Below are 144,179 nucleotides of genomic sequence, written 5' to 3'. Positions count from 1 at the left end.
ATTACGCTGTGCGCAATTAACCCACTGGAGTACCTGGCATGGTGCTTCCAATGGATACTCCTAACCATTGCTAAATGATAGCCGGATCTGTTGAGGGCTTAGCTCTAGAAAATATTTCCTTGCCCCATCCCCCTTTCCCCCAGGTTTCTTCTGTAGGTAATTACCTGTCTAGTGAATGCACCACGATGTTCTCTCTGGGATTGCTGACATTAACGGTCACTCTTTAGTAATTCAACAGTGGCTACCCTGTGTATAACACTGGTCCTTGCCACGGAAACATTGAATCTTCAATTCTGGTCCAGGATCACCAATGCAGATGAGTGGTACCCAGGCCTTAACTTCAGTTGGAGCTGTCCAGGGCTGAACTCTGGGAACTATTACAACACCGCCATTCGAGAGGGAGGCGGGGAGGGGAGGGGGGTTGCCCAAGGGATTATGGGGGCCTTTGAAAATATTCAATGATAAATTGAGCTCTGCTTCTAACACTGGTGTCCCTCGTGCATTGAAACCCGATTGTCCTGGTCATCAGCCGTTGCCTTGAAGGCTCGTGGTGATGTTAGATGTTGAACTCTCTCTGCTGTTCGGTTGTTTTACTTCACACATTGTCGAGCTCTGATAAGTAGGGTATGCAATAGGACAACAGCTAATGGGAAAAATTATTATCAGAATGTCGGGTCGATTGATGATTACGACTTGGCCGAAATGCAAAGAAATTAAATGTCTTATCGTATCCGGTATGAAACTAAATTTTTTGAGAATAAGGTCGGTCTCAAGAATGTGAAAACAATTATTATGCAGTACAAATGTGCGTCCAATATGATCCTCGTGACCAAAACGCATTTCCAATTGTGAAGAATGCTTTTACCATCTCCATAACAAAAACACTCATTAAGATGTGGGGGGCTCTGGTGCAGCGGATAGCGGAACGCGCTATGAACCCGGCGACCTGAGTTTGATTTCCCGATTATGGTGATCGTCAGAGTTGCAAACGATTACTGGACAAACTCTGGGTCCTCTTCCACCCTTTCACCAAAGCCACCCTGACTAGCGTGGTGAAATATAGTGAAGCAAACCCCATGACCTTGTGGGGATGCCTTCATCCAGCAGTGAATTGACAAACAACTGCAATTATGACAATTAAATTTGTAACAATTACGTATGCATATAAAAAGGAAATTGGACTGTTAAATGTCACAACAATCCCAGACAGGTGTTTACGGAGGTGGCTATTTAGAGGCATATTGCAATGCAACGCCCATCAAGTCATCCTGACACTGAAGCCTCGTATAAAACTGAACTTGTATACATCGGGGCGCACGTGCCGGAAGAGATAGGGAATGTCTACTGGTGTGTGATGACCCTGTGATTTTTGTACAGCTAAAATGGCAACAAGTGGAGCCGTGTGGCACAAGCCACTTGGTACACATTGAATCCACAGCCAGAAGAATACGTTCGGCAACCAATGGCTGCTTTGGTAGGGCTCGGGGCTCAGGCTCGAGGCCCAGGTGCTAGGCGAGAGAAAATCAAGCAAGAGCTGTTTGGAGACCCGAAACAGCTCGTGGGGCAGCGGTTTCATAATTGTTTTCGGGAGTGAACCAAATATCAGCTGAATTTTTTTGGGATAAACCTAACACGCTGCTTCACGTAAACGAGCCAATTACAGGACTGCCATTATTCCTTCCGTTCTAACTTGCCTGCAGCGCTATTTTCTAATCTCACAGCATCTTTACATTTATTCTTACCTCGACATCATTTGTCTGTCCAGTATCCCGTGTGTTTTCTCACTTGAAATAGTATGAATCAAGAGGGGTCCGCCCCTGATGTGCCCCGTTTGACTGGGGCCAGCACCACCCGATGTGCGTGTCATTTCGCTCACTCACTCGGTGATCATGTGAAGCGCTTGCAGACGTGTAGTTTTGCCCCAACGAGGCATCCATCTGTGGACGTCGCCCAAAGCTCTTCAGCATTCGCTATGATGCCCCTTTTATTCGATAAAGCATGGCTCCGAGATATAACATCTATCGGTTAACAGTTATGCTAAAACAAAAAATATTCTATTCTATCACTGCGTATGGGCACTGTGTTCAGCAGCTATGTGACTATGCTGCTGGCCACAATGAGATGGCTTCAGGAGAGTGTTCGCGTAGTTTTGCCATTCCTCATCCTCTGTTGAAAGGAGCTCAGAATGTGGTGGTTTACTATGTAGTTCATAGAAACAACACCTCTTGTTCCGGACATCATGCCGAACAAATATGCGGTAAAGCACAACCGTGTATCTGTTATTTTTTTTTGTATAGAATGAGGTTATTTGTAATTAGTGTCCGTTAAATACCCTCAGAATAAGGGGTAAAACATTTCCAATACACAGTCACAGCTGTTTAGGAGTTAAAGCAGAAATAATTGTGATAAAATGTAAACTGTAATTCTTATTCGGAGTAAACTACACAGTTAAGCACCACAAGCAGATTCCACAGCACCTAATCATCGCTCCGCTACGTCCGTTATACATCTCATACTTTATACAAAACGTCTCGATAACTCTGTAGGAACTATAAAGAGCAAGCACCTGTGCAATGCTAAACCGGCCTCGGATGTAAATCTTAACGTGACAATTCAAAAGACGCACTGTTGGCTACGTACGGTGAGAAATAAGTTCAACATACAGTACACACGTTATGAATCTGTGCCTAATTCAAAATTAATGTACAATGCACTTTTGCAATCCTTAACTGCAATGACAACGAAAACACTCGCTTATACGGTCCTTATCTTTTTTCTTCAATACAAAAAAAACACCCCAACAGCGTTATGACATGTCCTTAATCATAATCATCTTAGCCTTCAATGTCAATCGGTTATAAATTGAAACTGCATCATCACAGCAATTGTTAGGCACCAAGAGACTGTTGTTGAAGCACCTCAAATGAATGTGAAATTGTCCACAGCTAATGTCAGTCAATGGACAGAGAAGGTGCCTTCGTAAGTCCACTGGTGCTCAGTTAAATGTGTAAAATCGTCATCGTCATCATCATCATCACCGTCGTCGTCGTTATTGTCATCGTGACCAGTCATCATAACCATCGTTATTTTCATCATTACTGTCAACATTATCATTTTCATCAGCAGTGTCAACGTCATCCTGGTCATCATTATTTAACTTATCTGAAACAGAGGACACCGCCTGCGTAAATGTCACAGGACTGACCGCTCGCCGTCCGGCGTATGTGGGCCACAAGAAACGGGCGGCACTTCCGATGGCACTCGCGCACGAACAAAAATCCAACAGCAAGCCCGTCGCGACGGGCATCAATGTTCACGCAGTATGGCAGCGAAGAGCGTAATCTGGCCCGTTCGGTGCTAAACGCAGGCAAGCTTTGCAGTGATTTTTTTTTGTCTGTTTAAATGACACCAATTAATTAAAAACAAAACCTCAGTACATTGCTATCGACACTTTTTTAGCATGTTTCATAACTACTCGGCGCAAGTCACCACTCGATAATTGAACACGCACATACGCATTACACATGCAAAATACGTTGCTATAAGTTATGTACATGTAAGCGATTCCTTTATCAGAACTCGGCTAAGTGACCACTATTTTTAGTGGAGTATAACTATGTCGCTCTGATTCATCACCGTGACATTTAAAGGGTGAGCGTATCAAACAGAGTAATTGAATGCGAGCCAGCGGACGGAACCGCCAGATTTACAATGTGCTTCTATATGTACATCCTAGAGGCTTTAGTAATACAAAAAATCAATCAATGGTGGGATTCTGCATTGTATATTGGGTGCAGGCCATACAAAAAAATGTTCTTCGAAATATACAGCCGGGTATAAAACGTGTGACTTAAAATGCGGTTTGGTATTTGAATATTAATGAAATTCGTACAATTGTCATGTTTCATTGATTGGACCATTATCCTAATATCATAATGCGTGCTACGGAATTAAGAGCGATACATTTTACAGCATAGGTACAACAAAAAAAAACGCATCCTCATGAAGCGACATTAGTCTTCGGGCGATGACAGCTGCATACTACGTGTGAAATGACAGGTTTGATTTGATCACCCATGCGGGAATAAATAAATGATCCAAAATGCCATGCCTTTGCAACTTGGTGTCCCTTCAACACTCTGTACGAAGTCCAACCACCGCTTTGTACAGACCAATGGTTTGAGTTTTCAACAGCTACCATAAGAAGAGCGAGCATTAATGTCATGCAAGAGGCAAGCACTTATAATGGAGTGGAATCAACAGAGCAGTAACACTTTACAATATCTGCAATGTTCTTCCATAACACTGACCGGTCATTGGTCACAAATGACTGCACAAAAGCGACCATCGCATCAAATTTTGTGTCCGCACATAAATTGGCTGAATTACTGCCCTGAGAATAAAAATATTGGGTCGACCGTCGCTGCGACGAGCATTACTCCCGAGCGCAGAGCGGGTGGGAAGGTGCTGGCCCCAGTGGTAGCTTGAAGGGATTTCAGTGGTAGCTCCGTGATATCCGCTTCCGTGGATCGCCGTTCTCTGAATAGGAAGGGTCGCCACTGCTCTGCGAGAGATGCGAACGGCTACTGTGTCTCATGACGCAATGCCGATGGCATGGTCGGGATAAAATTGGAGGGGAAACAGATTTGCCAAAGCACTTTGAGGAAAGAAAGGGCCTTGTTAATCAACTTACTGGATTGTCACTTTAAACTTGCAAATAGCAACGGAAACTGGAGTGGAATAAGATCATTTTAAGTGACATTTATCTCGATCCTAAATGTCGAACAGGTTATCGTGAATTTACAAACTTCATGAATACAATGCAAATTTACAAACTTCATGAATAAAATGCAATACGATGTGTAAGATACTGGGAAATGCACATCAAAACTACAGCAAACCTATGCATCCGGTTTCTCCTGTAGCTCTATCACTCTTAAATAAACCTCACAGAGTGATTCATTGCTTAGACTCCTCGGGCAGCTCATTCTTTCAGCCAATGTTAAGACAAAACATCTGTGAAAAGAGCTTCATAGCTCATCGGATTTCTGATTATGAATACACAGTTTAAATGGCTTCCAAGACACGTGCTGTCATATGCTGAATAGCACTTTTTTTTTTAAACAGATATCGATTTTTTTCCCCAAGTGCTCATGGAATAAAAATTACAGCAGTGGGTACGGATTTTTTTTCCATTCACGCGGCTGAAAAAGTTTAGCAAAATTATGGGCACTAAATTACTAGGATGCGGCGCACACTGCAGAAAAGTTCGAGCGCTTCTGGAATTACATTAACCTCGCACTCTTGCAGCCTACAAAGAAGAAAAATCTTAACCCTTTCCCATTCCGAGGCATCTGCAAGTTGCAGGGTGGGTTGTCCTGTTCACCGCTGAACCTCAGAACGCGCAAGCGGTTAGCGTTCATTTTATTTAGAGAGGCGTAGCGCCGTTGTCTTTTAAAGACATTGGTACTCACCGCAAAGAACACGACTGCACTCTATGTTAGCTGGCGCCTGATTTTGCCACACGCCCTCCTGCATGGCCTTGTGGGAACCTTGGTACCGATAGTTATTTTACTTTAGTTTTCCTTCCGATTCCGTTTTGATGACGTACATGTACGTCACAAGAATGGGCAAGGGTTAAGCGCCTGCCGTCAATTTCATCGGACAGAGGCCAGTCATGAATTAGATTTTTTAAAATAAATTCAAGAGCACAATGACAAGAGAGCAATTTTGGCTTTTGCCACGCACTACTGCAGACACCTTCACGAGTAAACCCACTCCCCAATTACAGGGGTCTCGTGAGTTCAAAACGCCCGCAGCAGCAGTAGCAGCAGCAGCGAAAGCTTTGGATAAGGAACCCGCAAGACCACGCTGCGGTAAAACGAGCAGAACCGACGCAATTTTCGGCCAGGTCCGTGGGCCACGGCGACTTTACGTCGGCGATGCAGCAGCAGCAGAACGATAAGCGGCTTCGCCTGCGTGAGTCAGTTACGCCTGTTGGCCACTCAAACTCGATGCTTGTTTCGGGCGTGGTGGCAAACACCGTCACAGGCTAAGGGACTGGCTGCTGCCAGCCAGTCTCACGCAGTGAGGGAGCTTTGAAAATGCTAGCGTCTGCGGTTTCCATAACCGCGTGCGTGTGAGTGCGCGCGTGTGTCCGTGTGTGTCCTTCTTGGCGTTGTTGAGAAACTTCACATTGATGGCACGACAGTCAGTCATATTTAGGGCTCAATCATCGAAACCAGACTTGGCTTCAACCTTTCCCCACCTCGCCCGCCCCCCCGTCCCCCACCCTTTCTTCAACCCCTTACTGCCCAATGTGGTGAGGTATGGTCATCAATGGAAAAGTCTTCATCTACCAGTGAATTGACAAAGAGATGAATGTTGTTGACGCTTCGTAATCATAAACAGATTTAATGCGGGCGCGCTCCAAAACACGAATACACTGGAGGTCCAAGCGCTGCCTGTGGTGATAGTCTTCAATGAAAGTATCTCAAGAAAGGAGGGGAAATGCCCAAGAGGGCGACCAACGTGGAGATGGAGCACTGAGATCTGCGCAGAAGCTATTCATGGATTCTGGCATCACGGGACCATTAGTTGATGGCAAGAGATGTGGGGTGACCTTCATCCAGCAGTGGATAGGTCATGCCTGCTGCTGACGATGGCCCAGATCTTTCCCGTTCTGTTAACGGAGATCAACGTCGAATGAGCAATGGGGCTGTGTACAACTCCGTCAGCCACCATTGAGCAACTGGTGGAAATTTCAGATCATGGCTGATGACGATGGTGATGATGACGACGACGTCGGCGGTATCGTCGATGACTTCTGGAATGAACCGTGAGATTTGACACAGGCTGGGTGACAGTGAATTGTGTGATCCATAACAGAGTTGTTTTTAAATCCTTTATATTAAGTTCGCTTGCTTGCTTGCGTGCTTGCTTGCTTACGACCGTGCAAATCTTTCGGTCGTTTTTTAACCCACTTCCCGTGATCCAATCGAGCTGACATTTTCCACACAGACTCGTTGTGCGTGACAATTAATTTTCGTGCATTTTTTTTTCCAAAATTTGACACTCTTTAGGGATTTTTTTTAAAAATATTTAATTACCAATTGCTTAATGCTGGCAGACAATCATCTGACCCATAGGTGGCAGCAATCTCAAGCCAGAGGACGAGAGGACTCTAGCCGCCACGCATATAAAGGATTTAGAGTGAATAACTTTGTTTTTACGGGTTACTTTTTTTTTGGGTTAGATCGCATTAAATACAAATGTGTCGTTAAAACCTGCCACCACCCGACACAGGAAATTAGTAAGGTTTGTCGCGTTGACAAAACATGCAAATTCGTTACTAGGACAACACACCGGTGTGTTGGAGAGTAAACCCACAACGTTAACAATTCGATTACGATGTTTAATAACAACCAGCCTCATTTGGCAACTGCCAGAGTTGTGGAGAAATCTTCGAAACACATTATTACGGATAATATTGGTCGCGTTAAACTAAATGTGTGATGCTGGAAAATGAGGAGTTGAATAGCTCACGATTGTGCGCTGCTTAGTTAACCAACGGATCGCGGGTTATAATTGCGACGTGCGGCAGGTTAGGCTGAAATCCCCCCTTGCAGTGTCAAGGCTTTTTCAATTGTACACCGAACACATTCCGGGTTGGTGGTGGACCGATGTGACCATTGATATTGAGCGGTATTCTCGATGTGGTGTGCTGGATTTGGAAATACTTTCCGGGTCACCGATATAGACAGACCCAGCTGAAATGAGTCACCGTGTAGTTTGACTCAAGCCACATGAGATGTTTTGGGGAGAAATGCCCATCCAGCCATATGAACGTGGCATTTCTGCTGTTGGCCTCAGGGCTGCCATGGAGAGATTGACTTCTGCCAGGGGAACGTGAAACTTGCACCACTTGTGCAGTGATATGAACGGAGAGACAAGCACCACCCCAGTGCAAATGTGAGCAGGGAGAAACCTAACACACACACACACACACTTATCACAGGCCCTATAACACTTCGTGGCAATTGGTGGCTGTAGAATACATTTAACACCTCTCCAGTGTGTTCTTCAGTTGTGCGACGTTTCTGGGGGGCATCGTTGTAAGCGATCCGCTCCAACGATCTTGGAGCTTTTCAAGATTCTCAACCTATCGGCACGTGGATCAGAGAGCCGCAGAACCCATGCGGTGCAATTAACCCCCCGCTGCCCACCGCCGCCCCTCCCCCCCCATGGCCCTGCTGGCACGTCGCCGCTCACGGCGCCGGGCCCCCGTCGAGCTCACACGTCGGCCTGCGTGGAGCCCATGAGGCTGCTCACGTGCACCGTGTGGTGGCGCCGGCTCGTGAACAGCTCGTGGGGTGTGAGCCCGTCGGGCGTCACGCAGCGGCCCTGGCCCAGCACCACGGAGGCGGGCACGCTGGCCTTGCGGCGCAGCGTGGAGTCGCGGCTCGCGCTCCCGGCCACCGCGGCGGCCCACGCGTCGGACACGTCGCACTGGCCTCCCGCCGCGCTGTTCAGGTTCACGGTGGAGATGGTGGCGGCGCGCTGCAGCGGCGCGATGATAGGCGGCTGCTCCCTGTCGCCGCCGGCCCTGCGCCCGCGCTCCCCCCTCCGGCCGCCCAGGTCGTTCATCTCAAAGCTCTGCCGCAGCTCGGCGCTCGCCTGCGCGCTCCACTTCCACGGCGCCCCGCCGCCGTCGCCGGCCGCCGCGGCGCCCGGCGCCGTCCCCGGCGAGATGCGGATGACCGGGTGCCCGCGCCCGGCGTCGGTGGGGCTGCGCCCGCGGCCGCTCGACACTTCGCTGCCGGACGAGGAGGACGACGCGTCGGTGGTGGTGGGCGTCGCGGCCACGCTGCGCTGCCGCTGGAACGACCTCGCCGCGCCGGTGCCGTGCTGGCGCAGGCTGCCGTACGTGTCGGAGACGTTGACACGAACCCGGGCGCCACCGCCCGCCTTGGGCGACGCCGTCACGGAGGAGGGTGCTGGCGGGGGCGGAGCAATCGGGCCGTCGTGCGCCATCTCCTCCGGGATGTGCACCAGCTGACTGGAGCCCGGGCGGGATTGCACCACCACGCGCGCAGCACCGGCAGCAATGCCGGCGCTGTTGCCTTGATCTTGCTGAGTGTAGCCGTTCCCGCCGGCGTTGCCGTTGGCCGCGCTTCCTCCGTTGCACGCTTGCGGCTGTTGCTGCAGCTGCTGTTGCTGCAGCTGCTGCTGCTGCAGCTGCTGCTGGTGCTGCGGCTGCTGCTGCTGCACGCCGGCTCCCGCGTTGCCGGCGTACACTGGCGTGGAGATCGGGTAGCGCTGGTCGCCCACGTTGATGCAGACGCCGGAGCCCAGCTCGCCGTTGGAGCGCCGGTCCGCGCTCAGCTGCCGTTGCAGCGACTGGCGGCTCGTCGAGTCGGCACTCTGCAGCGACGCGTGGCGCTGCGCCGAGCGCCACTGCGCCAGCAGCTGCCGCGAGCGCATCGAGTCGAGCGATGCGTTCGCCGCATCCGACGTCGCGTACACGGTCGCCGAGCCGCCACTGGTGCCGCCGGAGCCGCCGACTCCCCCGCCGACCGACACGATCGCGGGCAGGTGGTGCTGGTGGTGCTGCTGGTGGTGGTGGTGGCCGCCGTTGTGGCCGACGGTGCCGGAGAAGTCCTCCGGGGCCGGCCCGGCGCCCGCCCGCGGGAGGGTGTTGCTGGCGAAGGTGAGCAGCTCGGCGCCGCCCGGCAGCGCGTTGGGGTTAATGGTCTGGATGTCGAGGCTGGCGCGCTTGAAGTGCGACGGCGCCGACGCGCCGCCCACGGAGCCGCTCGAGACGCAGCCGCCGCCCTGCTCCTGTAGGCTGCCGCCGGCGCCGCCGCAAACGCCCGCGCCGGCGCCGCCGCAGCCGGGGTCCCCTCCCCCACCTCCCACGATGCCCCGCGTGAGCGCCCCCTCCGGCTGCTGGCGAGGAAGGTCGAGCTCACGCTCGCGCCGCGCGCCGGGGATGCCCTCGCCGGCGCGCGCCATCGGCTCGTGGCCCAGGTCGAGGAAGGGCTTGGATGCCGCGCCGCCGTCACCTCGGCCCGCCGCTTGGCCGCCCGAGTTCTTCGGCTTGAAGTTGTCCACCACGAAGCGGCCCTGCGAATGCCGGGAAACGGTTGGGTGGGGGAACGACCCGGCATGCTCGCGGCAGCTGTTGGCGCAGTGGCGCCCGGTAGCAGCATCGCTGCGGCGACTCGACCGGCGACCTCTGGGTTACAGGTCCAGCGTGCGCACCACTGCACCACGGAGCTCTTGGTTTGGGGCACCGCAGTGGCGAGATGTTAACTACCTCGCCTGGTAAACAGGGAGGTCGTGGCTTCGATTTCGACCCTGGCACCTGCTGTATATTGGGAGTGTGCATGTTCAAGAGTATTTGGCTGCTATAAATTTCCACACAACGATAAGCCCCTTATTTGAGCTATTATTTGTGATGGCCAGGTCGCGTCTGAAATATAGCCCAGTGGGCCTTATGTGGTCAGAAAAAATAAAGAATATTTTATAATCTCTTTTGGCACTGCGCCGTCTGAGATATGCCGGGGCCCCCTAGCCTGGCTCGTGCAGGCTCGGCTCAGATGTCCTAGTGGAGGATGTGTATTTGTGGGTAGGTGGCAGCTTGTGAAACGAAGTTGACAAGGGTCAAAACTCTGCCTCGGGATTTCCAGTCTCGGATGATTATTATTTGCTTCTGTGTGCATTGTTAAATGATTATGTCTGCTGATTTGTGACCGATCACGTGAAACTGATGATGTATTGCTTATGTCTTTCCTTGGGAATCCATGAGATGTGAATCTCATGGATTGTTCCTCATTAAATACCCGTTACTACATATAATATTTTGTGGGGGGCGATCGTTATGAATTCGGGTCACAGATTCATAGCGATACGCTTGTGAAAACTCCTTTTTTAAAAGCAGTTTTTTCGTGTATGGTTTGTTGTCCTTCCCTCGCACCCTCTGAATAGCATCGTTGACTATTTCCGGTGCGAAAGAAGTTCAACAAATATACATATAACGATGCGTGAACCCCGTGACCCGATTTCGATTCCCAGCCACGGCAAACATTAGTGGCGAATGATATCCGAATTGGCCCTTCACCCGAGCCACAAAAATACGATTCAATTCATCGGGCAAACAACCAACCTTCACTGATAGTGGCACCATTGCCACCAGTTCCCCAGCGCGTCCGCCACTCACCAGGTACAGGGCGACGGCTGCCCCCAGGAGGAATCCAGTGTAGATGTCGGCAGGGTGGCTCCTGTACTGCACCGTCTGCGCCAGGCCCGAGATGCTGGCGCACAGCATGAAGGCCAGCACCAGCACCGCCTTGAGCAGCTTGGTGCTGTCGGTCAGCACCGTGTTCAGGTACATCTGGCGGCGATGGTGACACAGGGGGGAGTTGCTCGATGATGGTCGTGACTTTTCAAGAGCGCCGGTCGGTTTGTTCCATCACAGTGCCATGTTCTCGCTCACCGGCTTGCTATCCGCAACAGTGGGGCAATGTCCTTGGCGCTCGTTTGCTGCCCGCATTCACAAGAACATCGTGAGTCGTACGAAATTATTTCTGGCATGAAATATGGAAGTCATCGAAATTTTTACTTTTTTTTATTATCACAAATATGCCCCCCCTCAGGTGTCAGTCTTTTCACCTGGCGCAACCAAACGGCTGTCTTCCCTGCACTCTCCCAGCTCGGTGGCATGGCGAGCGGTCGTGTGCGTGCTTTTTATTACTTAACTATACCTACTGCTTTTTGATAAAATGTTCAGTGCTTTGAGCCCGACAGCCAACCGGGGTTAATACCACGGGTGTGTTGACCATAAATATGCGCCGTCCACTTCGCAGTGGAATGCTCAAGATGCTCAAGATCCCATGGCGCAGTTTAATGAAAACGAACGCCACGTGTGCGTCATCGTCAAAGTGTTCAAAATGTGAAAAGTTACCCGCAAATTACTTGATTTGATCAAACCGTATCGCAAACATCACCCCCAACCGGCACAATACGCTTGTCTGTGTAAACGTAGTGCCTTCGTGATGGCCTTGCGATAAGAATGGGGCAAATACTAAATTTGCTAATATGTGATTAATATTATACGGCTCTTGTGCTAGACTGCCTCCGTCAGGCCTGTGGTGAGTCACAGAACTTCCTCTTGCTCAGCGCCATTCAGCGGTAAAACTAAACAATGTTTTATTTTACCAGGTAAGGCCCACTGAACTGTATAGCTCTTTTTTCAGAATCGACCTGGCAATAAATGATAGTTCAACGAAGTGGCTATTCATGGGGCCAAATACTCGAAACGCGCGTTTCTAAATGTGGAGGGAAAAACCAGAGGGACCGGAGTAAAATCCACGTGACCACGGGAAGAGAGACACGCAAACTCCAAATGAAACCAATGGAACACCAATATGGGGCTGATTGAATCAGGTCAGGTCTTTAAAATAACAAAAGTGAAAAATAAAATGGTGACTCCCAAGAATAAAAATGTGCTTATTAGTTTCCCAATCGGCTGCTTCCTTCGGTGCCATTACATTTTATAATGATGTTATCTCGCCCGGCAAGGAGATGGAGCGATGAAATCATCTCCTGCGCACGTCCTCGGTGGAACGTTACATCGCAGAACCATGAAAGGGGGCAGCATCTTGGGGAAGCCTTCAAACGACAGAATGTTTTATAACCATTCCGTAAATCCCTTTTAACTTACTGGACTTTTACATAATTAATTCTATGTTTAAATATTGTCTAAGATCACTTATTGCTGTCATGCGGATTATTAATTGGTTCTGCCGGCTGAATTCTCAATTATTTTGTCCCTGTGAAATAAGGCTAATGCATCACTGTCACTTCGTCAAGATCCCTTCTTGAAAAAAAAGTGACTCATGCATCTCGAGGGTTAAACAGAGATGACTAATAGATAACATTGAAGCTCACGTAAGTCCCGAATCGGGTTGCCGAACATCCTGGGTGTCCCCGGGATTATCTTGTTGCAAAAGTGGCCACTGTCCTGGGAACACTGTAACTCTTCTGCGGGGGCGACATTAATAGTCTCGTTTTTTGACAGTTGCGTAAGAATAATTAACCGTTCAAGACGACACATTTACGAGTAGTTATCCCCTCTCGCCGATTTGCGAGTTGTATGCATGAATTATGTATTACATATGTTGAACTTCTTTCGCGCGAAGCCAACAGTGCTAATCGGAGGTGCTTGGGGAAGGACAACAAACGAAACACAAAATGCAGTTCTAAAGAAATGAGTTTTCAATCTAGATGATTTGAAAGTGCATAGCTCCAGTGGCTTGCTAAATATCGGAAGGAAGAGCATTCCAGACGGCCGCAGAAGCGCATCCGAGAACGCGGCGATGCGGATAACGTCTTTGTTCGATGGCCAGCCAAAAGTGTAATGCATAGTGTAGTGTAGAGTAGTGTATAGTGTTGTGCATAGTGTAGTGTATAGTGTCATGTGTAATGTATGTAGCATCTGAAAGCATGTGATGCAGTGAACGTCTTTGTTCGACGGTTCGCCAAAAGCTGCCACTGCTGCGATGATGATGATGAGAGTTGTCCTCCTCCTTCTATCACGATGCGTCCCGGTTTTTTTTCTACCTCCCGCGAAGAACGTCAAAGGCGCTGCATCAACAGTTCACTCACGGAGATGTAGACGGCAGCGAAGGCGCCCACACTGGCGTGCTGGCACGGAAAGGAACGCCTGCAACGACAACGGCGACAACACATGGTGGTGGCTACTTGTCCACCGCAAAAAACCAGCCCGCCACCGGCCGATGGCTCTATGTAGCCACCAGCCGTTGGCTCTATGTAGCCACCAACCTGCAGCTTTGCCTGGGCACACCGGCCGTTGGCTCTGCGCAGACACTGGTGGCCGATTGACTGCTCGTCACATTGTAACTCGGGGCGTCACAAAAGTGCGTCTGTAACAAAAGGTGCGGCCCTGCGTTTGCTCGCTGGCTCACGACACTGCACGGCGGAAGGGCCTCCAGCTAAAGGGAGCTCTGGAGAGCCCCCTCCCCTGACAGAGGATATTTGGCCTACTTTGCCACGCTGACCAGATGTGCTAGTGGAGGAGGTGGGATAACCCACACTTTAACCCCACCACACGCGATCCACCCATGGACTGATGCTGCTGCTGCACACATTTACTGTACACCACTGGATTCAGGAATCTTGCCCAATCGTTTCAACTGCCACGCCAGGAGACTGAATTGATGGATTGAATCGGCGACCTCCAGATGACAAGTTTAGCATGCGGAACATTACAGCACGGCAGCATCCACCAAACTTTACATACAAAAAGCGAATTTAATCCGAGAGAAACGTCAAATGTCATAAAATATATTCATTAGAGGCAATTCCCATTTGTGCCTGTGTATGCCTTAACATGGCATGCATCACCGCTTCCCACTCCCACAGTTGCACTCTTGATAGAGGGCAGAGTGTTCTTAATTATGTGAGCTCGAGAAAAAAATAATGTGTTTTTCAAGCCTAAGCGTCAAGTTAAACATTAGGGCTCTCTCCAGATTGCACAGAAACTCGCAGTTAGTCCCATTGCTGCTGTGGTGGAACGGTGACCAGTGTGCTACCCAAAATGCCAGGGCAGCATCATTAAGAATCAGAATGTTTATTTATACTGGAGGAATCCGATGAGCTTTTCACAGATGTCAGTAGGGGCACGGGGTTCGAATGTCCCAACAACAAACAGAAGAAGAACACAAGAACACACTGATCGATTTCAGAAGTAACCTGGCCACGAATGATATCTCAATGAGGTGGATTATCGTGTGGCAATGTATAGAGGGCAAAATTATCTAAATTATCTAAATGCATGTTTATAACTCTCCAATGGCCAGCCTATCAACTGCAGCCAATTGCCACGACACAAATGCAAGCCGTTAAGAAGAGGATTTGCGAACTCGAATTTCGAGTTCATGACCTGATGAAGCTCACAGCAGTTTGAGCGAAATGTTAAATTCACTCGTGAAAATGTCTAATTCCACCTTGTGTTAACGCTTAATTGGTCGGAATTTGATTGATGAGTTGTCACGTATAAATAATAATGATGCGTTTGTAAACGCGATAGTCTTGTTGGGTTGTGGAGGGTTAGTGAAATTAATTTCCGGGTAAAACCACTGTCACGTGGGCCACACCCGACCAAAAAATAAATACGAAAAAAAACCACTGAACACATTTGTCAAAAAGCACTGTGGCATTAATTAAAAGACCAATGATATGTGCTGTAAAGAAGGGCAACGGCCCTTCTTTACAGCACATTGTCAGCAACGTCACGAATGGACATCTAAAAAAAAAAACTTCAAAGCTCATCACATTTCTCCAGGATAAATATTCTGATTCTGATTCAGCAATAATGTACTATGACAATGTGCAACCAAGAAGCGCCATTGCCAGAAACATGAGCCGTGTCCTTCCTCAAAGACATCAGTGATCATGGCCTGCCTTCCACGTAGCCCTGTCCATGATATTTACTCAACAACTCTGCATCAGATTCTCCCAGGTGCATCCAACCGTTGCAAGTTGCTTCTGCAACTGAATTTGCTGTCTTTCCCATCTCCTCCTTTATCTCGCAACCCTCATTTTCCCGTTTTTTTTTTTTGCACCGCTGATCAGTGTGGTTGGCTACGTACGGTGCAAAAGACGTTCAACATACATACATATTCCCCCCCTCACCCCAAATCGTACGGCTGATGTAGATGCAGAGCAGCAACTACAAGTTCACGTTCAGGTGGTCAAGCCCAGATAACAAACGCGTCAGGAGTAACCCAAGCACACAAACTACAGATCGAGACGAGCGAGAGGAACGGCCGCCGCATAGCTTCGGGCGCACCTGGCGTGGGAGATAGAGCGGCGGTCGGTGCCCGTGCAGACGTCACGCGTCACAAAGTCGCCCTCCTCGCAGCCGCCGGCTGCCAGCAACGTGTAGTTGGGCCGGCACACGGTGAGGAAGTACGGCGCCTGGTAGCCTGTGGCGAGCTGCACCACGTCCGTCATGAGCGCCGTGACACATAGGCCGAACGCGTGCATGCCTGCCGGGGGTGGCCACCGCTGTTATTGCAATCGTGGTGGTGGTCGTCGCCGCGTTCGACGTCTTCATCGTCGTCGTAACATTTATGGTCGTCGTCATCATCATGATCGACATCGTCATCGCCATCATCATGATCGACATCGTCGTCCTCATCATCACAATCATCATCATCATCACGATCATCATGGTCGACATCATCGTCGTCATGATCAACATCATCGTTATTGTCATAATTATCATCATCATGATCGACATCGTCATTACAATCATTTTCATCATTGTCATAATTTTCATCATGATCATCATGATCAACGTCACCGTCGTCATGATGAACATCATCGTTATTGGCATCATGATTGACATCGTCATCATCATGATTGACATCGTCATCCTCATCATCACAATCATTATCATGATTGTCATCATTGTCATCATGATCATCATGATCGACATCATAGTCGTCATCGTCATGATCGTTGTTGTCATAATTAGCATCATTGTCATCATGATGATCGACATCGTCGTCGTCATCATCATAATTGACAATATTATCATCATGATCATTATCAATCATCGACATCATCGTCATCATTATTAACATCACTGTCATTATCATCATCGTCTTGATCATCAACGTGCATAATACTTGTAAGCATGATCATTCACACACACCACGTGCAACTTCTTTATTATTGACTTTAGTTGTTATCAACTCCGGGCAGATACTAGTGCATGCGGTCAGCCAGCTGAGTTATCAGAGTTGACTCTTGCGCACTGACTAGTCCCGGAATCACTGCTACAACAATTCACATCCGCAAGAGCGACTCTATGTTATATGTCAATCTACTACCCAACTTATGCTGACACGTGGACTCCACAGCGAACTTTTTCATTCTTCGAATAAACACGGCAGTTGCTGAAGAAGCTCGCACCATTTCTAGATTTGAAGTTTTCGTGACTGCAAGGATCCATACTCTTTGGTTCTTTCGGTAAAGTCACGTAGGTGAAAATAATAATAAAATTAAATTAAAATAAAAAAGTGAAAACAACTAAATTAAATTACGACGTTTCGGGCGCAACACACGCATCCTTCATCACTTAAGCGTCCTTCATCACCACTTAAGAGCGAAGCGTCAAACATCATCATACGTATACCAGGGCAGTTCTCGTTCACCCTCAGAATGATTCGGTGCGCGAGCAAAATCACAGATGTGTGCAAAGGCCGCCATGCCGATCACCAACAGTTTCACCAGCTCTGTGATCCTTTATCTGGATGTTTGGCAAACTGCACGAAAGATGATTACATTTTAAATGGGATGCCAAACAAACGGCTGTGGGGAACCCGTGAAACGCACACATCGGTGAGCGATGCGGTTCCACCCATGGATCCCGTATGTGTTTGTATGAAGAAGCGTGTAAGTAGTGGTTCCACCGCTGCATGATAATTCATTCTTCCCCCGGCGTCATCTGCTACAGCTCAGCAGGCAGGCGGCGTCGTGCCGCTGCGTGTCCGCGGGGAGCGATTATCTGGGGGCCCTTTCTCGATTCGCCGGTGGGGGGGGGGGGAAGCGTTGGCAGGATACCGCCCTCGGAGAAAATAGAAAATCGATGTCACGGCGTCGAGGCAGATGGGCCCGATATCGAATTTTCGTTGTGCCCGAAAACTTTTTGATGCGTGTTTGTTTCCCCGCTCCGACGCCTTTACTCCGCGCGTAAAAATCTCAGCACATTTTCAGCGCGCTTCCTAGAAATGTCGATGTGCGTGTGTATTTTACTGCCGCGTAGGGATTCTCGCGGTTGCCGCACGTTGTTCGGAGCGATGTCCGACGTTTCGCCCCGCGTGCCTGGGAGCAACGCGTTTGGCATTTTGCCGAACGACATGCGCTCACAAGCCAAATGCAAACCCGGGGAGCTGTGTGCGTATTTATTTTTAATGGCGTGTGCAGAACCACATGCTGACACGTACGTTGGCATGTGAGTATCTATGTATGTATGTATCCCATATGTATTTTGTATGAAGGGCATTGCTGTATTATGTATGCATGATACATTATTAAGTGTCTCTAATTTTACAGCCATTGATTTAACTCCATGAATGTTTTAGTCTACTCCACAACATAATATAAATTACATTTACCGCATAAATGCAGAGTGGACGTTTACATTCTTGGAATAAACACGGTCGTGGTTCGCTGAATGTTAAGGGAGACCATAAAACCAGTCATGAAGTTAATTTGATTCACTTGAATTCTCATGTCAATTTGTGAGAATATATTCTTGTTCAAATGAATTATATTACGTACAAAATAAGGCAAAGGTGCAGCACTGCAATTGCTCGAAATGTCTTCCACGCGAGCAAACTCTTGCGGGTATTTTGATCTACTCTTCAACGTTGGCCAGATATGTTCCGAGTGGTAGGCATACCCACACTTTACCCCACCGCGTGCCAATTATACCGCCCTGGTGGACAAGAGGCTGGGGGGTATTCTTTGGATCTATCGGTTAAGTCACGTAGATAGGTTCAAAGAAAATAACTAAATAAACTACGACGTTTCGATCGCAACACAAACGACCGCTTGTGTTGCTATCGAAGCGTCGTAGTTTTTATTTTTAGTTTCTTTGAACCTATCTACGTGACTTTACCGAAAGACTCAACAGAATATGAATTCCTGCAGCCACGAAAGCTTTAAGTCAAGGCTGGGGGGTGTTAAGGAACTGGCAAATTGGTTTCACTGCCGCCCCGGACAGGGGAATGGAACTGGCAAACTCTCGGTTGCAGGTTCAGGGCATGAACCACTCCAGTGACGGGATGCCAATTACCTCACCATGTGTAATACAAGACTCGACCACGGTATCTGGCTTGGTGTCCTTTATTCGGGTTCGTCTACTTTTCCCACACGGCTCTTTCCCTCTGAGACCCTTGGCTCGGCGCCGACGCTGCTGTCGCTCCCGTCGCCGCTAGCAGCCTCGCTGCTGACCTCCTCGCGCAGCCTCTCCGGCTGCCCTCGCTGCAGCTCCACCACTGCTCTCCCTCTCCGAGCAGTCCCACTGCTGCCTCTTCGTGCAGCCTCGCTGGCTGCTCTCGCTGCAGCCTCGCCGCTGCCCCCTGGGTTGGTCACCGCTGGCCAACGGTGCCAATCCTCTCTCCGAGTGTGTGTGGCGATCTCGCCACTCCTCCCAGCCTTCGCCCTGCGTGGCCTCACCCTAGTCCAGTCTCCAACAACCTCCCTTCCTCTTCCGGTTTCTCCCCTTAAAGACCCGAACCCCTCTCCCACGTGACGTAACTCCTCCCCCCTGTGACGTCACATCCGGAAGGTCGTTTACGCCCGCATTACACATGTATGCAGGAGGTCGTGGGTTTGATCCCGACCGTGACGCATGCTGTATATTAGGAGTTTGCGTGTCTCTCTCCGCGTGGTTGCATGGATTTTTCTCCGGCTCCTCCAGTTTTGCCCTCCACATGTCAAATCAACATCACGCGAGTATTTTTGGCTGGTATAAATTTCCACGTGATAAGCCACTTCATTGAGCTATCATTTGTGGCCAGGTTTCTTCTGAAAAAAAAGAGCTATGTAGCTGAGTGGGCCTTAACCTTGTTAATTAAAAAATTGTTTAGTTTAGCTTTCAGTTTAGTTTCATGTTATTTTATTATGTTATTTGATACAGAATGTTATTTGTACAAGGAGCACAGAATCACAGTACAATGATGGATTTTGCTCCACTACTCACCGCCACATTGCATAACCCCCGCAGCTGTCTGTGACAACCCTGGCGTGCGCAGTCGCCACCCAAGAACGGCTCCCCAAGTGGTCAAGACCACCGATCCTCGAGATCGGAGGAATGTGAAATGTGGATAACTTGGTAGAAGCAGCAGCAGATTTGGGCGACTGCAAGCACTTGCACGTGTGATTCATTTGAAGCAGCGTGGCCAAACGATGGGAACCTTGTACCGGCGTCTGAATCCTTGACACAATGGAAGAGTCCAAGTGACACGTGGGTGGCACAGGGATCACGGCGCTGATGCGGCACCTCTGAGATCCTCCGGTGGGGTGGGGGTGGGGGATTGTGCTGCTGGATATCAGTAAAAAAGGGCTCCATAGCTGATATAAATAAAGTTTCTGATTCTAAAATGGGCAGTGAATTGAGGATCTCAGCCAAAGTCGCGGGTGACAGCGCAAAAAACAAAAACCCATCATGTGAAATTTTTATTTTTCGCTTTCATTTGCTTATCCGTGGTAGTTCTATGGATTCTCTGTGATTCTGTAGGTTTCTCTATATGAGTCTACGAGGTTCTCCCACATTACTCACATCATCGGTCGTTGCTCGACACACGCTCTTTCGGGAAGTGCTGTTAAATTGAATCCATCTGGCAACCTCAGGTGTCACAGAATGTGGCTTTCCAAGGTCAAAACACAACAATAAACTTGATCGTCGATTGCATTTCAGATGTCGTGCATAAGAAGAAGACTTGAGGCTCAGGCGTGACTTTGATGACCGTGTGCTTTACTCGTAATAAAGGTTTTCGGGTGAGATTGCATAAATATAAATGTGTCGTTACACCCTACACCACCCGACACAGCCAATTAGTAAGTTTTGTAATGTAAAGAAAACGTGCCAATTAGTACCAGCACACCGATGTGTTAGAGAGTAAGCTCACAACATTTACAATTTGAGTACGACGTTTCGCTTGTGATTACAACCAGCTTCATCCGGCGATTTTCCATAATTTAAATAAATATAAAAGGTAAAGTTGTGATTATGTGTGTCTGTTCAAAATTTTTAGCGTACTTCCCAACATGCAACAAACTTGAAATTTGCCATGTGGGTACTTTCCAGACTGTACACCATGAAAAACATATTAAAATACACTTTTGCGTATTTTTTGGTGGGGGGGAGCTCAATAATGCATATATTTTTTGCACGGCAAGTGAACTGTGACGTCACATCTGTCATGTGACCCGCGCATGTGGAAGCGTAACGCATTGTAGTGTAGTGGTTAGCGTGCCGCGCTACGAACCCGCCGACCCGAGTTCGATTCCTGCTCACGGCCACCACTGGTGACAATTATTTCAACCGCTCCTGGGCCTCCCCTAGGTCGACTCAGCCTCAAACGAGTAACTGCTGTGGTGTGTGAACATCGCCACTGGGGAGACAAAGGCGGCTGGGCGTGGTGCTGTCACCCACCCCCTCGTTTTTAATAATTGTAAGAGGCAAGATGACGTCATCACTGTGTGCTTATCGAGAAGTTCAGAGGGTGGTTAATGTAATCATATAATTTGTAAATGTGAAAACATACAGTACGTATTACCGGTTGGGTAAGTTACAGTTAGTCAATAGATATAGTCTATAGTCTCACCGATGAAGCGCACGGATCGACGTAGGAAGGAGTTGAAGTTGCAGCCACCGGCGTTGATGTTTGGCTCCAGCAAGTGCTCACTGCCGCGCTTAATCAGCACGCAGTACAGGAGGCCTTCCATGAGCAGGATCTGCACAGAGCGGAGACCCGTGGGGGGGCGGGGGGGGGGGTGTTGCCTTAGACGCAGAGACGGATTTAGAACAATGAGGTGCTGTGGGCCCCCTGGGTGCGGTAATATATCATTTGTACATTTGGTTGTGGTCCAATTCTCACAGCGCAAAGGCTATCGCGAAAGCACTATGTTTCACGCACAGGCAGAGGCTGCCAGTAGCCGGGCTCGATGTTGTAATTTTTTGCAATTTCAGCGACTTGTGGGTAATTTCCCAAATTAGCTAAAAGCAAAAGGTCAAGCCATCACAGGCGGCCTTCCCATTTTTGCGAATGGCACCAACGGGATCTCCGACGTCCGCCGCAAAGCAGACGGCAGCGTATTTCATGATTTTAAATCTGCCGCGCGGTATTAACCAGGGCGGCCGCCGGTCCGCAGAAAAGCGGCGGCAAGCCCGTGGTGTCGCCTGCTGTACATTTGGAGTTTGCATGTCTCTCTCTCTCTCACCGTGGTCGTGCGGATTTTTCCCCGGGTCCTCCGGTTTTCCCCTTCAACATTCAGAATCGACATCACGCGTTTATAGAGTATTTGGCTGTTACACGTTTTCACACGAAGATGAACCACTTCGTGCTCGCGGCAGCTGTTGGCACAGTGGCACCCGGTAGCAGCGTCACTGCAGGTCCAGCGCGCGCACCACTCCACCACGGAGGCTCCCGGTTTGGGGCACCCCAATGACGAAATGTTAACTACCTCGCCTGGTATACAGGGAGGTCGTGGGTTCCAGTCCAACCCTAACACCTGTATATTGGGGGTTTGAATGTTCACTCTCTCCGTGGGAGTGTGGATTTTTCCCCGGGTCTTCCGGTTTTTCCCCTCCACATTTAGAATCAACGTGCGCTTCGAGTATTTGGCTGCTATACATTTTTACACGAAGATAAACCACTTCCTTGAGCTATAGTTTTGTGATAGCCCGGTCACTTCTGAAAAAGAGCTATATAGCTCAGTGGGCCTTACCTGATAGAAAAAAATATATATTAGGGATCTTTAGCCAGTATCAGGAATGATGAAAAATCAGAATAGCATTGACCCTTTCTGGCAATAAACACATATTGCGATGTTTAAACACCAAATAGATACATGCTCGCCTTTTGGCGTTCTCTGGTCTCAGACAAGGCCATAAAGAAGGTTGTCTGCGGTGTAGGCCAATCAATTTAGAAGACGATGCGTATATTATCAGTGGACGTTTGTTTGCATGTTTTGGCATAAGTATGTGTGGTTAATGCAGACTTGTTGCAGACCTTGGCGTTTCAACATCTTAACGCCTCCTGTTCTATCGCCAGAAAGGCTCAAACCTATTCTCATTGCTTCACCAAGAAAAAAAACCAAACAGACAGATAGATGAATCTGCAGGTGGATGGGTACCGACAGCGCAGGTCCTGCGAAGGCCAAGCTGAGGAGCATGAGGAAAGGCAGCAGCTCGTCTGAGGGGTCCAGGTAAGGCATGCTCAGCGACCGGTCGCGGCAGCGGAACCCGGCCTGCACCGGCTGGAACACGTCGGTGAGCTCCAGGAAGTAGAGCGACACGGCCGCAGACACCACCAGCGGCAGCTGCGTTTTCACCGCCAAGCCCCCAGGCGGTCAACGCCAGTGCATGGAGAGAGGAGGAGGGGGGTGAGCGGAGGTGAGTTTGTGTTTTGGGGGGTACGTTACAGAGCACGGGGAGCGGCGGGTGGGCGGGGGGGGGGGGGCAGCAGCCATGACTGAGACATCTGTGACAAAGAGCTTCGTAGCTCATCGGATTCTTCCAGTCGACATAAAGATTCTGATGTCGGAAAGTTTGTTGGGGGTGGGGGGGGGGTGTAATTTTAGGGAGTAGTTCCCTGATGGCTTTTACTTTTTGTTTGATATCGTGTCTGCTGAGCACAGAGGGCACCAGAGGCCCACAATGTCCAGTTGTCAGCAATTAACAGCACTCTGATTAAAGTTGTAAGAGACAAGAGTAGACGCATTTGTTTGCTTACGTCGAGGAATTGGTTAAGTTACAGATAGGATCTGTGAGGTTCACCCTCCAACATAATCACAGAGAAGAGGAGTTCTATCACACTATAGTTGAGCTAACTCTACGTAACGACAGTAGTGACGACTGATTCGGTGCTGAGCGCACTGCGTGTGCGCTGCTGTGTATTGAGAGGTTCCGCCATTGGCAACAATTGGCGTTTCTGTTTGCCCTGTTGACGACGGCGACACGCGGATTCAAAAAACGAAAACAACCAGGATTAGTGTGCGGATTGTTGAGGGTGTCTCTTAGCCGCATCAAAACAGACTGAGGGTGTCTGGGACCCTCCCACTCACACCCACAGTGGCAGCGCTGCTGCATTCAGAAACTTTAAAAACAACGTTCCTCATTACTCTTGGCATAGAGCGGCTCTTTTACTTGGACATGGTGTGTCAACAAATTTGGGAACTGCTAATTCAGCCAGAAACTATTTTTCCAACCTTTCTGGATACGGAAGAAAATGGCAGACATACCGAGATGCTGGATGTACTCGGACGAACTGACTTTTTCATCCGTGCTGAGACAGTGGTGGTGCATTTGTCAAATCGTTAGTTCAGTGGTGCATAACCTGCGGTGCACGCACCACCTGGGGGTACGAGATATCCTTTCTGTGGGTGCGAGACATGGCCAGATGTTTTTTAAGGTAAGTAATCGAAAACACAAATTAAGCATGGGCACGTAAGTACAACTACTTTGTTTCATCAAACCCCTGTGTTTATTAACATGAATCATTTGTTAACGATTATTGAAAAACAAATGGGTGCAAGCACCTAGTTAATTACCTTCAAAATGACACGTCATCCATATTATTTTTACCGCAAGATTTTGCTTCAAGGTGTGGAACGACAGATTCATAATCCAACTGAAGGCAAAAAAAATGTTCCATTGCCGGATTTTCCCGCATGCACAAGAAGCACCCTAGGGGATGAGCACATTCACTTCTGAATGGGCATCCGTCATCTGCTTGGTGCAGTGTACAAATGTGAGGCTCAAGACTTGGGGCGAAGTTAAATAAAACATAGTATTTTGTGCAGTATTTCGGCTCGGTATGCAGGAGGTCGTGGGTTCGATCCCGACCCTGACGCCTGTATATTTGGAGTTTGCGTGTCTCTCTCTCTCCTCGTGGTCGCGTGGATTTTTCTCCGGGTACTTCGGTTTTTCCCTCCACATTTAGAATGAACGTACGTTCAGATCATATGGCTGCTATAAATTTCCACACGATAAGCCAACTTCGACAAGCCATAATTTGTGATAGCCATGTTACTTCTGAAAGAAGAGCTGTCGTAGCTCAGTGGGCTCTACCATGGCAAAAAAACAAATAGTACATCAAATATAGACTGGGCTGAGACTGTGGAAATCATCTGGCTTGGAACTTATCTTCATCCCACGTGGGAGGCCTGGATTGGCGCTGAAATCTCAGAGGCATGGCTGCGGCACTTTGATATGAGAAGGGTTGTCTGACTCACCAACTCACTCTGCCGGTGTGGTTTTTTAACGGACGTAGTAAATTTTTCTTTATAATATTAATAAAATATAACGGATGCAGCCTTTGCTATTTAATACTAAGGCTTTCACGACCAATATTATGATTGATAATTAGCATACTACTTTGGTCGGGGGGGGGGGGGTTAGGTCACGTGAGCACAACGTAAGTTCGTTTTACACTCCACCGCTGGACACAGCCAAACGAATTAAGCTGTCACGTGGACAAAATGTGAGCATTGATTTTACTTCGAGCAAACTGGTAGGCAGAATTTTTAAAATTTGTTTCATTTAAGAAACTTGCCCCATTGTTTCAACTGCCGCACCGGGAGATGTGCTGTTGAGAAATTGGCACGGCGGTTGCGAGCGTGTGTGCGTGCGTGCTGCGGACGCATTCGTGTCGAGCGTGCGATTGTGCATCCATCTTTTTCCCCCACAAATTAATCCACGCGGAAATCTCAGAGAGCAGTGCACCTCGTGTTTTTGGAGGACGGCTGCAGAAATATTCTTCAGACTTCAAACAGAAAAATTCGCATCGCCTTTTTTTTTTTTAAATCAGCAGAGTGTACGCATTCAGTCACACTCTACTCTGGCATTAATTCTCGTGCGACAATCAAACCAATGCATATTTAACTATCCACGCTGGTACATAGCCATATTAAGTGCACACATTAATTGAACATGGTGATGATGTGTCGTCGTTGTTATTGTGCACGTGCAGTTATTTGTGGCCAGCCTGAGACAACCCAGTTTCAATTAGGTGTCTGAAACCCAGATTCGAACCCAGGCTCTCACCGCTCCGAGCCACGCGGCCTCCTCGTGGCGCGTTCACGTGCCGTTCGTCGGCATTGCCAGTAGCCGAGCGTTGCGAACGAATGCTCGTGGTGACACTTTCACTGACCTCCACGAAGTAGAAACATGGCAGCAAAGTGACGCTATCCTTGGACTGTCTGTGCCGCGGCTTGTCTTTGGTTGATATGACACGAGACATGTTGAATGTCATACCAGGATGGGCCCTCTCGAGATACGTCGGCAAACCGCGGCAGCTCCTGCCATTCACCACAACACAGAGACACGCGCGTGCGAACATGGATTTGTGTTATGGTGTGTGCGTGTTGGAGTATTGTATACGCGTGTGGGGAGCTCTGCACTACGAACCTGGTGACCCGAGTTCGATTCCCGCTCATGGCCAACACTGGTGACAATTATCTTAATCGGTCAAGGGTCTCCCCTAGGTCGACTCAGCCTCAAATGAGTACCTTGTGTGGTGTGTAAACATCACCACTGGGGAGACAAAGGTGGTCGGGTGTGGTGTTGGCCACCCACCCCCTTGTGTGCCGTGTCGGTATTCATAGGTGCTCGGTAACAGCACTTGCCCCAACAGTCTGTTAAGGCTTCATGGGGGATCTTTGTATATGTAAACATTCTATATGTAAAGGAAACATTTAATGATTTACAGCCCCTGATGTTAACTACTTGGCCTGGTATACAGGAGGTCATGGGTTCGATCCCGACCCCGATGCCTGCTGTACATTGGGAGTTTGCATGTCTCTCTCTCTTCCTGTGGTTGCGTCGATTTTTTTCAACAAGCGTTAAAATGTATTTGGTTGCTATACATATTCCACACGATAAGCCACTTGGTTGAGCTACCATTTGTGGCCAGGTCGCTTCTGAAAAAGAGCTATAGCTCAGTGTGCCCTACCTGGTAGAATAAATAGTAACTGCAGAATGAAGGTCTCCCCATGTTGTCTAGGTCATTGGGGTTTATTTGACCATACTTCACCATGCTTGCCACTGCCGGCTGGTGAATGTGGGGGGGAGGGGGTACACAAAACCGGTTGTGGACATATCTCTCGTCAAGGGTCACGCTTTCGCCTCGGATGACCGGTGGTCGCAGTGATCGTCAACGCTCGACCGTTGACAGAAATAGACGCAAGCGCAGATGTTTTCACCCACGCCCTCGTTGGTTTCACAAAATGAACCCTCCAACCCACGCAGGTTGCCTCGCTCGCAAAAGGGCGATTGCGCCCACACGGTCTGTCCGCTCTGCGCACTTAGTAAGCGGTGACTTGGCACACACCTCGGAGGATTCGCTTGTTCCTTCTTCTGTACGGAACACAGCGCATTAGCAGGATCATTTGAAAAGCACAGGAGGGGGAAGGCAACTAATGAAATGGAGCTGTCATGTCAAGTCAGGTGGGGACTAACGTGTATATGAGCGCGTGCTTGCATGGGGTGTAGCGGTTAGCGCGCTGCGCTACGAACCCGGTGACCCGAGTTCCATTCCCACTCAGGATCAACAACAGTGACGATTATCTGAATCGGTCCTCTGGGCCTCCCCTAGGTTGAGTCAACCTTAAACGAGCGCCTGGTGCGTTGAGCAAAACATCGCCACTGGGAAGACAAAGGCGGCCGGGAGTGGTGCTGGCCACCCACTCCCTTGTGTGCCGGGCCACCCTTCATAATGTGCTCGCTAACAGAATTTTGCCGGAGCCATCTGTATGGCTGCAATGGAAGATCATTGTGAACGCGGTGCCGTGCCTGTTTTGACAGAGTGTGTACATCAGCACAATAGCCTGGGATAAAAATTGCCCACAACGGCAGCGTAAATCCATATTTCGAAAATCGGGGTCCACACAATAGAGGGTGCGGCCCTGCAATGCCCTTGCTCACGTCACTGCTTGTGGAAGGGCCGCCACTAAGAGGGAGCTCTAGGCAACCCCACCACTGTGGTTTGTGATCTCCTCTTCCACACTGGCCAGAAGGTCTGGGAAGAGGTGGGAGTGTGTCAACGCTTCACCCCACCACAATGCCGCAACCTGCTGATCGACTCACTGCGGCGTGCCCGTTCAATACGGACAGGTCTGCAGACGCGCGGGGATTTCAAGAAACTTGCGGGAGATGGAGTTGTGCCGGTGCGGACCTCTGGATCGCAAGTCCAGTGCACTGCTCACCGTTTACACCACGACAGCTCCCCCCCCCACCCCCCAGAGTAAAGTGTAACCAAGCGCTCAATCCGTCCCACGTCCTGTGCTCGTGGCAGCTTCCCTTGATGGAATACATTTTTTTTTTAAAAGGTTCTCCCACGCAATTAAACGTCGTGAGCAGTTCACCAGCTCATGCAGAATGCATCACGAAGTTCTGCTAAATCCTGCGAATTCTGCTCATCGTTACATGCAGCGTCTGCCAGCAGTGTTTGCTTTTACATGGGGGTGAGTGGTGGGTTCTGGGGGGGGGGGGGGCAAAGAGAAACAAAATGTTCGATCAGAAACAAAATATTGGATGTCCCTTTCGACCAGGGGTCGTCAACAACTCTCGTGAGCCACGCGCGGCTCTTCAAGGACCGCCTCGCGACGTTGTTCATTCTTAAAATATGTTGGGGTTTTTTTGATTTACCAAATTCGATATAAAAGGCTGTTGTTATCATTTTCAGTTGCAGACTCCATGCTATAGACCATTGGTGATCTCTGCAACGGCCCCACTATGCTCGGGAGTGGATAACCACTCTCATCAGATTCAGCCAGTGGTCCAAAGTGGGTCGTTAGTGAGTCCTCTCCATTCAGAGTCCCTATTTGCTACTGGAGGAATCCGATGAGCTCTGAAGCTCTTTTTCACAGATGTCCAGCAGTTTTTACAGATGTTCAGTTTGTGCCTCTAGCCAGTAAACATGCCAGCGTAGAGTCAACGTTGGCACAACGTTCACGCAACGTTGAGTAAATGTTGAGCCAACGTTGGCTCAACGTTCATGCAACGTTGAGTCAACGATGAGCCAGCGTTGGCTCAACGTTCACCCTTACCTTGAGTCAACGGTGTAACAACGTTGGCTCAACGTTCACCCAACGTTGAATCAACGATGAGCCGACGTTGGCACGTGCCTGGAACCCATTGGGCCGACGTTGGCCCAATATCGGCAACATCAACAACAACGTCGCGTGTTTACTGTGCAAGGGCACCGAAGGCAAGTCTCAGTAGGGTAACGCGCGTGTGGGGCCGGCATCGATGGACGGTGCTTCTGTGCGCGCATTCGAAGGGCGACATTGAACGGCGTCACGAGGCATGCGAGTGCGGCGCAGGTTTGCCGCCCGCGAGCGTCGTGATGTGTCGAAGGCAACGCGTGGGGTGCGTGCATTTCTCGCGTGGATAATTTACAACAGCGAACATGGAAATGCCCACGCTGCAATTGCGCGTTGCTGTCTCGCTCGCGGAGACGATGGGGCCGCTAATCCCCGTCATGCCATCACAATTGACACTCGGGACATTTTGTCTCAGGCCCAATAAAATGTATGCTCTCTCTGCCTTTATCCTGAATGCTTTCGTGGGTGTGTGAGTGGTGATGCATAACTCCCCACAGGCACCAATGGGATTTTTTTTTTAATCTGTGGTTTTTCTTTACATACTTAACATTTCTTAAGAATGTAATTAATTGTAAGCACTTAAAGTACTGGTGATGTCATTGTGTAATGGTTAGCACACTGGACGTATGAGGTCGCCGGTTTCAGTTAGGGTTAGCCATAACCTTAATTAGTTCTGATGGCATGGCAGTGAAACAATGGTGCAAGTTTCATGCATGTGTGTGTACTCCTACCTCTTCTAAGGCGTCTGGCCAGCATGGAAGAGTTGACCAAACTACCCACTAGAGAGGCTCTCTACTGCTCCCCATAGCAGGGGCCCTCTTTTACCAGCAGTGGTGTGAGTAAGCAATTGCAGGGCTATACCTATACCTTTGCAAGCTCCGCATCTTGCATCCAAGTGTGTGCACATGGGACATATCGTCCTAATGCTACAATGAGTTTTTGGCTACTGTTGGTGCTGAACCAGTGGGTAAACATTCCATATTCCCACGGCAAGGACCAGTTCACTTCCACACGGGGCAGCCCATGTTTAATTTCTACCGAGTGATTGTTGTCTGTCTAAACAACTCCAGAGAGATGATGGGTTGGGTTGAACCCTTGCCGGGTCCCTAACTCTCAATTTAATCATGAGACGCCACACCGCTGTGCCCATCCGTGCCATATTTTGGTCACGTGACACACACAGCCAGGCTCGGTAATTGCCTTCACAAAGAGGTGTTGGCGCAGCGTGGAAATTAGCTCGGCAATGAACACCCCACCTCGTTCGTGATTAGCGTGGTCAGTGTTACTCCATAGCGGCGCCTTGACGACATTGTGAAATATCGCACTTCTTGGGTGGGCTGCGTGCACACTCATCCTACCTGTCATTATTTTGGATGGCATTTAAAGGTCCAATGGGCAATTTGTATTGCCAGCCACGTTGCTCAGTGGTCGGGGGGCGAGCGGGGACTCGCCAATCAGAGTTCAAACGCTGGTTGGGGGTGCGGTTGATGACTCAGCTCATCATCCCTGTGGGGTCGATAAAATATGACCACTTTGTGCGGAAGTCAACCAGTAGTTTTCCTATGGATAGACTCAGCCCTGACATAGAAATGTGGATTTTCCACTCCTGGCTCGGAGCTGTAAACAAGAGATCGACACCACCGCAATGCTCGTTTCATTCGAGTACGAGATTACTGTAACTGTTTTTTATTTAGATTGAATGTTCTTGATGAAGATACAGTATATTTATTTAGAAATTACATTTCTAATTGTTTCCAACGGATGGGATCGATGCTGCTGGCTGATGGTATAGTGGTTGGTTGATGTTTTTTTTAAGCATATCATGAAAATGTTTCGTCATCATTATCATCATCAGCAAACACCGCCTTTTGATTAAAATTAATAACGCTTTGAGTAACGGCCCATTTCTAGACAAGAGTGAAAGTGGGTTTTGACCTACACTTATTTGTAGATGTAACTTTTCCCAATTACTTAGAAATCCAAATTTACTTCAGTTCATTAATATAATTTTGCATTAGCTCCGCTTAAGTGGAAAGCAAACCATTTTAACTACATTTAAAATATTTATTTTTTCAATCAGTGCTTCTAATTCGTGTCTCGTGTACGCTTTATTGGTGAGTAATGTAAGATGCTCTACAGTTTATATAGATACAGGAAAGGGGTGAAGTTGTGTGCAGTTGTGAGCACATTACGCAATGAACCTAACGCCCTGAGTTAAATTCCTGGCCATGGCTAAACACGAGTGGCGATCACCAACCTGCACTGGCCAGTGTGGTGAAGTATGATCAACAAACAAAAAAAATCCCATAACCAACAAAACTGTGGGGAGGTCTTCATCCAGCCGTTAATTGGGAAAAGGTTGTAATGTGTCTAAGTATAATAAAATGAGAATAAAAAAATCATGCAGGAAATTAATATTCCGATGTGGCTGATAACTTGTCCGGGTTGTACCACGTGTCACAGGGGACGTGATGTTCGATGTTCTAGACCACGTGCTTGGCAGCATCTTCGAAATCGAGACGTCGGACATCGTGCCCCCTGCATCAAGCGGTAGCTGCACGCCGCAGGCGCGAAAAGGCCCGCTCGGCTTGCGCGCATGTGTGTGTCTGTGTCCCCAGTGACTTATCCACCTGGGAGTGACAAGGCCAGGGCACTTGTTCATGTCCTTCCAATCTTCCCCATTCACGAGTAAATTGGACAAGTAGTGCCACTACAGCAGGCACACTTTGTTGACAAGACTCGTGGAAAATTGAACTGTCTAGGCCTCTAGGGGGTCTGCTGTATGGATAGCGTCTCTGGGTGTCAAAACAGTCACGAGTGCTTTTTTTTATTTGCTCAAAAGAGTGTTTGAGATACTTTTCCACCCTCGATTTGTGTTCCTGATCTCGTTGTAGAAATTGCACATCCCCATGGCAGGGACCAGCCCTATCAATAGCACGATGACTGTGGACATCCCATGAAGATAAAGTAATGCTTGTATTTGTATGTGTTTTTTCTTTTTCCTCCGGTTTTAGCTGCACCACCGATTGGCACGGTTGGCTACGTACGCTGCTAAAGAAATGTTCAATGTATAAGGGCAGTCAGTGTTGAGTCTATAGGTGCAGTATTGAATCTATAGTGCAGTGCTAAGTCTATAGTACAGTGTTGAGTCTATGGGCAATGTTGAGTCTATGGGCAGTGTTGAGTCTATGGGCAGTGTTGAGTCTATGGCGCAGTGTTGAGTCTATGGGCAGTGTTAAGACTATGGGCAGTGTTGAGTCTATGGGAGTGTTGAGTCTATGGGCAGTGTTGAGTCTATGGTGCAGTGTTGAGTCTATGGCGCAGTGTTGAGTCTATCGGCAGTGTTAAGACTATGGGCAGTGTTGAGTCTATGGGAGTGCTGAGTGTATGGGTAGTGTTGAGTCTATGGTGCAGTGTTGGGTCTATGGGGCAGTGTTGAGTCTATTGTGCAGTGTTGAGACTATGGACAGTGTTGCGTCTATGGTGCAGTGTTGAGTCTGTGGCCAGAGCTGCCTCATGTACAGGGGAAGTTGATTCCAGTGGAGGGGAGCAAGGAGGGAGACGAACCGAAAACGGGATTGGGTCGTTGGAGGAGGGACAGAGAGAGAGGATGAGAGGGGCATGGAAGGAGACGAGGGAGGCAAGATCATCGCATTAGTGGGATCGGCGATGTGCAGAGTCCTTCATCCAGCAGTGGATCGATCACAACTGCTGCTCCTGCAGCCTGCCGCTAATAATAACGATTCTGATTTTATTGACCGCGAATGAATGACGGGCTGAGCTAACAATTTACCCATGTCATGATTTTATTACGTGGACCTTGTGAATTTTGAGCACGTGCACACACACGCACGCGCATGCGCACGGACGCACACCGCTTTGGCTATCCTGATGATGCGAGTTGTAATTACTGGAGAAACGTAAATGTTGTGGATTTGCTTTCCAACACACCGGTGTGCTGTACTAGTACACGAATTGGCACGTTCTGTTTACGTGACAAACCTTACGAATTGGATGTTGTCTGTTGGCGGCGGTTTTAACGACACATTCGTTTTAACGACACATTTATATATTCACGCAATCGAAGCCAAAAAAAACAACAACGTATTATGGATGATATTGGTCGCGAAAGCCTACGCGTTCAAGTGAAATGTCGGTCTCTGAAGGCGGGTTGCCCTGTCCACGTGGTTAACGTGCGCGTCCAAAAACATGGGCTGCGGGTTGCTTTGTACGCGGGTGACGTCAGCCCTTGCCCGAGAGGGCCTCTTCTCTCTCTCCTCTCTCTCCCACGCACTGCAACCCTCCCCCCCAACTCCTTCTCCTCACCTCCCACCCACCCCCCCCAATGCCGGAACGCCACCCTCATTGTCATGCAGACTGCGCATGGGCTCAGAGACAAACACGGAGCATTCCCCAGCCAGCCAGAACGGCCATCCCCGCCACACGCTGGCGCTGAATCAATTCCGGAATTAATAGCCAGCTGCAGTGTTGGAGCCAAAAACGAAGAAGAAAGAAAAACAATCCGAAGCGCTTGCAACGCCATGTGTCACTCTGAAATCTACTTTCATCATCATTATCAACCATGATCAATTCACTGCTGGATTAAGGGCTGCCCCCCCCACCCCCCGATCATCACATCCTACGATCTCTCACGACCATGTGATGTGACAGTGAACCCACGCACGAGCCATACTCATCATCATCACTTTCAGCCACGTATAAGTGCCCAAGGCCCACGCACTTTTATTAAGTCTGAACGATGTCTGCCTTTATGTGCAAGACTATGACCTTCATGTCATTGATTAATTGTCAAGCACCCAAGATGTGTGCGGAATAGCTATTGTAATATTGGATTATAGCCCTCTATGTCAATTCATTGCTGGACAAAGTCCCCCCCCCCATACTGCCCCACGCCTAGTGAGTTTGGGTAATAATTGCGCCGCTTGCCCAGACAGCTGTTGAACGTATTTATTTTTCACTAAAACATGTTGTTGGAATAGTGTTCGGCGATAGCAATAGACGACCACGTGATCGGGTGAAATTAATCAACCTCTTAATGACTGGGAGTTTAAATTGATTTCAAATCAATGCTTTTTCAGAGACTTCCCCAGAAGGGGGGTGTGGGTTCAGTCAGGGGCATTATTGTTGTTGATATGTCAATATTGTTGCTGATGTTGTTGATATGGACAACAGTCTTGTTGTTGAGGTTAATATGTCAATATGGTCGTTGTTGATATGAACAACAATCCGATTGATGTTGATGTCAATATTGTTGTTGATGTTGTTGATATAAACAATAATCTTGTTGTTGAAGTTGATATGTGAATATTATTGTTGATATGTCAATATTTTTGTTGATGTTGATATGGATAATAATCTTATTGTTGTTGAGGTTGATATGTCATTATTGTTGTTGATATGGACAATAATCTTATTGTTGGTGATATGTCAATATTGTTATTGTTGATTTGATTGAAAGTGGGCCAGCAAGTGTAAATGGGAAATGAGTAGCAAGGCATCCATTTGGATTGCAGTTCAATCTAGTCATATATACCGTGTGAATGCATGGGCGATGCTACTTGTTCAGAATTGTGTTATCTTTCAGGAAATGTCAGGACAACACAGCTACCATCATGAACATGGGTGATGCAGAAAACATGCTCATTGGCCTGATTTCAAAAACCTGTTCAATCATTCTACACCTATAACAGGTTATATGCTTCTTCTTGGTTCTTTCGGTAAAGTCACGTAGAAGGAAAATAATAAAATAATAAAAATAAAACATAATAAAATAATTCTCACAACGTTTCGGCCACAACGCAAGCAGCCGTCTTCATGTGGCCGAAACGTCGTGAGAATTATTTTATTATGTTTTATTTTTTATTATTTTATTATTTTCCTTCTACGTGACTTTACCGAAAGAACCAAGAAGATGAATCCCTGCAGTCACGAAAGCTTTAAATCGAAATTTAGGTTATATGCTATACTACTTAAAATATTTGATATTCCATTAATTTAAAATCCACCAATGATAAGAAGGTTTTCCTCCGGTCATGGGGGATTTTGTTCCATACTTCACCACACTGGTCAGTGTGAGTTTGGCGAAGTGTGCGGGGAAGAGATCAAAATCAATTGAGATGCCAGTCACCATTGATGCGAGCCGTGGCTGGGAATCGAACTCGGGTCGCCAGGTTCATAACGCAGCACGTGCTAACAGCCGTATCACCGTTCCACCGCCTAGCGTGATATATTCAGTGTAGCACTGTTCTGGAGGGCATTACTGGCATTGTGACAATAACATTAGACATTTTCAATCAGATTATGGGTCGTGGAATGGTGGTCCGGTGGTTAGCGCGCTGCACTTTGAACCCATACGGATTGTAAACTCATTCTTTAGAACTGCTTTTTTTGCGTTTAGTTTGTTGTCCTTCCCCCGCACCTCCTCCGATTAGCACGGTTGGCTACGCACGGTACGAAAGACTTTCAACATATTCTTAGGGTTTTTTCGGTAAAGTCACGTAGGTAAAAACATTAAAAAGTAAAATAAAATAAAAAATAAAAAAATAAAAATCACGACGTTTCGGAGACAACACGAGCCTCCGTCTTCAGGTGGTACCGTCACAGCCACGACAGCTATATCAAGTAAATGAGAGATTGCAGGAGTTACCACTGCGTTTATATAATGGTTGGAGAAGGTGGTGGGGCAAGGGCCGCATACTTATTATTAATATGGTAAGGTGAGGCTTGAGACTAAGAATAGACTGCATAACAAAGGCTTTCAACATACATACACATGGAGTTTGCTGAGTTCGACTCCTGACCACGGTTAACATCAGTTGCGAGTGACATCTCAGCCAATCCTGCCCCCCCCCATTTCCCTACACTAAGCCGCATTGCCCAGCATGGCGAAGTGATGGCCATCAAACACCATGGCTTTCTTCATCCAGCAGTGGATTGGCAATAGGCTGTCAAGCATAACACGACGCAAATTACATCCCACTTGCAATATGCAATGGCCATCAAGGTACTGCTCATACCGGAACGATGATTTTGCGATTGTAGTGGTATGTACCTTGTCACGTTTATGTAAAATATTGGCCCACATTTTGACAGCTTCATATTGTGCATGCTCTTTGATATTACGATAATACGAGAAAAAGTGTTCCCTCCTATTTCATTTGCTTGTCACAGGCTTCCTGATAGATTTCATTTGAAGTCCCACTTTTCAGCTGCTAACATAGTCTACATACTGTGGAAAAACAAAGACACACTAAATTTCGATTTAAAGCTTTCGTGACTGCAGGGATTCATCTTCTTGGTTCTTTCGGTAAAGTCACGTAGAAGGGAAGTAATAAAATAATAAAAATAAAACATAATAAAAGAATTCTCACGACGTTTCGGCCACAACGCAAGCAGCCGTCCTCAGGCGAAGAATGATAATGTCTCATTCTTCGCCTGAGGACGGCTGCTTGCGTTGTGGCCGAAACGTCGTGAGAATTGTTTTATTATGTTTTATTTGTATTATTTTATTACTTCCCTTCTACGTGACTTTACCGAAAGAACCAAGAAGAAAAAAGACACACTATTTTAAGTCTACCCAGTGGCTCAGAAAGCACTTTGTCATTTACCAATTTCACACCAGCGGATGCATTAATTTCCTCTTTATCTCACGCATATACAAACAAATTACACAGATTCCCCGTGTAGCCTTTTAACAGGCTGTTGGGACAGCTGCTTTTAGTGAGCCCCTATGAAGGCCGGCAAGGCTCTCGATGGGGTTGTGTGGATAGCACCACCCCAGGACGTTTTTGTCTCCCCCCCTCCAATGCTGCTGATATTTACACACCGCACCGGGTACACATTTAAGGCTGAGTTGACTTAAGGGAAGCCCAATAATCGCCACAGCGGGGTGACCCGCACGTTGAAGTCAGCACACGGTGCTCTGAGCTCGGCCACCTGAGTTCGATTCCTGGGACCCACGAGTGATATTTGAACTGAAAAGGTAACCCACCCCAACCCCCTCTATCACCTTAAACCCGTACAGACCAGCGTGGTCAAATATGGTCAACAAGCCCCCCTCCCCATAACAGGCACGACGTAGGTAAGAGGCCTTCATCTAGCAGTGTTTTGATAAAGGATTGTTAGTATATACACACATGACACGGCGATGGTTATGCATTAAGACACAATCGACATGAACATCAGTAACGTATTCATTCCGTTGGCAACGCGTGTATATTGTTACGGGTAATGTTCAAAGCGGCGCGTGCGAATATCAACGCGTGGTTGACGGATATTTTCATTAATTCACTATAGTACGTATTTATACATATATATGTAAGAAATGCGGCATCCACAGCCTTACATGATCTTCGAATTGTCAACCGATGCGTACCCGTGGCAAACCCGTACAGCAGAATGCTCAATGGATCATCACCACCACCACGAATACCATCATCATCACGAACATCGTAACATCCCATTGCTTTGGTGACATTACCTTCAATGCATTTGCATAGCAGTCGACGATGAGATGTGACCGCCGTCTAAACCTTCGACACATTCACGTTATTCAGGCAAATTAGGACTCTGTGTGTGTCACGCACTCACTCGCTACACTCACATTACACGATTGTGTGTGTGTGTCTTACACTCACATTACACGACTGTGTGTGTGTGTCTTACACTCACATTACACGACTGTGTGTGTGTGTCTCACACACACATTACATGTTAGTGAGTGTGAGTGTGTCTCATACTCACGTGTTAGTGTGTGTGTGTCACACTCACACTACACGACTGTGTGTGTGTGTCTGTGTGTGTCACACATTACACCATTGTGTGTGTGTCACACTCACACTACACAACTGTGTCTGTGTGTGTCTTACACTCACATTACACCACTGTGAGTGTGTCTCACACTCACACGACACGACTGTGTGTGTGTCTCACACTACACTCACATGTTAGTGTGTGTGTCTCACACGACACGACTGTGTGTCACACTCACATTACATGATAGTGAGTGTGTGTGTCACACTCACACGACATGTTAGTGTGTGTCTGTCACACTCACACTACATGTTAGTGTGTCTGTCACACTCACACTACATGTTAGTGTGTGTGTCACACTCACACTACATGTTAGTGTGTGTGTCACACTCACACTACATGTTAGTGTGTGTGTGTCACTCTCACACTACATGTTAGTGTGTGTCTCACACTCACACTACATGTTAGTGTGTGTCTGTCACACTCACACTACATGTTAGTGTGTGTCTGTCACACTCACACTACATGTTAGTGTGTGTCTGTCACACTCACACATCACACGAGTGACCTACTTACGAGAGGAGATAGAGAAGATGCTGCCGCTGGATTTCGCGTCGTCTGGCCCGCTACAGTGCTACAGTATACATATACTATACAAATGTACTGCAGTTTATATACAGTCTATATATACTGTTTATATATATATATATACAATATATATACTGCAGTGGGTATGTATGCCGGAGTAGAATATCTATTTGTCCACACCGTTTTACGCCGGTGTATTAATACACTTCAGTGTTTGCTATCTAATACAACTGAATTCGATACACACTATGGCGATGACGGTGCGTGAAAGAAAAGTATATTAATATATGTTTTAAAAAAATCGTAAAATATATCGTGGCCTGGGTGTTGCGTCTTATTCCGAAGCTCGCGTGTATACGAATATGAACGTAAAAAAATGTGTCTCTCTCTCTCTGTCTGTCTTGGGGAATACAAACGATGGAGTCGAACGCTCGGCTTCTTCCGCAAGCTGTCAAGCGATCCGTCAAGATTGACGTGCGTCGGGAATTATGACGAAGTCGACGACGAGAACGGCGACGACTTTGGCGATGGGTAGAGAACTGAACGGCGGTCGTAATCACACCAAGGGCGCGCCATTGCCTTGCCTTCGATGTATTCCTCCACCCCCAACACCACCACCACCACCCCCATTCAATGCTCGACTTGGAATTCTCCAACCTTTGAAAATCCTCACCCCTCCCTCTTCCCTCTCCTCCTCCTCCTCTTCTCACGCCCAACCGCAGCAATTGTTACAATGGTGACCTGGCGTGCGACGTTCGGTCGTTTCAATAAATTTGCCCATGCAAAAGTATTTAAACAAACGAATAAAACATATTTCCGAGCCGTCGCTGTTATCCCCATTGTGCCACGAGAAGAGACATCCGTTCGCATCTCTCGCAGAGCGAGGTTGCATTGTGAAGCCCTCGGCCCGCGGAAGCGGACATCGAGGAGCTGCATCTGAGATGCCGTGCAAGCGAGCTCCGCGTCCACACCGTGCAGGGCAGCACTTTCCCACTCGTTCTGCATAATGAGAGTAGTAATGTTCGACACGTTGACTTTCGCGACCAATATCATCCATAAGAGGTTTTTTTTTTACTGGGTTAGATCGCGTAAATATATTAAAGTGTCGTTAAAACCCGCCACCACCCGACACAGCCAACTAGTAAGGGTTATCACGTTAAACAGGAAAAGCCAATTCGTCACTGGTACAGCACTGTGTAGTGTAGTGTATAGTGTAGTGTATAGTAGTGTAGTGTATAGTAGTGTAAAGTGTAGTGTATAATGTAGTGTATAGTGTAGTGTATAGTAGTGTAGTGTATAATGTAGTGTATAGTAGTGTAGTGTATAATGTAGTGTATAGTGTCGTGTATAGTAGTGTAGTGTATAATGTAGTGTATAGTGTAGTGTACTAGTACAGCACACCGGTGTGTTGGAGAGCCAAGCCACAACATTTACAACCTGAGTACGACGTTTCGCCAGTAATTACAACTATCTTCATCAGGCGACAACCTATGTGCTGTACTAGTGACGATTTGGCCACGTTCTGTTTACGTAACAACCCTTACTCGTTGGCTGTGTCGGGTGGTGGCGGGTTTTAACGACACATTTATATATTTACACGATCTAATCCAGTAAACACATTCCTGCGGAGGGAGCTGATAGGAACGTTGGGTTGCTCGGTCAATGGCCAGGGTCAACGGCGGCGTGGTGTATTCCGCAAATATGGCCGACTGTGAGGGCGGGCACAAGCCGGCGTGAGTAGGTTAAACGTTGAGTTTTATAAGGGCACCACGGGGTGACCCCCCCCACCCAGCTCCACCCTCCCCACCCAGCCCCTCCCTCCCCACCCAGCCCCTCCCTGCACGACGGACCAGTAAACACCCTGCATTATGGAGAGTAACAATGTTCGTCGCACAGACGCTGCACGATGGCCAAATGAAGTGCACAATCACACTGCACTTGATGTGTCTTTTGTTCTCGTGCAGACACTGGTGACAGAGTTGTCTCACCGCTGCTGGATGACAGGGCATCATTATTATTATTATTTTTGTTTACCATCCTTCTCTACGCTGGTCAATGCGTGTCGGTGGTGAAGGCGGGGAACATCGCTGTGGGAGCATAGAAAGTACTGTACAGTACAATTTTTTTTACTCCACTGCCCTCTCCTGCCCACCACTTCGACCACAGCAGTTTGCGACTGCACCGAGTATACTACTATACACGTGTACAGGCATACATCTACGACGAAATAAGTATTTAAAAAAATAATTGCTGAATGTTTCTAGATTTGACATTTTCGTGACTGCAAGGATCCTTACTCTTTGGTTCTTACGGTAAAGTCACGTAGGTGAAAATAAAAAAAATATATTAAAAATAAGATAAATAAAATAAATAATTAAAATAAAATAAGAAATGATTTTTTTTTCACCTACGTGACTTTACCGAAATAATTAAATAGTATGTGTGCTAAATGATTTGGAAATGTGTATAGCTTTAGATTCGTGTATGTGAGACCTTACCTGGAAAATTCAGTCTCGAAAACTCCTTCTTGTCCTCTGTCAATAATGTCGACTTGTAACGCGGCGCTGCACGGCATTCGCTCACTCTCAACGAGAGAGACTCCGACTCAAATGAAAAGGCATCGTCAGTCGAACGAATGTACCACAGTACCTTAACTGATCTCGTCAGGGAGCGCAAAGCATCACGCGAACTCCGATATAATCCTCGCTGTGCTCTTGCAAGAAGCACTCCTGCGGCCGTCTGGAACGCTCTTCCTTTCGATGTTACGAAGCCACTGATCTAGATTGATAACGCATGCTTTTCTTGCTTAGTTTGTTGTCCTTCCCCCCGCGCCTACGTACGGTGCGAAAGAAGTTCAACACACAGGACATATCAGTGGGAAGGCAGCAGTCAGGCAGTGAGCCGGTGCTAGCAAAAAATGTCCCAAGGGGCCGTCCATAAATGACGTCACGCACATGGGGGGGGGGGGGGTCAGACATTTGTGACGATGTGTGACGAGGGGGGGAGGGGGTTTGAGAAATGTGACGTCACATCAAAATGCGAAACTTTAAATAAATATAGACAACACGTTCTACTTAATTAAATAGACTTTTTAATAAATGTTTTCTCCTACAACATCAGAGTGCAGCGCCACATTAAATACGCACTACAATGACAATAGTTTAAAGCGATTTGAAGCATGTTTTATTTGGGGGGGGGCAGAGCTTTGTGACGTCATTTTTGACTTTTTGTGACGCCGTGTGACGAGGGGGGGGGGAGTTAAAAATCGTCCAAAATCGAGTGACGTCATTTATGAACGGCCCCCAAGCTCTGTGGTCCTCTCTATATATGAAAGGATAATCGTCCAATTCATGAGTGTTTTACATGTGGGAGGAAACCAGGCTAAGGGCAAACGCTACCATATTCAGATGGAACAGTTGACTTCAACAAATTGGTGTATCGCCGTTTCCAGACGAGCCACGGTATGGCACCTGTACGCCCACAGGGAGTTGCACAGCAGCTGTGCCATCCACCAAACCCACAGTGCTGGCTTACAGAGCACGTTCCTAGTCACTACCAGCACCGGTAGCGTAACGAGCGTGGGGGCAGGCAGGTGGTGCCTTGCTCCTCTCCCCACGGTGGCCAGTGCTACGATTTGGGGCCCCCTTGACAACCACCATGCGATTTGTTTTGGACAACCGTGTCAAATAACCAAAAAATATTAAACGCGGTTTATTTAATTTTTAATTAAACGCGGTTTATTTTTTTTAACGCGGTTTATTTATTTTTATTTTGAAGATAATGCTTTCATTTACATTCCACGTTTTTATTTTGATGTAATTAGAGGAGAAACGTGTTTGGCTTTCGCAAAATTGCGCAAAACAAATACTGTCGCCCCACCTGACCGATTTTCGCACCTCCTGAGCTGATGATGTCGTTACTGCGCCACTGGCCAGCATTCTATCCGTCTTCTCTGTTATATCTCTGGAACAAAATTTACTGACTACGTGATGCGCATGTACCACTGCACTGTTGTTTGTACAGTATCTCGACAATATACAGTTGTATTTAGAAGCTCTATAGAAAGCGCACTGATTGAATTGTACTATACGTTGTGCCTCATGGGGTTCGCTTATATTATCAGCTGGCCTATATTTTAAAAAGCCTCTTAAGTCACGTCGAGTCCGCGATATTCATGAAATGCAATCGTGCGCAAAAGCACTCACTGCAGGGCATTTTCAGAGGGAAGGAAAAAATTCGTTCGTCAATTTGAGTCAGCGCCGATTAACTTTGGCCTTCCGTCGCGTGTGGAGACAAAGTTCAGTTATTTTTTTAATATTAATTTTTACCGGTGCATTTAGTGTATGTTCATCATTATCATGAGCCATAGCCAATCTACTGTTGGATGAAGTGCCGGCTCCATGTTCCAAGCAGCCATCTAACGTCAGTCCTACGACATAATCTACCGACCTGCACACGGATCGTTTTCATAGCTCCATCTCCTTTAGGTGGGAATCTTCTTAATGCCTCCTATGTGGAGTGGAGTGGTGGCGCAGTGGCTTGTGAACCCAGCCACCTGAATTTGATTCCTGGCTAAGGCTAACATCAGAGGCAAGCAACATATCACATTAACCAATTTAATCTGACCAGCATAGTGAAGTCTCGTGAAATAAAAAGGTATGACCAAAAGATGCGGGGAGGTATTCATCCAGCAGTGGATTAAGGGCTGTACCCAGCCCAGAGCCTGGCTTTTGTTAGATGGAATCAAAGTACCACGCCAAATGATCAAAGGGGCTGGGTCCAACGCCGTTGGTGATATTGAGAAACCAGTGGAAATTCCACATTCATATGACGGGAAGCAATGTTTTATCTACTCCTGGTTCTCATTCCGATGAGATGTGCCTCTTGGATATCAGAATAAACCCCAAACAAAACATCATCAGCCATGGTGAAATGCACTGCTGGATGAATCTAGTGTCATCTTTCACCATCCTGCAATGTACTACTCCGCGCAGCAGCTGCTATAATACACGAGCTGATTTTATCGCTCCATCTCCACATTCGATGTCCCATCGGATGCGTTCGGTTCCTTGGCTACCACTCCGTTATTATTCTTGACCATGGGCCCACAGCCATGCCATCGAGCCACATATCCTGCCCAAGTCCACTTTCGGGAACAGTATTAATTGTCTCGATTTAAAGCTTTCGTGACTGCAGGGATTCATCTTCTTGGTTCTTTCGGTAAAGTCACGTAGAAGGGAAGTAATAAAATAATAAAAATAAAACATAATAAAACAATTCTCACGACGTTTCGGCCACAACGCAAGCAGCCATCCTCAGGCGAAGAATGAAACACCCCAAGCTTGGAGCGTATATTTAAGCTGGGTTAGAGGGGGGGGAGGTGGGAAGAAGAGCGCCTAAACAAAATAATTTGCATATCAAGAGGAATTCAGCATATGGAAAATGCGTAGGAGGTGGGCGGGGGGGGTTCCAAATCAATACTATGCCCGTGCATTATGCAGGATTAGCAGCATCAAAGGGGGGGGGGAAGGGGGGGAGCATTAACAAAGGAAAGGAATGTTAATAGTATGTAGCTGTAGTTACTAAACAACCACGTAAAAAACTACAGTATAAACTGCATGACAAACTAAAGTATAAACTACATAGTATCATCAGTAAACTTACTATACTCTACAATAAGCTGAGTTACTAACAGTAAGTAATACATGAAAAATTCTACGTTGTAAAAAATTATATAATATGCTTCCATCTAAACTTTATTCTCTTACATCACACGCGTCTATACCGTACTATATACTTCCATAGGCAAAACCAACATTAAATTACATACTGTATTGCTATAAACCACCCTATACCTTATACATTTTTAATATAACACTATGTATTATTCTACCCACCCTAATGTGTATCAAAATGGTTTATTACGTCCTTCCAGTGATTGCTAAGCCAGAATCCATCTTCTCGGTTAAAATTGTCTCTGTGTTTGTAAATGTGGATCGCCTCATGTACGAATCTCTCATGATAGCCAGATGGCTTGCAGAGAACCTCTGTCTTGGAGAAGTCAATGTCATGTGAGCCCACTGAGTTGTAACAGTGATCTGCCACGGCTGAGGTGTTTGTCCTACAGTGTTTCAGGTCAGCTTTATGTTCACGGATGCGGTCCGAGACATGTCGTTTGGTTTCCCCAATGTAACTGCTACCACAGAGGCAACTTAGTTTGTAGACACCAGGGTACTGTATGTCTGGAACCACATCTTTTACAGACGGTACCAGATCACGGATTTTATGTACTGTGTTGAATCGGACCTGGATCTTGTGTTTAATCAGGATTTTGGAGATCTTTTTTGTGACCCCAGCAATGTAGGGTAAGGTGATGGTCTTGAAAGGCTCCTCAACAGGATCCTTCTTGGTGGTTGGAGTGATGGCTTTGCGGATTGTGTAGTCGGAGTAACCATTAGCCTTAAGAGCTTGGCGTACGTGTTTGAGTTCACTGGAAATGTGTTCATGGTCGGAGATGCATTGGGCTCTATGATATAGAGTCTTGATGAGGGAATTCTTCTGGGATGGATGGTGGTGGGAATCCGGTTTTAGATAAGCATCCGTGTGGGTGGCTTTCCTGTAGACAGAGTGGCTCATTGAACCATCAGGTCTCCTTTTGATTAGGACATCCAAAAAGGGTAGCTTGCCATCATTTTCGACTTCCATGGTGAATCTGATGGCTGGGTGTATGGAATTGATATGGTCGAGAAATTGGTCTAGAGCAGGCCGGCCATGTGGCCAGATGACAAAAGTGTCGTCTACGTACCTCTTCCATAAGGTCGGGCGTAGAGTGGCAGTCTGGATGGCGTCCGTCTCAAATTTCTCCATGAAGATGTTGGCTACAACCGGAGATAAGGGGGAGCCCATTGGGGTGCCCTCAATTTGCTTGTAGAAGGTTCCATTCCAGGTGAAGTATGTATTGGTTAAGCAGTGTCTCACCAGGGGGGGTACCCCAGCATTCAGTCCTTGATGAACCAAGTCTTCAATGATTGCGATGGTGTCAGGCACAGGCACCTTGGTGAACAAGGAAACCACATCAAAACTGACAAGCAGGTCGTCTGGGGACAGGGCAATCCCCTTGATTGTTGATACCAGGTCAGTAGAGTTTAGTACTGCAGAGGTGGTTTTTCCAGTGAAAGGCCGTAGGATTTCGGACAAAAAACGAGCCAGTTTGTAAGTCGGGGAGTTGATAGTAGAGACAATGGGACGAAGAGGTGTATCTTCTTTATGTATCTTTGGCAAGCCGTACAATCTTGGTGGCCTGGCTGCAGAAGGTTTCAACGAGAACTGTTTGGTCTGATCAATTAATGCGGTTGAAGCAGAAATGATGTTGTTGGTTTTGGAGACGAGGCTGTTGGTGGGGTCTCTTTTTATTTTTGTATAGCTGCCATCGGTGAGTAGTTCTTGAATTTTGTTGTTGTATTCTATTTTGTCCATGATGACAGTGGCATTGCCTTTGTCGGCTGAGAGGATGACAATGTCATCCCTCTTTTTTAATTGAGCTAATTCAAAACGCTCATCTTTGCTGATGTTGCTAGCTGGCATCTTAGCGTTTTTGAGGGTTACAGAGATTTCCGATCTTGCTACGTCTGCAGCGATGTGACTCAAGCCCTTGAGAGCTACATCTACTCGAGCAATTATATCATTAACTGGTATGTGTCTAGGTGTGACTGCAAAGTTTAGTCCTTTAGCTAAAACGGATTTCAAACCTTCAGAAATAGGACTGTTACTGCGATTAATTACGACTTTGTTAACATCTAGCTTTTCAATGTGTGGGTCCGGTTTCTTGTTTGAGAGGCGGTTGAATTTGGAAATCAAGTTGTCCTTACATTTAGTCGACATAGCGGCAGCTGAAGAGGCAGTCATTTTTTCCACATGTTCCCAATCCGATGTGGACATTGTTGCACTCAAGGATAAGTGTGATTTATAGAGTGTCTTGTCTAACTGATCTAGTTCGGTGCGCGTAAGTCTGATTTTCTCTGAGATAAGAGCTAAGCTAGTTCTAGACAGAATTCGTTTCGCATTAGAAGAAGTTACAGCAGCAGATGTTAGTGTAAATGCGTTCGGTATTACCTTAGAGTCGCGGCATCTCTTCAGAAAGGTGAGAGACTCGATTAGCTGAGCCTTCTTGTCCCGGAGCTTGTTGAAGGATCTCAAAGTTATGTGGAAACCCTCCCCGTAGAGGCGGTTAAATTTCGATTTAAAGCTTTCGTGACTGCAGGGATTCATCTTCTTGGTTCTTTCGGTAAAGTCACGTAGAAGGGAAGTAATAAAATAATAAAAATAAAACATAATAAAACAATTCTCACGACGTTTCGGCCACAACGCAAGCAGCCATCCTCAGGCGAAGAATGAAACACCCCAAGCTTGGAGCGTATATTTAAGCTGGGTTAGAGGGGGGGGAGGTGGGAAGAAGAGCGCCTAAACAAAATAATTTGCATATCAAGAGGAATTCAGCATATGGAAAATGCGTAGGAGGTGGGCGGGGGGGGTTCCAAATCAATACTATGCCCGTGCATTATGCAGGATTAGCAGCATCAAAGGGGGGGGGGGAAGGGGGGGAGCATTAACAAAGGAAAGGAATGTTAATAGTATGTAGCTGTAGTTACTAAACAACCACGTAAAAAACTACAGTATAAACTGCATGACAAACTAAAGTATAAACTACATAGCATCATCAGTAAACTTACTATACTCTACAATAAGCTGAGTTACTAACAGTAAGTAATACATGAAAAATTCTACGTTGTAAAAAATTATATAATATGCTTCCATCTAAACTTTATTCTCTTACATCACACGCGTCTATACCGTACTATATACTTCCATAGGCAAAACCAACATTAAATTACATACTGTATTGCTATAAACCACCCTATACCTTATACATTTTTAATATAACACTATGTATTATTCTACCCACCCTAATGTGTATCAAAATGGTTTATTACGTCCTTCCAGTGATTGCTAAGCCAGAATCCATCTTCTCGGTTAAAATTGTCTCTGTGTTTGTAAATGTGGATCGCCTCATGTACGAATCTCTCATGATAGCCAGATGGCTTGCAGAGAACCTCTGTCTTGGAGAAGTCAATGTCATGTGAGCCCACTGAGTTGTAACAGTGATCTGCCACGGCTGAGGTGTTTGTCCTACAGTGTTTCAGGTCAGCTTTATGTTCACGGATGCGGTCCGAGACATGTCGTTTGGTTTCCCCAATGTAACTGCTACCACAGAGGCAACTTAGTTTGTAGACACCAGGGTACTGTATGTCTGGAACCACATCTTTTACAGACGGTACCAGATCACGGATTTTATGTACTGTGTTGAATCGGACCTGGATCTTGTGTTTAATCAGGATTTTGGAGATCTTTTTTGTGACCCCAGCAATGTAGGGTAAGGTGATGGTCTTGAAAGGCTCCTCAACAGGATCCTTCTTGGTGGTTGGAGTGATGGCTTTGCGGATTGTGTAGTCGGAGTAACCATTAGCCTTAAGAGCTTGGCGTACGTGTTTGAGTTCACTGGAAATGTGTTCATGGTCGGAGATGCATTGGGCTCTATGATATAGAGTCTTGATGAGGGAATTCTTCTGGGATGGATGGTGGTGGGAATCCGGTTTTAGATAAGCATCCGTGTGGGTGGCTTTCCTGTAGACAGAGTGGCTCATTGAACCATCAGGTCTCCTTTTGATTAGGACATCCAAAAAGGGTAGCTTGCCATCATTTTCGACTTCCATGGTGAATCTGATGGCTGGGTGTATGGAATTGATATGGTCGAGAAATTGGTCTAGAGCAGGCCGGCCATGTGGCCAGATGACAAAAGTGTCGTCTACGTACCTCTTCCATAAGGTCGGGCGTAGAGTGGCAGTCTGGATGGCGTCCGTCTCAAATTTCTCCATGAAGATGTTGGCTACAACCGGAGATAAGGGGGAGCCCATTGGGGTGCCCTCAATTTGCTTGTAGAAGGTTCCATTCCAGGTGAAGTATGTATTGGTTAAGCAGTGTCTCACCAGGGGGGGTACCCCAGCATTCAGTCCTTGATGAACCAAGTCTTCAATGATTGCGATGGTGTCAGGCACAGGCACCTTGGTGAACAAGGAAACCACATCAAAACTGACAAGCAGGTCGTCTGGGGACAGGGCAATCCCCTTGATTGTTGATACCAGGTCAGTAGAGTTTAGTACTGCAGAGGTGGTTTTTCCAGTGAAAGGCCGTAGGATTTCGGACAAAAAACGAGCCAGTTTGTAAGTCGGGGAGTTGATAGTAGAGACAATGGGACGAAGAGGTGTATCTTCTTTATGTATCTTTGGCAAGCCGTACAATCTTGGTGGCCTGGCTGCAGAAGGTTTCAACGAGAACTGTTTGGTCTGATCAATTAATGCGGTTGAAGCAGAAATGATGTTGTTGGTTTTGGAGACGAGGCTGTTGGTGGGGTCTCTTTTTATTTTTGTATAGCTGCCATCGGTGAGTAGTTCTTGAATTTTGTTGTTGTATTCTATTTTGTCCATGATGACAGTGGCATTGCCTTTGTCGGCTGAGAGGATGACAATGTCATCCCTCTTTTTTAATTGAGCTAATTCAAAACGCTCATCTTTGCTGATGTTGCTAGCTGGCATCTTAGCGTTTTTGAGGGTTACAGAGATTTCCGATCTTGTCCACATCGGATTGGGAACATGTGGAAAAAATGACTGCCTCTTCAGCTGCCGCTATGTCGACTAAATGTAAGGACAACTTGATTTCCAAATTCAACCGCCTCTCAAACAAGAAACCGGACCCACACATTGAAAAGCTAGATGTTAACAAAGTCGTAATTAATCGCAGTAACAGTCCTATTTCTGAAGGTTTGAAATCCGTTTTAGCTAAAGGACTAAACTTTGCAGTCACACCTAGACACATACCAGTTAATGATATAATTGCTCGAGTAGATGTAGCTCTCAAGGGCTTGAGTCACATCGCTGCAGACGTAGCAAGATCGGAAATCTCTGTAACCCTCAAAAACGCTAAGATGCCAGCTAGCAACATCAGCAAAGATGAGCGTTTTGAATTAGCTCAATTAAAAAAGAGGGATGACATTGTCATCCTCTCAGCCGACAAAGGCAATGCCACTGTCATCATGGACAAAATAGAATACAACAACAAAATTCAAGAACTACTCACCGATGGCAGCTATACAAAAATAAAAAAAGAGACCCCACCAACAGCCTCGTCTCCAAAACCAACAACATCATTTCTGCTTCAACCGCATTAATTGATCAGACCAAACAGTTCTCGTTGAAACCTTCTGCAGCCAGGCCACCAAGATTGTACGGCTTGCCAAAGATACATAAAGAAGATACACCTCTTCGTCCCATTGTCTCTACTATCAACTCCCCGACTTACAAACTGGCTCGTTTTTTGTCCGAAATCCTACGGCCTTTCACTGGAAAAACCACCTCTGCAGTACTAAACTCTACTGACCTGGTATCAACAATCAAGGGGATTGCCCTGTCCCCAGACGACCTGCTTGTCAGTTTTGATGTGGTTTCCTTGTTCACCAAGGTGCCTGTGCCTGACACCATCGCAATCATTGAAGACTTGGTTCATCAAGGACTGAATGCTGGGGTACCCCCCCTGGTGAGACACTGCTTAACCAATACATACTTCACCTGGAATGGAACCTTCTACAAGCAAATTGAGGGCACCCCAATGGGCTCCCCCTTATCTCCGGTTGTAGCCAACATCTTCATGGAGAAATTTGAGACGGACGCCATCCAGACTGCCACTCTACGCCCGACCTTATGGAAGAGGTACGTAGACGACACTTTTGTCATCTGGCCACATGGCCGGCCTGCTCTAGACCAATTTCTCGACCATATCAATTCCATACACCCAGCCATCAGATTCACCATGGAAGTCGAAAATGATGGCAAGCTACCCTTTTTGGATGTCCTAATCAAAAGGAGACCTGATGGTTCAATGAGCCACTCTGTCTACAGGAAAGCCACCCACACGGATGCTTATCTAAAACCGGATTCCCACCACCATCCATCCCAGAAGAATTCCCTCATCAAGACTCTATATCATAGAGCCCAATGCATCTCCGACCATGAACACATTTCCAGTGAACTCAAACACGTACGCCAAGCTCTTAAGGCTAATGGTTACTCCGACTACACAATCCGCAAAGCCATCACTCCAACCACCAAGAAGGATCCTGTTGAGGAGCCTTTCAAGACCATCACCTTACCCTACATTGCTGGGGTCACAAAAAAGATCTCCAAAATCCTGATTAAACACAAGATCCAGGTCCGATTCAACACAGTACATAAAATCCGTGATCTGGTACCGTCTGTAAAAGATGTGGTTCCAGACATACAGTACCCTGGTGTCTACAAACTAAGTTGCCTCTGTGGTAGCAGTTACATTGGGGAAACCAAACGACATGTCTCGGACCGCATCCGTGAACATAAAGCTGACCTGAAACACTGTAGGACAAACACCTCAGCCGTGGCAGATCACTGTTACAACTCAGTGGGCTCACATGACATTGACTTCTCCAAGACAGAGGTTCTCTGCAAGCCATCTGGCTATCATGAGAGATTCGTACATGAGGCGATCCACATTTACAAACACAGAGACAATTTTAACCGAGAAGATGGATTCTGGCTTAGCAATCACTGGAAGGACGTAATAAACCATTTTGATACACATTAGGGTGGGTAGAATAATACATAGTGTTATATTAAAAATGTATAAGGTATAGGGTGGTTTATAGCAATACAGTATGTAATTTAATGTTGGTTTTGCCTATGGAAGTATATAGTACGGTATAGACGCGTGTGATGTAAGAGAATAAAGTTTAGATGGAAGCATATTATATAATTTTTTACAACGTAGAATTTTTCATGTATTACTTACTGTTAGTAACTCAGCTTATTGTAGAGTATAGTAAGTTTACTGATGATGCTATGTAGTTTATACTTTAGTTTGTCATGCAGTTTATACTGTAGTTTTTTACGTGGTTGTTTAGTAACTACAGCTACATACTATTAACATTCCTTTCCTTTGTTAATGCTCCCCCCCTTCCCCCCCCCCTTTGATGCTGCTAATCCTGCATAATGCACGGGCATAGTATTGATTTGGAACCCCCCCCGCCCACCTCCTACGCATTTTCCATATGCTGAATTCCTCTTGATATGCAAATTATTTTGTTTAGGCGCTCTTCTTCCCACCTCCCCCCCCTCTAACCCAGCTTAAATATACGCTCCAAGCTTGGGGTGTTTCATTCTTCGCCTGAGGATGGCTGCTTGCGTTGTGGCCGAAACGTCGTGAGAATTGTTTTATTATGTTTTATTTTTATTATTTTATTACTTCCCTTCTACGTGACTTTACCGAAAGAACCAAGAAGATGAATCCCTGCAGTCACGAAAGCTTTAAATCGAAATTTAACCGCCTCTACGGGGAGGGTTTCCACATAACTTTGAGATCCTTCAACAAGCTCCGGGACAAGAAGGCTCAGCTAATCGAGTCTCTCACCTTTCTGAAGAGATGCCGCGACTCTAAGGTAATACCGAACGCATTTACACTAACATCTGCTGCTGTAACTTCTTCTAATGCGAAACGAATTCTGTCTAGAACTAGCTTAGCTCTTATCTCAGAGAAAATCAGACTTACGCGCACCGAACTAGATCAGTTAGACAAGACACTCTATAAATCACACTTATCCTTGAGTGCAACAATGTCCACATCGGATTGGGAACATGTGGAAAAAATGACTGCCTCTTCAGCTGCCGCTATGTCGACTAAATGTAAGGACAACTTGATTTCCAAATTCAACCGCCTCTCAAACAAGAAACCGGACCCACACATTGAAAAGCTAGATGTTAACAAAGTCGTAATTAATCGCAGTAACAGTCCTATTTCTGAAGGTTTGAAATCCGTTTTAGCTAAAGGACTAAACTTTGCAGTCACACCTAGACACATACCAGTTAATGATATAATTGCTCGAGTAGATGTAGCTCTCAAGGGCTTGAGTCACATCGCTGCAGACGTAGCAAGATCGGAAATCTCTGTAACCCTCAAAAACGCTAAGATGCCAGCTAGCAACATCAGCAAAGATGAGCGTTTTGAATTAGCTCAATTAAAAAAGAGGGATGACATTGTCATCCTCTCAGCCGACAAAGGCAATGCCACTGTCATCATGGACAAAATAGAATACAACAACAAAATTCAAGAACTACTCACCGATGGCAGCTATACAAAAATAAAAAGAGACCCCACCAACAGCCTCGTCTCCAAAACCAACAACATCATTTCTGCTTCAACCGCATTAATTGATCAGACCAAACAGTTCTCGTTGAAACCTTCTGCAGCCAGGCCACCAAGATTGTACGGCTTGCCAAAGATACATAAAGAAGATACACCTCTTCGTCCCATTGTCTCTACTATCAACTCCCCGACTTACAAACTGGCTCGTTTTTTGTCCGAAATCCTACGGCCTTTCACTGGAAAAACCACCTCTGCAGTACTAAACTCTACTGACCTGGTATCAACAATCAAGGGGATTGCCCTGTCCCCAGACGACCTGCTTGTCAGTTTTGATGTGGTTTCCTTGTTCACCAAGGTGCCTGTGCCTGACACCATCGCAATCATTGAAGACTTGGTTCATCAAGGACTGAATGCTGGGGTACCCCCCCTGGTGAGACACTGCTTAACCAATACATACTTCACCTGGAATGGAACCTTCTACAAGCAAATTGAGGGCACCCCAATGGGCTCCCCCTTATCTCCGGTTGTAGCCAACATCTTCATGGAGAAATTTGAGACGGACGCCATCCAGACTGCCACTCTACGCCCGACCTTATGGAAGAGGTACGTAGACGACACTTTTGTCATCTGGCCACATGGCCGGCCTGCTCTAGACCAATTTCTCGACCATATCAATTCCATACACCCAGCCATCAGATTCACCATGGAAGTCGAAAATGATGGCAAGCTACCCTTTTTGGATGTCCTAATCAAAAGGAGACCTGATGGTTCAATGAGCCACTCTGTCTACAGGAAAGCCACCCACACGGATGCTTATCTAAAACCGGATTCCCACCACCATCCATCCCAGAAGAATTCCCTCATCAAGACTCTATATCATAGAGCCCAATGCATCTCCGACCATGAACACATTTCCAGTGAACTCAAACACGTACGCCAAGCTCTTAAGGCTAATGGTTACTCCGACTACACAATCCGCAAAGCCATCACTCCAACCACCAAGAAGGATCCTGTTGAGGAGCCTTTCAAGACCATCACCTTACCCTACATTGCTGGGGTCACAAAAAAGATCTCCAAAATCCTGATTAAACACAAGATCCAGGTCCGATTCAACACAGTACATAAAATCCGTGATCTGGTACCGTCTGTAAAAGATGTGGTTCCAGACATACAGTACCCTGGTGTCTACAAACTAAGTTGCCTCTGTGGTAGCAGTTACATTGGGGAAACCAAACGACATGTCTCGGACCGCATCCGTGAACATAAAGCTGACCTGAAACACTGTAGGACAAACACCTCAGCCGTGGCAGATCACTGTTACAACTCAGTGGGCTCACATGACATTGACTTCTCCAAGACAGAGGTTCTCTGCAAGCCATCTGGCTATCATGAGAGATTCGTACATGAGGCGATCCACATTTACAAACACAGAGACAATTTTAACCGAGAAGATGGATTCTGGCTTAGCAATCACTGGAAGGACGTAATAAACCATTTTGATACACATTAGGGTGGGTAGAATAATACATAGTGTTATATTAAAAATGTATAAGGTATAGGGTGGTTTATAGCAATACAGTATGTAATTTAATGTTGGTTTTGCCTATGGAAGTATATAGTACGGTATAGACGCGTGTGATGTAAGAGAATAAAGTTTAGATGGAAGCATATTATATAATTTTTTACAACGTAGAATTTTTCATGTATTACTTACTGTTAGTAACTCAGCTTATTGTAGAGTATAGTAAGTTTACTGATGATGCTATGTAGTTTATACTTTAGTTTGTCATGCAGTTTATACTGTAGTTTTTTACGTGGTTGTTTAGTAACTACAGCTACATACTATTAACATTCCTTTCCTTTGTTAATGCTCCCCCCCTTCCCCCCCCCCTTTGATGCTGCTAATCCTGCATAATGCACGGGCATAGTATTGATTTGGAACCCCCCCCGCCCACCTCCTACGCATTTTCCATATGCTGAATTCCTCTTGATATGCAAATTATTTTGTTTAGGCGCTCTTCTTCCCACCTCCCCCCCCTCTAACCCAGCTTAAATATACGCTCCAAGCTTGGGGTGTTTCATTCTTCGCCTGAGGATGGCTGCTTGCGTTGTGGCCGAAACGTCGTGAGAATTGTTTTATTATGTTTTATTTTTATTATTTTATTACTTCCCTTCTACGTGACTTTACCGAAAGAACCAAGAAGAAGTATTAATTGTCATTAAGCTGCGATATGCCCCCTAATCTTCGATTATCCTTTCTGTCTCTCATTGTAGCCGCAAGCATGTGTCTCTCCACCGAGTTGAACCTAAAACCCTGATCTCATAAGGGGATTAATAACAGATGGGATAGTCTATAAAACCAGCGGAGATAAGAGGAATTATAACGAGTTCGTATCGTGCACTATACATCACCTCTCCTCCACGATTCTTACTGCCAGCTCGCTTCGCTGTACTGTATTGTACAAGTGAAGATTTGCAACACCATCATCATAAGTGATGGTCAATCCACTGCTGGATGAGGGCTTCCCCAGGCTGCTAACGCCTCTCATTATCTCGCAATGCGACAACCTCACCCGGCAAACTTCACACAACATTTTTGCATCATTCCATCTCCTGAGTAGACGTCCTCTTGAATCTCGATCAACACAGCCTATGATACGCTCCTTACGGACACCCAGGACTTTATTTCAACAGAATCTGGTCGGATCGGTAAACCCTGCATAACAAAAAAGAGATATATTTACGCAGTCGGCACACCACGCCCAGTATACCCGTTACGCTCTGAAGGTGGTCACGTTACGTGCCATCCATTCCAAGTGAAGCCGGTATTAAATGGACCCGGACAAAAGGCTACGTGAAATTCAGTCGTACTCGGGGAGAGCTGGCGTAGTGGAACGGTTCGAATCTGTCTCCTGATGCAAGTTTCTGAAAACCACCTGACCTCTGACCCCCCCCCCCAACAGTATAAATGGTCACGTGTGTGGTGGGGCACAGAGTGTGGGTTTCCCACTCCCCAAGTGTCGGTAGCCTATTCCCACATCTTGGATGTCTGGTTACCGCTTCCTCAAAGAGTCGGCCAATATACACCTTCTTGTGGAGCTCCCTCTAGTGGAGGCCCTTCATTTGAAGAGTATCAAAGACAAAGATCCCTCGTCTAGCCTTTAATAGACTATTGGGGCAAGTGCTCTTAGCGATCACGTATGAGGGCCGCGACGGTACACGAGGGGGTGGGTGGCAGAGGTGTGGACTCGAGTCATGTGACTTGGACTCGAGTCAGACTCGAGTCATGAATTTGATGACTTGCGACTCGACTTGGACTTGCATAACAATGACTTTGTCCCACCTATGAGATGTGGACTCGAGTCATGTGACTTGGACTCGAGTCAGACTCGAGTCATGAATTTGATGACTTGCGACTCGACTTGGACTTGCATAACAATGACTTTGTCCCACCTCTGGTGGGTGGCCATCGCCACGCCGGACCGCCTTTGTCTCCTCAGTGGCGATGTTTACAGACCGCACCAGGTACTCATTTTGAAGCTGTGTCGACCTAGGGGAGGCCCAGGATCGGTTCAGATAATCGTCACCAAAATGCGGGAAGATCACAGTACAGTGAGATATATTTACGTAAAATAACGGACACGCATATAATCTACTAGAAACATAATCGGATTTCGCAATTTGTGTGGCATGGGAAGTTTACGGGCGCGGGGTTGGGACGAGACAATGAGAGCCGTTGGACCGTCAGTGGGTCAAACAAAAGCCACGCACGGCATGGAGATGCAGTGGGGGGCGGATTATAATTTGCATGATAATTAGAACGTAGTACGGTTGGTATTCGCGCCATTGTTATTGTAGGCCGAGGATACCACGAGAGCGCCGTGATTCACAGACACAGTCTGCGGTAAATTCGCAGTGCGGTGATGCTGTTCTGTGTAATGCGAAAGTGGAGTATCTGCGGTGGAATATATTTTTTTCAATTGGCAAAAATGTTGGACCCCGTATTGCCTGCGCTCAATGGCCTGTCTCATTTCGAATGACGTCAGGGGAATCGACGTCCACTGTAAAAAAAAACAGGTGGTGCGTATTTTTTTACGGTAATAACAAGGGTGGCCTATGGGAATTGAACCGCAAATCACCGCAACAATCAGCTAACGACTTACCGCTGGATTACTGGTGTGGGGGAGGGGTGTGGGAGTATACTTGACTTTTCCAATTTAATGGTTAACACATCCGGCAATAATCACCAGGGCAGCATTATGGAGTCAAACCGCAAACAAAATACATTCGGCAATAAGTGGCAAATGCACTACCGCTGGCTGGACCATATTTGGGGAGTGTTGCCGCAGTGTCATGGTTATCTCAACTGGGTACACAGCACTTTGGTTTTCGAATGTAACGGTTAATACATTCGGCAGTAATAACCAGGGCGGCTTGTTGGATTCGAACCGCGGACCTCTGCAACAACAACAAGAAGAAACGACAAATGTGCTATCGCTAAGCCATACCACAATGGTGGTGGGGATGGGGGTATGGTTGGTTTGTCGAATTTAACGGTTAATCAATACACACGGCAGTAATAACCAGGGCAGCTTGCGGGATTCGAACCGCGAACCTAATTCTGCATTCCAAGCGCAAACGCGCTATTGCAAGGCCATGCCACAATGGTGGTGGGGATGGGGGTATGGTTTTGGTTTTCGAATTTAACGGTTAATCAATACACAGTAATAACACTATGTAACACAATTTTTGTTCCTGGGTATTATAAGTGTTATTTCATAATTGCTTATGCCTAAAACGTATAGAAAATAGCTATTATTCCCCACAAACTTTGCTTTTGTGACCAGTACAGTGATATTTTCAAATTTGCCTATTTTTAATGAGAAAACGTGCGACCTCGTCTTTTCATTCACAAAAAAGTCAGAAAAACAAAATGTTAATCAAAATTAACATGTATTTATACTAAAGTAATACAAAAATTACTACTAAAGATTTAGAAGTGAGTAGTTTTTCGAGATTTACGATTATACTGTATATCACTTTCACGAATCAGCCCCCAAATGTAGTCTCCCATCATGTTCTCGTTATACTGTCCTTGGTAGCGGCATTCAAAGTCCAGTATATCCTGGTGGAAGCGCTCGCCTTGCTCCTTCGAGTACGCTCCCATGTTCTCCTTGAATTTATCAAGATGAGCATCAAGGATATGGACTTTGAGGGACATCCTACAGCCCATTGTGCCGTAGTTCTTCACCAGTCTCAACCAGCTCCACGTAGTTTTGACCTTGTGAATGCCCAGGAAGCCACAAACCACTGCGACAAAGCTGTTCCAAGCCGCTTTGTCCTTACTAGTGAGCTTCTTGTGGAATTCATTGCACTCCAGGATCTTCTTTATCTGTGGTCCGGCAAAGACACCGGCTTTGACCTTTGCCTCAGACAGATTAGGGAAGAAGTAGTGATGGTACTTGAAGGCTGCCGACTCCTTATCTACAGTTCTGACGAATTGTTTCATAAGGCCCAATTTGATGTGCAGTGGTGGCATCAGCACCTTCCGGGGGTCCACCAGTGGCTCCCACTTGACGTTGTTCCTCCCCACATAGAACTTGGTCCGCTGTGGCCAGTCCCGCCTGTGGTAGTGCGCCTTGGTGTCCCTGCTGTCCCAAAGGCATAGATAGCAGGTAAACTTGGTAAAACCACCTTTGAGACCCATCAGGAATGCCGCCATTTTGAAGTCTCTGATGACCTCCCAGCCATACTCATCATACTTAAAGGCGTCCAGCAAGGTCTTGATGCTGTTGTAATCCTCTTTGTGGGGCACCGAGTGAGCCAGGGGAAGAGATGGGTACTTGTTACTATTATGGAGCAGAACGGCTTTGAGGCTCCTGGATGAGCTGTCAATGAAGAGGCGCCACTCATTCTGGTTACCGGCGATTCCGATTGCCATGAACAGACCGGTCACATTGTGGCAGAAGCAGAGTTCATCTTGACGGGTGAAGAAGCTGCAAAAAGGTTGGTGATGCTTCCTCTGATCTGCGACTTGCACACTTTTATCCAACAAGTTCTACTGCTTGAGCCTAGACGTCAAAAGCTCGGCATTGGACTTGGTGAAACCAAGATCTCTGATCAAGTAGTTGAGGTCTTTTTGGTTGGGGTAGTATGGGTTTCTGTCAGCTCCACCTCTGAAATTGTCATCTGGATCTACAACGTCTTCCTCGCTCTCTGACTTGCTGCTCTCTTATAAAGACGGCTGCTCTCTCTCCGGAGGAGTGGGTACGGGGAGCTCATGGCAGTGTGGCAGCGGGGCAATCGATGAAGGAAGGTCCGGATATGTGATAGCAGGTTCATTCTTGCCAGTCTGACGTTTGGAAGGGTCCACCATGCAGAAGTAGCAGTTGCTTGAGTGGTCAGTGAGTTTCTTCTAAATTCTTGGGACAGTGAACTTTATGACTCTCTTTTCTTCTCTGTACCATCCTACAAAAATACATTTATTTCACCCATGACTAATGTGCAAGAGATTCTCGCAACATTTTTGATATATGATATATGTTTTCAATAACATTTAAATTTGTTAAACATTTTAAAATTAAATACTTTTACAATTTTACTAATTTTAACACATTTTATAACATAAAATTCCGAGCAACAATTGTCCATCATACCTTCCAAAGTTTTTTTTGCATTGATCGCATGCCGAAATATGCATTGTAGGCCTCACACATCTTAGCAGATGCTTCCACAGAGTACTTTTTCGCTCTCGTCTTGATAAATTGCCCGTATACATAGCAAAATGCGTCTGCCGGATGCTTGCAGCCTCTTGATGCCCTCTCAGAAAAATGCAGATATGTATCCACTTAGGCAGCTGGAAATAAACTGAACTGGTGGGCTTAAGGCCCCTGTATTTATACTACTATTTATATTACTGTAAAGTTCTAGAATATTTTAGAAGTTACTCCAAGTTTACTCAGCACTGAATATATCTGGAATGTTCCGGAAAATAGGTAAATCACTGTCCTGGTTACAAAAGCGAAGTTTGTGGGGAATAATAACCATTTTCTGTACTTTTGAGGCATAAGCAATAAGGAAATAACACTTACTACCCAGGAACAAAAAATAAATACAATTGTTACACAGTGTAACCAGGCCGGCTTGCGGGAATCGAACCGCGGACCCAATTCTGCATTGCAAGCAGCAAACGCGCTGCCGGCTGGGGGGCTTCTAGCACAATGGGGGGGGGGGGGGGGTATTCCACTCCTCCTCACACGCACCAGCTCGCGATGTGATGAAAGCGCCTAAACCATTCGTATTGTGTGTGAATCCTTGGTCTCCAAAGCACGAAGTCTAGCGCCTCGCGCGTGCAGAGAGCATCAGGCACACCCGAAGAAAGAACCACCACCCCCCGCCCCTATCCCTCTGCATCCGTGTCCTCTCTCTCTCTACACACACATATCTATAATTACTATTTAGATATTTTGTTGTTTTCGCTTCTCCTTTCTCGCTCGGGGAGGAGGTGGTTGGGGTGGGTGGGTGGAGGGGTGTTGTACATTCAGCCCGCACCACCCGAGGCACGGGCGGCTCCACGGACGCCTGTAAACGCTAAATCAGGGACACGCGGCGACAGCGGACAGAGGGGAGGAGGGGGGAAGGGGCAGTGGAGAGAGAGAGAGAGGAGAGAGGGAGGGAGCAGGAGGAGGAGGAGAGGGGGAGGAGGAGACGTGGCTGGCAATTGGAAAGGGGAGCTATCCAGAAAAAAAAGCCACCCAGCTACAGCCCTCGTATAGAAAATGGCCGGGTAAACGTGCCTCCATCACAGCAGACGCAGTCTTTCTGGTGGGAGGCTGGGACGGGACTGGATACCAACCGGCGACATCACATCACTCCGCCGAGGACCCAAAAACCCCACGGTATTTGCTGCTGCTGCTGCTACTACGAGTGGTCGGAATGAATGCAAGCGGCGGGGGTAGATGAATGAGTGCGCACGCGCCTGTGGTGTTGCGTTTGCTGTCATCTAGCAGGTTGCATTGTTCCGCTAGTGCCCGCCGCTGACGACGACCGAATTCGTGTGTTGCGTGCCACGTTGGGCCTCATCTCGGTGCTGCTGCTGCTCGTCTGACGCTCTTTGCTGTAGACACGTGCGCGCAATCCAACGGGGCACGTTCGTGCCCACGTTTCCGAGTTGATTTTTTTTGGCTTCGCTCCGGATTATTGTGCAGTGTTAATAATGAATGAAAGGGCACGCCAGCCGTTGTCGGGATTGCCACTCGTTCTGCCGTGCTATGATGAGCGGTACCTAAACCCCCACACCCCCCCACACACACTCCCTCGTCGTTTGTGCTCGCCGATGCAGCCTTTAATTCATTTAAAGCCCCGTTATAACTATCAGCAATCTCACCATGCATGCGTTTATTATCGGTGCGAATGTTCGCCAACGAGTGCGTCCGCACGCCCGTCTCCTCTGTTGAATCGGTCGGGGTTTTGTTTTTTGTTTTGTTATTTCAGTGAAACCAAACGTTGATCTCTTCTCACGCGATCGCTCTACGCGATATGAATTTGATGAAGCGGCAGGCGGAAGGCGCGCTCCTTGGCACAACATCGCCGACGGACAATCCGTGTGCGTGCGCGCGTGCCTCGATGTGCAGTCACACACAAAGTGCTACTTACTGCCTTTGACAATTGCAGTTGCTCTCCGCGATTTGCAAAGGCAGCATTTTAATCGTGCAAATGCTGTGAGGCTAGTTACTTAACCTCAACACACACTGTCGGTGTATGATGAAGTCACTAATTGGCACGTTTTGTCTACGTGACGAACCTTACTGATTGGATGCGTCGGGTGGTGGTGGGTTCACGACACATTTATATTTACGCGATCTCACCCAACTCCCCCCCCCCCCCCTTGATTATGAATAACATTGGTCGTGAAAGCCTAATGTTTCGTTCAACGATTAGGCTGCCTCGCAAAAGATGATTCATGTGAATAGGTGCTCGCAAACAAGTCCTTATGTACAGTCGAATTACCATAATTAGCGGGTCTTGCAAGCTAAGCAGGAGGGGTGGTCGAAACTGGTGAGTGTTTGGATTAGCGATCATCACCACCACCACCGTCACCTCCAGTAGGGCTTGCCAGGAGTTGTCGGTGTGGGGATACGGGGATTTGACCAGGAGGTGGCGGTGCTAAGTGTCGCTCCCTCGCACACGCGAAGCCAAAACTCCATATTATTTTTGGGGGCATAAATGGGCCAAACATCCCAATGGAGTAGAACCATCCTGAAAATGAGTCTTGAGACTCAGCATGTCATTTGCTGTCATTATTTTGAGCATAACTTCCCCATTAGTCTTTTAAAACTCGACCAGGTTTCTCTGTGTGTGTGTCTCTATGTTTAGCTTTATATAGTGAACAAAGTTCACAATGGCACCAACACGCACACACAATATTGTACGTGAACAACCGTGTCATATGATTGACTGGGCAACTAAAATTGCAGCAGGCAAGGAGCAAGCAGTTAATTCAAATTAAATCTGCCTTAGCTTCTTACCATCATTGCTTAAATGTACACAAATGAGTTACCTTATTATTCGTCTATTTAATTACAGCACGTTTGTTTAAACACTACAAACTCTTAATCGTGTCTGCTTTAAAAAGTTGAATCTTGTTAAGGGCAAGAAACCGTTCTTAAAAGTTGTACTTTACCATAATGCATGCATATAAATTATGAATACAAGAAAATGTGGGCCTTCATAATAAGTCAAAATGTTTTGTCCGTTGTTCATTAATTTACAGAATAAGCTAACGTGTTACATACTGCATGCATTAACCTGTAGGGCTGGAGGGGTGGTGCAGTGATTGGTCAGCGCTATGAATTTGGCAATCAGAGCCTGAGGCTCAGTCACGGCTAACATGAGTGGCGAGTGATAAGTAAACTGCAAAATGGTCCTGGACAAATCCCGTAGCCAACCATCTTCACCAACTCTCACTGACCAGCTTGGTGAAGTATGGTAAAAACAATGCCCACGACCATCAGGGTGTAGTAGAGACCTTCGTTCAGCAGTGGATTGTCAAAAGTTGCTCAATTAAATTATTCATATTTAGTTTTAAAATGTTTAGTGTTGTTAAAAGTTACAGCCTCTGACTCGCAGTACTGCTGTGGCAGTTACGACATATAAATAATTCAGCTGCAATTTTCAAATCCTATTTATATACTGATCTATTATATATATGGAAGTCAGTACCACATTAAAGACACCAGAGGGAAGGTAATCAACTGTGGTGTTTGTTGTTGTTAAGGATTGGCGGGTGAGCGGTACGACTTGCTGACATCATGCCGAAAGACGCGCCAGATGTTCAACGGAGCAACTCCATCATCCCGTGCTTTATCTTCGTGGAGGTGCCTTGCTTGATTTACCCGTGTCTCTTTCACCCCTTCCCCTTTTACCCCTTTCCCTTTTATCCCTTTCCCATTCCAATGCCGTACGTCATCGGGTTTTCTTCCAAATCCATTCCGATGACTTGTAGCACGACATAGAGAGTGGCAGTCGTGTGGCTATGGCTCTCCATGGTGAGTGCGATGTCTTTAAAATCAACGGCGCGCCACCTCTCTGAAGAAAATGAAAGCCGAGCCGCTTGCGCGATCCGAGATTCAGCGTTGAACGGGACACCAGCACTGCAGGGATAGCGTTACACACGTTTTAATTTCCACGGTGTTATTGCTAGCACACTGAACTTACTGGACTTGCAATACGAAGATCGACAGTTCGATTCAACCTTGGTTTGATCTTTCCGTGCGGCAGTTGAAACAATGGTGAAAGTTTCTTAAATCTACCCCGACCGCCCCACCTCTATCCACCCAGCTGCGTGGAAGAGTAGGCCAAACACCCTCTAGAGCAGGAGTCCCCAACCCCCGGGCCGCGGACCGGTACTGGTACTGGTCTGCGGCCTGTTAGGTACCGGTCCGTGGCCCGGGCCGCACAGCAGGAGGTGAGCGGTGAGTCCGCGCGTGGCCCGCCCATTATTTTATTTACCACTTTTGTCCGCGCCTCTTTCCCGAACTGCGCACTTGTCTCGGTCAAAGTTTTGGTAAGCCCACAATCTAACCCCTAGCCACAATGAGTAAAAAACAAACGTCGCTGGAGAGTTCTTTGAAAAGGGGGAAAGACCCAATGATGAACCCCCCCCCCCGGTCCATGAAAAAAATGTCTTCCACGAAACCGGTCCATGGTGCCAAAAGGTTGGGGACCACTGTTCTAGAGGGCTTTCTAGAATTATTTCTATTAGAGATCCTTCCACCAGCAGCAGTGGCGTGAGCAAGGAATTTCAGGGCTCCACCTTTAGATTTGACTTCCGAACTGCCTCCTTGGTGCTGTTGGTGCTAAGCCACACGGGGAAGCGGTTGTTTTCTCTGTGGAACTCCTATGGATGTCCACCAGACAAGACTGCCAGACGTGGAGAATGACCTCCAAGTGAAGGCATAGACCGGGGGATGGCCGAACCGCAGCTCGCAGGCCACGTGCCGACTCCCCGGCTGTTCATTTTTACTTTTTTAACTAAACTTTACTTTAAACTGGAAAAACAAATTGCAAAAGTGCAAAGTGGCCCGGATTCCTTGCGTACGCAGGGCACTCATGCAGTTTTATCCATTAAAAACCAAACAACAGCACAACCACCGTGAACCCCGCACGTCACCCGCTCACGTGACCTCCCCACGTGACCGCCCCATGTACCCACCTACCCCCCTCACGTGATCGCCCCACTTGACGAGAAAAGTGGAGCACCTTTGGAATATTTTTGGATCCCAACGCCACTCGCTGGTGTGTCGTAGTGGCGAGGACGTTGTGATGGCACCATAACAAAGTTTTTTTTTTAACCCATCTGTTTAGGCTGCTTGAGTGTTATCCCCCTCATCCGTGTAGGATTTATCTGGGAAATCAAGCTTCCTCGCCACATGGAAGAGAGACATTTACTTGAATTGGCCAAACATCCAATTGCAAGCAGCATCCTTAAACAGTCTCTTCACTCGTTGAGGATTTCCTGGATGCTAAATCCAGTTGTAAATGTGGTGTGGGATATAATATACAGGTGACATTTTACTAGTCAATCTAATAAAAACAATTAGGGCGCTGTGGTGGCAAGATGTTAACTACCTCGCTTGGTATACAGGAGGTCGTGGGTTCCATCCCGATCCCGACCCTGACGCCTGTATATTTGGAGTGTTCTATCTCCACGTGGTCGCGTGGTGTTTTCACCAGGTCCTCCGGTTTTTCCCCCCACATTTCGAATCAACATCACGCGTTTAGACTATTTGGCTGCTGTACATTTCCACGTGATGATGAAGCCACTTTGTTGAGCCATTGTTTGTGGCCAGGTCGCTTTTGATGAAGAGCTATATAGCTCAGTGGTAAAATAATAGTTCGTTTTAATTTTTTTTAACAATGCAAACGTTGTGTAGGATTTTAATGGCAAAGCACAGAACGGACAACACTGTCTCCCAAAATATGATTCACACATTGCCTGACACCGCATTTGCCTCGGTCAGTCCTGGCTGTTGACCTCCATTGTATACACGTGCAAGGGGGAGTGGTGGCACAGTGGTCAGCACACCAAGTAAAATTTCTAGCCACGGTGAGCATCAGCGGCAAGTGATATCTGAACTGCTCCTGTGTCCACCCACACTGACCAGCGTTTTGAAGTATGGACAAACAACCTTGATAACTGACATCGCATGCAGGAGATTGATAAAGGGCTGCAATTTGTTGTTATGATTGCAGTTGGGAGGCAATGTGCATCGGTATACGCGTGTCACGACAACTCGAATGTCAGAAGTTTCACCGTCCTCAAATAAATGTTGGGCAACAGATCAAACTAGCTGGTGATTTTGAGCCAGTGGTGGAAGTTTCACATTTTCCGATGGCAGGTGCCATTTTATCGGTGCCACATTCACTGGTGGCTTCATAGCGAGTGGGGTGAGTGGTAAAGTGGGTGCTCAGTTCAGTAACTTGAGATGATGAAGGGCTTTCTCAACCCTAGCTACAAGGTTAATTCCAGACTCATGATTGTAAAACCCCGTTGTTGTTTGTCATCGTCGTTGTCACTGCAAACTGCAATTATTTCGACGTCCTAATAAGTTAATTGCTTTAAGCGGTGGACTCGGTTGTATTTCGCGATTGAAGCACTTTAACATATTGTTAGTCATGATGCTGCCTCAAGCAAATAAAAAATTGCGAAAATTAAATAATGACGCACATGCCTCGCATTTAACAGTCGGCATGCCTGCTCGTTGCATTCATTTCCTCAACATATTACTCCAGTACTTCTGTCAAGGGCTTGCACTTTAATGACACTTACGCATTCCAGCGCATTTAAAGTTAAATTTCAAACGAAAGAAAGGACATACTCTTTGGTTCTTTCGGTAAAGTCACGTAGGTATACATTTTGTATTTATTTTATTTTATATCTACGTGACTTTACCGAAAGAACCAAAGAGTATGGATCCCTGCAGTCACGAACACCTCAAATCTAGATTGAAAGAAAGGGCAGCTGTGTTCTTTCCATTGAATTGTGTTTAAACTGTTGCTCATGAACTCCAAAACGTGCCGTCTGTAATTTTTTTATTGGGTTTTAAAAAAATGCCTCCGGAGTTTTGTCACAGAGGGTAAGGGTTGGAAAAAGATAATTTAAAGAAGGGGGGGGGGGGTCACAGGAGGCTGTGTATGATAAGATCCCGCTATCAAAAATATTGGCTCGAAAATCCTGGCGGCTCAGAATTAAAATTTGACTCTAGGAAGAAATTTACGCGCACAGAACTCATTTCCATCGATTGGCTGTGTGGTGTCAGCATGCTGTAAATCTTACGATCCCCTGGCCCATACACATGGAGCATTCGTTCTCAGTGCGATATCTGCCTCGGCTGATAGTAAAAGGTAAAACAAATGTATAGAGGTGTAGACCTGCAATGTCCCACTCACGTGATTGCTGGTGGTAGGGCCTCCATGAGACGGAGCTCTAGAGAGGTTCCCCCAGAGGGTGCTTTGGCCTACTCTTCCACTCTGGTAATACGTTTTTGTAAGAAGCATGCGGACCCACACTTTACGTGTTGGACTTCTTTCGCACCGTATGTAGCCAACCACGCTAATCGGAGGTGGGGGGAAGGACAGCAAACGAAACACACAAACTTTACCCTACCATACGTGACTTGCTGATAAAGTAAGTGTAACCCAATTATACTGCTGGGCAGACAGAGGCGGGGGGATTTATGAAACTTACACCATTGTTTAAAAAACATCATGCGATTGTATGATAATAATATATCAGTATTGGTGCCAGCAGTATCGTGCTATGTAGGGACAAGAAATTCCTGTGGTCGGCACATTAATTTTTATCTACTGGTGCCTGGAAGAATGGAATGGCGACCGTTGGATTTCAAGCCCAAGTGCTGCTGCTAAACATTACACCACTTGTGGCAGCATCTGAGTGAGCGGTACAGCATTGGCACTTCATTTGACGTGCCAGTCTTCTCTCAGGGAAGCATGCATCACGCGACGAATTGGGAAGCCGCTGCAAGTGTCGCAACGATAAGATAAATGTGTTGTTACCTGGGAGAGTCTGTGCATTCTCGTGAAGTGAAACACTTGCGCTTTTTGTTTTTCAAAGTGTCCCTTTTTTTGACTCTCACTTCTGTGTTTTAGACGAGCAGAAGGACCCTTTTTTACTGTCTGAACGATGGCCACGAACTCAGCGTGCCAACCTCACAGCCCAAATTCTCTGGATTGTTCGACGCATCCTTTCTAAGGCAAAAAGTTTGGCGATGCGTCCGATACTCCGGTGGCTGTGTGTGCCCTGTGTGACCATGGTGAGTCGCGGTGCAGTGTTTAGCGCGCTGCTCTGCGAACCCAGCGACCAGAGTTCGATTCCTGCTCATGGTCAACACCGGTGACAATTATCTGAACCGGTTCTGGGTTGACGCAGCCTCAAATGAGGACCTGGCAAGGTGTGTAAACATCGCCACTGGGGAGACAAAGGCGGCCGGGCGTGGTGTTGGCCACCCACACCCCCCCTCGTGTGCCGTGCCGACCTTCACAGGTGCTCGCTAACAGCACTTGCCCCAACAGTCTGTTATGGCTATACGGGGGCTCTTTGTCTGAGTCTTTTTGCATTCTCTCTAAGCTTCAGATCTCAGGTGTGAATTAATTGACAGTATGGGACCATTTTATTGCTGTGCAGTCACCAGTGACGAGGCTTGGACCATCTCGTTCGCTGCATGTGGGGGCCTTCATATGAAGAGTGATGACCTAGTGCTTGAACCCCATGACTTAGGCGTGGTAGAGTCACTGCACTGAATTAAACCTGGACCGTGTCAGTCACACCACCGTTATCGTCCGTGTAATTTCATTACATAAATAGTCATAATAGTACTTTATTAGGCTACAGTGCATTTGTATTAGCCTTTGAATTTTTAAAATATTTTTGAAAATATGAATCCAAGGCTACATCTCTCATGGCATATGTGGAATTGTTTATTTTCTCAAGTTGACAATGGTCCTGATCCAGGAGTGGAAATTCTCCATTCTTTTGGCAGGAATAAAGATATCAAAGAATGCCTTTTGTAGCCTTGTTCTTGGTTCTTTCGATAAAGTCACGTAGAAGGGAACCAATAAAAGAAAAAAAATATAAAACAATAAAATTCTCACGATGTTTCGATTGCAACACATCTGATGATGATTGTTTGTGTTGCAGTCGAAACGTCGTGGGAATTTTATTGTTTTACATTTTATTATTTTATTGTTCCCTTCTACGTGACTTTACGGAAAGAACCAAGAATATGAATCCCTGCAGTCACGAAAGCTTTAAATAAAAAAATACTGTAGCTTTGTAAAGCTATAGCAGTGTTACTTGAAGCTGATTTATCAGCCTCATCGCAATGATGAACTGATGTGTTCTATATTCAAGAAGAGTCTGATTTTTTTTCAATTGGAGTGTCTTATTTTACATGTTATGTTCTAATTAGGGCAGATGTATCATGGGGGTTCAAAGGTAACAGAAGCACAATATCAACGCATGCCTATTATACATGGCAATAAAATTGGTTATTTTATGTGTTGCTGTGTAAGAACATTCAACACTGAACCCACACATGATGGTTATGTTACATTTTGTGGTGATCAAGTTCTGTGCTCCACACTGTAATTCACTTACCGTAGAATTGGCCATATGTCAGGGCAATTTTGACCTATCCTGACCCTGTGGGTGTCATCAATAATTAAAGAATGGAAATTCGACAGCAGCTTGAGCTAGTTCTATGTTTTCACCTACACTTTTTATTTTACCAGGTCAGGACCACTGAGCTACCATGTAGCACTTTTGCAGAAGCGACCTGTCTATCACAAATGGCAGCTCAACAACGTGGCTTATCATGTGGAAATGTATAGCAGCCAAATACTCTAAATGCACGTTTCTAAATGTGTTGGGAAAATAACCGGAGGACCCAGGAGAAAGAAAATCCACTCGACCACGGGGAGATGTGCAAACTCTAAATATACGGCAGGCGTCAGGGTCGGGAATGAACCACAGACCTCCTGCATACCAGGCGAGGGCGTTAACATCTCGCCAACCGCAGGGCCCGGTTCGATAACACTGCACAAACACACGCACACTCTTGGTGTGATCAAGATTTTATCGTATGGGGTTCACCTCCCTAAACTGCCACGTGTCCCGCCATGGCATTGGCGTGACGCGTTGTGTCGAGGTTTGAGAGGCTGGTGAACATCTCGGCTCTGTCTGTTACCACCACTCCTTCCGTCGTCGTCTGCTGTCGAAGATCAACCCAAGCTCGGCCTCTGATTTTCGGAATAAGACGTTGCCTTTCACATAACCCTAACGCTGAAGCACGCAGTTCTAATAACAATCTTATGATAATTATTTAAAAATAGAACATGCATTTATGGAGATACTGTGTCTATAAATATACATTACATATATAGCAACTAAACATATAAACAGCTTGCCTTGATTTTTTGTTTTCTAATTGCAAAGCATACACTGCATTTTTGGCTGATTGTATATAACGCCGAGACTCTTTGAGCTGACCCTTAAGGGAACTGATCCAAAAATAAAAAAAAATAACCGTCAGCTGTAATTGCAGCGCATATGCTCGCTTTGGAAGCAGATTGTGTGGTCGCTGGCCGCGGTGCTGATTCGTTGTCAGTGTGCTCAGCACTTTGTGATTGGCGCTCTCTGCTGGCCGCATGCAGGGTGGCAATTCAAAGGCCCCGGTGCTGTTCAACGTTGCAATGCTCAAAGTTGATACTTTCAAATTTGCCCATTGGCCTCTTGGCTGCAGTGAGCAATTGGCCCTCTCTCATCCTCTCGATGGCCCCGAGTCAGTGCTGGGAACTCCACATGTGTATGTATGTTGAACTTGTTTCACAGCATACGTAGCCAACCGTGCTCGTCGGAGCTGTGGGGGAAAGGAAAACAAACTAAAGGCAAAAAGCAGTTGTAAAGAAATTAGTTTTCAATCTAGATCTAAAAGTGCATAGTTCCAGTGGCTTCCTAATTTCGGAAGGAAGAGAGTTCCAGACGGCCGCTGTGAGGATGACCCTAGTTTGCGTGATGGTGTCTGTTTCTTGACGAGATCAACAAGGTGTTGTGGTTCGTTTGTGGCAAGCACTTTGTGCTTAATGCGTGCGACCTTATACTGTACTCTAACTTCTGGGTAGTGGGGGCAGTTTCCACAGGCGCACAAGGTGGTGCTGTACTCGTTTTATCGACCGACAAGCCACTCCTTCCCCCACATCTCAGATTAGCACGGTTGGCTACGTACGATGCGAAAGAAGCGCAATGTACATATATACATACTTCCACCTCTCACGATTAGCCTATGAATTGTACACACGAAGATTTAATAGCTCCATCTCCTCGATAGACGTCCACTTGGGCGCGTTTCTGGGATGCCACGGTGATGAAATGCTAACTCCCTCACCTGGTATGCAGGAGGTCGTGGGTTTAAACCCGACTCTGATGCCTATATATTTAGAGTTTTCCATGTCTCTCTCTCACCGTGGTCACGTGTATTTCTTCTCTGGGTCCTCCTGTTTTTTCCTCCACATTTAGTTCAATATGTATTTAGAGTATTTGGCTGCTATGATTTCCACGTGATAAGGCCACTGTGTTGAGCGATAATTTGTGGCCAGGTCGCTTGTTAAAGAGAGAGCTCAATAGCTCAATGGGGCTTACCTGGTAAAATTAAAAAACAAGTTTAGTTTTAGTTTAGTTCCTTGGTTGCCACTCCGCTATTATTCGTGACTGTTGGCCATCCCCACTTCTACCAGTGGGATGAAACGAGCTTGATGAAAGCTTCATGCTACCAAGTGTGTGTGCTGTCTAATTATAATTATCTGATAATGTATGACACGTTGATGGAAACCCTGTAGTGTAGTGTCATTGATTGATCATCACATTACATCGAAATTAAATAAGAATTGGAGACATTTTCTTTCACCCACTTAAACAATCCTGGCATTTACAGCAGGATAGTAAATTGCTCGTGATTTTTTTTGTAATAAATGTGTCCCTTCATAGCACAATACTGCTGGCACCAGTACTGAAAAATTAATATATTATCATGTTATCGTATCAGCATTTTTAAACAGTGGTGTAAGTTTGTTTAATCCCATCATCTCTGTCCACCCAGCAGTATAATTGGGTACACCACACTTCATTGAACAGCATGTCCCATCTGGTGGGTAAATTTGGGGTACTCAAACATCTTCCAAGACAAATCTGGCCAGCGTGTAAAAATATTCCCAATGCCCTGAAAAACGACTGTCTCTCTCTGGTGGAGGCCACTCTGCCTGCAACGACTTCCGAATGCAATTCCAGGACTGTATTTTGACCTTTATTTTTCTTTAAATACAGTATGTATATCAAAAGACAAAGATTCCCCCGTATAGCCTTAGCAGAGTGTTGGGGCAAGTGCTGTTAGCGAGCACCTATGAAGACCGACACGGTACACGAAGGGGTGGGTGGCCAGCACCACGCCTAGCCACCTTTGTCTCCCTGGTGGCGATGTTTTACACACCACACTCGGTACTCATTTGAGGCTGAGTCTACCTCGGCGAAGCCCAGGACCGGTTTAAATAATCGTCACTGGTGCTGGCCGTGAGCGGGAATCAAACTCGGGTCGCCAGGTTCGTAATGCAGCGTGTTAACCGCTACACTACCACTCCCCATGTACGCACCTTTTCATAAGTAATACAGCGTTCCAAATGTTTTTGCATAAACGATCAGGCATTGTAGAAAGTATGTCTCAAACTACCCCACCTGACATCCATGCAAATATATTTTAATCATAGTGTGTCTGAATCGTCGCAGCTGGAATCATTGACGTCCTGGGTTTTAATCTGGGCTGCCACCCATGGTTAAACCAGTCACCCGTGACTAAATGGTCTCAGTCGGGTCACCAAAGACACGCACAATTATGCGAGATTGCAAGAGACAGGAGGAGAGATGGAAAAGTCCACACATATGAGGGCGTAACGATCAAAGTATCCACTGCTCGACTGCCAACCTCACAGCCCAAGCCTACAATGCCCGGTAATCCCAAGCAGTCTTCCCATCCATGCTCAACTCCAGCTTATCTCTGGGATGTGAGATGGATGGAGGCCCCATTCATGGTGACTTGGGTTGCATGACCTGGTGAGGCGCGTGCGGAGGCTTGTGGTCTCTTAGTCGACGATTGAAAAGCAGCCCGTGTACGTTGGAAATTTGGACTACAAACCCAGGATGCAAGAAAATAAAATAAAAATACGATTCGTTGCTGGCTTTTGGGTCACATCGTTGTGTCGTACCTACCCCACCCCCCCAAGCCACACTTAAGTAAAGTTGCCACTTGAAGTAAAGTTGCCACGTCAAATGAAGTAATTCGTCACTTTACACGTTGACAGACCTTCTAGACATTCAGTCTGTTGAGACTAGGCACGGCGGTTAATGCCGAACGAACTTTAAATAAACGTAGCTCTCTAAACAGAATGAGTTCAATTAGCTGTGTCTCGCGTCGCTGCTTAACTGCACTGACGTTTGTATTGTGTCCAGGGCCCTCCAACTATTGCAGACAGTTTGCATACAGGGTGGCCCAAAAAGTCAAGACACATCGAGTAACTTTATTTGAACAAATTATATATTGGGTTGTTTAACTTATTTGAACACATTTCCAAACTGCCTTCCATTCACATGAATCCATGATGCTTGAATTATGTTTTGAAATTAATTTAGGACTTTTTTTATTTCAACATTACAGGTGTGAACTTTAAACATTCATCAATGGTGTTTTTCCTCAATTCTTTCAGGGTTCTTGGTCGAGTTTTGCAAACCACAGATTTGAGGTGACCCATACAGGAAGAATAAACATGATTAGTTAAATATTAATAAATAAATAATATTTTAAAAATTGCTAAATAACACATTTAGATGTAAGTGTTCCAATGAATGAAATGAGCCAATGTGCCTTCTTCTTGTTGTCGCATGGCTGCTGATGTAGATGCAGAGCAACGAATACAATTGAACATTCAGGAGGTCAAGCCCAGGGCAGCCGCGTCACTGTATCGCCGTAGAGTCCCTCAATGTTCAACTGAATGAGCCTTGTCCCAGGGCCTATCTGGCGCGTCGTTGTTTGACCCTGAACAGGGCCTTTGGCGTAGCTGGTGTTGTTGTTGCTCTAGAGACTGGGATATTGATGGTCGATGTTGGTAGTGGTGTGTGCGTGTGGGGAGCAGTAGTGTAGTGGTTAGCGCGCTGCGCTACTAACCAGGCGTGGTGCTGGCCACCCACCTCGTGTGCCGTTCTGCCTTCATAGGTGCTCGCTAACAGCACTTTCCTCTACAGTCTGTTAAGGCTATACGGGGGATCTTTGTCTTTGTGTGTGTTGTCGCTCTGGCGACCGGGAGATCGATGTTGGTAGTGGTGATGGTGGTGATGGTGGTGATGGTGGTAGTGTGTGTGTTGTTGTTGTTGTTGTTCCGGAGACCGGGAGATTGATGATTGATGATCGGTGTTGGGTCGTCGTTCGGCTGCCCTCTTCCACTCCGGCCACTCTGTATAATCAGACGACTTGACGATCAGAATTCTGAAGGGGGCGGCGGAGAGTGGGGGGCAGGAGCCTCTCAAACAGCACGGGGGCTGCCACTGAAGAGAGTGTGTGGGCACTTCCCCCACGAACACACGACTCGAGCAATTCGCACGCTTTCTCTGGTCGTCACAAATCTATACATAGAACACAACACATTTCCGAATATCAACGATGGTTTTAGCTAGACGGTGTCTCGGTCCGGCATTATACACTGTTAAAGCCCCCTCATGATCTGCTTATACAAAGCCGAGAGAGAATATGATTATTTGGAATTCTCCCCCAGCCTGTGGTTTTCTAGATTAATTGTCTAAATCCCACGGGCTGGTAGATTGCCGTGTGCTTGCTGGTGCAGGCTCTCCTCTAAAGGACATACACGTGGCAATGCAAACAGAATAATAATCGGAATGTGTATTTATACTGGAGGAATCCGATGAGCTAAAAGCTCTTTTTCACGTGTCCAGTATTTCAGTTTCAAGCGTCGGCTCTCGCGACCCGATATTGTTCGCCATAAAGTTGTTTGTTTGTTTCCACTTGACGCGAAGCCAAAGGCTCGCAAGCCATTGACGTCAATGCAACGCTCGTGGTGGGATGCCTCGGAGCAGCGCAACCACTCAGCCACAGCCCGCCTGGATCAGTGGCTGAGTGCTTGCGTGGCACCGTGCCCAGGTGCCTATGTGGTGTGACTTGGATTTTGTTGTTGGTTGTTGTTGGTTGTTGTTGTCATCCACACCTCCGGCTAGCACGGTCGGCTACGCACGGTGCGAAAGAAGTTCTACGTACGTACACAACTCTTTAAGCGGCCTGCAACAAGCAGCGGCTCCATTCAAACTGAAGAAGGTTGTTGCATGGACTTTTAAAAAAAGGGGACGATGGGAGGGAATTTCAAATTGGAGCGGTGCGAGGAGAAAAAAAAATCAGAAGTCATAGAAGTGTTGTGACCTGCGGTGTGGTGAGTGAGTGGGTGAGTGGGCGGGTGAGTGAGTGAGTGGGCGGGTGAGTGTGTGCCTGTGTGGGTGAGTGAGTGTAGGGGGCGGCAGTGTAGCGGTTAGCGCTACGCTGTTCTACGAACCCGGCGACCCGAGTTCGATTCCCGCTCACGGCCAACACCGGTGACGATTATTTGAAGCGGTCCTGGGCATCCCCTAGGTCGACTCAGCCTCAAATGAGTACCTCGTTTGGTGTGTAAACATCACCACTGGGGAGACAAAGGCGGCCGGGCTTGTTGTAAGGCCCTGAGTTTCGGCAGAGATTAATTCATAAAATGAATGCATCCTTACCATCTACATCATCACCATCAGTCGTGGTCAATTGACTGCTGAATGAAAGCCTCCCGAAGTTGTTACCAAACCTCTCACGATCCTGTGATGTAATAATCCACCGTGCACCTGCACACGAGCTGATCCCGTTGCTCCATCTCCGTTGTGCGCCTCCTGTTGAACACGTTTCTAAGCCACGTGCCGAAGCGGGTCAGATGCACTGGTCACGGAGATTGAAAAGTAATTAGTGACTCGCATGACATTTTACACGCATTATTAATGAAAATGAAAAAGTTGGTGATTTGTAGGCGAATGTCAACTTGAGGTTTGTAGAATATATATAAATGAATACATTTACCTCAGTGGGATTTTCATCACTAAGCTAGTAATCCTCTAGATAAAGGGCCCCCCTTTATAAGCAATGAATTACAAGCGCTATACATGTCTTTAATTTATTTCATACCACACCAATATACTACAATCTTACATTTCAAGTTGGTATGTGTTCCTGATTTTTATTTTTTATACAAACTACAACAAAAAAATCCCACCCAGATTGAGCCTTGATTAGAAACATCGGACGATCAGAAAGCACCACGTGACTGGGGAAGATGTCGCTAACACGACGGTCACTTCCTTCACTTCGTGGCATCCACTCAGCGCAGTGGCTTCTTTTATGCTGCTGGGTGGAAGGGTTAAAGGCGCGGCCCTGCAATGGGCTCGCTCACGCCGCTGCTGGCAGAAGAGCCTCCACTCGGGGGGAGCTCCAGCGAAACTTCCTCCAGAGGCAAAATTTGACCTCGATTTCCACACTGGCCTCAGGCATCTTGGAAGTAACCCACACGTCACCCCATCGCACGCGACCTGCTGATCTACTTATTGATTGTACCGCATGGCCCAGAGGTAGTGGGTTCAGGGGGAGGGGGGGTTGGAGCGGTGGCGATTTAAGAAATTCGCCCCTCCTATTGTTTCAACTGCCGTAGCCAGGGGATGGATGTGAACTGGCCCCCTCTGGATTTCAAGTCGAATGTGCGACTGCCGCACCATAGCACATGATGTATGTATATATGCTGAACTTCTTTCGCACCGTACGTAGCCAACCGTGCTAATCGGAGGTGCGGGAAATACTTTAACCACAATTCATGGCCAAAATCGCTTACGGCAGCAATGTGTGTTCGACAAACGCAATGCATTCTGTGAATTAAATTGAACCTTTTTTTTCCGTATTGTGTCAATTTGCATCCGCTTGAGGGACTAAGGTTTCATTTGTTCAGCCCAAGCTGAGGTCGAGCAGTGGCGTAAAATCCGAGTTACCGCCCTTGTATCAGTCCACTGCTGGAAAATGCCTCCTCTTTGCTGTGCTGTTATGGGGGGGGGTGGACGGGGGGTCATTTGACCATACTTCACCACGCTGACCAATACGGGGCTGTTCAAGGGATAGCCCAGGACCAGACCTGACTCACCACTGATGTTCTCTGTAGCCGGGAATTTGAACTCAGGTTGCCGCCAGGTTCACGACATCGCATGCTAACTGCTGCACCACCGCCCCAAAACCCTTTTATTAACCTGTTAGATAACCGTACCCAATATTTACATATTCAAACTGTTTATATATTGCTAAATAAAAAGTGCCTCGATTAAACTACATATCGTCCGCTTGTAATAGATGTCATTTAAATAAAAAGCTTTCCAATTCTGAGTGTCAACAGCTGTCAGCCAATGCACGCGATGCTTGGATCTGCTTGGAACTTGACAAGGCTCTTAAGGGCTTCCCTCTCAGACTCGAGGCAGTGAATGAATAGTTTATAGTTTATGCTGCGCTCAACTCAATCAGGCTCATGGCTGTTGGCAGGAATGTGGCATCGGCGCTCTCAAAGGCAACATGAAATATTTGTGGACGTGAATTGACATCAATCTATATTGTGTATGTTTGTTCAGCTTCTTTCGCACGGCACATCGCCAACCGCGCTCATCAGAGGTGCGGATGAAGGACAACAAGCTGAACACAAAAAGCAGTTCGAATAATATTATTTATATTTTTATTCATTTGATTATTATTTTTCTATCTACACGACTTTACCGAAAGAACCAAAGTATCTAAGTTCATGCAGTAGACGGTAAAGGTGCAGCCCTGCACCTGCTTTCTCCTATCACTGTTGGCAGGACGTTCTCCACGATGGGGAATTCGACAGATCACCGCCGCAGGGAATAATGGGTATCCTTTTCCACGCCGGAAGAGGTGGGATCGCCCACCCTTGACTCCACCGCACGCGACCTGCAGATCGACGAAGCTGCGGCGTAACCCGTTCGCACTCCTGCGTGGATGCAGGCTCTGGGGGTTTAAGGAAACCGGCACCGTTGTGCCAACTGCCGTGCCGGGAGATCGAGTCGAGCGTGCTGGCTGGCTGACCGTTGCACCGACCGTGACAACGTCCGTGGTTTTGTGCAAGGGGGAAATACAATGTGACCGACGAGAGTATTTTAGTTGGAGGGGGAGGGAGACAGACATTATATTGATTTGAAGCTTTCGTGACTGCAGGAATTCATACTCTCTGGTTCTTTCGGTAAAGTCACGTAGGTAGAAAAAATAATAAAAGAAAACACAACGTTTCGGTCGCAACACAAGCGTCCGTCTTGACACCTTCTTCACACCTGAAGACGGACGCTTGTGTTGCGACCGAAACGTCGTGTTTTCTTTGATTACTTTTGTCTATTTACGTGACTTTACCGAAAGAACCAGAGAGTATAGACATTTTATTTTTATCATCGTGGCAGAAGAAGACCCGAGTATGTTTTGCATGCAGCAGCAGCAGCATTCCACGGCTCGTGTCCCAGTGCCCTTCACGTGGTAATTGTGCCGCGCCTGAGCGAGCGTGGCGTTATTCGGAGTGCCACGTTGCGGGCTACCAGCGTAACGCGATGAGACTTGCAGCCTCTTCACCGCTTCGGGCTCGGCCCGAGCCACACTTTATTGGCCATCGAAGCAGAATCCTTTTCCGGTGAGCTAAAAAATGCATTTAACCCAATTTTTCGTTTCGTTTTTTTGAGGGAGCAGATGTGGACGTGCGGCTCCGGCAAACAAAGATGTGGGGAAGGGAAATGCAGACGAGCCATCGTTCTTTTTACATTTACCTCCCCATGCTCCGTTGTGTCGATTGATGCTCTCACGGTCGGCCAGGCCAAATATCTGCCTGTAGATTTTGTACGTTAAAGAGCTGTTTGTATTGGAGATGGCCAAGTGGCGCTCGGGTCGGGATAGGGAGCCAGCGCTGCTGGGAAATCTAGTCTCTGAGCCCGAGTTTCAGCCATCCCTGATTAAACCGAGTTCTCAAGGGGAAGCAAGTCGATGGTCGCAGACCAGTCGACTATGACTGCACGAAATAAAACCCATCATTAGATTGGGCTTTGGAACTTATTTCGGCACATCCTGAGCCACATTATATTGGGCACCGAAGCAGAGTTTTTTTTTCTTCTAGCGAGCTATAATGATAATGGCTTTAACCCAATTATTTGTTAGTATTTTAGAGGGCATATTTGCATGTGGGGCCCCAGTACGGATGTGGAGGGAAGTGCAGATGAGATGGGGGTGCCACGGTGACGAGATGTTAACTACCTCGCCTGGCATGCAGGGGGTCGTGAGTTCGATCCGACTCTGACGTCTGTTGTGTATTTTGAGTTTGCGTGTCTCTTTCTCCCGTGGTTGCGTGGATTTTTTATCCGGGGTGTTCAGTTCTTTCCTCCACATTTAGAAGCATGCATTTAGAGAATTTGGCTGCTACAAATTTCCACATAAGCCACTTCGTTGAGTTATCATTTATGGCCAGGTCGCTTCTGCAAAAGACTTATACAGCTCAGTGAACTTTATCTGGTAATTTTTTTTGTTTTGTTTAATAGTTTGATAGAAGCATCGTTTTATCACCCTTTCTCCATCATAATCCCTCGTTGTGTATTGAGGACGTACAGCGACCACTAGAGATTGAGCTTTATGGAATTATCCGATCTCTTTGTCTGGGAATTGGTGACCTGAAGATACATGACATTAATGATTTTTTGGCATTGCGAAAAAATGAGCGGTTAAGCCAAAATGCCCTCTTATAGTGCCTCTTGAGTGCTCCCTCTAATGCAGGCCCTTCTGCCAGCAGTGACTTGAGCTGGTAATTACAGGGCTGCGCTTTGGCCACACTTTTGTATACAGTAGGGGACATGGTTTAGAACTTGAACGCGCAAATGGAGGGGGACAAATTAAAACCCCAGTTGGGAGCCTACTCAGTCCATCGGCTCCCTCCAGCATAGGGAAAATTAGTTCCATTTTACAGGAAGTCAGCAGTGGCTGAGGACAGCGCCATGAAAAGAAAACATTTCGTGCTGTTGTATTGCACATCTGTCCTGCCCGCGTTCGCCAACCTTCACTGACCAGTGTGGTGAAATTCCGGTCAGACATCCTCCATAGCGGTGGATTGATGTAGAGCTGATTCGCACGGTTGGCCACGTTCGGTGCAAAAGAAGTTTAACATAGACACGCGCGCGCGACATTTGCACGTGTACATCGACAGTCGTGACCCACACATCTCCGTGTGTTTTTATTGCATAATCGAAGCATATCCTGCAAAAGGTTGCAATACGAGTCTCTGCCCGGTGGAGCTCCTGAGAGCTTTGCTTCCACGCTGTCTTGGAAGAGGTTGGGAGCACCCACGCTTTGCTCCACCACGTGCGAACTGCCGATCGACTGACCATGGTGAACCCGTTGATGCTGCTGAGTGGACAGAGGCGGTGGGTGGTGTGGGGGGGAATGTAAGAAACTAGCACCATCGTTACAACTGCCGCACCGGGAGAGATGGAATGGGTGACCTCTGGGTTGAACCGCTGCACCAAGTTCATTTGTTTAGCCAGCTTCGAACCCAAGACAGCATCCTGCTAGAACAGCTTAGGAAAGGAAATTAATAGTACAAAGAGGGGCCACAAAACATTACAACAGCCCAGGGCTCCTCCCACCATCATCATCAAATTGCTGTGGCGTTGAGGGTTTAAAATCCGATCTGGTCACCTCTGGAATGTAAATGTTGTGTGCCAACCGTTACAGCACAGTGGCACCATCCGTAATGTGCTGCATGTTCACAACAAATTACACGTCTCTTTGAAATGTGCGAATCGTGAGCCTTGGCAAATGTCAGGCTGGCAAAGTGGCGGGGATGTGGGGGGTGGTGTGGATGGTGCCCACACTCGTGTCCTTGAGCAGCTGTCCGAGTCGCGAAGTCTTCCACGCGGCCTGAACGGCGATAGAATCCCCGTGCCACTTCTTCCAGTCCACAATGATCAACTTTTTCCGCACGGCTCACACCAGCATCCTCGCTCGCACACTCTCATCCGGAAATGTAAGCAAAGCCTAGGAATATTGTGCTCTAATTCAGGGATTAACGGGAGATTTTAGAAGCAATCTTTTTTCGTGCGTGCGTGCACGCGCGTCTGCGTGCGTGCGCGTGCTATGTCACCGCTATGCCGAATGAAACACCCGGCTCCATCTGTCTGTTCGCTGTGGCTTTCAGGATGCTGTTTTTCACGCCATGGTGGCTACACTGCGACCTTTTTCTCTACGTTCAATATTTTGGATGCTGCTACGGTGGTGTGATGGGTTAGGCCACAGAGCACTTGCGATCCAGAGGTCGCCAGTTTGAATCGATCTCCTGGCGCTGCAGTTGAAACGGCAGTGAGATGTTAACTACCTCGCCTGGTATACAGGAGGGCGTGGATTCAACCATGATACCTGTTGTATTTTTGGAGTTTGCATGTCTCTCTCCCCGTGTTCGCGTGGATTTTCTCCGGGTCCTCCGGGTTTTCCCTCCATATTTAGAATCAACATCATGCGTTTAGCGAGTATTTGACTACTGCTGTAAATGTCCACGTGACGATAGGCACTTTGTTGAGCTATCATATGTAATAGCCAGCTTGCTTCTGAAAAAGAGCTGTGTAGTTCAGTGGGCCTTGCCTGGTAAAATAAAAGTAGTTTAGTGTTAGAAACAACAGTGTGAGTTTCTAAAATCGCTTTTCCTCCGCCTCTGTCCACCTAGCAGTATAAATGGGTACAAGTGTAGTGTCAACGATTCAGAGTTTATAGGGGGCACCTTTTTTATTAACCACAACTTCCATGGTCTTGTCCACACACTCTCCACAGTAGCTCAGCCTAGCCTGTGCACAACACCGGCCGTCTAACACTGACGGCGCTGACTTAGACAGCCAACTGCTATCTTTCGTAGCGCAATATCTAGCGGAGACGGCAGTGACGATGGCGACGAGACGACAGCGACGACGAGACGAGTCCACTCCCAGAACCGGCAGCCTCGAGCTCCCCGCTCTCGGCTCCTTTTATGCTCCCAGCGCGGCCTGGCTCCGCCCCCTGACCGCGCCTCCCTTCTCGAACCCGCTAGCAGATTCAAGGGGCCTCAAGATGGGGTCGTCCGTGACCCTTGCCCGAGTGTTCCACTCTGCCAACACACCCTCACCGGCGTGTGTACTGTCTGCCCACCGCAGTTGCCGCCGCTGTCCACCAGCCGGTGCTATTACACTACACAAGCACAGTCAGTCGATCGGTAGGTCACGTGTGGTGGGGTAGAGTGTAGGTACTCGCACTTCTTCCAAGAGACGTCTGGCCAAAATGGAAGAGTAGGCCAAAACACTCCGCAGAGGTGGGTTCTCCAGAGCGTCCTCTAGTGGTGAGGGCCCTCCTGGCACTGATGGCGTGAGAGGGGAATTGTGGAGTCTCAAGGGATGAGCTGAAAATGTGGGTGTATTTCATTGATTTCGATTTTTTCATTTTCAACGAGTAAAGATTACTCTGAAAACACATCAGCAAGATGCTTATCCCTCATCATCCAAAGGGCGCTATAATAAAAATCAAGCAGTTAATGAATACAAGTGTTTTAATCAATGGATTGACTTCAATTCGTGATTTTATTAAACATCAAGTGCTTTTCATACAACAAACGTTTTCATTTCTTCTGAATCAATCGACCAATTTTTTTGTAAGATTGTGACAGTCACTCTGGTTCCAGTGAGACCACATTTGCTGTGCGTTTAGCGGTACAGGCTTGCATGCGAAACATTTTACGAGCCAACGATCCCGCATTTAACCCAGGTCGCCCTTGAAAAGAGGCAGTGTTTTTTCTTCTTGGTTCTTTCGGTAAAGTCACGTAGAATAATACAAATAAAACATAATAAAATCAAATATTTGATTTTATTATGTTTTATTTTTATTATTTTATCACTTCCCTTCTACGTGACTTTACCGAAAGAACCAAGAAGATGAATCCCTGCAGTCACGAAAGCTTTAAATCGAAATTTAAGAGGCAGTGTTGTTTGACGTCTCAATGGGTCGTTTTAAATCTCCTGGCTTTCATAAAGCATGCACCAAAGAACAGTCAGTTGGTGATACCGCCATTGGCAGTGGTGTACAAGCACAAATAACAACACACACTCATTGAACACGTTCGTCGACAACACTGTGGCCTTAAAAGGTAAAAATATATAAAAGGTGATGTTTCATTTAATGGCTCTTCTTCACGATTATTTGTGCGCATTGAAGAAGGGTACATGGCCTGCAACGTCGCCAACAGTACGTTTTGGGCAATGGCTCCTTGCAATAACACGTGAGGAACCATGAAGAATGGCCATTGCCCCGAAACGTCGCCTATTTTCTATTCTTCCTCAAAAGGCCACGGTGTTATTTACGAAGGAGCCAACTTATACATGCAGGAGGAGCCTTGTATCTTAATACGCCCTATCTCGTTAAATGTCGCACCTTAAGAAAGGTTAGTACTGGTTGGGCACTTGCCTGGGAGAATGCCTGGGAATTCCAGGGTCTGTGAGGTGGCCACCATATGGCAGTATAACGGTGGCTTCTTGAATCCATCTGTGCAGAGTTTTGAGTGTAACCCACTCGTTATGAATTTTGTCTGAGTTCTTCAAACACTCGCGTTCAATGTTGCGTGAATCGTTCCAGCGCAGAACCCTCCTGAAAAAGGAGTCTAGAGAAGCGCAAGAGAAACAAACGTGAAAACATTGATATTTTATATTTGCTTGTTTTGCGTGCAAATATTGTTCGTGAAAAAAATAACATTCATTTTTTTACCGAGATGATCATTTCAACTTGTGACGCACCGCATCAGTATTCGACGCCGAGGCGTGAGGAGGAACCACAGACGAGCGGAAAGCCACGCGGTGAGCCGGTGCCAACAGTTGCCCCAAGCTCTGCTGCCCTCGATATATGTTCGGGCGTTTATCGGCCAATCAATGAGTGACTACACGTGGGAGCAACACGCAGCACCCGGATAAAATCCACGCGTGCGAGAGGGAAACACAGATGCTATGATCGCTGTTACATTGATCATGGGTTTTTTTACCCTTTTATCTGGCAACAAAAAAAAGGTGTCAGTTTTGTTGCCAGATAAAAGGGTAAAAAACCAATTATCATATTTTTTACTGGCAAATGAGGTTCCGATGGTGTAACTGTTACATTGCTTTTATAGCTTTATTTTGGTGATTTCGAAAACGTTTTGGTTTAGTCACATTTGTTTTTTTTGTTGTACAGAGTTAGACTGATAACTTTAATCTAAATTGTCTTATGGTTAGTTATTGTTTGACTTGCGTCCCACTGGGATTTTTGCACACAGCGTTGAAATGCGGTGCTTTTTCTGGAAGACTTTGCTGTTTTTTCCTGGATTTTTCTGTTTGCGCGTAGTCACTTTTAGATGTTTCTTGTTCATGTTTTTGTTTGTTGCGGTTGCACCCGATTCAAGAGCCGCATGGCTCACAGGACTATACCAAATAAATTAAACTGAAAACTGAAACATCCCATACAGACTGACCAGGTGGAGTCCACATTGTTTTTCTGTACTGTATTCTCCTAGCAAGCCAGGGTATAGCACCTCCACACCTACGATCTAGCAGACCTCGCCTCTTGCAGTGCTGGATTACGGGCAACGTGCATAGCCACCGCCATGATTTTGAAGCTAAGCAGGCTTTGAGCCTGGATAGACGCACGTATTACAGTGTGCCAGGGTGACTGGTGGCAGCGCAGCAAATGAAATTTCCGCGCAGCGCATCCGCACTTTCACGTGCTCCGCACTGTAACCGACCAGCAGTGACCAGCGTGGTGAAGCACGGTCAATTTGACCGCTACAAGCACCTCACTGAATGGAGAGGCCCTCATCCTGCAGTGGATTGACACAGGGCTGTAGATGTTGGTACGTGTACATGAAGCTAAAACATTTTTTAGCCGCTGATTATTCGGCCGTAAATGATGTTAGTTTAATTGACAAACTAAAGTAAAGTTCACGTTCACTCCTTTAGGTCCGGAGGCAATTCCAATTGAGTGGCTCACAATGCCATTTTCTGGAATTGGCAGATAAACATTGGATGGTTGCCATTCAGTGGGTGAAGGGATGTTGTTATGCAGCGTTCCCACTTCGTAAACTACCAGTTCACTGGCTTTCATTCCCGAGCCAAAGCGATCTAACCTGCATCCTCCAAATGTATTTTTTTCTTCCGAATTTCATTCACGCTGGTATTGTTTCTTATTTATCGTTCCCTGTCAACTCATATTTTTTTCGCCAGGGTTGATGGATCAGCGCACTCACCAGAGTGGGCGTGTGTGGCTGCGCGAGTCGACCCAAAAATGTTATAAAAGAATCCGAAATGTGAACATTATCATTATATATTTTTTAAACCATACAAAAATGACAGTGGCCTTTGCTTCGAGCCAATTCTTTCCCAGAAAAGTCAGCTGTTTAGCTCGGAGCATAAACCGCGTGTAAGTGAATAAAATATTTATTTAATTTCGCATAAATCCAGGCCATTTGGGGAGCGAAAAAAAAATCCGGGCGCTCGCATGCATGGAAGTGAGAGTAACGAGGTTGGATGTGTGGCGCAATGCTTCAGCCGTGTGCCCAGCTCATCCACTCCCCCCCCCCCTCCTGTCTCTGCATTTCGCTCCTCGCATTACCATTGGAGGCACCACGGTGGAACAGGCTCGCTGGCGGCCACGAGGCCATCTCATCGTGAGGTTCCAGGGGGGAGAGAACGGTCGGCGTGAGAGGGCGGCAGAGGCAGCGGCTGTGGTGGTGGTGGTGCGGGGGGAGGGGGCGGTGCGCACAGAGAGAGGGGGGCTGAGGGTCGGCTGCCGGGAGGCAGTCGATGTCTGTCTCACGCCGCCGTTTCTCGTCGCCGTCGTGGTGCTGCCCTTGGTCGCGCGGTCACGGCCTGGCGATGCTCTATTTCCAGCTCGTCATCATGGCCGGGGTGGTGATGCTGGCGTACTACTTTGAGTTCACGGACACCTTCACCGTGCACGTGCAAGGCTTTTTCTGCTTCGCGCCCGAGCTCAGCAAGCCCTACCCGGGCCCCGAGGAGCGCAGCAAGATCCCGCCCGTACTCATCTACTCGCTGACTGCCGGCCTGCCTGTGCTGCTGGTAGGTGAAGCGCTTGTGCTCCATCTCTCTCTGTCTCTATGTGTGTGTGTCTCTGTGTGTGTGTCTTTGTGTTTTGGTGGGGAGCGGTAGTGTAGCGGGTTAGCGCGCTGCGCTACGAAGCCGACGACCCGGATTCCATTCCCGCTCACGGCCAACACCGGTGACGATTATCTGAACCGGTCCTGGACCTCTCCTAGGTCGACTCAGCCTTAAATGAGTGCCTCATGCGGCGTTTAATCATGTTGGCCAAACCAGCCCTTGTGTGCCGTACCTGCCTTCAGAGGCTACTCTCTGCCAGCGCTTGCATCAACAGTCTGCTAAGGCTCTAACGGAAGATATTTGTCTCTGTGCATCGCCTTGTGCGCTGTTCCGCCCCTTATTACAGCTCACCAACAGCACTTGCCCCAATGGTCTGTCAAGGATCCATGACAGATTTTTGTCTCTCTCCGCAGTTAACATTCCTTCTCACAGTTGGGTGCTTTCTTCCTCACTATCACAATGTAATGCAATTTGAGCGATACAAAGACTGAGATTCCCACTCCCCCATAACCTCATCAAGCTGTGGAGGATGGGTAGTGCGGTGGTTAACGCTGCTACATTAACGGACCCGGCAGCCGGGGTTCGATTACCGGTCACGGCTTACATCAGTGGCGACTATTGAACCAGTGTTGGGCCTCACCTAAGTACCCGCTGCTCTGTGTATCAACGCGAGTGTTGGGGAGACAAAGGCGGCCGGGGGTGGTGATCGTACGACGCCGCACACAATCTTGCGCGCCGTGTCGGCCTTCAAAGGTTCTAAGAGCACTTGGCCAGTGGAGGCTATATGGAGGATCTTCGCCTTTGTATATCTCTCTGTGGCTCTCAACTGTCCCTTATCTCGTGCAGTGTTAATGTTGTTGTACTAAGCAACTGCTGTATACATTTAATGCATTTATGTCGGAGAAACTCGGGACGTTCTTTAAAGGGGACCTTCCGCATTGAGATGTTGGGCTAATTTTCGTCGATCGTTGCTGTTTGCCGAGTGTGCCATGTAATGGGATGAACATTAATTTGGGTTTAATGGGGAATTAGTCTTGAATTACTCTGGCCGTGGAAGTTGATGAATTTGTTAAATAAATAAAGTGACCTCCATTGTCACACTGCTAATTTAAATTCGAATAGAGCAACGCAGTAAGGTAAGGTGGGCAGTTGTACGTTTAATATAATCGCAACCAGATAGTTCTTTATATTACGTATTAAAAAGTGATGAAGGTAAAGGCGCAGCGCTGCAATTGCTCCCTCACGCCACTGCTGGCGGAAGAGCCTCCACGAGGGGGAGCCCGAGAGGACCTTGCTCTCGATGGTAATTTGGCCTCAATTTCTACAATGGCCCAGGCATCTTGGAAGTAACTCACACTTTATCCCACCACATGTCATCTGCCGATCTACTCGTTGATAGTGCCCGATGGTCAGAGGCAGTGAGTGGGGAGGAAAGGGGGGGGGGGGTTAATAATCTTTCCCGTAACATCTGTTTTTTTGTTAGGTTAGATCCCTTAAATATAAATGTGTCGTTAACCCACCACCACCAGCCGACACGGCCAATTAGTAATGTTTGTCACATAAGCAAAAACGTGCCAATTAGTTACTTCTTAAGCACACCAGCGTGTCGGAGAGTAAACCCACAACATTTGCAATTCGAGTACGAAGTTTCGCTGGTGATTACAACCGGCTTCATCAGGCGACTTGTCAGAATCTTGTCCCCCGTTGTTTCAACCACGGATGGAATCGAACCGGCGACCTCTGGACCGCTAGTCCAGTCCGCGAACCGCTTACACCACGGCAGCATCCCGACACAATTCACTATCTGAGATGCGTAATTATTGACAGTCACCTGCTGTTCAGCGTTTCTGTTTCGCTCAAGTTAAAGTAAGTATCACTGTGCTCAAATGAGCATCGGTTGTTGCTCGCCATGTGCGGTGGTGGATGTTCAACATTCCATGCAGCAAGAACCAATTCATCAATGCAACATTTGTTGGCTTCCCAACAAATGGTATACTCCCACTACGTGGTATTAATTTCATAGAACCCTCAACGGATGATCCTATGAGCTGACCTTGACCGAGATTTCAACTTATAATCTAATGATAGAGAGCCCGGCAGCTATACATTTGGGCTGTTGGCTGGTGGTCGTTTGTTTGCGTTAGGCGATGTTGCCACTTATAAAATATTTAAAACCTAACTGCAGTGGGATGGCCGAGTGGCGCAGAGGTCAGATCTGAGCCAGCGCTGCTGAGATCCTGGGTGTGAAACCAGATTGCAGACGCCCATGGTGAAACCAGTCTCAGCCCGGCCACCAATGATGCCACGAAAATGTCACACTACTATTACAAATAATCCAGGCCTCGAGTATTCTCTCCTCATCTGATTTGTATTTAGTTCCGTTATGCAGTCTCAGTGACCTGTTCCCTCTTTCATGAACACTTTTGGTATTTTTTTCCTTTTTTGTATTAGTTCTTCGTGAGAGCTTGGGCGACTGAATCAGTTTGCACTCAATAGAATGCAATTCCGTAGTCTTCAAAATGCTTTGTAATGATATTTGATATTCATTCATCATTAAAATAAATGTTATTCAAAGCGCGCATTTATTTTGGTCAACTATGTAGCTTCTGTCTTTTTGAACGCAGCCTGCTTTCATGATTGTTTGGCCTCTAAATTGACCACTATTTGCGGACAATCTTTCTCGAATAAATTATATACGAGCGGTAGCTTAGAGATCAAGATGGCGCTATACCAAGCATGAAATCGTGAAACAGAACCATCTCGTGAGTGGAGGAATTCTATGCAGGTCTTGATAGTAGAAAAATTATAAATTAATCACATGGCACAGCAAGAAAATACTTTTTTGGGTGTAGAGGTTCCAGATGCTATTTTTTCAGGAGGCATCCACTCCCCTTTTCGGTTGGAAAACAATGGAAAGTTCCCAGGGGGTGAGATAGTACACAACAACAAAAATAATGATGAGCATTGTCTACGAGAACCAGAGGAGACCTATGTAGAACAGAGGGAGAATATACAAACACGACTCAAAAGGTACTTGAGTTGGGAATAGCCACACGAAACCCAAGCCCTTCTTGCGTTGAACTCGGGACTTATACCATAAGGAGAGGTCCTTGCCTGTAACATCTGGCAGTTCGCCAGCATTGATTCAAGCAAAACTTTACTCTGCTGATGACACCGTGTGTCAAAACCGGTCCAGGTTTTTGCTTGTAACTGACTCAACGCTGCTGAAATTATGCACTCCCAGAGGGCAGATGGGGGCCTATGGGTTGTGTAACAGATACATATTCTTTGGGTTTCTCGGTAAAGTCACGTAGATAGGTTCCAATTATTTCCAATTATTGGAACCTATCTACGTGACTTTACCGAAAGACCCAAAGAATATGAATTCCTGCAGTCACGCAAGGTTTAAGTCAAGATTGAACATATACATGTTTTGCTATTTTTGTACGTGGAGAGACGGATACATGAAGCGGACAAGATTTTGTCCGTTTCTCTGTTTTGGATGAGATGGCATCGCTGTGGCCGCCATCAACGCAGCAGGAATAGCAAGCTGATGATCTATATCAGCGGATCTGATTTATGCAGTATTGCGCACAGAAGTGAAATACGGTAGCGCTGAATCCTGGAATTCTTCCTTGATGATTCGTCTCTTGAAAAAAAGCAATCGTAACGTATATAATTATTTTATTTTATTTCACATTTAATTTCACGTCACTGGTCACCCGAGGCTGTGGTGCTTGATGGTCCAGCTCTCTGAGCCTCAGGCACGTGCGACTAACCATAAGAATCGCAGGATTATCAGCACGTCTCTCGGAGCCCCAGGTAATAACACGGAACATTAAAGCATCTTGAGGTTACATGATGGGACCTCCTTTGCCAGTACCAAAATATGAGAATAGGTTTTCCCCTTTTTTCTGGCAACAAAACAGATCGCCTTTTGGCGTCCTCTGGTCTAACACCGTTTGAGACTAGGCTCGAAAGAAAGCTGTCTCTGGTGTGGACCAATCAGTTTCAAAGACAATGCATATATTATCAGAGTATATTTTTTGTTTACATTCTGACCACAAGTATTGTGGTTAATGCAGACATGATTCCTTGTTGAAGGTTTCAGTTTGGTGTTATAACATCTTAACACCTGTTATGTTTTTGATTTAAAGCTTTCGTGACTGCAGGGATTCATATTCTTGGTTCTTTCGGTAAAGTCACGTAGAAGGGAAATAATAAAATAATAAAAATATTCCACAATAAAATTCTCACGACGTTTCGACTGCAACACAACCAATCATCATCAGGTGTGAAATCCACAGCAAGAACATTTGAAAAAAGTGGCGTTTTTTTCTTAATGTCAGCACCACGGACAGCGATTTGGCAGTTGGTCAGATGGACGAGTCCATCTATGTTCGGAAAAGAGGAAGGGGGAGAAGAAGAGAATGGAATGCGGTTTGAAAGTCACCATAAGCATGAATACAATTAATTAAGACCCGAAATTGTTTAACAAATCATTCCAATGATTGCTAAGCCAGAATCCATCTTCTCGGTTGAAATTGTCTCTGTGTTTGTATATGTGGATAGCCTCATGAACGAATTTCTCATGTTGCCAGAAAAAGGGGCTTTTCCCATCTTGAGGTTGTCAGTTTAGTTCACGGGACTTCTGGCTTCAAGATGTTACATTCTAAGAATCAGCAGATTTGTTTAGATGGGTTGCTCTTGCCAATATCATCTGGCAACGCATAAACATTTTGTCTAACAAGTGTGACTTTGCTGATGAGACCCAAAAGGTGGAGCTTCCTTGCTTGCTTAGATAAATGCTGCCGAACAATATTGGTTCGTAAGCCTAATAGGCCCATGGACTAATATATTTGTGTATTTTATACGCGGAGATGCAGGACAAATTTGTGGTTTAAATATCTGCTTTTACCCAGAGCGCAGAACAATTAGTTTGTATACAACGGATCGTTGTGGTCCTCTCCCCAGTTTTTTTTTTATGTTTGTCTGTGCCCGTGAAGCGGTGTCTTGCTTACCCCTGAGCACAAACCCCTGACGTGGAACTTGTGCGTGGACTTTAAATCTGTGACTGCTGCTGCTGCTTCATACCCCACCGCCGCTCGCGGGCCCCCAATCAGGGGGGCAGCGAGCCCACTCCCCCACCACCCCATCCCTGTCCTTCTTTTGCTAGGTCATTGACATGCTAATTTCTCTAACCCCTCCCTCTCTCTCCGCCCCCGCCCCCTCTCTCTATTTAAGGCCTCGACACAGAGGCGTGGTTTCTCTGTGTGCATATGTTTGTCTCTCTCTATGTATCTCTGTGATATTTGTCTGCTTATATGTCTGTCTATATGTCTCTGGTTCTGTGTTTTATCTCTCTCTCAAATTTAGCATTCTCAGGAAGAACGTAATCAACGAGGTAGGGTGTTGCCTGTTATGTTATCCGACTCTCTGTTGTATTACATTACATTTCTAAGTATACTAGATTTGTGTTTCTATTTCATTTATACCTGATGATGATTGCTTGTGTTGCAATCGAAACGTCGTATGCTAGTATTTAATTTATTATTTTATCTTTATATGTGACTTTACCGAAAGAACCAAAGAGTAGAGCCTCTCCTTCTTCTTAAACTCAAGAGTTCAGGCCATTCCACTTTGCAGTCATATCCCCCACAGGAGGCAATGACATTCATTCATTTTTCAGAGCTTAAGTGCTTTCTGCAATTGAATGAGTCGTATCCGGATTCAGCTTCAACTGCGGTTATTTGGGCATTCATTTTGTGGTAGTTTTCTTTCCCCCACTGTGAACACGAGCGTGCATGTGAGCGCTCGTGTGTGTTGTGAGGACAGACAGAAGGTCGTGGGTTCAATTCCGACCCTGACGCCTGCTTACTTGGAGTTTGCATGTATCTCTCCCCGTAGTCACGTGGATTTTTCTCCGGCTCCTCTGGTTTCTCTCAATACATTTAGGATCAACATGCATTTAGAGTATTTGCCTGCTATACATTTTCACGATGATAAGCCACTTTCTTGAGCTATCATTTATGATAGCCGGGTTTCTTCTGAAAAAGAGCTACATTGCTCATTAGGCCTTACCTGGTAAAATACAAATAGTTTAGTTTATAGTTTAGTTTAGTTGGCGTATTGCGTTACTAAGCCGGCGATCCGAGTAAAATTTCCTGCTGCGACTAATATCAACGGTGAGCGATAATTGAACTGGTTCCGCGTACCCCTGTGTACGAAACTGCATCAACCATCGCAGTGAAGTACGTGTAATTCTGTGTTCAAATCATGAAATAAAAATGTCAACAATCGCACCGCACACTATTCGCTGGCTCTCGAAGGCAGAGAAGGACTCGGGAGGTGCGAGGAAACACAGATAAGCAGGAAGGCAGCCACACGGTGAGCTGGCGCTAGCGATCGCCCAAGCTCTGCAGTGCAAACATTGTTCGTAAAATACATTTTTTTACGGAGATGATAATAATAATATCAAGTTGTCACGCGTCGCAGAGCATTTGTTCACTATCGAAGAGAGAGAACGACTACGGGGCACGAGGATGAACCGCAGACGAGCGGAAAGCCGCGTGGTGAGCCGGTGACAACCATTGTCCAAGCTCTGCGGTCCTCTTTCTATGTTAAGGTGTTCTTGGGCTAATTAATGAGCGTTGACACGTGGCGGGGAAAATAAAGGCACCTCGAGAAAACCCAACGTGTGCGAGGGGGAAACCTTCTATCCCAAACGGGGTCCACATTTTCGCTGTACCACATTATCCTGGCGAGCCAGGCTCCAGCACCTCCTCGATGCCCCTTGGGAAGGGAGTTTCGCGACGTTCGTGCGATCCACCAACCCTCGCCTTCACAGCGCCGTGGAACACCGGCGTTGCAATTGTAACTTGCCATCATGTGCGCGTGTGCGTGTGCAGTAGTGTGTCGGTGTGTGTGCGCGTGTGTGTGTGCGGTAGTGTAGCGGTTAGCGCGCTCCGCTATGAACCTCCCGCTCACGGCCAACACCAGCGACGATTATCTGAACCGGTCCTGGGCCTCCCCTAGGTCGACTCAGCCTGAAATTAGAAACTGGTGCGGTGTGTAAACATCGCCACTGGGGAGATAAGGGCGGTCGGGCGTGGTGCTGGCCACCCCATCCCCGTTCCGGCCTTCATAGGTGCTCGCTAACAGCACTTGCCCCTGCAGTCTATTAAGGCTACACGGGGGATCTTTGTCTTTTTTCTGGTGCGTGCGCGCAGATCCTGGTGGGCGAGGTGACAAACCACTTTGTGGATTACGTGAACAAAGACCACAGCACGCGGGAGAGGACCATCCTGACTGGAGACTGCTGCTACATTAACCCGCTGCTGCGCCGTCTCGTGCGATTCACCGGTGGGACGCGCGATGCAGCGCGACCGTGCACCCATCGATCCGCCGATGCCGGTTCCAAAGCGGGAGCTTGCACCGACTGTGCCGAGAGCTGTGCTTGTCACGGCTGCTGAATTGAGATTTTCCCAGCATCCTGCCACGGATACCTGCCTACCGCCCTAGATACCTAAATAGATACCCAACCATATTTCCTGCAAAACCTAGTTCAACCACATACTTAGTTGACCCAGATATAAAATCCACCTTTACACTCACCTCAATACATATCCACCTATCTAACCAAATCACCCACCCACCACAATATCTACCTACTTATCTATCTATCAAAAGACAAAGATCCCCCATATAGCCTTAACAGACTGTAGGGGCAAATGCTGTTAGCGAGCACCTCTAAAGGCCACAACGGTACACGAGGGGGTGGGTGGCCAGCACGACGCCCGACCGCCTTTGTCTCCCTAGTGGTGATGTTTACACACCGCACCAGGTACTCATTTGAGGCTGAGTCGACCTCGGGGAGGCCCAGGACCGGTTCAGATAATCGTCACTGGTGTTGGCCGTGAGCGGGAATCGAACTCGGGTCGCCGGGTTCATAGCGCAGCGCGCTAACCGCTACACCCATCCACCCACCCAATGCCACGCAAATCTGCCGGGCTCACCACCTGCCTACTCTGCCACCCAACCACCCATCTAAGGTTGCCACCTGTCCTGGTTTTTCCGGGATCGTCCTTTTGTTGTCAGGTCGAGGTTATTGTCAGTTGTGCAATAATACACCCACTCAAGATGACGCATTCACACGTAGTATAGTGAGGTGGCAACCCTTCACACACCCCTCCCCACCCACGCTCCCCAACTCACCCCACTGCAGTTTCCCCTGCTCACCTCCAGGCCCGGCTCTTTTCGGATAGGGGGGCCCAGTACAGGTCTTGTGTTCATGGGGGGGGGGGGGGGGTACCATAACAGTGGTGTACACCGCTAAGGAGGGTCAACTTGGGTAATGCCAAAGACGACATCGTGGTAAGGAGATGTTAACTTCCACGCCTGGTATGCAAGAGGTCGTGGTTTGGACCCTGACCCTGACGCCTGTTGTATGTTTGGAGTTTGCGTGTGCATTTAGAGTATTTGGCTCCTGTACATTTACACGTGTTGACAAGCCACTTCGTTGAGTTATTGTTTGTCATGGCTAAGGTCACTTTTGAAATAAAACACATAGGTCAGTGGGCCTTACCTGGTATTTGGTGGTAGCACAGCAGTCCACACCCCGGCAAGCCCCCGCTCACCCCCCTGCCCCCACCCCCACCCCCCCGCTCCCCCACACACCCAGGCGTGTTCGCGTTTGGCTACTTCGCCACGGACATCTTCGTCAACGTGGGCCAGGTGGTGACGGGGAGCCCCGTGCCGCACTTCCTCAGCGTCTGCCGGCCCAACTACACCGCGCTGGGCTGCGGCGCCGGCGCAGTTGCCGGTGGCGGTGGCGCCGGTGCCGGCGGCGGTGCGGTTGCCATGGCGGCGGTGGTGGTGGTTGGCGGCGGTAACGGCGGAGTCGGAGTCGCGACGGCGCGCTTCGTGGCGGGCGCCGAGGACGGAGCGTGCACGGGCGACGGGCCGCTGGTGCAGCAAGCGCGACGATCGTTCCCGTCCAAGGACGCAGCGCTGGCCATGTACGCCGCCCTCTACGTGACGGTGAGTGCCGCACGCTCCCTCCGTCCCCGCCCATGCCCTCCCACAAACAAATAGGGTGGCAGGGTGGCGCGATGGTAACGCCTTGTTCCCGTGCAGCTAGAAGGGGCCTGGGTTTGAATCCACTTAACGACATCTGTCGTGAAGCGGACTGGCGTGTACTATTTACGGTTACCGCGGCGATAACCGGGGCGGCCTGTCCGGGTCGAACCGCAAACCTTGAAGACAAGCAGGCGAATGTGCACCAGCTGGGCCACGATGCCATTGTCGCTGGCGACGACGGTGATGATGACGACAATGAAGGCGACGGTGATGATGCTCGCACGGTGGCTGCCGATGCCGGCCCGGCGACGTGCCGCGTGCAGATGTACGTGACGAGCACGGTGCGGGCGAGGAGCACGCGGCTCGCCAAGCCCGTGCTGTGCCTGGCCGTGCTGTGCCTGGCCTGCGTCGCCGGGGTCAACCGCGTCACCGAGTTCCGCAACCACTGGGGAGACGTCCTGGCCGGGTTTACCGTGGGGCTTGGAATCGCCTTCTTCCTGGTAACGATCCCCCCTTCCCCCCTCCCCCATCCCTCCCCTCCCTCCTCCCCCACCCCCTCCCCTTTTCTCTCACCCCTTCTTCCTCCCCCTCGGGCAACTATGATTATCACAGTTGGCTATGTACTGTGCAGAAGAGCAACACACACACATCCAGCAGTCGATTGAAATTGAGTTTATTTTTACCCACCAGGTAAGGCCACAGAGCTATCATAGGTTTTTTATTATTATTTTTATAATAATAGTTTACATTTTTCGAAAACTTGCAATTTGCAGGCAGCTCAGGATTTAGTGGATGTGCCTTAGGCTCAGAGAGCAAAGTCAAAGCACTATAGCAATACCAATGGCACAATATACATTAAAGAATGCAAAGCGATCGAGTTTCTCGTCATCTTGCATGGATTTTATTCCTTGCAAACTACCGTCAAGTTAGAGGAACGCACTGCCAATTTTTGGCCACGACCATGGAAAGCAACCCTTTCCTCGTTCTGAGACATCTGCAAGTCGCAGGGCGGGTGCCCCGTTCACTGCTGAAATCTCGAAATGGGCAAGTGGTTCAGCATTAATATTATTGAGAGAGGCATAGCAACGTTGTTTTTAAAGACATTGTACTCACATCAGAGAACTGTAGCAACATGACCGCACTCTATGATAGCTGGTGCCAAACTGTGCCACACGCCCTCCCGCATAGCCTTCAGGGGGAGCCTTGGTACGTCTTCAGGTATGAAGACATACCGATAAAGCTATTTTATTATAGCATGTCATTGGAACGGAATCAGGAGAAAAAACTAATCACGCGCACGTACGTCATCGGAATGGGAAAGGATGAATGTACGAAAAAATTCTTGACATGGCACCCCAACGATGTTTTCTTTAAATTTTAATGATGCAAGAAATCGGTAGAGTAGCCCGGTTTACATGAGCGGGCATACGGAAACTCCCGGGGGGGCGGGGGTGGGGTGACTCAACACAGCCAACGATGGATATGCTGTGGGTAATGGCCAGTGCTCAGCAGTGGATTAACCAAAGGCTGTAGGTGATACCCTTATACTGGTAGGAACGAAGTGGACCAGACCACCAATAGATGAATGTGTCTGTCCGTCCGCGTCCGTCCGTCCGTCTGTCCGCGTCCGTCCGTCCGTCCGCGTCCGTCCGTCCGTCCGTCCGCGTCCGTCCGTCCGTCCGTGTATCAACATCGCCCCCTACTGCAAACACTTGGCATGACCCTGTCCGACAAGATGGCCGCCCGCTCCCCCTGCGATCTGTGAATTAAACAAGATGGCCGTCGCTTCCGGCGCATCACGGCAAAACTTTAAACTTCGCTTCAAAATTACTTTACTGAAACGCAGCACGTTTATTTAAAAAAATACTTTACTGAAACGCAGCACGTTTTTTTAACACAGAGACAAGAAACATTTATTAACACAGAGACGAGATACATTTAATCGCCTTATTTGTGCACGAAAAGCACGGCGCGAGGCGTAGTGCGGCAGGCTTCATGAGGCCTATTGCGGCAGGCTTATTAACACAGAGATGAAACGCAGCACGTTTATTTAAAAAAAAAATTACTTTACTGAAACGCAGCATGTTTTTTTAACACAGACAAGAAACATTTATTAACACAGAGACGAGATACATTTAATCGCCTTATTTGTGCACGAAAAACACGGCGCGAGGCCTAGTGCGGCAGGCTTCGCGAGGCCTAGTGCGGCAGGCTTATTAACACAGAGATGAAACGCAGCACGTTTATTTAAAAAAAAATTACTTTACTGAAACGCAGCACGTTTTTTTAACACAGAGACGAGATACATTTAATCGCCTTATTTGTGCACGAAAAGCACGGCGCGAGGCCTAGTGCGGCAGGCTTCGCGAGGCCTAGTGCGGCAGGCTTCGCGAGGCCTAGTGCGGCAGGCTTCGCGAGGCCTAGTGCAGAAGGTGGTGGTGGGGGGTGGTGGGGTGGTGGTGGGGGGTGGTGGGGGGTGGTGGGAGGGGTGGTGTTGAGGGTGGTGTTGGGGGGTCTTTATATCTCACAGCGTTTCTTGTCAAAACAAACACTTTTAATTAACGTTACACTAGAATACAGTTAAATTTTTTCTTTAACTCCTCTATACCCGGTCGATATCCCTGTACCGGTACTAAGTATTATTCCTACCAGCCCACCCCGCAGGGTCCTGTTAGAATATTATTTATCGCCGTTAGAGCCAGGCACGTGCAAACCGAACTGAAACGTCGAATGCGTCTTGCCTAGTAGGGGTCAAATCTATTTCCAAACGACGATGATGATGACGATGACGATTTTGGCCGCTGATCTTTTTTAAACGCGGCCGGGGTAAAATGGCCGCACGCCGCCCCCCCCCCCCCCTCGTTGGGGAAACGTCGCTTGGGGGGGCTGTTCTTGACGCGCAAGGGAATCGCTATTAGCACAGACGGGGGGCATTGTTTTTACCTCTGAGCAAAGTTGAATGCCACGCGTGCGGCCCGGACCAATTTTGTCTCGGTCGGTGAGCAATAAGCAGAGCGAAAGGGGGTGGTTGGGGGGCGACTTCAAAAGCTGTCTTCGGTTTTTACGATTTTTCACGTTTTTTATTGCATGAGTCGTCCGGGGCACAGTAGACGTCATAAAAAATTTAGGGAAAATGTGAGGAAAACTTAAATATGAAGTTAAAAGACGTTGCTCAAATGCAAATGGTGGAAAACGTGAAAAACAATGTGGAGTTAAAATGGACGTGTCTAGTTGGAGCCGGCGTGGAAATGTCATCTGGCCGTTTTATAATGAAGACGTGTGTCGCAGCTGTCAGTCCTGCAAATTCCACTGCAGGCAGAAAGGTGCTGTGGATGTTTTGGATCATCTGTATGGTGGATAGGTGTTAAAAAAAAGAATAGCCCTTGTTCGATCCACTGCTAGATATAGGCTAGATGAAAGCTTAACATCTGCAGTGGCGAGATGTTAACTACCTGATATGCAGGAGGTCGTGGGTTCGATGCCGACTTTAACACCTGCTGTATATTTGGAGCTTGCGTGTTCTCCCCGTAGTCGTGCGGATTTTTCTCCGGGTCCTCTGCTTTTTAAAAAATATACATTTAGGATCAATGGGCATATTTTTGCCTGCTATTAATGTCCATGCAATCAGCTACTTCGTTGAGCTGTCGTTTGTGATAGCCAAGCCGTTTCTAAAAAATAATCTATATAGCTCAGTGGGCCTTACCTGGTAAAATAAACATAAACATAATTCATGCTTTGTCCATTATGGGGGGGGGGGGGTGGGGTTTGTTGTACTTCACGGTGATGGTCATTGTGAGTTGGTGAAGGAAAGGCCGGGGGAATGGTAGGGAGAGGGAGGCTGGCGATGGGGTGGAGGGCAGGAGAAGAGTTTCCATATTCGCCGTGTGGCTGGCAATCGACATTTAGGCGAGCCCGGTTCATCGTGCAGTGTGCCCCACTACTGTCTGCATGCCACATACACGCTTATATAGTGAGAAGTAGTAGTCATAGTGTTTGGTAACAATTGTGTGCGTGCGTGATCCAAGGAATGGATTACACAAAAAACTCGTTTCTTGATAATTACTCTTTTGTGTTTTGTGCGTTGTCCTTCCCCCGCACCTGTGAATGGCACGGTTGGCTACGTAGTGTGCGAAAGAAGTTCAACATACACACACATGGTAGTTAATGAAAAAAATAACTTAAAAAGGTATACTTTTCCTTTTGCTGTTAAAGAATAACATGACAACTCTTGTCCCTTTGCTGTTGTTTAAAGCAAAGGGAAATCGAGTAGAAATGGGGCAGGACACATCGTGATGACAGCTGATGAGAGACCGACATTAAACCGGCAGAAGGGAAGCGAAACAGTGGGAGACTGGGGCGAGGCATCGCAGAGTTCGGAGGTCACGAGTGGACAGCTACGGGGGGGAAACGAAAGTACATTTGGAGAGTCCTTTGCCCAGGAGTAGGAAGTTACATACTGATAATAACAACAGTAATAACAACAACAGAAACAACAGCTACTATTCTCGTTGGCTTGAGTTCAATTCCAGCCATGAATTCCAATGAGCCATTGTATTTAGCCTCTCCTAGGTTGACTCGGCATTAAATAAATACTTGTGAAGTGTCTGAGAATCAGCACTGCACGGCAGTGTTCGTTTCAACGGAATTAAGTGAATAAATGCACCGTGCATGTCAACTCTATTCGTTGAACCGGCAACTATTCTTGCCCCGTTGTGTAAAAGTTAACTGTTTCTCCTCTTACATGCATATTTCATGCCTTAAGAGCAAAGTTTAATGTAATTATTAAATGATCGAAGCTGGAGCGTGGTCGTGACGATGAGGACGATGTTGCCCCTCCTCTTCGTGTGGTTGCAAGTGCGCGCGTTTCTCTGCTTATGTAATGTGCCTGTGGAATTTCCGTAATTGTGCATGCACCACAGAATCGGGGACGTGGGGTCCATATGTCCCACTGTGAGACCTGAGGCTGTAGCACGTGGCACATTAATCGCATTCCACGAATGCATTAAAATATTTTAACGAACGACTGGAAGGACAGATGCTTGGATTAACCAACGGATGAATGATTGAATGTCTCTGCATACTGATCGTGGTTTTGCATCGTAAGCCAATTCTGTCGGAAGGATGTGACTGAGTGAACGACTGAACAACGGAGTTGCCATTGTTACATTGTTCACAACTTCAAGCACCAGCCCATGTATGAACGATTCAATGTACGAATGAACAAATAAGTGAATGAATGAATTAAATCACTAACTAACAAATGTTCGGCTTTATTCCCTGGCAGGGAGTTTGCATTGTTCACAACTTCAATCACCCGTCCGCGTGTGAACCATTAAATGACCGCATGAACAAACAATTGGACGAATAAATGAACTAACGAATGAACAAATGGAAGGCTTTGTTCCCTAGCAGGGATGTTGCACCGTTTACAATTTCCGTGAACTGTCCGTGAATGAACAATTCACGAACGCGTGAACAAATGAATGAATGAATGACTTCATAAATGTCTCCGTTTGCTGGCAGGGCTTTTGCGTCGTTCACAACTTCCGCCGGCAGTCCGTACTGGCGGCAAAGCCCCGGCACGAGGCGGCCTACGGCATGTCGCTGCTGGCTCTGCCGCGTGTCGAGAGCCCCCTTGACACCCGCAACACCACCCAGGTATTTCTCGTCACCCGCCGTGCAACACGACAGCCGTGACCGGGTCCGCCGCTGGCTGAGTTGTTCTCGCTGGCTGAACCCTTTTCTCGTTCCGGTGACGTATGTACGTGTACGTCATAGGCCTTTTTCTAACGATCCCGTTTTCGATGACGAATGTGTATGCCGTCGTGTACGTCATCGGAACAGAATCGGAAGAAAAAAATTACTTTATGGGTACCGAGGCTCCCACAAGGCCATTGTGGGAGGGCGTGCGGCAGTTTGGCGACAGCTATCATAGACTGTGTTGGTCGTGTCGCGACGGTTCTCTGCGGTGAGTACAATGTCGTTAAAAACAATGGCGCTATGCCTCTCAGAATAAAATTAATGCTGAACGGGACCCATCCTGCAACTTGCAGTCGTCTCGGAACGGGAAAGGGTTATAGTATTCATGTATGTGTGTATGTTGAACTTCTTTCGTACCGTACATAGCCAACCGTGCTAATCGGAGGTGTGGGGGTGGGGGAGAAGGACAACAAACTAAACACAATAACAAGCAGTTTAATCGAGATGATTTAAAAGTGTATAACTCTAGGGGATTCCTAATATCCGAAGGAAGAAGCGTTCCAGACGGCCACAGAAGCGCATCTGAAAGCGCCGCGTGATGCGGCGACCATCTTCACGTTCAACCGGACCGAGGCATTAAACGTTACTTTCCAGCGAAATGTAATAACAGCGCATGCAAGGTCAGATGCTGCCTCCGTGTGTGGTTAGCACATTGGGATGGCAATCCGGGGGGCTCGGGTTCACTCTCCCAGCGTGTTAGTGGAAACAACGTCACAGGTTTCTTAAATCCCCCCACCAAGGCCGCTGTCCACTCGGGCAGTGTAGATGGGTACACTGCAGTCGATTGACAGGCCGCATATGGTGGGGCAAAGTGTGGGGTAATCTCACCTTTTTCAAGGTATCTTGAAGCGGGCTCTCCAGAGCTCCCCTGTAGTGGAGGCCCTTCCGCCAGTGGTGGTAGCGAGCGTGAAATTGCAGGGCCCGCACCTTTATCACCTTTTTTGGGCGAAGTCGGCCATTACGTGACGATGCCTTTGGCTGGCTGTCACCGGTTACCAATGGACATTAACCTGAGGATATGGCTGAGGGAAAGACGCAAATGTAGGTACCGCAAGTTCCCGAAGCAACTCAACGTAACCGTGTGAGGGACATGGTTGGAACACCCGTCAGAGTAAGAATACCCCTGTTTAGCCTACTGAAGGTGGGCCCTTATCAAAATGGTGGAACAAAGGGGTTGGTAAGCGTAGGTTGGAGTGGTTTTAGAAGCAATGTAACAATGTGCCCAACGAAGAACGTTTTTAAAAGCGTTGTACGTGGCCCGTTCGTCTGTATCAGCTTTGTGGATTGTTGCATAGCGAGGCCAAAGGGGGATATAGTGACATCCTTCATCCAGCAGTGACTCGATCATGGCCGATGATGTTGATGAGAAGACCCTTCAATTAATGAGCGCTACACTGATGAGGTGTGCGATTTGGTGAATTAATAAATCACTCACGCACTCACACATGCACAGACATGGACGCTTGTGTTTGTGTGCCCTGCATGCGATGTGACATTGTGTGACATCACGTCGAATTTAGCTGGCATAGCTAGCACAATTTTAATTCAAGTGAGCACATTGCCCGGTTAGACATCCCGCCTTACTCGCAGACTCCAGAGGGATATTGTTACAGTGCTGCCTGCACACTCTCACGTTTGAAAGGTCATTTCTTTGGAACTGCTTTTTGTCTTCTTGGTTCTTTCGGTAAAGTCACGTAGAAGGGAAATAATAAAATAATAAAAAGAAAACATAATAAAATACTATTCTCACGACGTTTCGGCCACAATGCAAGCAGCCGTCCTCAGGTGAAGAACAGGTCTGTCGGAAAGACAGCGTCTGAATGAACACCACCAAGCTTGGCAGCGTATATTTAAGTTGGGTTAGGGGAGGAAGGGCGCCTTGACAAATGAATTTGCATATCAACAGAGGAATTTAGCATATTTATGGAAAATGCAGATATGGGATTAGTCACTACTTGTGGAATGCGCTGTATTTCCGACAGACCTGTTCTTCACCTGAGGACGGCTGCTTGCGGTGTGGCCGAAACGTCGTGAGAATTGTATTTTATTATGTTTTATTTTTATTATTTTATTATTTCCCTTCTACGTGACTTTACCGAAAGAACCAAGAAGATGAATCCCTGCAGTCACGAAAGCTTTAAATCAAAATTGACTGCTTTTTGTGTTTAGTTGTCCTTCCCGCGCACCTCCGATGAGCATGGTTGGATACGTACGGTGCGAAAGAAGTTCAACACATACGCGTCCTCGTACATACTCTCCCACGTGCACGTGCTCAGTATAAGGTTGTCGGCTTATTTTGGCGCAGGTAAAAGCCACGGGGAAATAAATGCCCATTTTCGATGGGGAACTGGTTCTGCAGTAGAAACATGGTCACAGCAGCAGCCAAAAAAACGCGCACAAAAAACAATGAAAAAACAGCTGTCCATGGTCGGGTTGCGAATGGCAAGGTCGCGCAACAGCACGGTACAACCAGCACAAAGGATGCAAGGCCAATAGAATGCACCGCATGCAAAAAAACCATGAATACATTTTAACTTACAGTCTGGAAAGGAGAGTGATCAATGTCAATTGCCCACAAAGTAAAATAAAAAGTGTAAGAAATAGCATGAATATATCTAATGCATGTATGCACGCGGCTCTCATGTCTGTGATTACAAAAATGATTTGGCGCACCGGCAGAAATAATATTCCCAATGTAAAACGGTTCGTCCGTTCGTTTCTCAGTCCGCTTGTCCTGGTGAGGATCGTGGCGGCAGCTTGTTGAGTAGGGCGGTCCAGACCTCCAGCACAATATTACTACACACTACTATACTTCATGATTAACGTTTTTGGGTTAGATCGCGTTTTTTATAAATGTGTCGTAACCCTCCACCACCCGACACGACCAATCAGCAAAAAAGTGTCACGTTGACAAAAGACAAATAGTTCACTACTTTAGCCCACCGATGTGTTGAAGAGAATGGCGAATTGCCTGATGATGCTGGATGTAATTACCAGCGAAACGTCATACTCAAAAACTGTAAATGTTGTGGATTCACTCTTCAACACACCGGTGGGCTAAAGTAGTGAACTATTTGTCTTTTTTTTACTGTTTGGCCGTGTCGGGTGGTGGAGGGTTACGACACATTTATAAATAACACGATCTAACCCAAAAACGTTCCTTATGAAGTATATTGGTCGCTAAAGCCTACGTGTTAAACACACTGCTATACACTACACACTACTATAGACTACGCTATACAATACACTATACACGACTATACACTACACTACTACACTATACACTACTACACTATACACTACTATACACTACACTATACACTACTTTGCTTTTGTTAGCACGTTTCTAGCCCTGCCCACTTCCCCCGTCCAGCAGCAGCATCGACTCAACACTACCCTCCCCCTACTCCCCCCTCCCTTGCCCCTCCCCCATAACCTCTTACCACAGCACCTCCCCCACTTCAGCTAAAAAATGTCTTGCTGTAGTTTTCACACCTGATGATGATTGCTTGTGTTGCAATCGAAACGTCGTGATTAAATTTATTTTATATTTCATACCTATGTGATTTTACCGAAAGAACCAAAGAGTATGGATCCTTGCATCCCCGAAAACTTCTAATCTAGAATATACACTACTATACGCTACTATACTACACACTACACTATACACTACTATACAATACACTATACACTACTATACACTATACACTACACTATATACTACTATACTATACACTACTATGCATAGACTCTAGCTCTTCCTGGGGAATCCGCAGGCGTTCCCAGGCCGGCCGAGCGACATCGTCCCGCCAGCGTGCCCTGGAGTGGCCCCCGAGGTCTTCGTGAAATGGTGTTTATAAAAAAATAGATGTTGTGGAAAAAATATTTTCTCACTCAACGGATATCTCTATAAAGTACATACAGCGATGTACCTCATGCTACAAATGGAAAGTTACGAACTTAAATCCCAGGCCAGGGAGAGACATTAGCCCTTCATCTCTGGAGGATGGATAAAATATGTATCGTTGTGTAGAAAGCCAACTGTTTTTTGTTATTCTGAATGGAAAACTAATTTATTTTGAACTGCTTTGCGTTTTTAGTTTGTTGTCCTTCGCCCGCACTTCCGCTCAGCACGGTTGGCTACGTACAGTGGGATAGAAGTTCAACATACGTACACACACATGGCCTTTAATTAAGAAACAACTTAAAAATATATACATTTCCCTTTGCTGTAAAAAATAAAATGAAAACTCTTGTTCCTTTTACTGCTAAAGCAAAGGGAAATCAAGTGGAAATGGGGCAGGACACATCATGATAACAGCTGACGAGAGATGAGAGACTCCATTACACTGGGGAAGTTCAACATTCATCCATACCAGACCTGCATCTGTCATGTTATGTGGAGCCCTTAATCCACTGTTGGATGAAGCCCTCCCCACATCTTTCAATCATGGGGGGTTGTTTGGATATACTTCACCCTGCTGGTCAGGGGCCATCCATAAATGACTTCACGCGATTTTGGACGATTTTTTACCCCCCCCCCCCCTCGTCACACGGCGTCACAAAAAGTCAGAGCCTCCTCAAGTATGACGTCACAAAGCTCTCCCCCACCCCCCCAAAACCATATTTCTATTTTGAAAATAAAACATGCTTCAAATCGCTTTAAACTATTGTCATTGTAGTGCGTATTTAATGTGGCGCTGCACTCTGATGTTGTAGGAGTGTTGTTATAACAATTAGTGTTGTTATAACAATTCTATATTTATTTAAAGTTGATGTGACGTCACATTTCTCAACCCCCACCCCCCTCGTCATACATCGTCACAAATGTCTGACCCCAATCCCCCCCCCCCCTATGTGCGTGACGTCATTTATGGACGGCCCCTCAGTGCGTGTTGGTGAAGGGGATGTCTGGGATTGGTCGGGATATCACGTGCCACTGATGTTAGCCGTGACCGGAAATCAAAGTTGGGTTGTCAATTTCAAAGTGCAATGGAGGGGCTGGGTGGGGGGTGGGAGGGGTGGGGCTGGGTGGGGAGGGGTGGGGCTGGGTGGGGAGGGGCTGCGTGGGGAGAGGCTGGGTGTGGAGGGTGGGGCTGGGTGGGGAGGGGCTGGTCACCCCGTGGTGCCCTTATAAAACTCAACGTTTAACCTACTCACGCCGGGGTGTGCCCGCCCTCACAGTCGGGCATATTTGCGGAATACACCACGCCGCCGTTCACCCTGGCCATTGACCGAGCAACCCAACGTTCCTACCAGCTCCCTCCGCAGGACAATGTGTTAATCGGCACTCCCCATTCTGTTAGCGGGTAGCTGCCCCTTCTGTGTTATTGCTTCAACCCACCCCTCTCATAGGAACGTGGATTTTTTCCCCTCCCAATTGACTCAGAGCTGTAAACAGAATATAATCATCATCTCCCTATGCTCACTGAGGAACCACTTTGACATCTTAAATATCGTAATAATAATATTATTATTGTGTGATGTGCCTCGAAAGCTAGCACGAGTGACCTGCTCTGAGTCTGTCTGGTCAGCGTATTCCAAATATAAATCCTCACAAGATCAGAACTCTGTTTCGAGGTACCAAGAATTAGTAACAAACTTGGAGACCGTTTATTCACCAATCACAACCACCGGAACGATCTGGAATCTCATTCTTCTGCTTTCATATGGTTGTGGATGAAGTAGCAGCTATAAATCTTAGTCTGGCTTGTGAATGAATCCAACTAGTTTCCTCAGAGATCCCTCACAGTGGACACAGGTTCTAGTAACTATTTAACTACTATATATATATTTAGCAGGTCAGGCCCACTGAGCTATGCAGCTCTTTTTCAGAAGCGAACTGGCTGTCACAAATGATAGCTCAACGAAGTGGCTTATCATCATGCGGAAGGTACAGCAGCCAAATACTTGAAACGCATGTTGACTCTGAATGTGGAGGAAAAAACCGGAGGACCCAGAGGAAAATCCACGTGAACACGGGGAGAACATGCAAACTCCAAATATACAGGCAGTAGCGTCGGGATCGAACCCATGAACCTCCTGTATACCAGGCGACGGAATTAACATCTCACCACCATGGCGCTCAAGGTGGCGAGAGACCCAGAGAGATCCACATACACAGAGACCCGCATAGTGACACAGACCTATAAACTAATGCAGAGACCCATAGCCTCACACATGAAGATCCATAGAGTAACACAGAGACCCGTAAACTCACGCATAAAGATCCAACGACTCACAGATCCATAGGCTAACACAGAGACCCGTAAACTCAAGCAATACCAACAGACTCACACATAACCCTACAGAGTCACACATATACCAATGTACTCACAGGGACCCAAAGATTAACCAAGAGACCAATAGACGCATAAACTGTCGTCTTCTCAATAACTCGTAAAGCTGTTCCAATTTAAATTAGTCTTTAGTTTATAGTTGTGTCGCTCCTAGGGCCTCACCATATATAAAACCAGACGACATGATCAACGCGTTGCACAACAAACCGGAGCAAAAAAGGACAATTTGCAAAAATGGAAATGCTCTTTGCTCTGACAGCTACCCATCAGCGACTGTACTGCTAAAAATAATACTTCCGAGGGCGAGTGATTTTGTGAAATCTGAACAGAATCCCATGCATGTGCCTGATTTTTCATCCTTGTGTGTGTGTGTGCGTTTCTGCTCCCCAACCTCCCACCAGAACCACGCTACTTCTATCACAGAGGTGACGTAGGCGTGCTAAGCCGCAGGACGCCTGTACGCGTGGCCTGCCCAGGGCATCAGCACCAAGGGCAGCTCCCTGCTGCCACACGTGCCCACACAGACACACGTGCACAGCAATCTGCTCCACGGTTTCATACAGGCGGACACGAAACACAAACATACGCGCATCCGTACACGCCATACGTGCAAACCTGGTTGTAAAGGATTATGATAGTGTCAAAGATTTGTATTTAACAACAGTGGAAGTATTTGTTTTCTTGATTTCCCAGGCTGTGTTTCTTTGTATGAGTTGGTTCACACACGTCTTAGCTTTTTGGTTCAATTTGTTGTGTTTTTTTGTTGTTGTGATCCACAAAAGCCAATATGTGTCTCACGATGCTTTTAAAGAGGATACGTGCGTTGGGATGTTTCCTCAGTTCCTTTGTCAATGGGTGTTGTGTGTGGGCGGAAAGGTATGTCGTGCGAGGACGTTTATGCCACTCGAAGGTCCACACAGATGGGTTCTTTAAGAACCCATCCCGCCATTCCCGGGTGACATCCTGTCGGGTCGGGGAGTTTCAAAGTCTGCGTGGTCCACACCAACCCTAGCCACCGAGGTAACGTTTACACGATATGGCTATACCAGGATATATCGTACGATCTAGAAATCGTGATAACCATAGCGTCTGTTGTGCAAAATATTATCACATAGTGATTACAGTTGGCCATTTTTTTTGTTGCTTTATATATTTTATTTCCTCACGAAATATTTGTGAAATGACAAACAATAATTAATGTTCCAAATAAATACATTTTACCCATTTAATGAGTATTTTCGAAACATCGTCTTGGAGTATTTTACTTCATAGCGGTTATAGGATGTGACAATTTTGGAAAGTCTGTCTCATTAACTATTTCCTTCCTGTATAACTGACAGCGTGTGTGTGTTATAAGCGTTATAGAGTGTAACGCTGAGAAAGACGTATCACCTGTTGGTGTTGAGTGAACCTGCGATTGAAGAACTTTTCAAGTTAATCTTTAATCATACCGTAAGTATAGGAAAGCACAAAAAAAACCCAATAATAATAAATACAGTCACAAAGTTAGGGGAAACTGATGTCGCGGGAATCATCATATCGTGAACATTTATGTCTTTCTGTATCTTACCGTACACAAATGTAGTGCAGCAGCCCGACTACAAAATTCTGGAATCCTGCCACGAGGTACGAATATTGAGGTGTATTTTCTTTTCACCTAGTTTAAGTGTCATCTTCTCACGAATAAAACACTTAACCCTTTTCCGTTCCGAGCTGTCTGCAAGTTGCAGGGTGGATCCCGGGAGCGCGCAAGCGGTTCAGCGCTTCGAGATTCATTTTATTCAGAGAGACATTGTACTCAACGCAGAGAACTGTAGCGACACGACTGCACTCTATGATAGATGGCGTCAAACTGTGCCACAAGGCTCTCCCGGAAAGGGTTAACTGTGCCGTGAAAATGCCAAATTTTACAGGGGACAATTTCTGTCGGAGAGTAAAATGAAACCCTTTTTTTGGTGTTTTAGTTCAATGACATTCATTTAAAGCCTCACGAACGCAACTGCCATCCTTACAACCAGGTTTGTTTTGAGTTTGTGCCATTTACACATTTCCAACGACATTTGTACTTGATCTTGAATTATCATCAGCAGCGGGAGTGCTGGCGCCGAGCGATTAACCTTAACCTTCTCGCAAATTAAATGTGATATTTGCGCAACCGATGAGGAAATCGTTGAAGCGGTATATTTTCTTTTCTGTCGGGGGGGGGTAGGGGAATTCTAAATTTAACGATGAACCACTGGCCACCATCGAGGTTTCAAACTTGATGTGCAGGTTTCCCCGTGCTTTGTACGGTCGCAGTAGATGCATTTAAAAAAAGTGCACACACAGAACGAGACAGCACAAGACGGCTGTCTACCGAGTGGCGGGCACGGCACACACACACAAAGAGTGTTGTCCAAGGTCCGATGGCATAGGCGTGTAGGAGTGAATTCGAGTATAAATTGGTTAGCTACGTGAAATCACGATAATCTAACCTGCTTAAAAGTGAGGGAAACCTGCATTACGCACAAAGTTTGCAAAAATAGCTATTGCGTACATATTTAATAATTCATTGAATTACTCCTTGCTTTTAAACACTGACCGTTGATACGCTTATGCCAATTTGCTCGGGCCAGTAATTCAAGATCAAACGCCAATTCGCCACCATACGAATAAAAACACAGCATTCCTGTACATGACATTATTACCCTGTGTTTTCAGTCAATTGTCTACAAAAACTGATTATTCCAAACACACCCCCCCTCCCCTGTACATACGATGTAGCTGTTTTTTGTACTTTGTCTGGATCTGTTTTGTATCTTTTTTGTTAAATACGGAAATTCATCTATAGCATTAGCACAACATTAACTTTCAAACAATTTAGCCATTTTAACGCACAATTAGAAACACAGTTATTGGGGAAAATGTCCTGATTTTACATGGGTTAAAATAAACTAAAAGGTATGTTGTAATGTTTAGCAAATGAAAATCGTTATCATGAGAACGTTGAATTTAAATGCACATTTTAGAAATGTTTTATGTTTACACTTGGAAAACGGATTTCCTTATTTCCACTCTCACCAACCCACCGCTGTGTTTTCCCAAGTTTGACTGATGTATCCCCATTCAAACACAAATTGAGTTGTTGCACACTCCACGTGCGCTGCGATTGGTAAACATGTTCCATGTGACAGAGAGGCAATTCGCGTGTTTGTCAGAGCATCCCGGTGTAAAGTGAGACGAATAGGTAGACACACTAACAGTAAATCTCGATTTTTATTTTAACCAACCACGGTCTTTGTCTCTTCTGCATGCATGCTCGGGATGAGTCTAGTAATCCTTTTTTGACATTAAAATTTTAGGCCCAATTTAAATGTATTCAATTTATAACTTAACTTTTTATATGCATTAAATGTGAGAATTCTAATGTTTTTAAACATTCATCATGGAGTGTTTAACATACATTGGTGGAACTATACTTTGATGCAAACACTTGTATATTTCAATCGTTTAACAATTTGAAACATTACATTGCGTGTCGTAGGAATTTCCGTAGCGATGGACTTTCCGGCAGAAATGACGCCTATGCCTTGCGACGTCAAATGTTCTGATGAGTACAAAACGAGACGTGTAATCCCAATTTTTTTTTGGATTCATAAAATCGGGAACATATCACAAGTGCGCTCATTACTTGCACAAACAAAGGGGTCTACGTTGTAATTGGGTCTCTGTGTCATAAAGGACATGCTCACCCAATTATCAGGCACTGGCAATGTTTAGAAATTCCATTTGCATTTCGATTTAAAGCTTTCGTGACTGCAGGAATTCATATTCTTGGTTCTTTCGGTAAAGGTACGTAGAAGGGAAATAATAAAATAATAAAAATAAAACAAAAATTCTCACCACGTTTCGATTGCGACACAAGCAATCACCATCAGGTGTGAAAACCACACCAAGTAAATTAGAATTTTTTAAAATTTTATTATTAAAAAAATGCCATTTTTCTAAAACATTTCTTGCTGTGGTTTTCACACCTGATGATGATTGCTTGTGTTGCAATCGAAACATCGTGAGAATTTTGTTTTATTTTTATTATTTGATTATTTCCCTTCTACGTGACTTTACCGAAAGAACCAAGAACATGAATCCATTTGCATTATAAACTATTCACCTATGGCAAAGCCACGGGAAAGGTGATTCGAGCCGAGGGATGTTAATGTATTGGGGAAAAAAATGCAAAGAGAGAAGCGAATGAATGAGCGACGAGGGAGGAAAAGGATGGAAAGGGAAGAGTGAAACGGGGCCGCAAATGCATCAGGGAAAGATGAGGATTGGGAGGAAGGGGGCTGCATGAGGAGCGGCGTTTGTTTCCACAGGGGACCAGCGATGGAGAGAGGGAGGAAGGGTTCAGAGTCGGTGTGGCCACACAGGTGTCACGTGATTTACCGGAGGCTTGAGCTGGTTTAGAGATATATTTGGATGAGATGAATTGGTAAACTTTATGTGATGCACCGTCGTGGGTGGTTGAGGGGAGAAGTTCAGAAAGGCCTTGCCTTTGGGACATAAATGGATGTCTAGCGCAGCATGAAATGCGCGGTCTCTTAAGTCTGCACTGTTGAACTGTCGGTTCACAGATTTGAAGCTTTCGTGACTGCAAGGATTCATACTCTTAGGTTATTTCGGTAAAGTCACGTAGCTAAAAAAGAATAATAAAATAAAATAATAATAAATGAAAATAACTCACGCTGTGACGGTCCCACCTGAAGACGGAGACTTGTGTTGCCTCCGAAACGTCGTGATTTAATTGAGTTATTTTCATGTATTATTATTTTATTATTATTTTTTTACCTACGTGACTTTACCGAAAAAACCTAAGAGTATGTCGGTTCACAGTACGTGTAGCCCTGCCGTCAGCAACCTCCAAGAAATGTCGACGTGGCTGATGAAGGAGATGAGAAAATGTTTTGTAAGAGAATGTGTAACTTTTGAAGCCGCTTAATTGATTTTGTCTCCGATGCGCAACCGTAATGAACCGGTGTGCATCACAGAGCTCTACTCGATGCTGCCACAGCGATGTAATGGTCAGCGCATCGGACATGCAATTTAGAGGTCATCGCAAAAATGGTGCACGTATTTCATCTTAACCCTTTCCCGTTCCGAGACATCTGCAAGTTACAGGGTGGGTTGTCCCATTCACCGCTGAATCTCGGGACGCGCAAGGGGTTAGCATTCATTTGTCTAGAAAGGCGTAGCGCCGCAGAGAACTGTAGCAACATGACCGCACTCTACGATAGCTGGTGCCAGAACTGTGCCACACGCCCTCCCGCGTGGTCTTTTACCTCCGAGTCCATTCCGATGACGTACGCGAAAGATGATGACGTAAACGTACGTCATCGAAATGGGAAACGGGAATGCACCCCCCTCCCCCACTGTTCACCAAGAACCATCGATGGGTATACCAGACTCAGTTGATTGGTTGATCATGCGTGGTGGGGTAACGTGTGCAGTACTGCCTCCGCTTCTGAAGATATTTGGCCAGCGTGAAAGAGTAGGCCGAATTTACCCTCTCGAGCGCCCTCGAGTGGAGATGCTTCTGCCTGCAATGGACATGGCAAGCAAGTGAAGGACTGCGCCTTTACGTTTTAACAGACTGAGCGAACCATTAATTGTTTTACTTGTTAAACTCCTCCAGCACCTGCTGTCTGAGTTACAGCAACGTGTGATTATTCATTTCTGGTGACATAGAAGGTGACTTAATAATTATACACGAGCCCAATATTAAACGTGACAACCTCCTAATCTGTGAATTGTTTTCCTGCAACCAACACAGTTGAATCCCCCTAATTAAAAAAAAAATATGGATTGTAAATGTTTTCACCTTGAGATAAAATGTGTTTTGATATGAGAAGTTTTTTTTAATGTCCATGCTGATACAAAGCCTTATGCTAAACTGCTTAAATGCATTTCTGGAAGTTGGTTTACAAATTCAGATTGACGTTTAGACTTTACAGTGGATGTAAATGCAGTTAATATGACAGTCGTTACAAAATATTTCTTGTGCCCTGGTATTTCCGGAATTACCATAATACAGAAAACAAGTCAGTGAATATTATGCCTAATTTGTAACTGTGAACATTTTTGTTGGCTTATCAATCATTTTACTTAATAACGAGTGAACGTTGTTTTCGTACTAAACTTAGTGGTTTCATTATCGGTGGGTTATCTTCTAAAGAGTTGTGAAAAAAATAAAAAAAATAGGATGAACTGCTAAAAATTATAAATTAAATGTATTATTTCATTTTCATTTCAAGTTATTCTTAAGAATATAAAATTTAGACTTAAAACTTTCGTGACTGCAGGAATTCATACTCTTTGGGTATTTCGGTAAAGTCACGTAGATATAAAAATAATAATAAAATCACGACGTTTCGATCGCAACACAAGCAATCTCTCACCTGAAGACGATTGCTTGTGTTGCGATCGAAACGTCGTGATTTTTTATTATTATTTTTCTATCTACGTGACATTACCGAAAGACCCAACGAGTAAATGTAAAATTTGACATTAGGGACCGTTTGTTTTTTTACATTATTTTAATTAGTAATTTTCCTAGCTGTTTTAAAGTTCACTATTATCCGTGTGTATCTGATCCACACAAAACAAATGTTTGTACCTATTGCTTGTTTATCATGCACAATCACTGTGATATTAACATTACTTTTGGAATTAAAAAAAACACAAACTCTTTGTATGAAATCTTCTTGGTTCTTTCGGTAAAGTCACGTAGAAGGGAAGTAATAAAATAATAAAAATAAAACATAATAAAACAATTCTCACGACGTTTCGGCCACAACGCAAGCAGCCGTCCTCAGGCGAAGAATGAGAACATTATCAAGCTAGGAGCTTATATAGGTGTAGCGAGGAGGAGCGCCTTAACAAAAGAATGTGCATATGAAGAGGAATTTAGCATACCAATGGACAATGCGTAGGGGGTGGGCGGAGGGGTTTCAAAGTCCCATTATGCCCATGCATTATGCAGGATCAACAGCACCACGGGGGGGCGCAAGGAACAGCGTTAATAAAGGACAGGAATGTTAGTGATATGTAGCTGCATTTACCAAACAACCACGTAGAAAACCGAAGTGAAAACTACATAAAAAAAAAACTAAAATATAAACTGATACTTACTATACTCTACAATAAGCTGAGTTACTAACAACAAATAATAAAATTACAATTCTACGTCGTAAGAAGTATATAATATACTTCCATCTAAACTTTATTCTCTTAGCATATACAGTACTATATACTGCCATAGATAAACCCAACATTAAATTATATACTGTATTGCTGTAAACCACCCTATACTTTATACATTTTAATATAACACTATGTATTATTCAACTCACCCTAATGTGTATCGAAATGGTTTATTACGTCCTTCCAATGATTGCTAAGCCTGAATCCATCTTCTCGGTTAAAATTGTCTCTGTGTTTGTATATGTGGATCGCCTCATGAACGAATCTCTCATGATAGCCAGATGGCTTGCAGAGAACCTCCGTCTTGGAGAAGTCAATGTCATGTGAGCCCACTGAGTTGTAACAGTGGTCTGCCACGGCTGAGGTGTTTGTCCTACCGTGTTTTAGATCAGCTTTATGTTCACGAATGCGGTCTGAGACGTGTCGTTTGGTTTCCCCAATGTAACTGCTACCACAGAGGCAACTTAGTTTGTAGACGCCAGGGTACTGTATGTCTGGAATCACATCTTTTACAGATGGTACCAGATCACGGATTTTATGTACTGTGTTGAATCGGACCTGGATCTTGTGTTTAATCAGGATTTTGGAGATCTTTTTTGTGACCCCAGCAATGTAGGGTAAGGTGATGGTCTTGAAAGGCTCCTCAACAGGATCTTTCTTGATGGTTGGAGTGATGGCTTTGCGGATTGTGTAGTCGGAGTAACCATTAGCCTTAAGAGCTTGGCGTACGTGTTTGAGTTCACTGGAAATGTGTTCATGGTCGGAGATGCATTGGGCTCTATGATATAGAGTCTTGATGAGGGAATTCTTCTGGGATGGATGGTGGTGGGAATCCGGTTTTAGATAAGCATCCGTGTGGGTGGCTTTCCTGTAGACAGAGTGGCTCATTGAACCATCAGGTCTCCTTTTGATTAGGACATCCAAAAAGGGTAGCTTGCCATCATTTTCGACTTCCATGGTGAATCTGATGGCTGGGTGTATGGAATTGATGTGGTCGAGAAATTGGTCTAGAGCAGGCCGGCCATGTGGCCAGATGACAAAAGTGTCGTCTACGTACCTCTTCCATAAGGTCGGGCGTAGAGTGGCAGTCTGGATGGCGTCCGTCTCAAATTTTTCCATGAAGATGTTGGCTACAACCGGAGATAGGGGGGAGCCCATTGGGGTGCCCTCAATTTGCTTGTAGAAGGTTCCATTCCAGGTGAAGTATGTATTGGTTAAGCAGTGTCTCACCAGGGGGGGTACCCCAGCATTTAATCCTTGATGAACCAAGTCTTCAATGATTGCGATGGTGTCAGGCACAGGCACCTTGGTGAACAAGGAAACCACATCAAAACTGACAAGCAGGTCCTCTGGGGACAGGGCAATCCCCTTGATTGTCGATACCAGGTCAGTAGAGTTTAGTACTGCAGAGGTGGTTTTTCCAGTGAAAAAACCACCTCTGCAGTACTAAACTCTACTGACCTGGTATCGACAATCAAGGGGATTGCCCTGTCCCCAGAGGACCTGCTTGTCAGTTTTGATGTGGTTTCCTTGTTCACCAAGGTGCCTGTGCCTGACACCATCGCAATCATTGAAGACTTGGTTCATCAAGGATTAAATGCTGGGGTACCCCCCCTGGTGAGACACTGCTTAACCAATACATACTTCACCTGGAATGGAACCTTCTACAAGCAAATTGAGGGCACCCCAATGGGCTCCCCCCTATCTCCGGTTGTAGCCAACATCTTCATGGAAAAATTTGAGACGGACGCCATCCAGACTGCCACTCTACGCCCGACCTTATGGAAGAGGTACGTAGACGACACTTTTGTCATCTGGCCACATGGCCGGCCTGCTCTAGACCAATTTCTCGACCACATCAATTCCATACACCCAGCCATCAGATTCACCATGGAAGTCGAAAATGATGGCAAGCTACCCTTTTTGGATGTCCTAATCAAAAGGAGACCTGATGGTTCAATGAGCCACTATGTCTACAGGAAAGCCACCCACACGGATGCTTATCTAAAACCGGATTCCCACCACCATCCATCCCAGAAGAATTCCCTCATCAAGACTCTATATCATAGAGCCCAATGCATCTCCGACCATGAACACATTTCCAGTGAACTCAAACACGTACGCCAAGCTCTTAAGGCTAATGGTTACTCCGACTACACAATCCGCAAAGCCATCACTCCAACCATCAAGAAAGATCCTGTTGAGGAGCCTTTCAAGACCATCACCTTACCCTACATTGCTGGGGTCACAAAAAAGATCTCCAAAATCCTGATTAAACACAAGATCCAGGTCCGATTCAACACAGTACATAAAATCCGTGATCTGGTACCATCTGTAAAAGATGTGATTCCAGACATACAGTACCCTGGCGTCTACAAACTAAGTTGCCTCTGTGGTAGCAGTTACATTGGGGAAACCAAACGACACGTCTCAGACCGCATTCGTGAACATAAAGCTGATCTAAAACACGGTAGGACAAACACCTCAGCCGTGGCAGACCACTGTTACAACTCAGTGGGCTCACATGACTTGACTTCTCCAAGACGGAGGTTCTCTGCAAGCCATCTGGCTATCATGAGAGATTCGTTCATGAGGCGATCCACATATACAAACACAGAGACAATTTTAACCGAGAAGATGGATTCAGGCTTAGCAATCATTGGAAGGACGTAATAAACCATTTCGATACACATTAGGGTGAGTTGAATAATACATAGTGTTATATTAAAATGTATAAAGTATAGGGTGGTTTACAGCAATACAGTATATAATTTAATGTTGGGTTTATCTATGGCAGTATATAGTACTGTATATGCTAAGAGAATAAAGTTTAGATGGAAGTATATTATATACTTCTTACGACGTAGAATTGTAATTTTATTATTTGTTGTTAGTAACTCAGCTTATTGTAGAGTATAGTAAGTATCAGTTTATATTTTAGTTTTTTTTTTTATGTAGTTTTCACTTCGGTTTTCTACGTGGTTGTTTGGTAAATGCAGCTACATATCACTAACATTCCTGTCCTTTATTAACGCTGTTCCTTGCGCCCCCCCGTGGTGCTGTTGATCCTGCATAATGCATGGGCATAATGGGACTTTGAAACCCCTCCGCCCACCCCCTACGCATTGTCCATTGGTATGCTAAATTCCTCTTCATATGCACATTCTTTTGTTAAGGCGCTCCTCCTCGCTACACCTATATAAGCTCCTAGCTTGATAATGTTCTCATTCTTCGCCTGAGGACGGCTGCTTGCGTTGTGGCCGAAACGTCGTGAGAATTGTTTTATTATGTTTTATTTTTATTACTTTATTACTTCCCTTCTACGTGACTTTACCGAAAGAACCAAGAAGATGAATCCCTGCAGTCACGAAAGCTTTAAATCGAAATCTTTGTATGAAAGTTATCACCCGAACCTTTGAAAAAAAATGTTCAACGCGTGCAAAGATGGAAAAGCATTGTGGGAATATCAGCCTTGGTCAATCTACCGCTTGCCGTTCCCCAAGCTGCTCTGCTGCCGTCTCTCGCGAACCTGCGATATAATAATAATAATAATGATCAACTCCGTATCTCAACTTCAGAAAATAGAAAATAGTTTTGTCTGCCCACCGATTGGCCTTCCAGAAGTGTGACAACAAGGGGCATTCGCCTTAGCAGTGCAGACAAAATATGTTTTCCGCTTACAAACCAATAACGTATATTACTGGTACGAACCTCCTGGTTCCACCAGCCCACAGGGGATTATTGTGTCCGTCCGTCGTGCAGGGAGGGGCTGGGTGGGGAGGGGAGGGTGGGGAGGGGCTGGGTGGGGAGGGTGGGGAGGGGCTGGGTGGGAAGGGGTGGGGCTGGGTGGGGAGGGGCTGGTCACCCCGTGGTGCCCTTATAAAAGTCAACGTTTAACCTACTCACGCCGGCTTGTGCCCGCCCTCACAGTCGGGCATATTTGCGGAATACACCACGCCGCCGTTGACCCTGGCCATTTACCGAGCAACCCAACGTTCCTGCCAGCTCCCTCCGCAGGAATTTGTTATAAACACATAAGTATTTATGCATTTTACTTGGTTAATTTCAACCGGCTGTGGTTGTCGTTTTATATTTTAAGATTTATAAAGTGCTGTGCCAACTGAAGAATGTATGCTCGTAAATATTTGGAAAATGGAATACAGCAGCAGCTGGATATGAGCACACTGACTGTGAGCAAGGCGACCTGTGGCTGATATCAGAAGTGTTCTGATATCAGAAGTTGCCCTCCGCCTCCCCCCTCCTCGCCCCCGATCAGTTTACTGATTTAACCATGTGTTGCTTATATCAGAACTGTGCTTATATAAGGTGTGCCTATATACAGCTCCTCTGCTGTTGAACACTCAAACAAATTGGCGTTAAATGGTGTAAATGTTAAGCATTGTACGTCTCATAAAGCCCAGAACCCATGGTTATTTTATTTGTACGTCTTTAAAGATTACGGACCAATTGCTAGCCTCTTTCCTAGGGTAAAAAAAAACCTCATAGTTAAACAATGCTTATATAAATGCCCCACGTTTGTGGCAGCAGTCCCTGATTGATGACCATGGATTTTGAAAAAAACAAATCCCAGTCAAGTTTGAATTCACATTTCAACGCGCAATACCATTGGTCCTTTTTTTAGGTGGCTGCTGCACGATACGTCACTGCATGTTCCTGAGAAATGTTGTAGAGCATCTGACCTTACCACCCCACCACAGGGTCTGATCTTGACCTTCACGTGTAAACGCATCCCGCATGCTGCCGTGTTCTGCACAGCGTGACGAGCGGTTACCGGATTCTCGGGATCAAAAAGATGCACATTCCCCCTCTGTTTTATTCAGATGTTGGGGGGAGAGGGAGGTTGTGGGGTCCGGGGGGGGGGGGGGTCTTATGATCCTGTAGGTGTGTGACCAAATTTGTATGACGTTATTAACATTGGGTACAGGTTTCAGGCGGCGTCTTACTCTCTGCAACGTCTTAGACATCTGGAGAATTACGGTAACTTACCAGAACGAAACAGGGCAACCCCGTATATGCTAAATTCAACAATCAATACACATCTGGAGTTTCGATTTTTTTATGGGAATTAAAAACTCCACGATACCTTTCACAATGTGCCATTAATTACAACGCATATACAATGTATCGTCCGCACAGATGGTTTGTTGAGTGGTGATCATCCCACTTGGTGGCCCTGCAGCCAGGAGTGTCCAATTCTCCATTCCAACGGCAGGAGCTACCCTATTCATAGACCACCCAACGTGCACTTCCCCTAAAGTGGCAACTCATTTACCAGCCGCGGACAGGAATGATGGGCTCAGTTGAAACGCCCCGACCAAACATTTTTAAAAGGTGTTGGTGTTTTGGATATGGGCCAATGGTCACGCAAAAAGGCGTATGAAATGTTCAGACGAACACGTGTGTGTGTGTTGTTGTACAGAGGGGCGGTAGTGTCGTGGCTAGCGCGCTGCACTACGAATCCGGCCACCCGGGTTCGATTCCCGCTAACGGCCAACACCAGTGAGGATTATCCAAACCGATCCTGGGCCTCCTCTAGGTCGACTCAGCCTCAAATGAGTAAACATCGCCACGAGAGAGACAAAGGCGGCCGGGCGTGGTGTTGGCCATCCAGACCCTCGTGTGCCGTGCCGGCCTTCATAGGTGTTCGCTAACGGCACTTGCCCCAACAGTCTGTTACAAGCTATACGGGGGATCTTTATCTTTGTACAGAGGGGCACAATTTAAGCAGTGGTGGAGCTGGCACGTGGGGGGGGGGGGGGTGTCTCTAAAGAGACATTTGTAGAGCTGTTTAACACCTCGTAGACTTTCGCGACCAATATTTATAATGAAGGTCTTATCAGTTAGATCGCGTAAAAATAAATGTGCCGTTAAACCACCACTAACCCGACGAATTGGCTGTGTCGGGTGGTGGTGGGTTAGCGACACATTTAAAAATTAACTCATTCCCTGAGATTGTTTTTAATTAAAACATTTACTTTAAAAATTAACTCACAGCGGCCTAAAGCCTACAGCTAGGCCTAAAGCCTTGAACTAGGCCTCAAACTCTCCCTTCGTATCGTGCCCCCGCGTGCGTGAAAGGGAGTTAATGTTTAACAATGTTACATTCCCTGATGTTTTTAAATAGAACATTTAAATTTAAAGCTTTTACATTAATAATTAAAACATTTTTATTAAAAATTAACTCACAGCGGCCTAAAGCCTACAGTTAGGCCTAAAGCCTAGAACTAGGCCTCAAACTCTCCCTTCGTATCGTCCGATTATGTGTAGCAACATCGCCCCCTACTGCAAACACTTGGCAGGACCCTACAAAAACCTTTAGACTCAGTGAGGCTTTCCTGGCTAAACAAGTGTAATAATACATTATGTTTATATTCTTTGGTTATTCGTTCCTACCAGCCCACCCCACAGGGACCTGTTATTAACGCGATCTAACCCATGAAACCGTTCTCATGAATTGGTCGCCCCCCCACTCGTTAGTGAAATGACAGAAAAGTTATAGAGATGCAGTGAGATGAGAGCGATGCAAGCAAAAGAGACAAAGATGTGTAATGAGATGGAGATGAGAGATCAATTAACAGTTTTAGGTTACGTGCATTTTTTGGGTTTGTTTTCGAGTACTGCATCTGAATTAGAGGCGATATATAAATTGCGTTCCGCGTTCATGAGTTTGGCTTTCCCATGACCTGCTTTGAGCTGTAACGCTGTCACTCAGTTTGTTTATGCCTTGCACCACCACTGTGTGTCAGTGCCAATGATATATGATTGTTTGCCCTGTTTGCTTCTGAGTATAAGTACTAAGTTAAACTTTTTTTGTCCACATTACGTGTTGCTGAACATGTCGTCGTGACTTTTTTTTGTACATGGGCGGCGCGTGAACGACTTTTTTTTGTAATTTCTGCCCCTCTGATAATCCCACACGAGAACGGTTTGTAGGGTAAGTGGCAGGTTCGCGCCCAACGTGGGGTAAAATGTCTTTCTTTGACTTGGTGCTAACACAGGGGGTCGGCAAGACCTGTGGTAAGGACCACCGGTCTCGTATTCACCGCATGCATTGCGGCTCTTGAAATATTGAGCTTTTTTTTACGGAATTCGAGGGGGAAAAATGGTCCTTTTTGGGTTTTGCCGAGACCCCTGTGCCAACAGAAGTGATTTCGTCAGCCATGATCAGCTCGAGGTGGCGACTTGTGCCCTCCTCTGAGGCATCTGCTGCTGCCGATTACTGCAGCTGAACAGACAAAACCGCGTGTGAACACTTGAGGACAAAGAGGGAGCTGTTTACCGCACAACCCTACTATACTTGTGTGTGTGTGCGCGGTGATCGGTGTATGTACTCTGTATTGTACGCTTCACATTAAAATTCGGTCTGCCATCTTGGATTGTGCCACCGAGTGTGATGATGTGCCCAATACCTGCGTGAAGGCATACATTTGTTTAATTCAATCACGTCGATTGTTTGGCCACTTGTACGTGAACCCAATGAATTTGCTGTCGTCGGAATATTAGTTTTTTTCTACTTCTGTGATGTAACACGTAAAAGAACAAAAGTGATTTATTTTATTTTAATGATGGCCTTTTGTTTCACCATTGAATCCATGCTGAGTCTCAAATACTTTTTCGGCAGGGTCTTTCATGCCAAACAAATGTGGCCTTAACTATTCACGAAGACACCGCAGAGGTGTAATGGTCAGCAACTCAGGGCTTGCAATTGAGAAGATGCCGATTTGATCTCTCGGTTGAAACATTGGGAAAGTTTCTCAAATCACCCCCCACCGCTTCTGTCCACCCAGCAGTACAAATGGCTACACCACAGTTGATCGGCAGATTTCATATGGTGGGGTCAAGTGTGTGTAGTGTGTAGGCCAATCAGTTTCAAGGACAATTCACATTATCACAGCATGTTTGTTTGCATATTCACCACAAGTACGTGTGCGTAATGCTGACTTGATTCCTTGCAAAACGTATCTATTTGGTTTTGAACATCTTAACGACTGTTTTATTGCCAGAAGGGGTAAAATATATTCATATTTTCCATATTTTTATACTGGCAAAAAAAGGTCCCATGATGTGTGAATATGTGGAAGTTCTTTCGCACCGTACGTAGCCAACCGTGGTAATCGGAGGTGCGGGGGAAGGAGTTCTCACATCTTAAAAACGTCTTTCGAGGCCCTTCCACCAGCAGTAACGTAAGCAAGAAATTGCAAGGCTGCACCTTTTACATTTACAATTGTATATAACCAGTAAACCTTCGCCGGGTCTCGAAACTATTTCAGGAGGATCCTTTATTTGAACGCTTAACCAAGTATTTTGCTTCGTGTGGGAGGAATCTACAATATCTTGGGAGAAAACTGACAAGCTGAATTTTTATTTTATTTTACTTGATAAGGCCCACTGAGCTATAAAGTTATTTTTCAGAAGCTACCTGGCCATCACAAATGATAGCTCAATGAAGTGGCCTATCGCGTGGAAATGTATGAACGCCATACATCGAATTGTAAATGTTGTGGGTTTACTCTCCAACACACCGGTGTGTTGCACTCGCAACTAATTGACATGCTCTATTAACGTGGCACACTTTAGTAATTGTCTGTGTTGGGCGGGTTTAATGACGTATTAATATTTATGCGAGCTAACCCAAAATCCACCCCTCTATTTTTAATAATATTGGTCGCGAAAGCCTACGTGTTAAACTATTTTTTATTTTACCAGGAAAATAGCTCTATTTCAGAAGTGACCAGGACACAAATGATCACTCAACAAAGTGGCTTATCACGTGGAAATGTATAGCAGGAGCCAGATACTCGAAACGCATGATGTTGATTCTAAACGTAGAGGGAAAAACCAAAGGACCGGAGATAAATCCATGTGACCAAGGGGAGAGACATGCAAACTCGAAATATACAACAAACGTCAGGGTCGGGATCGAACCCACTACCCCCTGTATACCAGGTGAGGTCGTTAACATTTGGCCACCGTGCCCCCCCCCCCCTATTCGTGAGGGTGTGAAGCTCGGCACTTGCCATCTTTATCAAACGTTGCCTTCATTAATTTCGCAAGCGGCAGCGATTGTTGCTGTGCATAATCCCAATTGTGTAAATTTGTGATTTCATTTTGTAAAATTTGTCAAATTTGCACCGTGACACGAGGAGGCAATGGCCTGCTCATTTTGAATGACATTACGGGATTCTTTAACGCCCACTGTGAAGCAGACGGCGACATGTTATTGTTAATATACCGGACGGGTTAATCAGGGAGGCCTGCCACGTTCAAACTTCGCACCTCGGCAACAAGGCCGTGAATGTGCCACTGATGGACCAAGTGGCCATGGGCAGGGTGGTTGAACCGTTACGTATTGGCCAGTTGAATAGACATTGAGTTAAACCAGAGGTTCTCAACCTTTACTGCAGCCTGCACCCCTTTGGTTCTTAATCGTAAAATATATAATGTTAATAAACACACAGGGTTTGATGAAACAAAGAATTTGTACTTACGTGCCCGTGCTCAATTTGTGCTTTCGATGATTTACCTTCTAAAGAATTCTAGCTATGTCTCGCACTCCCAGAAAGAGCATCTCGCACCCACAGGGAGTGCGAGCACCCCAGTTCAAAAAGAACCACTGAGTTAAACCATAATTTCCCCACAGTGTTATTTATGTTTATGTATTTTTTTCAAAGGTCAGAATTTTCCCAAGTAAAGGTTACAACACGGCCTGAGCTATTTGAAACGAATGCTCCGGAATTGTACACTCCTCGTACAAAATCACAGACTGCTTTATGAGGCATGTGATTGTGGTAAATATAACACAATATTAACACTTGCCATGTTGCCTACAGCAATTATACGGTTTTAGTGTTTTGCATTGTAATATACACACCGGATTGCACTGCATTTATTTGGAATGGTAATCTGGCCAAGCGTTTCCCCCATGCAAATATAATGTCACCATTTAAATCCAAATGATGCAAAGGGCGTTGTGGCAGGTAAGATGATCTGCTGGCTGCTGTCCTGTCAGAATTTCTGTACTTATGCTGAACTTTTTATGCACCGTACATAGCCAATTGTGCTAATCTGTGGATCTCTGTGGGTCTCTATGGGTCTGGGTCACTGTGGTTGTATGTATGCTGCCTAGGTTGGTGGGATCGGAAGGAATGGGCCAGATCAGCTCAATAATAACGGAAGAAAACTGCTAGATTTCTCTGCAGCCCATGAACTTACAATTACGAACACGCTGTTCTGGCATCACCGCATCCACACAATATCATGGATGTACAGCGGGTCCAAGCAAGAAGAGCTGCTGGACTATATAATTACGGACCAGCGGATGCGGGCCCATATTCTTGACACCAGGATCTACCGTGGAGCTGATCTGCCCACTGACCATCGACTTGTTATCTGTAAGATGCGCCTGCCATTCTTCCACTCCGCAAGTGGGTGTTCATCTAGGACCCCATTCAAACTCACACTGGCCTGGTCTCAGCTAGCTGAGAATAGTTGCAAGCAGGAATTTCATTATCCCATGCAGCTGGGGTTAGCATCGTCCCCCCCTCCTTCTGATGCTGAGGGGAAATGGGTGAGGTTCAGGACTGTGGCTCATGAAGCTGCAACAGCTGGATTGAGTATGCAGTCCAGACTTCCTCAAAGACCCTGGCTGAAGGAGGACGTCTTCCGGCTGGTTGAAATAAAAGGAAAGGCCCACTCCCGTCGTCTACAACATCCAACATCGGAGAATGAGGAGGCTTACCGCGGCCTTCGCTCGGATATTCAGAGAGCCGTGCGGCGCTGCAAGAATGAGTGGTGGGCACGGGTTGCTGAGGATATGGAATCTGCCTCAGAAGCCCGCAGTCACAAATCACTATTAAATTCCATCAAAAAAATCACTTGCAACGCCTCACCTATCACCATCCTTAAGGGAAAGAATGGTAATTCGACCTCCGACCCCCAGGAAGAGGTATGCAGGTTTGCAGAGCATTTTTGTAAGGTCTTGGGTTGAGGGCAATTCCCACAGCCCAGAGAACATCATGGGGCAAGGTGGAGACGACCCTGCTAGGGCTGTGGTTCCTAAAATGTTGGCAGAAGTAGCAAGCCTTCTGAATGGTTGGCTGAGGTACCATGTGTGGAGGTAGTGCGAGGGGCGATCCGAAGTCTGAGATCAGGAAACGCGCCGGGCAGAGACGATTTCCCAAGCGAAATGCTGAGGGAGGGTGGCATCTATGTGCAGACTGCCCTACTTGACATCATCACCATTGTCTGGACCACAGGAGGGGTTCCGCAGGATTGGTGAACCACGTTGGGTCTGGGTGTCTGTGGGTTTCTGTGGATCTGTGTGCTTGTATGCATGTTGAACTTCTTTCGCACCATACGTATTCAGCCGTGCTGATCTGTGAGTGTCTGTGGGTCTCTATGGGTATCTATGGCTCTGCGTGTTTGTGGGTCTCTGTGGTTGTATCTATGTTGAACTTTTTTTGCACTGTACGTAACCAACCGTGCTAATCTGTGGGGTCTCTATGGGTCCGAGGGGTCTGTGTGTCTCTGTGGCTGTATGGATGTTGAACTTTGTTCGCACCGTACGTAGCCAACCGTCCTAATCGGAGGCACAGGAAGGGACAATTTCATAAACTCGGGTTACAACAGATCTGTGTATTAAAACAACATCTTAATTATTTATTATCAGTCCTGGCATCCGAAATGCATTCATATACTGCATATATATGGTTATAAAGAAGTGTGTATATTTGTCCGGATCTCATGTGGATCTGGCTCGCTTTGGGGGTGAGGGGGGGGGTCAACAATTGTCCTTGTCACGGGGTGTTCATGAACACTTCCTCAATACAGGCCTAAACCTCATGCACGTGTTTGACCAAAGGGGTGCTGGAACTGGTCCAGGGCAAGACGACCACGGACACAATGATCAGAGCCACCTATTGTCAGGAGGTGTCGATCAGGACTGTTGAAGCCAGGTGGGGGTAAGTGAAACCCACAGGTGGAAATAGGTGACACCCCCCCTCTCTCTCCACACCGAATGATGAGACCGATGAGCCAGCAGCAAGTCAGCAGAGGATGGGGGGGGGGCTCACACCCGGCTAAGAACAGAGAAGCTGGTTGGTGTCGTTACCCGCGAAACGTCTCAAATTGTAAGCGTTGCGGGTTCACTCTCCAACAGACCGGTGTGATGAAGCCGTAACTAATTGGCACGTTGGCTGTGTCGGGTGGTAGTGGGGTTAACGACACATTTACGCGATCTAATAAAAAAACACTTTATTATGGATAATATTGGTCGCGAAAGCCAAACGTGTTAAACTAGGAACAGAGAGATCGTGCACCATGGAAGGTGTTCACGTGCAGAGGAACGCAACATGAAACCAGCAGCTTTGGGACAACGGACGCTTTGGCAAGAACCAGCTGTGAGTCAAATCTTGAACTCACTCTAGAGCAGTGGCTCTTAACCTTTGCTGGTTCTCAATCATATTCTTGGTTCTTTCGGTAAAGTCACGTAGAAGGGAAATAATAAAAGAATAAAAATTTTACTATACAATTTTCACGACGTTTCGATTGCAACACAAGCAATCATCATCGGGTGTGAACACCACAACAAGAAAATTTGAAAAAAGTGCTTTAAATCGAAATTTGGTTCTCAATCGTAAAAAAACTTGACAATTTTAATAAATGTACAGGTTTGATGAAACAAAGTAGTTGTACTTACGTGCCTGTGCTTAATTTATGTTTCGATGATTTAACTTCTAAACAAGTATAACCCGTAAAAACAAAGTTTTTCACTATAAATCCTTTATATGCGTGGCGGCTAGAGTCCTCTCGTCCTCTGGCTTGAGATGGCTGCTACCTATGGGTCAGATGATTGCATGGCAGCATTAAGCAATTGGTAATTAAATATAATATTTTTGTCCTAAAAAGTGTAAAATTTTGGAAAAAAAATTTTCACGAACATTAATTGTCACGCACAACGAGTCTGTGTGGAAAATGTCAGCTCGATTGGATCACGGGAAGTGGGTTAAAAAACGACCGAAAGATTTGCAGGGTCCTAAGCAAGCAAGCAAGTGAACTTAATATAAAGGATTTAAAAAATCTGTCCACGTCTCGCACCCCAGGGGGTGCACCCCAAGTTAAGAAGAAGAACCACTGCTATAAAGTATGACCTGATAATTGGTTTGTAGGTGCAGGGATAAAGTTAATCCTAGGGCTATGGTTTTTCCAATCAAAGTTTTCATTTACATTTCAACGCGCAATCACATTGCTCCCTATTTTTTGGTCGCCACACAATACGTCCCTGCATGTTTCTGAGAAATGTTGTGGAGCATCTGACCTTCCCACCCCACCAGGGCCTGATCTTGACCTTCACGTATAAACGCATTCTGCATGCTGCCGTGTTCACAGCGTGGCGAGCGGTTACCGGATTAAAAGATGCACATTCCCCCTGTGGGAGCGGTAGTGTAGCGGGTAGCGCGCTGCGCTGTGCGCTATGAACTCGGTAGACCCGAGTTCGATTCCCCCTCACGGTCAACACCAGTGACAATTATTTGAACTGGTCCTGGACCTCCCCTAGTTTGACTCAGCCTCAAATGAGCGTGTGGCGTGTAAACATTGCCCCTGAGGAGACAAAGGTGGCCGGGCGTGGTTGCTGCCCACCCACGCCCTGTGTGCTGTTCTGGCCTTAATAGGTGCTACTCGCTAACAGCACTTGCCCCAAGAATCTGTTAAGGCTGCACGGGGGATCTTTGTCTTTTTGTGTGCGGAGCGGTGTGTCGGCGAGCACGGGACTGGGTCACAATTGGCAATTGTGCCGGTACAACTGCCATCCTGGGTTGTGGCGATTCCTTTGTTTGAGCTCTGTATTAAACTGGAGTTGGAACCCTCTCCTCCCCTCCCTAAAGTGTCTGACCATCACACCTCACCCTTCGTACTTGCCTTAAACGCATATCGGATTTGCGGTTGACCGCCACACGAATTCCGGGCCTGCTGTAACCGTCCTATGCACAGGCTCGTTTCACACGTGGTCGTAAATGCTGTCCCCAGTTACCACGCACGACTAAATAGCTTATTATGATGATGAAGATGGGTATTATACGAGAGAGGTGCATGGGTTTGGATTTCATGGGATCTGGCCATGTTGTTTCAGGTCTGGCTCCAATTCCCAGCCACTCAAACACCACGATTTTCTCCGCAAAGTTCAACGGTGGTTTTGGTGAACGGAATTGTATTTTAAAGGTTGTGCAATGCCGTACAAAAAACTGCAGTCGTGCGAGTTGGATTTAAATAGCATCAACATTACAACTGCATCTCAAAGTAGGTGATACTTTGATCCAAAAGAGCATCGAGTCGACGCTCATTTCATTTTAGAGCCTTGCGCCAAAGGTGTAAATTCCACGGACTATCACGCAAAGCCGTTACTCATTTGTTTATCGACCCTGGTGGGATGATGTGCTGAGTCAACTCTCAAGCGGGACCTGACTCTGCAACCTTTCGATTGTGAGTCGCTAGCTCCACTGCTGAGCGACCTGGCTGGTTCGATGTATGTTATAAGTTGTATTTTATATCCTTCAATGTAAGATGTGTTATCCTTGTATGTAATGTGTTTGTAAAATACACTTGTTGTATATCATACTGTAAAGAAAGCCATATTAATCGATGGAATGTTACTAAAATGCATTATCTAGTCACGCAATGCTTGGACTTATCTTAATTGGATCACTTTCCAACCCGTGGTCGGTGTAATCGTTCAAATACAACATTCAAATGTTATTTTTTTATTTACAAAAAAAATCGGATCAGATTCTGTTCTGATTCAAACTGATGATGACGGTGCCATGGCAGCGTCTCGAATATGTTGCACCACTCCTCGTACATTCTGCAAGGCTCAAGCCCTCTAGTGGCTATTTTGTATCACTAGAGGACGTCTGGCCATGAGCTCTATACAGTACCGAATTTTTCAATGCAATGATACTAAAGTTACATTTTAGGTATATATATTAAATTACTGCAATGGCGATGTATGATATCATTGACTGAGATTGTGCCTTGTGACCTTACCATAACCAGGGACGTGCCGTGGCTCCGGGTTAATTGAGCAGTGAGTTCCGTCACGGGTATTTTTTTTTACCAACAGCCAAGAAATCCATACAGCCTCCCAGAAGACGGTCTGGGCAAACCGCTCGGTCTCCGCTACACTGGTGTGTGAGGCATTGTTTCAACTTTCAAACCGTGCTCAAATTCGTGACTTTGCTCATCAATCATCGTATTATCAGCCATTGTCTATCCACTGACGTCACCATTGTCTATCCACCGACGTCACCATTGTCTATCCATTGATGTCACCATTGTCTATCCACTAACGTCACCATTGTCTACTTACTGACGTCAACTTTTGTTAATCACTGACGTCACCATTGTCTATCCCCTGACGTCACCATTGTCTATCCATTGATGTCACCATTGTCTATCCCCTGACGTCACCATTGTTTATCCACTGACGTCACCATTGTCTGTCCACCGACGTCACCATTGTCTATCCATTGACGTCCCCATGGTCTATCCCCTGACGTCACCATTGTCTATCCACTGACGTCACCATTATCTATCCACTGACATCACCATTGTCTACTTACTGACGTCAACTTTGGTTAATCACTGACGTCACCATTGTCTATGCACTAACGTCATCATTGTCTATCCATTGACGTCACCATTGTCTATCCATTGACGTCACCATTGTCTATCCCCTGACGTCACCATTGTTTATCCATTGACGTCACCATTGTTTATCCACTGACGTCACCATTGTCTGTCCACCGACGTCACCATTGTCTATCCATTGACGTCCCCATGGTCTATCCCCTGACGTCACCATTGTCTATCCACTGACGTCACCATTATCTATCCACTGACATCACCATTGTCTACTTACTGACGTCAACTTTGGTTAATCACTGACGTCACCATTGTCTATGCACTAACGTCATCATTGTCTATCCATTGACGTCACCATTGTCTATCCATTGACGTCACCATTGTCTATCCCCTGACGTCACCATTGTTTATCCATTGACGTCACCATTGTCTATCCACTGTTGTCACCATTGTTTATTCATTGACGTCACCATTGTCTATCCCCTGACGTCACCATTGTCTATCCCCTGACGTCACCATTGTTTATCCACTGACGTCACCATTGTCTATCCCCTAACGTCACCATTGTTTATCCACTGACGTCACCATTGTCTATCCACTGTCGTCACCATTGTCTACCCACTGACGTCATCTTTGGTTAACCACTGACGTCACAATTGTCTATGCACTGACGTCACCATTGTCTATCCATTGACGTCACCATTGTCTATCCATTGACGTCACCATTGTTTATGCACTGACGTCAGTCTTGTTTATCCATTGACGGCACCATTGTTTATGCACTGACGTCACCCTTGTCTATCTACTGACGTCACCCTTGACTATCCACTGACGTCACCTTTGTCTATCAACTTACGTCATCATTGTCGATCGACTGTCGTTACCATTGTCTACTTACTGACGTCAACTGTGGTTAATCATTGATGTCACCATTGTCTATGCACTGACGTCACCATTGTCTATCCACTGACGTCACCATTGTTTATCCACTGACGTCACCATAGTCGGTCTATCCACTGTCGTCACCATTGTCTACCCACTGACGTCATCTTTGGTTAACCACTGACGTCACCATTGTTTATGCACTGACGGCACACTTGTTTATCCACTGACGTCACCATTGTCTATCCAATGACGTCACCCTTGCATTTCTACTGACGTCACCCTTGTCTATCCACTGACGTCACCCTTGAATTTCTACTGACGTCACCATTGTCTATCCAATGACGTCATCCTTGTATTTCTACTGACGTCACCCTTGTCTATCCACTGACGTCACCTTTGTCTGTCCACTGACGTCAGCCGACGAATAAATATGTTGATGCATTACCAAGGAATGGTTTTACTTTTCTCCAGCCAAATGTTTCTCTTCCTGACAAAACTGAAGTCCTCCTCGGCAAAATGTGCACCGTGATGTATTGTTTTGGCTGTGCACATTCGTCGTACTGGGAATTGTCCCTCCCTGTGCCACCAAATGTTCCGTTTGCTCCCCCCCAAAGACGGCTTCACTGCATCCGGCGCTTTCGAATGCGCTTCTGCGGCCGTCTGGAACGCTCTCCCTTCCGATATTAGGAATCCACTTGGAGGATGTGCACTTTCAGATCAACTCGACCAGTGGTTCATATTCTTGGTTCTTTCGGTACAGTCACGTGACTTTACCGAAAGAACCAAGAATATGAATCCCTGCAGTCACGAAAGCTTTAAATCGAAATTTAGACCTGTGGTTCTTCACCCCTTTGGTTCTCAATCGTAATTTTATTTTTTTACAATGTTAATAAACACATTGGGTTTGATGAAATAAAGTAGTTGTACTCACGTTCCCGTGCTTCATTTGTTTTTCGATTATTTACTTTCTTACAAAAATCTTTCCATGTCTCGCACCCCCAGAAAGGGCATCTCGCACCCCTAGGGGGTACAGCGTGCACCCCAGGTTAAAAACAACTGATGTAGATTGACAAACGAATTTCCTTTAGAACCGCCGCACCTCCCGATTAGCACGGGTACGGTGCGAAAAAAGTTCAACAAACATTGCATCACTGTTCTAGTGCCCTCCCTCCCACCCCCAGTTCGACTGGACTCCCCATCGAATAGGAGAGTTGGGCCCCCCTTACTTGTTAGTGCGGTTAACACGAAGAGCGTGCCACTGACTTCACTCGCATCGGAATTTCCAGCAGAGGGTGCACGAGTATTGAGTGAGCAAGAGCGAGTGAGCGCTTGGCCGTTTCAATATTAAAGCATTCTACACAGTGCCTACATGGCTTGCTATAGGCTTCCTTAGGGAGCTCACGATTGCTGTGTAGCAGCAATGACCAAGCATAGCTATAGATTTAAAAAAATGCTCGTATACGTGTTTTTTTGCTGTGTGTGTGCGAGCCAAATGGCACCCTGGTGGACAACCCTTGCAAATGAGATGTTCCATCTCAAGGTAGTGTTTCATGGTGAAATATTTTTACGGACGTAAATAAAACGTTGGTCATTGTCTGGGGTTCAAATCCCCCTGATCGCCGCCAGAGGTGACGTCAGGTTCTCGCGAATATCGGTGCTGGGGGTTTATCACCTTTTATTTTAAAAATCTTGCAATGATTTTAAGAATGAATCTGGCTCGTCACCTTGCCCGTACTGTGTTCACAAGTTGATTTTTATTTTATTTATTATTATGCGTCTGCCTGCATTGGTATCTTATATATATAAAAGTGAAAGGATGCAGAATGAACGAAACAACAATGCTGGCTAAAAAGAAAACGAATTCGGCTCCACCGTTTGCTAATTATGAGATGACGAGTAGGGGGACAAGTGCGGTGCCCACCATAGCAATGATTAATTGCCACATCCAGGCTTTGAGCCACCAAATAAGACGCATGCCACACTGTGTTCGCGTGAGACGCTGACCACTGTGTGTGTGTGCCATCAAATGCCCACTGCTGTGTGGCATGCTGTTAATTTCAAGGGGTGGCCCCCGCCCCCCAACCCCCCCACCCCAACCGCCCCCACACCTTTTTCAAGCTAATTTGGAGACAGCATATTGGCGAGATTGTTTTCTTTTTCTCCCCGCCACGCTATCGCACAGTAAACAACCCCCCGCAAAGAGCGGAGCCTCTAATAATCCCCGAGCAGATGGGACGGTCGGCTTAACGGCGCCACTATGCGGTGCCGTACTCTGCCACACGGTTGTCTGCTTCCAGCGATAGATTTTTCAACGCAATGGCACGGAGCCCTGGACCCACAGGCACGGTCACCACGACATTTTCCCAAAGTCCTTTCCACCTGTACAACCCCACCTTTTTTTTCTCTCTGTGTTCTACCGTTCATCTCGTTAGAATCGTGCCGGGCGCAGTGGCCACGCGTTCCTGTGCAGCCGCGGTCTTCCCCACGGCTCCACCGATCCGCCAATGCCACAATGCCCGCGACGATGTCTTTATTCGATGCTAAGAATGGAACCGTGATTCCGATTCAGGAATACATGAGGATCGACAACTTTGTTGAACGGTACTCACCTAAGACTTTGCACACTTTGGATTATCATTAACATGAATCATCATCATTATGAGCCATTGTTAATGAACTGCTGGATAAATGAAGCCTTACGACCGGTGCCATCTCCCGTAATCCTGTTATGTAATCCTGCTGGCAACAATGCATGCGCTACTTGTTATTGCTCAATCGGAGCGGAGACTGGTCAGTGCGGGAGGGAATGTTCTATATTCGGAGAAGGTGGTGGTTTTTGTGGCGTCGACAAAACTGATTAATTTATGCTTTTTTATTGAATTTTCTGTCATTACTTAAGCTCACTTTCGGTTTTCCATGGAGGAAGCAGATGGGCTAGACTCGTACATGTTATATCGTCCAATGATTACCATAATAATGGATTTAATGACAACAGTCAGCAGCTGAGATGAAAGCCAAAATCTGGTGTGTTTTTTTATTAAATAAGTACGGAATTGATGTAGCTGTGTGTTGTTTACAATAGTCAATGAAAAGTGGAGCCCTGTTTGCTCACGCCATTGCTGGAAGAAGGTCCCCCCACTGGAAGGAGCTCTGGAGAGCTGCTCTAGAGGGTATTTAGCCTTTACTTCCATGATGTGGTGGCCAGAAATCCAAGATGGAGAAGTAAAACTACACTTTTTTAAAGGGGCCGTCCATAAATGACGTCACGCGATTTTGGACGATTTTGGACCCCCCCGTCACACGGCGTCACAAAAAGTCAGACCCCCCCTCAAATATGACGTCACAAAGCTCTGCCCCCCCCCCAAAATAAAACATGCTTCAAATCGCTTTAAACTATTGTCATTGTAGTGCGTATTTAATGTACCGCTGCACTCTGATGTTGTAGGATAAATCATTTATCAAAAGTCTATTTAATTAAGTAGAACGTGTTGTCTATATTTATTTAAAGTTGCGCATTTTGATGTGATGTCACATTTCTCAAACCCCACCCCCCCTCGTCACACATCGTCACAAATGTCTGACCCCCCCCACCCCCACTAGGTGCGTGACGTCATTTATGGACGGCCCCTCACCAGGTATGGCTCACTGAGCTATAATGCTCCTTTTCAGAAGCCACCAGGCCATCACCAATGATAGCTCAAGGAAGTGGCTTATCACGTGGACATTGGTAACAGGAGCCAAATACTCTGAACGCACGTTTTCTAAACGTGGAGGGGAAAACAACAGAAGAGCCGCAGAAAAATCAAAGCAACCACGAGGAGAAAGACACGCAAACGCCAAATATGCAAGCGTCAGGGACGGGATCGACCCCACGACCTCCTGTATACCAGGCGAAACAGTGGACATCCCGCCACTCTGGCGCCCTGCAGTCATTTAAATCGCCGTGACTAACACAGTAAATATTAATTCACTGGCTATGGGATTTCTCACTCCACTGCTCGATGAGTACCCCCCCCCCCCTCCCATCATCACTCTCTGTATCATATGTGGGGTGTTGTGCACGCCTAAATGTCCATACGTTGGTCAGCGAAGGTTCAGAATGTGAATATTTATGTATACTGGAGGAATCCGATGACCTATAAATCTCTTTCACAGATGTCCAGTAGAGTCACTGGGTTAAAAGCGCATGGCTTTAACCACACTGCACCACCCCTTCCACCCTGATTCAATATATACCATCAGCTATTTGCAACTTTAAGAGTCGATAGAAAAAAATAATGGACATGGTAACAATATTTTTTCTTTCTTTTCGCAAAGGTATACCGTAACTTTCAGTCATTATTAGGGACTTGTGACTGGTAGCCTAGGGGGAGACGGATGGTAAATACTGCGGTAATTTTCGCAACAAAATCTTTCAAGGATTTCATGATGATGAAATGGCCACTGCCATACAGCAGAAACCACATTATGTATTTCATGTAATACATACACACGTGTGTAACATTCCACGCAATGCTTCTGGGGCAGTGCGTTTATTTAAGCGACGCCTGTACCAGTTTTGACTGTTCAAATGTGTAATTTTATTAATTCGCAGGCCTGTCTCTTCTGGCGAAAATCAAACGCAAAATTGGTCCAGAGTTTGCTGTTCAAACATTATGGATGTATGTAGAACTCATTTGCCGAACCACTGATGGATGAGGACTCCTCAACACACTTTCGCGTCATGAGGGTTATTTGACCATACTTCACCAGGCTGGTAATGGGCTATTTAAGGTGGAGGGTGGGGGGGGGGAAGCTATTTCGCCACACTGCCCTTTGGTGCCCACAATGCCTAGAACGCCTGAATGTGCAATCGGTAGTCGCCTATCCAAGCGCTATCCATACTCAGTCTTTGCTTGGCTTTTGAGATCTGGCACAATACAGAGTGGCTTTGTAATTTAGTTAAAGCCTTGAACCAGAAGGCCCAGAGTGTGGTGGACTCTAAAATGGCATTTAATTATTATAGCTATTATTGTTTAAGACGGAGCATTGTCTGTTTTACTACCCACATTCCACCTCGGGAAAACATAATGAGTTATGTACTTCACGATTAAATATTAGTGAATATTGTGTAGCCAGTAATTAGGAGAAAGCAGATGTTGGTGCGCAGATTCGCCGGTGAGAAGGCTAATGCTCGTGACTCTTCCGCACGTGAATACTGCAACGGTTTTGTCCTATCTCAGCTATTATTTTCCTCATGTTACTTTTAGACTGTATAACAAGACATAACGGTGCTCAAGTGTGCCAGACGGAAGACTTGAACTCTCACTCAAAATTGTAAATGTTGTGGGTGTACTAGTTGATATGACAAACCTCACTAATTGGCTGTGTCGGGTGGTGGCGCGTTTAACAATGCATTTATATGTGTGCGATTTAACAACCAAAAAAACCTCTCTTGTGGATAATATTGTTCGCAAAATCCTGCGTGTTAAATCTCACTCGGAGTATTTCCTTCCAGTATTCAACCATACAATAAAACAAATGGATACTCTCAATTGTAATGGTGCAGCCCTGCAACTGCACGCTAATGCCATACTGGTGGAAGGGAATCCGATATTTTCTACGTCACTTAGAGGAACAGACCTGGATGGAATTAAGCGCTGCTTAAACCTAATCGAATGATGTCGTTGTAGCATGGACGCATCTCCTCCATTTGAGAGCTCCACCTCCAAAGAAATAACACCGTGAAACGTACCTTCCGATTGGCTCGGCGCCTGCAGAGGGCATGGTGAACCGGTGCGTTCTTGACGTTTTATTTGCCCAATTTAAATAAGCCAAAGCTTGAGGTAACAAACTGGAAGCTATCTCTTGGGAATATTAAGCATTTGTTTACCGTTGACAAATGGGCCACCGAACTTCACGTGTCACCCCCCCCCCCCCCGTGATGAATGGTAGGTTACAAATAAACATGTTTTTTGCGCGACTTTGGTACTGCGAACAACAGCAAAAATGTACATGTGTTCGATGCTGCAACATAATCGCTCGCCATGGATTTCTGAAGGTGGGTTCTCGGTCCGCACAGACAATAGGCGCCATCCAATAGTCGGCGTGGCTGGGAAGCTGAACCTCTGTGCGCCGGCTTCAACGTGCGGTGAGTCAACTGCTGTGCCCCCCCCCCCCCCCCTGGGCCGTTCAGATTGGCAGCACGCCTGCTATTAGAGGAGTGAACGTGACACCCCGCCCCCCCCCCTCTCGGCTGACCATCACTTTTAATTTTCCACAATTATGTAAATGTAACGGTGCAATTGTTATTATTATGTGTTACATATTACTATTATTATCGTGGTTAAAATGAGCATTTTGCCAAGTTCAAAAAGTGTCTCCGTGCATCGGGGTCGCAATTGGGGCTCCATTGGCAGTTCTGAACCGGTGATGGACAGTCCACATTGTCATGGTAGGTGCCAGGCTATCCACGTGCATATAGTTAGGCATGTAGTTATGTATCCATGAATAAAAATCCATACTTACACGTATGATACATGCATTGAATAGCGTACGGAAGAATTATATATTTGTTTTGCTACGTATACGTTGACGGTAATAGTGGCAGTGGTGTAAAGGTTCACGCACTTGACTTGCAATGCAGAGGTCGCTCTCAATTCGTTTTCTTCGGTGTGGCGGGTAAAACATCAGGACAAGTTTCTTAAATTCCAGTCGCCTCTTTACACCCAGAATTACAGATGGGTTCGCCATAGCGCCAGTTGATCGGCAGGTTTTGTGTGGCCAATGTGGCAAAGTTGACAAACTATCCTTCAGAGGAGCTATCCAAAGCTCCCTGTTAGTGGAGGTCCTTCAAACTGCCAGTGGTGTGATCAACCAGAAAAATCCACGCGACCACGGGGAGAACATGCAAACTCCAAATATATAGGCGTCAGGGTTGGGATCGAACCCGTGACCCCCTTGTACACCAGGCGAGGGAGTTAACATATCGCACACAAGCTGATCACATCACCCCATCTCCATCGTGGTCCTCCTCTGGGGTGTCTTATCATCTTAGCCTTCCACCCATCGGCCAATCGTCCCATCTGGTGATGTGATCTGCTGAAACCCACTGGCTTTCTTTTAAGACTATGATCTACGTGTTCTTTCAGTGTGAAATATGCATTCATTTCTCCAGGATTGCAGTATTCTGTACACGTCTGCTTTGTTGACGTCACTGTTTGCTATTAGTGCCATAATAAGCACCGATTGGACAGTTTATTTTTCAGGCACGTTGGTATATCTTCGTTATTAAATACAGTTTTTGAAATGCACTCCATGCTGAGATTGACGTAAACAATATATATTTTGCAGCTTTTTAAAAGAACGCTTCTACAGCAGGACACTCGGAACATAATTCTGTGATATCTCCTTCCATGGGCCGTTCTATAACATGGCATGATCAACGTTTGCGTTCTACATTTCAATACATATTACATTTTTTGACACGACTCCAATAAGCACACTCGAAAATGAATTAGATGTAAAAAGAAACGTACATATATAATGTTTTGTTGTTTTAAATCCCTAAAGGGCCGGTGGTGGGCCAAGTCAAACCCTTTGTGGAATTTCAACTCTCGTTCACAATCGAAAGCCCAGATGCCCTATAAACTGCATTAACCCCACGATTATTAATGACTGCAAATTTCTGACCTATATACGGGCGATCCGTTAATAGATACCCCACCAAGCCGAGGAAAAACTATTGAGTCGGCAAGGTTTCAACATCAAAGCCTCGACACGTCTTACACCAATCTCGATGCACTCATTATGTCTCTTTTAACACTTTAATGATACCCGGGTGCCGAATATAGCCACCAGACTTGCTTGAACAGCAGGAAGAAAATAACGTTGCAGTGCTATTTAACGTCGATGGGTTATCTATCTTGATTTGATACATGTACGGTACTATACATATATACGTATGCTATCTAGCGTATACATATGTAGTGACATCGGGGATGTGACATCGGAGATGTCACTGTATGATGCCGGCCTGAGAGGGCCACGGCACGCGATGCGCCATCATCGCGTACACCCCGTAGGCCAGTGGCGTCTCCTGCAAAATCTCTCAGGGGGGGCAAATGTCTGGATGATTGATAAGGATAAGGTCCACCCATGCAAAGAATAAATTTTCCACTAGGTGGCGACAAATAAAATTGTTGACTGAAACGTTCTTACGTATGATGACGTAAGCACGTTAGTGCGAGCCCTCCCGGAAGCCATAGAGAATGCATTGCAGCGCCCCCCGTTCGAAAAAAAACATCTTTGAATGTAAGTCTATGGGAACACTCTGGGCGATTCTCAGCCGGAGTGAAATCGCCCAAAAAGAGGCGGTACTCCACAGAACGTGACATGACGCTGATTGGACTATATCCAGAGGCACAGTGACGGCTAGCGTGACTCTGTGGTTGAATGACATTGGTGGTGCGTCGCCCAATCGCCCTAATGAAGAAACCGCCCCTGCCGTAGGCTGGTGTAGTACCAGCCCTAGCGGGGCTTGGCGTGTGCTGGGATAGCGTGGCACCACGCATGGCGTGTGGTGGGGGCTCCCACGAGGGGGAGTAGGAGAGTGTCAACCCAGGGGCAGGGTTGCCCCGGGCCATGGCACTCTGGTTGACCCCGCAGACACGTGATCTGGAGTGTTCAAAGAGAGGCCCCCAAGTGGGGGGGGGGGGCGGGGGGGCTCGGGGGTAATCACGTGGCCGGGGAGAGCTCTCGAGAGGGCGCTAGAAGGCTCCAGAAGGGGGCGGGGCCGAGGGTGGAGCAGCCCCGACCCGTGGGGGGATACGAGGTGGGTCCCTGAGAGGGACCGTGGTCGCTGCATTGTACAAGCTGGAAGCTCCACGTCCTACAAGCTGGAAGCTCTACAGGCACCCAACACGTGGTCGGGACACGAGAGAGAGTGAGACCCTTCGTAGCTGTAACTCCTCCGTATAGGGTAGTTAGCTGGGTGGCCACCACCCTAGGCTGTATCTGGTGAAGAGGCAGTTACCCCTTTGTGTTACGTGTTGATGTTACAATACACGTCTTGCCTCTCACTACACATATAAGAAAATTTAAATATTTGTTAACGGGCACGACGAGGTCAGTCCATCACGAATGCGTACTGATTAAAAGTTGCAATTTCTTTGGAACAAAAACAAACAACTTTCATAAGTCTGTTGAAAAACTGGCTCTGACCTCAGAGATGGTGACTGAACATCAGCCGGCCGGTAACTCGGGGTCCATCTCTCGGGGACCGGAGACCCCAGGTGAAACTGCGCTGGACAACATCACTATACAAAGTGTTTGCGTGGGTGCAGCAGCAGGATCACTGTGTGCTGCAGATCTTAGAGGGTGTCATTTGGGGTCCATTGAGGCTGTATGTACAGTGGAACCTCGGTATACATCGTTAATTCGTTCCAGGAGGTAGGACTTATACCGAAAATGACGTATGCCAAACGAATTTTTCTCCCATAAGAAATAAAGGGAAAGGAAATAATCCGTTCCAGAGGAAAATAAATTATATTTTATATGGCATATTATACAGTAATGGGGTTGTATAAAAAAAATTTAGACACTAATTACTAAAATGCATACAGAAGCCACGTGACCAGCGCTGCTGCCAGCTGCGCTGGTCACGTGGCGTGGCTCAACCCCACACGTCCCGCGCGCCTCGACCCGGGGCAACACCCTCCATGGGGGCAGCCCCCCACTCCCCCGGCCCCTCTCCCCAACGCCCCCCTGACCCTCTCTCCTACGCCCCCTGCCCCTCTCCCCCACGTCCCCCGCCCCTCCTTCCCACGTCCCCCGCCCCTCTCCCCCACGCCCCCCGCCCCTCTCCCCCACGCCCCCCGCCCCTCTCCCCCACGTCCCCCGCCCCTCTCCCCCACGCCCCCCCCCCTCTCCCCCACGCCCCCCGCCCCTCTCCCCCACGTCCCCCGCCTCTCTCCCCCACGCCACCCCGCACCTCTCGCTTTGTTTCAGTCATGAACGGGGCATACGCGGGTACGCGGTGACTCATCCCGACCCATACAAGTTCTAGCAAGCGCGTCGTATCCCAAGCAAGACGTCGTATCCCAAGACATTTTTTTCTTTCGATAAAACACGACATATACCAAATTCTACGTATTCCAAAGCGGTCGTATACCGACGTTCCACTGTACGTTTAACTTTTTTGCACTGCACGTAGCCAACCGTGCCAATCGGAGGTGCGGAAAAAGGCACCAAAAAACGAAAAGCCAAAAAGCAGTTCTTCAGAAATGAGTCTTCAATCTAGAAGATATAAAAGTGCATAGCTCCAGTGGCTTCCTAATATCGGAAGGAAGAGCGTTCCAGACAGCCGCAAAAGTGCATAGGAAAGCGCGCGATGCAGTGACCATCTTTGTTCGATGGTTAGCTAAAAGCCGCTGTGAGGGTGACCGGAGATCACCTGACGGTTTATGCTTTTTTTGATGCGATCAGCAAGGTATTGTGGTTTGTTTGTGGCAAGCACTTTGTGTGTAATGAGTGTGACGACCTCATCATGTGTTCGTTCGGCAACCAGAAGTCAATGAGGCTCGCCGAGCACTGGACGGGCATGGTCAGATCTTGCAATACCCGTCACGACACGTGCCAACTATTTTTTTACACGCTGCAGCTTATACAAAGGAGGCTCCGAAGCTGTAAATATACTGGAAGAATCAGATGAGCTATAATGCTCTTTATCACGGAAGGGAGTCTTTGCGTCCACGAGCGTAGTTATTTTAAAATAATATTTTACCAGGTAAAGCCCACTGAGCTATACAGCTCTTTTTCAAAAGCGACCTGATAATAGCTCAACGAAGTGGCTTTTCACGTGGACATTTCTAGAAACCAAATACTCTAAACACATGATGTTGATTCTAAACGTGGAGGGGAAAACCAGAGGACCCGGAGAAAAATCCACGCGACTACAGACACAGAGACACGCACAATTAAAATATACAGCAGGCGTCAAGTTCAGGATCGAACCCACGACCTCCTGCATACCAGGCGGGGGAGTTAAGATCTTGCCACCGTGGCGCCCTTCAAGCCAGTATCGTTTGGCCATCACCTGGGTCGGTCATGAGTGAGTGGCTGAGAGTTCGAGTTTAATTTACACGGATGATGCCATTTTGCCAGTTTTCCAGGCTACTTTGCAGGAGGGATGCCGTGGTGCGTGAGCATCTTAACAACAGCAACAAAAAAATGGACAGATTGGAGAGAAATGAGTACAAGGTTCTTAAGGAAGGTGTTGGGTGACTGATGTAAATTATAACGATGTTCTAGAATGGTGAGTAGCCAACATTTTGGGCTATGTTCTCGTAACTATATATTAAAAAATTACACATTCGTCAATACGGTCTTAAACGAAAGATGATGAATATAGTAAAAAAAAACATTTATTTTGATGCTTCCTGAAAATCGGTAACCAACAAACTTAACTTTTTTTTACCTTGGGCATAATAAAAGTTGTTGCAGTGGAGGGCTTTCAAGCATTCTGAATCTGAATGATATCGCATTTTAAAATGGAAAAGTAACACTTTTTCATTTTAAGCTCCCCAAAGAGAGGAAGGGGGGGGGGGGATAAGATGTTGAACTTTTCATTTTGGAAGCTAGGCCGATGAAATTGTGAGTCTGGAAATCTCGTCGCTTGCCGAATCCAAATATTTTTTTACATAAAAAAGCATACGATTCTACGGCGATAAAAAAAAGTGGACGAAGCCAATTACTGCGTAACTATATGTGTGTCTGCTATGTGTGTGCTGTGGAAACCCCAAAATGATTATCTTCGACTCGGCGATCCGCGTACAGATGCCCCACTAATTTACAATGACCCTGTTACTTTCTTCTGCAAACATGTGCTTGAATACTGCATTGTGCAAGAGACGGCTCTGTACCCGTACAGAGGAGCATTAAAAGATGTGTAATGAGTGTATTGCGACTGGAGGGAGACGTACAGAGGCCTCGAAATGACATGTTGTTTGCTCTATTTCTATCTAATTTTTATTTTCGTGGGGTATCTCCAAATGGATCGCCCTGTTTTGCCATGCTTATACAATGAAGCTGGTTTTAACATTCATACGACCGTAGCACTTAGCGGCACCTATTATCATCGGAATTACCATTATTATACGAACAGATGTCTCGGTCTTAAAAAAAAACCTGTCATAAATTCATGGGTAAATGGTTATCTGCAATTTAATTCGTCTGAAATCGGGTTTGCACTGTTTGCGAGTGAGCGTGTGCACTGCCGGCTGTCATTTGCAATGCTTTGCAGAAGCTCAAGACACCAAAGCTCTCACATTACCATGAACACTGACAAGCATCTGGGCTAATAATAAACAACGTTCCGTGCTCCCATTTGACTGAACGTTAGTGATAAAGCATGGCCTCCCTTTTTGCCAAGTCGGCGATATTTTCAAATGTGAAACGTATGGGGAATTAAAATGACACCGAAAATGCAGAATGAAAGGAGGGGTTGGGGGTGGAAACGAGCTCTGGCTGGTAGTTTAGATTTTCACCATTCAGTCAAACTTGACATGGTCTGATTGCGCAGCCATAAAGTCCCGTTCTATATATTACATGAATAAATCAGTCACGTGTAGTTGCGGGTGTGAGTTGTTAATGCAGAGCTGTTGTGGGTCCATTACACAGAACCGCGAGGCACCACTTATACATTACCCCACTGGCTCCTGACCATTCCCTGTCATAGCTACGCTACAAGTGATTGCCTCATTTGAACGGCCTAAATATCACCCGGGACCTTTGTCTAATCTCAGCCAAACAGCGGAAAGCCCCGTCTTGGTATTTTCCAACGAACTAACAAAAAAAACTTGGCTTTTGCGATGAACAAACGAATTAACGCAGCAGAACGGATTTCTGTTTAGATCGTGTTGGCTTATCTTACGCAGTCCAGTGTGAATCGATGTTAGTTTTTTTTGTATCTGCACATGTATTTCTTTAAGATGATCGAACGTAATTACGTATGATACTTAAGCTCAATATACTTGTCAATAGCGCCACTTGAAAAGGAAACTAAATATATTTTCTCACCAACGTTTTGGGCAATGGCCCTTGAAAGCAAGACGATGTATCATTGCTCCGTGTTGCCGATCATAGTCATTTGTAATATATTTTTGACCTTTTGTTAAGGTAGTCTTTTTTGTACGTGAATATTTGGTTACGTGCTCTTGCGTATCATTGCCAACGGGAAATCACAGAAAATATAAAGTTGAATCATTAAGATTTTGCGTTATGGGGGTGGAAAGATTGTGTGTGTGTGCCTTACTTGAGATGTAATTTGTATACAGTAGTGTCATCCATCGATGGATATTTGCGTGTGTGTGCTGGAAACTCGAAGCCACAGAGACCAATTATAGCGGCCCATTTTGAATCGTTATAATTTCAAAGTGTCCTGTTGGCTTCAAAGGGGTTTTGGGCACAACATTTATGAAACCTGTAAAAGTGATCCAACATGAAGCGAGCACCCTCCCTGTCGAGTTTCCGCTCCTCCCTCAAGGCCCCCACCACCTCTTTCCCCTGGCCCATCCTTCCCTCCATCCCTAGGCACCTCCGTAATTCCAGTACCCACAAACCGCCCTCCCTATACCCCATCGATATTCACCGTATCACTTTTAGTTACCCTAATTGTACCACGCATAACCATTGTAAAGCGCCTTATCTAAGATAAGATTATATATAAAACAGTCCCCCTCCTTCCCATGACTCCTTTTACATTTTCTTTCGTTTACAGCCAAGTCCCGACTAAGGCACAACTTCCTGCGGCGTGGACTTTTTTGTTAGCCGTCTAATCTGTCGTTGACATT

At 46.5% G+C, this 144,179-nt stretch overlaps 2 protein-coding genes across 6 annotated transcripts; one reads left to right on the top strand and one right to left on the bottom strand.

The window, feature by feature from the left end:
- Positions 1-8,247: 8,247 nt before the first annotated feature.
- LOC144947733 (phospholipid phosphatase-related protein type 4-like) lies at positions 8,248-38,904 on the bottom strand. 3 transcript variants are annotated; one of them, XM_078877063.1, is made up of 8 exons: positions 38,278-38,904; positions 25,977-26,124; positions 22,960-23,145; positions 21,429-21,558; positions 15,875-16,073; positions 13,669-13,726; positions 11,222-11,395; positions 8,248-10,125 (listed from the first exon to the last, which is right to left on the bottom strand). In XM_078877063.1, the coding sequence occupies exons 2-8, from the start codon at positions 26,076-26,078 to the stop codon at positions 8,293-8,295; spliced, it is 2,682 nt and encodes an 893-aa protein (XP_078733189.1). In that variant the 5' UTR covers positions 26,079-26,124; positions 38,278-38,904; the 3' UTR covers positions 8,248-8,292. The 3 variants fall into 3 exon arrangements, with proteins under 3 accessions (XP_078733189.1, XP_078733190.1, XP_078733191.1); XM_078877064.1 differs by lacking the exon at positions 38,278-38,904 and adding an exon at positions 37,430-37,473; XM_078877065.1 differs by lacking the exon at positions 38,278-38,904 and adding an exon at positions 31,381-31,601.
- Positions 38,905-56,025: 17,121 nt separating this feature from the next.
- On the top strand, positions 56,026-110,558 carry LOC144947735 (phospholipid phosphatase-related protein type 5-like). Of its 3 annotated transcripts, none has more exons than XM_078877067.1 (9): positions 56,026-56,094; positions 60,377-60,467; positions 62,846-62,945; positions 85,205-85,393; positions 92,662-92,794; positions 94,113-94,471; positions 94,834-95,010; positions 100,034-100,168; positions 106,971-110,558. In XM_078877067.1, exons 3-9 carry the CDS (start codon positions 62,880-62,882, stop codon positions 107,001-107,003), a joined length of 1,092 nt encoding a protein of 363 aa, XP_078733193.1. In that variant the 5' UTR covers positions 56,026-56,094; positions 60,377-60,467; positions 62,846-62,879; the 3' UTR covers positions 107,004-110,558. The 3 variants fall into 3 exon arrangements, with proteins under 3 accessions (XP_078733193.1, XP_078733194.1, XP_078733192.1); XM_078877068.1 differs by lacking the exon at positions 56,026-56,094 and adding an exon at positions 58,564-58,575; XM_078877066.1 differs by lacking the exon at positions 56,026-56,094 and having other exon boundaries at positions 60,249-60,467.
- The last annotated feature ends 33,621 nt before the right edge of the window (positions 110,559-144,179 follow it).

This window comes from Lampetra fluviatilis, chromosome 46 (genome assembly GCF_964198595.1).
Source record: "Lampetra fluviatilis chromosome 46, kcLamFluv1.1, whole genome shotgun sequence".
NCBI classification, from domain to species: Eukaryota; Metazoa; Chordata; class Hyperoartia; order Petromyzontiformes; family Petromyzontidae; genus Lampetra; species Lampetra fluviatilis.
The sequence above is the reverse complement of the archived record's forward strand: the minus strand, read 5'-3'. Positions and strand labels throughout refer to the sequence as shown.

What these genes read in the sequence shown, in the direction of transcription:
- LOC144947733 (XM_078877063.1), bottom strand. Translation starts at nt 26,078, where the DNA reads ATGACATTCAACATGTCTCGTGTCATATCAACCAAAGACAAGCCGCGG. An exon ending in CATGTTTCTACTTCGTGGAG is followed by an intron (nt 23,146 to 25,976) that starts GTCAGTGAAAGT and finishes GTGAAAACGCAG; the next exon opens with CTGCCGCTGGTGGTGTCTGC. An exon ending in CGCTCTATCTCCCACGCCAG is followed by an intron (nt 13,727 to 15,874) that starts GTGCGCCCGAAG and finishes TTGTCGTTGCAG; the next exon opens with GCGTTCCTTTCCGTGCCAGC.
- LOC144947735 (XM_078877067.1), top strand. Translation starts at nt 62,880, where the DNA reads ATGCCGAAAGACGCGCCAGATGTTCAACGGAGCAACTCCATCATCCCG. An exon ending in ACGCCGCCCTCTACGTGACG is followed by an intron (nt 94,472 to 94,833) that starts GTGAGTGCCGCA and finishes TGCCGCGTGCAG; the next exon opens with ATGTACGTGACGAGCACGGT. An exon ending in ACACCCGCAACACCACCCAG is followed by an intron (nt 100,169 to 106,970) that starts GTATTTCTCGTC and finishes ACCTCCCACCAG; the next exon opens with AACCACGCTACTTCTATCAC.